This window comes from Cynocephalus volans, chromosome 2, assembly GCF_027409185.1.
Source record: "Cynocephalus volans isolate mCynVol1 chromosome 2, mCynVol1.pri, whole genome shotgun sequence".
NCBI lineage: Eukaryota > Metazoa > Chordata > Mammalia > Dermoptera > Cynocephalidae > Cynocephalus > Cynocephalus volans.
Window position 1 is genome coordinate 133,199,800 of NC_084461.1, and position 139,190 is coordinate 133,338,989.

The following is a 139,190-nucleotide window of genomic DNA, read 5'->3' on the forward strand; positions in this document are numbered from 1 at the left end:
CAGAGCTGTCCCCTTTATGGTCTCTCCAGCCAGCAGGAGAGAGTCCAGGCAGTCAAAGCCTGTCACCTGGCCACCTTCTCCCCCAGCCTCTCCTCCTTCTGCCTTTCCGTACATGCCCTAATCTCAAACTATCCAAGCCAGTGTCATTCTCTAAATCCATCCCCAATGGTCCTGCTTTCTTGCCTTCCCTGGGCCTTAATGTACCATCAGCCCAGGAAGCCATCCTTCATCCTTCACAGCCAAGAATAATGATTATCTGCCTTTCAATCTGCATTTCCCTTTGTTTGCAATTTTGCTTTATTCTATGAGCAATAGGGAGCCATGGAATACTCTTGAGCAGGTGAGCAACTCAGATGCACTTTAAGAAAATAGATCAGACCCTGTAGAGGATGGAGACAGAAAGAGACTGCAGGTGGGGAGGCCAAGTGGGGAGACTTCTGGAAGAAGGGCCTTTGGAAGAATTAGGGTCTAGTCTTCCTGTGCTGCTTCTCCTCTCTCAGCCTACTTTAGTCTTCCACCTATAAAATCAGATTCTGTGATTTCTGAGCATGACTCTGAGTTAGTGGGAGAGTTAAAATAAGGACCCCACATACTGACCCCTGCAATGCATCTACTTAAGCCCTGATGCTCAGCACCCCTCATTCCCTTTGCCTTTCTCTGTAGCCATAAGACAGGCTCTTTTGGCCTGTGGGGACACTGTAGATGATGGAGAATCAGAGGGAGGCCAGACTGTGCCTTATTCTCACTGCAGCTTGTGCACACCAACCACTCAGGACCCTGAATGCCAGGCTCCCCAAGCATCCATGGAACCCAGCAGGTGAGCAGCACTCAGCAGTACTTTCCCATTCCCTGCTGAGTGAAAGAATGAGCCTATATTTTCTCTATTAATCCCCACAAGAACCCTAGAAAGTAGCTCCTGTTTTAAGCCCTATTTTGCAGATGGTGAAACTGAAGCCAGAAAGATAAGAGACTTGCCCAACGTCAGGCAACCACCAGGGAGTAGAGTCAGAATTGGAACCCAGATCTGATTCCAAAGTCAGTGCCCTTCTTCCCCCACCACATAGACAGCAGCAGAAGGGACGTGAAGGTCCAAAGGCCACATTCCCTGGGCCTGCCCATTGCAGAAGCCAACCACAGAAGGAGCCCTTGGTATGTCTTGGCAGACCCTCAGACTGTGTAGTACCTAGTGCTAGCTGGGCCTCTGGTCTCAGGGCCCCCACTTGGACTCATGGGAGGTAAAGGGTAAGAAGAAGGGGAGACTGGGCCCTGAGGAGGAGCAGGGTGTACCTGAGAAGCAGAAGTTGGAGTGTCTGGGTGCCTGGGTTCCAGGGCTGTGCTGCCTCTGACTTGCCCTACCACCCTGGGCATGTCCTTCCCTGTCTCTGAGCTAAGAGTTCTCTGCCCCTAGATGGGGACAGAGTGTTTGGTGGGTTCTTTGCCTGCGAAGGCTCAGGTGTTTTAGAGCCTGTGGCCAGATGAGAGGTATGGATTGGAGGGATGTGGAATCAGAGTTTTGTAGGACTCCTCCCATTTCTGTGGAAGCCGGAGCAGGCCCTCTCCCGCCCACAGAGGAGATCTGCCCACACAGATGTTCTGCTACCTGAGCTGTGTCTGAGCTCAGCAACCTCAGGGGCTGTGGGGGTCGCTCAGAGTCTGCAGCCACTGAGAGCAGTGGGCAAGAGCAGACTGCAGCAGCCTTGATTCACATCCTGCTTCACCACTCACCACCGTGTGGCTCTGGAGACAGTGTTTGCCTCTCTGTGCCTCAGTTTCCTTATCTGTAGACTGCACTCATCTGCCTACCTCCCGGGAGTGTTAGGTCAAGGGCTTGGCTCAGAACCTAGCAGGTGCTCAGTAAACAGCAGCTACCATTATGGCTATGGGTCCTGAGCCCCACGGCTCTTGGGCAGGGGTGGGTGTTCCAGGGCTCAGGCCTGCACAGGGCCCACCCAGACGCCCCCCAGCTGGGTTGGGAGTCCTTCCCTCCTTGGGAGGAAGCCTTGAATTGCAGAGCCCCCGCCAACCCCTCCCTCCTGGCTTGGCAGCATGAAGACAACGCCGGCCAAAAATATTTGTGTGGGTGGCGGAAAGTTAACTTTTCCGCCTCTCTCTTCTTTCCTGGAAACCGTGGCTGCTGTCAAATACAGCAAAACAGAAGCAGGGAGAGAGTGAGGCAAAGCCCCTGCAGGGAGTCAGAGGAGCCCTGCTCCCCGCGCCCACTCCTTCTGCCTCCTGCCATCTGGCTCCGTGGGGGTGGGATTGGGGAGGGGGTGGCTGCAAGTGCTTCGACTCATGGGATGCTGCAATGCCAGGGCTGGATGGACCTCCTGCATCATCTGGCTCAATCTCGTCACTGTGCCCTTACGCAAACTGACTCAAGAGTGCAGAAGGCACCTGCCCAAGGTCACACAGCCAGTTAGATATCTTCAGAATGCTGTTGGCCCTTCCTGAGATTCTGAGATCCTCTGAAACTTGAATGGCAGAAACCTGGCAGCAGCTGGTGAATGAGAAAGCACCTGAAGAGGAATGAGGGCCTGGAGCCATCTCTTCTGTGTCTCTGTGTCCACCACCGTGGCTGAAGAGTTAGAGCTAGGTTTGAATCCCAGCCCTGTGTGACTTAGGCAAGAAGTCACTTCAGCTATCTGAGCCTGAACTTCCTCACCTCTGAAATGGGATGGTAATAAAGTACCTCTCTCATGGAGTTGTTGTGAGAATGTACTGTGATAACCTAAGTGAATAACCCAGGATGGAATAGCTGCCAAATACTGTGAGCCCCGCTTCTCCCCCTGGGGCAGAAGGTGGGATTATTTTTCCCAATTTTCCTGCCACTGAGACTGCTGTAACAGGTGCCTGCTTATCTTTCTGATCCTGACATTTGTTTGCCTTTCCCCTGGTTGGCTCTAATTTGCCCTGGGGCCTGGTAATGTGCTTATCTCTCTGCCTGCCTACCTAACTCTCCTGGTGCAGCCAAGAAGCCAAGGCCTTCACCCAGCTTGCTGTGGTGTGGAGTGCCTGACTACAGCAGCTGAGGTCAGTCCAGGCCCTGAGGTCACCCATGTCCTCAGTCTTTCACAATTCTCAGGATTCCTCCTGCCCGTGGGGCAGCCAATGTATGTGGAGGGGGTTCTTCTCTCTCCATTTTGCAATAAGACAAGTGAGTTATCTTCGGAGAGTTCACACTTGCCAGAGTTCACACAGCTGAGTAGTGGTGGAATCCAGTCTTTGAGCAAGATCTGTTAATTCCAAGGTCTCCTTCCAAGCGTCTTTGACTGTTGGGCCTGTCTTAAGCACTACCTGACCACCCTGGGGGATCTCGTCCACCTCCACCTTCTGCCTCCACAAATGATTTTCAAACCTTTGTTCCCAGCCTGGAACTCTCCCCTGTTCTCCACGCCCCCCTGTGGAACTACGCACTGCTCATCTCCCCCAGAAATCTAAAATGTAGCTCATCTCCCTGCTCCACTGAACACCTGCTCCTACCCAATTATTTCTGATCTATATTAATGAAATCCCTCTGCCACCAGAGCTAGGAAGCTCAGCTCATCCTAGACTCCACCCCTTCCTCCACACCCACTCTCCATCTGTCTCAAGCCCAGCCAAGCCTCCCGCCCAAGTACCTCTCCCATCCGTCCCCTCTTCTTCGTCCCTTGTAGGAAGCCTCCATCCCCTCTCTCCTGGATTATCTTCATTCTTAACATTTATAAATAATCATACTAGTTTATTGTTGCTCTTGTTATCATTCACAGCTTTCCCCACCAGATTTGAAGCCTTCAAGAGCCAGAGTACCGTATCTTTTTTATTCTCCGCTATATCCTCAGTACTTTTTATGGTATCTGGAATATAAAGGAGCTTAAGAAATTTTTGTGGAATGAAAGCATAGCCAACATGTACTAAGTTATGGTTCAGAAACGGTACTAAGTCCTGTGCATGCATTTTCTCATTTAATCCTCAATGCAGCACTAAGTTGGAGATACAACATATCCATTTTACAAGGGAAGTGGAGGTTCAGAGTGGTCGGTCGTGTGGCTTCCTGACCACCACAAAAGTGGCAGAGCTGGGATTCTAACTCATAGCCTGGGTGCATAAGCACACCGCTGCACCGCCTCTCCAGGTGCGCAACCTCCTCAGAGGGTCCCTATCTCCAGCCTTGCATCTCCTGCTCCACCATTTCTGTGATTCCTGTGGTATATGTACCTTTGGTGGGAGGTGAGAGAATTCTTTCTAGGTGGTGCCCAGAAAAGTATTTTTAAGTAGCTGGACATTTATTTAATTTGCATTATGGAGAAAATGACTTAGCACGATATACTTGTGGTTTTCCTGCAATTATTGCTTAAGACAAGTCTAAAGTAACAGAGGTAGGTTATTCAAAGTTGATTGAAGGAAAAATATTAAGTAAATAAAGTGTCAAGTGGCATAAGGGTATGTTGAAAATCTGGGGTGTCAAATGACTAAAGCTTGGGAAACACTTCCCCGTGGAGTGTGAGACCTGCACCTCAAACCCCAGCCAGCTCTCAGGGCCACCTGAGGATGGACAGCTCTCAGAAATTCAGCCCGGAACACCCAGTGAACTGTCTCATGCGTTGTTTTTTTTCTCCCTGTGCAGACAGATCACCTTGAAGGGGTCTTCACACCAGAGACGTGTTGAAAAAAAGGAGGGACTGGGGGTCCACTACTCCATCCAGCCCAGGAAGGACTTATCTTCCCCCTCGCCCCAACTCTGCAAATCAGCGGAGGAAGGTGAAGCTGCAGAGAGCCAGAGGAGGCCCCAGAGGCCAGGACTCACACAGGTGGCCCAGGGGCCAGCTTCTTTGTGTTGCTGAGGAGAGGCAGCACCATGCTAGGCCCTCACCTCCCACCCCCAGCCCTCAGACCCCACGAAGGGAGGCCTCCCCACTGTGCCTTCCGGATTCCTGATGGGAGCTATAGATGTCTGGCTCTGGATGCTGAGGAGAGCAGTGTCGAGGAGGGCCTTCAGGGAGAGGCAGGGCTTGTGGACCTAGAAGAGGACGAAGTGGCCAGCAGGAGCGGGGACAACTCTGCCTGCAGAGCCACCCAAGGAGTGCCACAGCTGCCTGGAGCCCTGGGCATCGAGCCACCCATCTGTTCCAGGGAAGCAAAAGGGGGGCTCCAGCATGGCAACAGGGCCAGCCAAGACTGGGATGCAGTGACAGCTCGGCAGGTGATGACAGCCAGCCCCAGCCCCGGCCCCAGCTCTGGGCCCAGGGTGGTCCAGAAACCAGGTAAGCTTGCATCCCTTTTTTCCTAGACTGCCAGAGTCACAGGGGACCCCACAGGTCCTTAATGCTGTGGCCCCAACCATATTTTCCCATGATGCATAATCCATCACAGTTCCGCAGGCATGCCCAGATTAACAGCTGTGGAGAGATAGGAGAGGCTGTGTGTTATGGCAGCTCCAGCTGCACCACATCTAACCCCACTCCTTTCTCTGCCAAAGAGGGCGCATGAGAAGGCAGTGAGAGAAACCCACATTACCATGCTTGGTTTTAAAAAAGCCCATCTCTCGCTCTTGCCTGCCCTTAATCATTAGTGGTAAGAAATGACCACGCATTCCCAGTGACTGATGGGACAGGACCCCCTCATTAAGTGTATTGAGTGCCAGCCATTTAGGGCTGCTGGGAAGCAGCACTGGACAAAACAGACATGGTCACTGCCCTCATGGAGCTTATGAGATAGAGACTGAAGCCTTTGATCTAATCTGGTCTCCTGATTTTACAGATGGGGAAACACACCTAGGGGTAGGGAAGAGACTGCTTGAGGTCACTCAGCATGTTAGTGGTTGGTCTGGGCCCACATTCTTCACCTAGGCCTCCCATGTGTTAGAGATGACAAGCCAGGACCCACATCACCTGGGCTGCAGTGAGATCCAATGACAGCGTGTGGGGAGAGCTTGGTGTGCAAGGCACGGAAGGAAGGAAGGAAGGGATGATGATCATTTTCCCATGGGTGGCTGGAGTCACGGAGCAGGGTAGGACAGGGAAATGCACACTGAATCACCTCCACTGCTGGGTCCCTGGAAACGCTGAAGTGGGTCCAGATGGGGAGGATGTGAGCTGGGCCATGCTCAGCTTAGGCAGGAGCTACTGCCAGCAGATCTCAGAGGTACAGGGCGTGCGGGGGACACCGTCCTGGGAGGGCTTGTGCGTCAGGAAACTGAAGGAACACTTCATTTCTCTGCAGGCGTCACTGACGCCCTAGCTGGCATCTGACCAGCCTTCCTGCCCACTCTGCTCTGAAATAATTCTCTCCAGGCTCTGATCACCCTCCATGGCCACCATTCTTCCCAATTCCCCAGGATTGGGTAGGAGCTGGGCAGCGAGCAAGGAGAGACCTTCACTGTCTTGGGAGCAGGAAGAGGGAGGAGCCCAGGGTGGCCCAGCATTCTTGAACTTGGAGGTGGACCCTCACACCAGGGTCAGGCCAAATCCAAGTCCCCTAGAGCCTGAAGCTCCCAGGACCTGCTCCCTCCCCCTCACAGACCATGGCTTGGGGTCAGGAGACAAGGACGCTAGTTCTGGACCCTTTGAGATGCCAACTAGCCCAACCTTAGCAAATCCCTTCCCCTTGGTGAGCTTCAGTATCTTCATCTGTGAAGATAAAATAAAAACATGATCCCTTTCTGCCTTGTTGAGCTGTTGAGAGGTTGCAACAATCTTAGATGTGGCAATGTTTTAGAAATTTTTGAGTAATCTAGATAAGTATGTGAGGGATGTGATAATAATTAAAATTATCATCATCAGCTCAACAATTACTACTATTTGTCAGGCCCCTTTGTGCTAAGCCCACTGTACTAAGAGCTTTACCCATATCTTTTCTTTTTTTTTCTTTTTGGCAGCTGGCCAGTTCAGGGATCTGAGCCCTTGACTTTGGTGTTATCAGCATCATGCTCTACCAAGCAAAATAACTGGCCAGCCCTACCAGTATCACTTCATTTAATCTCATAGCAGTCCCCGTGAGGGACATACTGTTATTTTCTCTATTATACAGATGAGAAAACTGAGGCTCAGGGACTGTAAGTGACTTGTCCAAGATGCATGGCTAGCAAGCTGCTAAGCCATGATTCAATCATGGTTTTTGAATATGGGGCTCGTGCTCTATTCTGGAATTGTAAAGGTAAAGTGTTGTCTGTGGACACCCTGGAGTGGCAGAGACAATGGATGGAGAAGGGAGAAGAACGGAATATCTTTAATGAACCCTGTTGGCATCTTACTTCAGTTAGGTCATTTGATAGCATCTTATTTTTCTTATTGTACTAGCTTTTCAAGGCAGGTATTATTCTCCCCATTTTACGGATGAGGCAACTGAATCTCAGAGATATAAGTCCCCTGCCCAAGGTCACACCGTCAGTGCCAGAGCTGAGACTATGATCATGTTCCTTCCTTGAATAGTCTAGTTCACACCTCTATTTAACATCCAGACAATTGGTCATCTAGTTCTGGCCCAAACATTTCTAGGGACAGAGAAGGCAGGAGTGACCTCAGGAGGATGGAATGGGCAGGGAAGACATCTTGGAGGTGGAGGCAGGAAGGAGACTGGGTCTTGCAGGAGAGTCAAAATCCAGGTGGTCTTGAATCAGAGCCCACACTGGCTTTTCTGCTCCCTTGGGAAAGGGAGTGGCCGGAGTCCCTTCTCTCTGCCCGGAGATCCGGAGGGAGAAAGCTTGAGGGGATGCCAGGTTATTAGTGGATTAGGGCTTCCTTTTCAAACTTCCTCCAGTCACTACCACAGGATTATAAACATCTTCACACAATTATACCTATCCTTGTGCAATTATACCTGCCTCTTGAGTGCTCCCTGGCAGTTTTAAGTATGGGCCACAGCATCTTCTGTCTTAGGCACTGCAGAGACCTTTATTTGGGGTCGATGGGTACCGGTGTCATTTCTCTAAGGCCTGAGTACCAGCTGAGCAGGGCAGAACGGCATCCTCGACAGGCTGGAGGTGTAGGAGCTGCAGAGAGATGAGGTGGGCAGCAGCCTATAGCTCAAGTTTCCTGCCATCAGCTGCTGCCAACTTGGGAGAATATATGTGGGAAGGAAAGTGTAATGTAGGGCTCATGATCAGGCCTGAGCCAGCACTAGTTGGTTCACAGCTCACCAAGAGAGCCCCACACTTTAGCTGGTCTCTCCACAAAGTCATAACTGGCAGGGCTCATTGAGATTATTGGGCAGATGGAAACTCTGATGCTCAAAGTCTGGCAAGCAACTTGTCCAAAGTCACAGAATAAATTGGTGGCAAAGCTAGGGCTGGAACCCAGGGCTTCTGCCTCCCAGGTTAGCTGCCAGGCACTGTGCTGGGTGCTTTGTATGGATTACTTCATTTTGTCCTCTAAACAACCCAGTGAAGTTCATGCTTTTCTTCTCCATTTTACAGATGAGGAAACTAAGGCATAGAGACTTTAAGTGAATTGCCAAAGTCTCACAGCCTGTGGGTGGAGGAGCAGAGATTTAAATCCCGGGAGGTCTAGGCCCATGCTTTCAGCCACCCTCTCTGCTGCCTTGTCTCCATGGAGACAAAGTAGCAGCTGTGTTCTTCCACCCACCTGGGGCTGGGAAAAGGTTGTTCAGGCTCTGGGAGATGGCAGGGGATTCTGCCAAGCCACATTCCCTTCCCCTCTGAGGCGCTGGGGGAGACCCAGAACCCACTGTTGATCCAGCCCTGCCTTTGCCGGTGGCCGTTTGTTACTGGGAAAGGGATGTCTAGAGGATTTGGAGGTCTTTCCCACTCTAGTGGACAGTGTTCTGAGTCTCTGGGATGGGGATGGGGTGTGGGTCTGGCTGGTCAGATGAGCCCTGCCCCTGGCCATATCTATCTTGTTGAGGCAGAGGAACGTGTGCCCAGGTTAAGAGCTGACAGTGATCACTGGGCAAGGACAAGGCCCTTGCTTCTCAGGCTGTGAGAGAGAGGGCAGACCAAGCAGGAGGCTGGGCAGGAAGCTGCCCCCTCCCGCTCCCCCACTCCACAGTGACCCTAACAGGAGGGCGATGGTGTGAGCACTGCTCACAGGTTCAATGTGCACTTGCACATACATGCTCTTGCACACCTCCCCAAGCACACTTGTATACACACATGATGTACATACACCATGTTCACATGCAAACATTCACACATCTGCACACACATGATGCCCTCAGACACTTGCACATCCATGCATGGGTTATTCACTGGCACACACCCTCCCAAAGGCCTCCTCACCCATGCACACCTGTCACATGTCTCATTTGCTTACAGAGCTACAATACCCCCTGAAAATATTCCAGCAGACACGTGCACACTTTCTCACACAAGCACACATATTCTGTTCCATAGGTACAGGTTAATAGCATGTTCTTTTCTCCATTTTCTTTTGCTACACACCTACACTTTGACATCTCTTGCATTCACACATTCTCTCCTACAGGCTATCCACTCTTGCACACCCACTATCACACACCTACGTACAGACTGAACCACTTTCTCTCCCTTCTTCCCCATCTCTTTCTCTCATACCACCCACACAGTAATCCTAGCCTCTCTTTCTCTTTCCCTCTCACCCACACAGTTTGTTTCCTGGTTTCCCACAGGCTGGGCTGCAGCCACTTCCCCAGCACAAGTACTCTCAGGGCAGGCAGTGCCCTGCCTGGTGCCAATCCCCAGGACCCCCTCCCTGTATCCCTCCCCAGCACAATAGGACAAGAGCAGCCACAGGGGCAGAGGAATTCTCTGAAGCCCATGAGGCCAAGCAGAGGGACAGGCGCTGTCAGGGAGGGTGTGTCCCCTCTGTCACCTGACCTCCAGCACTCTGTGAGTGAGCCCGCCCACTGGGGACAGGGATGTCCCAAACTAAGGCCACCTGCAGGTCTGGGTTTCACAAAATCTTGGGTGGTTGGGTGGGATGGACTTACATCAGCACATTTCTAACTTCCTTTAGTAGAAATCTAAACACAGAACTCGATACAGAAGACAGGTGAAAGTGGAACTATTCTGGTTGAAGGGGTGGGGAACCCAGGGAAACTTTGGTAAAAACCCAGCCAGAATTTTTCCACGTGTGGTTCTGCTTCAAAATTGTTGGGGGGTATGGAGAGTGCTTGTTTTCAGTCCTGTTTCCAAGCCCATCGCCCCCCCTCCCATGGGGGGAATGTGGGAACCGACTTCTGATAGCATGCCCACGAGACTCCCATGCACACTGAGCAGTGCCACAAGGCTCTGCGCAGCTCAGGCTGAATGACATTTAGCTCAATGAAAAGTTGAGGAACGGAAGCCCCAGAGAGGCCACACAGCACCCTGCCCTTGTTGCTGACCCACTGTTAAGTGAAGGGACAGTAGCAGGCTGGTGGGGAGGTGGCAACCCTTCTCAGCTCCCGTTTGCCTAAGTCCTACTGAGGGACACAGTTATTCTAGTTACCAGGGCTGAGGAATAGGGGGAAATATAGGCCTGAGGGGGTACAGCATCCGGGTCTGAAAGGAAATGGGATGGGAGGCGATGTCTGCTATGGGGACAGACTCACAGAGGTTTAAAAGGGGGTAGTGGGAGGGATAGAAAAAAGAGGGGGAGACGAGATGGATGGGGAGACTGAAAGAGACTGGGTGGGACAGAAAACAGAAGGATAGACCTAGAGCAGAATATGATGAGGAAACGGAGAGACAGACAATCCAGCAGCAAAAAGCGAGGCATGGCGAGAGGAAAGGGGGGGAGGGGGGGACCCGCCTAGAGCCGGGAGGCCCAGCGGGTGGAGGAGGGAGTCGCACCCCGAGGGCCGGGCTGGGAGGGGCGGCGCTAGGGCCCCGGGGAGCGGGCGGCAGGAGCGCGGCTCGCCCGCCAGCCCGGCGTTCCCGGCTCCCGGCTCCCGGCTCCGGGTCCCGGAGCAGCCCGCTAGGCGGTGGCGGCGGAGGCAGAGGCTAGCAGGGGACGGCCGGTGCTGAGCGGGCGCCCGGCGCGGGGCGGGGCGCACTGACGGACGCGGCCAGGTGTGCCGAGGCGGCGGCGCCCGGGAGCTCGGGGACCGCGCGCTGCGGCTGGAGGTGAGTGAGGGGCTCTGGCCCGGCAGGGGTGCGGGCGCCGAGACAGCCTCACCCCTTCCCACCTGTGCTGCTCCCAGCGTCGCCCAGGAGAAGGTGGCATATTTGGGCTCCAGTCCTCGCACGCGGGGTGACCTTGGCCAAGTCGCTTCTACATTCGGGGCCTCAGTTTCCCCATCTGTACGGTGAGGGGCAGGAGGGATGTCGAGGGTCTCGAGCAGCTGAGGAGTGGGAGGACGCCCTGACGCGGGGAAGCTGTTCTCTGAGGCTGCGCGGGGGCTCCAGCACTTGCGCCCCTCCCCGCAAGCGGATGGCGGGGCCGGGGCAGCCCTGGGCTCGCGGGTGGGCAACAGCCCAGGGTCTGCGCCCCCAGCCCGCTCTGGGAAAAGTTGGACCAGCTAGACCCAGGGAAACGGCGGGTTGGCCTCTGCCCAGGATTGACCAACATGGGCGCTACGGGGGCAGCAGGAACGGAGTGTGCTGGGCCCGCGTCCCCCGCCCCCGTTCTCGCGGGTGGGGCGCCGGCGTCTGGCTGTGCGGGCGAAGCTGGCAGGACACCGCCCTCACACCACCAGGGCCACCGGGCGCAAGCCCCACCTGGGAAGTCAAGGCCTTTACTGAGTGCCTTCAGGGAGACGGAAGCTGTCCTAAGAGCTCCACATCGCCAGCAACACTGGGCCCATTTGCCGAAGTGAGAATGGAGGTCCTAGGGGTGAAATGAGTGGGGGGTGGGGCTCCTTTCTAACCACTCCACTGTTGAATCAGGGGGCTCCATCCAGGGCCCCGGCAAGACCTCTTTGAAAACTTCGGGGAAGAGGTCTCCTTTCCTCCCCCTACGTCATTCTGTTATGGGCTTATTCTGGATGGGGACAGGGACCTCACTGTGTTCCATGTCTGGGTTGTCTAGAAGGAAGGGACAGGAGCTGAGAAGGAAGCAGAGTATGCCCCATTCCCCACTGCCCACCCTATCCCGAATGGCAGGTGGCACTGAAATAAACCAACTTGCTGTGTGATCTTGGAGCAAGCCCTTTGCTCTCTCTGGCTCTCAGGGAGAGGTTTGGTAGGGTGGCTCCTGAAGGTGCAACTGCATTGGAGACAGTGGTGCTGGTGGTGGCTGTAGGGACAGTCAGAGGGTGCCCCACCCCCTGTCACACTGTAAAGTGGAGGGTGAGATAGGATGCTGATGGGGAGACTAGGGTACACTGACTGGGGCAAGGGATTGGAAACCTTGCTGGTGCCAGCCTGCCCTGTCACTAAGCCCAGGCCTGGCCCCCATCCCATGTTGGGGGCAGAGCCAAACTGAAAAAATGATTTGCTCCTCCCACGACTTACAATATTACCTCAGGCAGTAGGATGAGACCCTTCAAGGGAGCTGAAAATGGCCTGTTTGCTTAGTGGGGATGTCCTCTGCCTCTGTCTGCATATGAAGTCTTGGATTGGTTCCTCCTCCTCTCTGGTCCTCAGTTTCTCCATCTGTACAATGAGGGGGATGGACTAGGATCATGCTAGTTTAATATTCAGAAAACTTCCCCCCGGTAAACTGTTTCCTGCTGTGTTGCCCTGGCTTACAGCTTCCCCTTTTCAGGCCTGCCCCCACTTTGCAAGCCATTGGCCACCCCACTCCCCCAACTAGCACCTAAACTTAGCTGTGGTTGTAATCAGCATTGACATGGTTAAAATAAGGCCTTTAATTCCATCCTTCCCTTGTCAGCTGTTGCCCTTATCCACTCCCTTTCCTCTAAGGAGGGGAGGGGGTGCCAACCTTTGGCATTTAGGTCCCTGGTCCTGGCTGATCACTAGACTCTTCAATCAGCATTGTATCCAATCTCTGATTTTAGAGTTGGGGAGACTGAGGCCAAAGAGGGGAAGAGATTTGACCAGGGTGATTCTGTGGGTAGAAGGCAGCAGAGCCCCCTCTCCTTGGGAAAGAGCAACTTTTTGATAAGTGGGAGGGGGTACAAGTGACAGTGGAGCATCTGGAGAGTGGGGAGGAACATAGGAGGAGCCTCTTCATCTCCTCTCCATCTCTAGTTGTGCCCCATCTCCAGGGCTGATGTGTCCCTCTGAGCCCACTTCACAGCTCTGGGAGGTGGGCTGGGCAGGGTCAGCACACCCCCTCCACCTTGCCAGGGCTGCCCTCCCACAAAGCTGAACATACCTCCAGGCCTTGGGGCCTGGCCTGGGAGGCACCTTTTCCTTCAGGGCAGCTCCCAGGCTTGCAGACATGAGCTCATCGGAGCCACTGGTGCCAGGAAGGGAGGGACTGAAGAGAAGCATGCAGGGCTGCCCAGATTGGGGCACCCCTGGCCCCTGGGGAAGTGGAGGGGGCACTGTTGGCTCTGGCCCCCATTGTAGTGAGGAGGCAGGGGCAAGATAGGCCAGCTCAAGGTCAGCTGGGGAGGGGCTGGGGACAGGCCCAGTGCCCTGGGCTGCAGCACTAGGCTGACCTCTGCCACCCACTCGCTTGCTGTGTGACCTTGGGTGAATCCTTGCCCTCTATGGACTTCAGTGTCCCAGGCTAGCAGTAGGGTGGGGTGGGTGCTTAGGTACTGGGGTTATAGTAGTGCACAAGACAGACAGGTCCCTCCCCTAAGGAGCTTGCATTTTAATTGGAGAAGCAGACAAGAAAAAAGGAAGCAAATAAATCAGCAAAATAGTTTTGGATAGATAAAAGTGGCATGAAAAAAACGTCATGCTGTTAAAATGGAGAGCAATTAGAGGGGCTACTTTGGGTTAGTAGCTAGGGAAAGCCTCTCTCAGGAGGTGACATTAGAGGGGAGACCTGAATATTATTTGAAGGAGTGGTCAAGGCTTCCTGGAGGAGGCATATCTGGAACTGGGGCCTAGAAGAATGGGAATGATTTAGTTGGGAGGAAGAATGTTCTAGAGGATGGTAAATGGCCTAAACTAGGGTTGGGGAAGAGGGGTGGCTTTTGGGACGGCAGACCCAAAGCAGGTCTGCTTGAGATCTGGTCGGAGGGCTGGCTGGGCCTGCCTGTGTAGAGGCTCTGCTGAGTTAGATGCGTGCGTGCGTGCGTGCGTGCTAGTGTGTGTGTGTGTGTGTGTGTGTATGTTCAGAGTCCTTTGTGAACTGTCCCTGGACATTAGGGTTCAATTGCTACTCAGTATGGCCAGAGGAGGAGTCAACATGGTAACAGACTCCAGGCCCTGTAATTCCAGAAGCTTACAAAAGCCCTCTCTCTCTCGAATGAACTCTTTACCAACTGGCTGGTGCCTGAAATTCCACCATCCTAGCTTCATCTTTTCCACTTGCAGAGGCAGCATAGTATAGTACTGTGCTGACCCTGCCCCAACACTACCATGCCCAGCCTCCCTGGGATGCTGCAGGTGGGGCAAAATTCAGTCTACCCCTGTGTTACTTGCTTCCGGCATGACTAATACACAGATTCTGTGGTTGGATCTCGGGGTTCCCCTCCTGGCTAGCTGGGAGGTCTTAAGTATGTTATATAATCTCTCTGGGTTTCTGTTTTCTCATCTATAAAATACAAACAATAATCGACCCTATCTTGTACTGTCGTTCTGGAAATTAAATGAGATGATGATAAGTGCTTTAAAAAAGTGAGTTATGACTTATGAATAGTATTATCATGTTTGACCTCTGTTAAAATAACATCGCTCAGAATTGTCATATCTCACTATAGGTTACTTTTTGACGTTTGTCTAGGAGAAGGTTTTGACAGTGGGAGAATGGGCACAAGGACAGTGGAAAATGGCCTGGACTGAGCTTCAGGAATGGATGCTTGAACCTCCAGTCTTAGTTAACTGGCTGGTGGTCTTGGACAAATCACTTGCTTCCTCTGGGTCCCAGGCATCAGTTCTGAGCTGCTATGAAATGAACTAGTAAGGATCTGAGGGGATCATTAGTGTGAAAGAGCTCAGTAGACACCAAAAATATGGGTCAGCAGGAGGGGCTGACACTGTGGTGTCAGGGGCCAAGGAAGGGGGTGGGCTGGATGAGCCCCACGGATAGAAAAGTGGGCACACCTGAGACCCCTGCATCTAATCCTCTAGAATGAAATCTCTTGGAGACTAGGAGTGCGTGATGGATAAAGGAAATAGCTCTTGAAAAATAGTTATTTATTGTTACTATGTGCCAAGAGTGTTCTGAGTTCTTTGTAAGTCAACAACTTCATGAAGTAAGTACTATTATCACCATTTTACAGATGGGAAACTGAGGCACAGAGAGGTTGGTTAAGTGAGCTCCTAAGGTCACACAGATGGTAAGTGGCCAGATTCAATCCCAGACAGTCTGGCCCTAAACACTGCATGATTAACTATTGCACAACATGGTCTCTCCCACTTTAGAGTGTCAGAGGCTCAGAGTGGCAAGCCACTGGCCCAGGAATGCACAGCATTTCTCTTTGATCCTCATCATCTCTGTCTCTTGGTCCTGGAAGGAGCAGCCTCACTGGGCCTGGGGTCCAGGACTCTGAGATTGCCTCGTGAACCAGCTCAGCCTCTTTTCTTCCCTTCCCCTGTTCCCCAGGTAGTAGGTCAGGGAGGACCAAGTGTGCCTTGTAGGAACTGTGGGATGGAAGGTTCTGCCAGGATGTAACGATGGGGCCTTGTTAATGTCATGGAGCTTAAGTGGATCCCAAGTGCCTGAGCTGTGATAAACTCCCATGCAGTCTGGCACACCCCATCATTGTGTATATGGGGGAAACTGAGGCCAGAGAGGCCAAGCTGGCCCAATGTCACACAAGCAGGAGAAAGCCCTTCATCCATGGGCCTCCTGTCTTGCCTTCTGGGCTGCTTAGTACTTATGGGCCCCATAGGGAGATGTGAAATTGGAGATCCTCCCACTGGTCCCCAAGGTGGTCCTGGCCTCAACCAGGACACAATTCCCAATATAGGCCCTTTGGGAGGGCACATGGAGTTGGGAGATGGGGAGGGTGCTGATTAAAAAATAAACTGTGTCACGTGCATGGGGACAAAGCAAGCCACCACCCAGCTGGAGCCAGTTGGCTCCCCCATGCCCAGCTGCCAGGCCCCACTCAAGTCCCTGCTGGGGCTCCGCCCACCCCACCCTGGCCCTGCGCCTGAGGCTGAATGCTCCAGCCTCCCATTCTTTTCCCTCCTCCATGCCTGCCCAGCCTCCAGGCAGATGGTGCTCTCACTGAGCTTGGGTGGGCCTGAGGCTCAGCTGTTGGCTTTATACTGTGCCAGGGGGTCTGGTGTCACCATACTCTGGCTGTGTGGACTTGAATGAGGCCCTTTCCCTCTCTGGGCCTCAATCATTGACAGAGTAATGCTGTCAATTAAAACTCTGTACATCTTAAAGCCTTTCTCAGATTCCTTCTCTCATTTAGACCTGACAAACAGCGCTGGAGACCCCATTCAGAGAGGTGATGTGACCTGTGAAAGCCACTCAGCTGGGGAGCAGCAGAGCAGAGGCCTGTATATGCAGATAATCTTGTAAATCCCAGTGCTGTACAATTTCTCCCAGTGAGCGAGGTCACTGGAATCATGGAGGCAGAAGGCTTTGCAGTAGTGATTGAGCAGTGTTTGATTCCTTTGTTTTTTCACTCAGTCAGCATGTTTATTGAGCCCCATCTATGTACTAGGCATGGGGGCATGGACACAGCCAAGATCCCTGCCCTGCGGGGGCTGGGAAGACTGACATTAAAACAAATACTGATGCAATTACAAATCTAATGAAAGTTTAGAGGAGGGGCAAAGGGTGCTGTGGCAGGGGAATGTTATCTCCTAGGGCTGGGAAGTCCTCCTTGAGACCTGTAAACAGACCCAAAGGATGAGAAGTGTGGTCAGAAAGGCACAGCTGAGGGGGTAAGGGAAGAAGGGGTTCTTGGCAATAGGAGCAGCTAGTGCAAGGGCCCTGAGGTGAGAACGTGCTTGGCATATTTCCTGAGCACTTGAAGGAGGGCCAGCATGGCTGGAGTGTAGGGAGGGTGAAGCACCCGAGGGGAGCTGCAGGTGGGGTCGTGGACAGTGGGCTGCTCATGCAGGGCCTGGGGCCTGTGCAGGGGTTTAAGGCGGATCCCAGGAAGGAGAAGCATTCCTGGTACTGGTCTGGGAAGTTGGTCTTATCTCCTTTCTTTTCATCTTTCCCTTGGGTGCTCATCTTGATAGTGCTATCAGTGGGCCCCTCCACACTCTCCCAGCCGCTTCATGGATGACTGAAGGCAGAGTGCATGGGGCCGTCTGGTAGCATCCGCTCCTGGATCTCATTTGCATTTTCAAGGCCACCTGATGCATCCTGCCTTCAAGGAAGCCTCTGGTGGTTTAGCAAGACTTGAATGCAAGCATGTTCTTGGGTAGAAGGCTGCAGCCACTTGAGCTGAGTGCCTCTGTTCAGGTGAATTCTTATTTCCTTTTATTCCTTGTGGTAGTCTGCACCCCACGAGGTTCTGCTTTTGCCCGAATGAAGGCTTGCCCCTGGACCTTTTTCCACTGCCTATAATGGCTGCCTGTCCTCTACTCCACTCTGAGCACCTCCATTTAACCCCTAACCCCCCAGAGCCAAAGCCCTGGATGGCAGTCAGGAGGCTTGTGTGTGAGCCAAGCTCTCCTCTATGCTCTTGGGCACTTCCCCTTTCCTCTCTGGGCCTCAGTTTCCCCATACGTTTCATAGAGAAATACTCTAGTTTTTCTGTACTCCAAGTATTGCTCATGAATGCAGTATTAACATCACCAGGAAGCTTGTTAGAAATGCAGAATCTCAGGCCTCTCCCCAGACCTCCTGAATCAGTATGAGCATTTTTGCAAAATCCCTGAATAATTCCTGTGTACTTGAAAGTATGAGAAGTATTGCTCTAGCTCAGTCATTTTTAAACTTAAAAAATAAATTAATTAAAATCTACAGACTCTCCTTTCCTCTCCAAAGTTTTACGTATCAAACACGTAAGAGGGGACCCACCCATTCTATGTTTATTCATCCCATGACAAGGAGGGGGAGGAGCACGGGGGTACAGGCTTTATTAGGATGGGCATCAGAGGGGAGGAGGAAGAGATAGAACAGTCAGGGGAGGAGGTGCCATGTTCTTAAGCCTCTCCTTTATCCCTCGAGAACTTCTGACCAGGTGACCTCTAGGAGCCCTTTCAGCTCTGACCTCCAGGGTCCTCTGTCTTATGGGTTTGGAGGGAGGGTGCTTGACAGTCCACAGCCCAGTGACGTCTTTCCCTGCTTGTCCCCATCTTGGTGCCCTGCCCTTTTCCCTTTGGAATCCCTGAAAGGGTAGCTGGTGCTATTCTTAGCATGATAGGGTGGTGAGGAGAGGACATACTAGTGCATTATTTATGCTTCTGAGTCAACAGGATTACGTTCAGGGCTCCCAGAACATAGCCCTCCCAGCCTGGCCTTCATCACTGCCATGGCAGGCGGATCCACTATGTGCAGATGGAAGGACATCTTCCCAGGACCCATAACCTATCCCTTCTGGCCCTGACCATCCCAGCCCTCAATCTGGGAAATGGGTCATGAAATACAAGGTCAGCTAGGACTAGGAGAGAGTTGCTTTGGCCATATCATGTCATGTCTTCTTTTAGCACATTTGTGTTTGGGCACATATTACAAGCAGGAGGTGTGGATGAAATGGGGTTCCTTCCCTCTAGGAACTCACACTTTAGCCAGAGAGTTAACAAGCTTTGTCATCACAGTAGCATAGAGGCCAGGCCTGATGCTGGGTACTTTGCACATGAGAGAGCTGATCCGTGCAATCACCCAGCAGGGTAGGAATTAGGAGACCCCTTTCCAGAGGGGAAAATGAAGCTCAGCATATACAAGGCTTGCTGAAGATCATCAGAGCTGGAGATCAGATTGAACTCAGATTGGCTAGAGCAAAATGACCATTTTAGATCAAATGGAAGCATGTAGCGTTAGGGTTTGGAAATCCTCTCCACTGCCCAGTGAGAGGGACCTTATGGCTGAAAGGAAATTAACTTGTTGAGGTTGTCCAATTCTCAGTGAACCCTCAGTTACTGGAGAAGTCATGTGTACACAGAGTTTTCAGAAAGCTGTAATGGAAGGACAGTTACACTGTAGCTGGAAGTCAAAACCTTATAGGATGTAGGGATAAAGCCCCAAGGTGGCATGTCTCAGGAAGCTATGCTGAGGTCTCTGGCTGGGAGCCAAAGACTTGCATATTGTGAGATCCTGGGCAGGTCTGTTGGCCTTTCTCTGCCCCAGTTTTCTAGTCTGCTCAGTCTCTATCTCTGGTGGATGAAAAATGCTAGGAAAACTATGAAAGTGTTGTACATAGTCAAGGAATGGTATATAAGTCCTAGATATAATTATATAAATATATTTTATTAAATGCAGTTTTTGTAAACATATGGAGTCTTACCATGTGCCAGGCTACATTCTAGCCATTTTCTTATGTATTAACTAACTTATAATCTTACTTAAAAATCATGGGATCTAAAGCCCAGTGAGTTCCCAACCTGGCTGTACACCAGAGCCCCTCAGGGAAACTGTTATAAAGTGAGCATTCTGTGGTACCACTCGTCTGGGGTGGGGCCTGGGAATCTGCATTTTGAACACATTCCCTGAGGGATTCTGAGGTACCTGCAAGTTTCTGATCTGGGCCAGAGAGGGGAAGCGACTTGCCCAAGGCCTCACACTGAGTTGGAAACCAGGTCGAGACTAAAATCCAGCTCCCAGTCTGGTTCTTCCTCCTACTCTTCGGTTGCCCCTTGAACACCCTAAAGGAATGAAGCTGTGGATGACTTTGGTGATGAGCTAGGATGCTGGGAGTGGCTGCTAGCATGTGCAGTGCTGCACTAGGCATTTTACATGGCATATTCCATTTAATTGCAGCAGGGGTAGGAAAAGGGACATTCTTCACAGCAACATGATCCCTTGAAACATTTGGGCATCAGGTGGCAGATTTTAATGTACCCCTAGAAAAGGGAGACTATGACTGAGGTGCAGAGATACTGGAGAAGCACCATCGGTGCTTTTACCATCCTCCAGTAGCATGTGCCCTCGAGGCAAGAGTTGTCTGATAACTCAGTTACCTGAAGACAGGGAGGCTGGGAGGAGAGAGACACGCACCCTCCACAAGTTATGTACATGATGCACATACATCAGAGCCAGTCTTCCATGTGAGTACCATCTGCCTCCGTGTGCACACCTGTGAGTGCTCAATGTGCACGTACTGTGTGTCTGTCTGCCCTATCAGTTGTTGTGCATGCGTGCTGGGGCGTGCTCTGCTGCATGTAGTGCAGGTTTGAAGCAAGTGGCACCTCTGTGCGTGGGCATATATGCAAAGGAAGATGTGCTGCTGTTGCCTGGGGCCTCTTCATCATTAAGAAGCTATTGAGAAAGCATGAATGTTGCAGGCGTGTGTATGCTAATGGTTGCAATGCAAGTGGATCTTCAAGATCCCAAAGGACAGAAGTAGAAGGGGCATTAGAGAAGATACTTTCCTTATTCATGTCTGACCTCCACATTATGTGCACCATCCTCACACCTGCCAGGCATGACCCTGCCTCAGGACTTTAGCACTGGCCATTCCCTCTGCCTGGCCACTCTTCCCCTACTTAGACATGCATATGCTTCACACCCTCACCTGCTTCAATGCTTTGCTCCATCGTGTCTTCTCAGTGAGGAGGACTTTGATGACCATATTTACCTTGGCAAACCACTCCCCACCCCATGCAGTCCATATATCTCCTGTCCCTGCTTTATTTTTCTCTATAGCATTTACCACCTGACTTGTTTATTATCTCACTCCCTTAGAGTACAAGCAGAGATTTTTGTCTTTTTGTCTTCCTGGCTGTGAACAGTGCCTGGCCTTTAGTTGGTGTGTGATAATGTTGGTTAAATGAATGAATGCATGTACTACCTATACTTACTTTCTTTCGATTGTCTAATTTTATCACTGAAATATCTACTTTAGCCCCTGCCTAAGCAAAAATATACCTGAGATCACAGATTTGGTGCTTTTATTATACCCCTTTTCCAATACGCTTTTGAAATTTACATAACTGTTAAGATTTTCATATCAGGGCACCACCTAAAATCCTTTTTGCTTCTGCTAAAGGTGTGGGGGCACCACACTCTGGGAATCACTGGTCCAGTCCAATCCCTCCTTTGAACAGATGGACAAACAGAGGCCCTAGCCCGATGTCTGACCCAAATTGTCACTGGAACCAAATCTCCTGACCTCCAGTCTTCTTTTCTTTTGTAGTTTGAGGGAAAAGGGGAGCGCAGGACTGGATGATTCAGCCTCTCCTCTGGCAGGAGATTCCTCCTGCCGGAGGAGTACCAGACACGCCTGGTAATTGGTGAATGGCAGGGGTGGGGCATGGCCGGGTCAGCAGCCTCCAACACCTGGAGCCATGGTGCCCTCCCAGCTGCAAGGGCCAGCCGGGCCTAGGCTGCTGCTTCCCTCCCAGGAGTCTTGGACCTGGGAACTGTTCCTAGGGGGCTTGGGATTCAAACATGGCTCTCTCTCCTACCCTACCACACATTTTCTAGAGATTGACACTGGGGTCCCCTGTGGAGAGAGAATGCTGTGAGTAGGGGTGGGGATGGGTTGGGCTGTTCCTGGTTGTGAGCAGAAGAGCAAGGGCAGGCCCAGAGTGGGCTGGTGAAGAGAGGGAGAGAGGCAGAGAGAACCCAGCCTGGTAGTCATGCAGAGGTGGGTTTGTGCAAAAGGCTGAGGTTAAAATCCCATTCAGGTGTGCATAGTGCTTTATAGTTTACAAATCATTTCTGCAACTCATTTGCTCAGCAGCTACTCTGCAAAGCAGATATTGTCATCCATGTTTTACTGATGAGGAAGTTGCGACTCAGAGAGTGACGTACTAAAGGTACCCCAGCAAGCTGAACGGGATGCCTTGTTGAGCCCTAGATGGGAGGGGAACAGGCTGTACCTTTCATTGGATTTGGTAAAGGAGGGCTGTCTGGGGGAGGAGCAGCCAGGCTGCATGGATAGGGGAGTGAGAGGCAGGTGCTGGACAAGTCCACTCTGGCCTAATAATGGTTTCAAGTTACAAATGTTTCTGAGCCTCAATTTCCCCATCTGTAAAACAGGGATAGCAACACTCCTTTCCTCACCGCTTGTGAGGATAAAATAAAACATGCCTTGAACATCAAAAGTGCTCAGTAAGCAGCCACTTGAGTAATGAAAATGAGTGCGAACGGCCCCTGACAAGTTTGCCCACGGTGACCACTTGCCAGGAGGGATTCCCAGCACTGCCTCTGGCGGATGTGAGCGAGCCTGAGGCCCAGAGAGGGTTAGCACCACCTGGGGGATCCAAGAGGGGAAGGGGGTAGGTTTCTCGGTCACAAAGGCTCAGGCTGGTGCTGAGGCCTCTAGGGGAGAAGGGGCAGCCGATAAACCTCATGCCCGTGCCCGGGAGCTCCCGGCTCCGTCTGCCGTTTACCCCGTGTGCTGCTTACCCCTTGCACACTGTGACTCTAGCCTGCTGGGGCTGTCATTATCATTCCTGCTGCGTTTTTTCTCCCCAGTTATTTATTTTTCTGTGAGGAAGGAATGTAGGGAATTTACCACAGGGCGCTGGCCTTTGCTTTCGGCTGAGCAGAGGCCTCTTCTATAAGAAGGAAGCAGCCCAGACAGATGGCAGAAGGCGGAGGAGGCGGAGGGTCCCGGCTAGTTCTGTGGCCCCAGCTGTGGGACCGTTATGTAACCCACCCAGAGGCCCAAGGCAAATACCATGGTGTTCCTGGTCTCTGGGCATGGACCTTGTAACGTACATAGCTTCCGTAGAATTGTGCCTGGCTCACCCCATTCACCCTCGGCCTCAGGGCAAGTCCAATGAGCGAGTCCATCTGTCAAAGGTGCCTTTCTCTCCAGCTGGTCTTGACTTGGGGTAAGGGGTTAGGCATAGAGGAATGAGGTGGGGATTACCTTGAGCCTTCCAGCCTCTGCTGAGCTGTCCTCATTGCTTGGAATGCCTCCTCACCTCCATCTTTTAAGACCTAAGGCATGTGCCATCCCCTCCAGGAAGCCTTCCTGGATTGCTTCACCCTAATTCATCTCTCTCTTAGGCTCTATGTTCTTCCGGTGCTCTATGTTTTCCTGAGACTTCATGGAACATTCTGCCTCTTAGGTCTAACACCGATCTGACGTTTCATCTCCCTCTTTACCCACAGACTTGGTGCTCCCTCCTTCCTTTTCCCTCTTTCCCCCAGGAACCACCCTCTAGATCTTTGCTCTAGAATCCAGACAAATCTAGAATTGGCCTCCAGGAATAGATGGTGGAGCAAAATGTGAAGCTGGATGCTTTGGACTGTGGGAGCGCTTGCCCTTCAGTAGTTTATTTAGTCAGCACTTCTTGAACCCCTTCTGGGTGATGGCCTGAGCTGGGTCTTGGGGCATTTAGAGAGGACAGAGACCAGCTCAGGCCCTAGGCTGGTGCAGGGGTAAGGGAAAGGGCTGCATCTTTGTGGAGGGCCCAGGATGTGCCAGGCCCTGGGGTGAGTAGTGGGGATCCAGAGATGACCCAGGCCCTGCCCTGCCCCTCTTCCCTGCCCTGGCTCCTCACCTTTTGTCTCCTGGATTATGTGTTTTCTCTGGAAGGGTGGGGTGTGACAGCCCTTTTTTTTTTTTACTCCAGAGGCTTCCAAGAGGGTGACACAGCAGGAGGGGGCTTGGAGAGCAGGGCTGGCTTACCAGGGCTGGACTGGGAGTGGGAGCCTGGGCTCTCTGTGGACCTGCCCCTTCCTGTTCACTGTATACCTGGGGCTGAGCCTGCCTCTTTCTGGGTTACCATTTCCACATTTCTGAAAATCTACATATTATAGATTAGTGATTAGGCCAGTAGAGCAGGCAGGAGGGAGTCGGTGGCTCCTGCCTCCTGGCCAGGACCCCGCAACAGGGCCCTGGCCAGCCAGCAGTGAGCAGTGCTTGTGGCCTGCAGGGACAGCTGCCAGCCCAGGCCTGTGCTGACTTGAGAGCCCTCATCTCAGTTTCTTCCCAGCCCACCCCCCACCTCTGCCCTGCCTGATCCAGACCCACTGCCAGCGGGAAGAAACCAGGAATTTGGCCAGGCCTAGCCTCCTTCCCCTTGGTTTCTGAGTTTTCTCAACCCATTGTTTCCTCCGAGCCCCACTCCTACTCTGAGGCCTCTGGGCCAGGCTGAGCAGAGGAGGAGCACTGATCCAGGAGTCTGGATGGATGGATGAGGGCTTCCTGAAAGAAGTGGCAGTTGGGCTGGGCCAGGGACAGTGGGTGGGGAAAGGGAGTGTGCTTTGTGGGAGGAGCTCTCCAGAAGGAAGGCTGTCCAGGTCTGGGATCAGTCAGACTGCCCAGGCTCCGACTCTGCTCTGCCCCTTGCTAGCTGCGAGACCTGAGGTGAGTTAGCTAATTCTCTGTGCTTCGTTTTCCTCATCTATATGAGGATACGGAACCTCCTTTATGAGTTGCTGTGAGGATTAAATGAGAAGAGGCATGGGAAATCCTTAGCAGGGCAGCATCTGGTGCTCCTAATATGTTGGCTATTGTTATCCTCATCATTGTGATAATGACTTCATTATTATTCTGCAAGCACCTGTTGAAGATGTGGGGGGCAGAAGGGAGGAATACAGAAGTGAAGCAGATGAGGCCCCTTCTCTTGAGACTCTTGCACTCTGTGGGGGAAAATAAGACCCCAACCCTGATTGCTGCAAAGTAAAAAACATTGGGAGGGAGCATGGCCCACATGATGAGCCCTGGACTGGGCATTGGGCCACCCGGGTTTGATTCCCAGTTCTGCCTCTGGTTGGATGTGCAACCCTGAGCAAGTCACTGTACCCCTCTGAGCCAGCTTCTTTAACATGGAAATGAGAGTCCTGCTGACCTTGTGTGTTGCTGTGAAGGTAGATGAAGCAAGGGCCTGTTTTGGTGCCTGGCATGTGGTGAACACAACCTGGAGGGTAACTTTTACTAAAATGAATAATGTACAAAGCGATGAGGTTATTAAGTGGTGCAGAGAAAACGCTGGTGTATCAGGGAAGGCTTTTGGAGGGGGTGGTGGCATTTGAGTTAGGTAGTAAGAGGGGGCGTGGTTAGGGCATGTAGAAAGGATGTGAGACAGAGAAGGGGTCCAGGTGGAGAGGTCTGTGCAAACCATGCTCTGGAGGTGGAAAATCACAGGGCAGGTGTGGGAACTGACAGCCCTAGAACAGAGAAGGTTAGTAGTTCTTGGGCAAACCCTGATGTCAGGGACTTTGAATGCCAGGATGAGTACGTTTATCTTGATCCTCCATGTCCTGGGGAGGCAACAAGGGGTTCTGAGTGGGGAAAAGCCACGAGTGGAGCCAAGAGGGAGGAAGATGAATCTGGCAGCGTGGGGCGGTAGATTGGTGGGGGAGAGACTGGGGGTGGAGAGGCCATTTAAAAGGCTGTTGCAAAATTGGTTTTCCTGATAAAGAGCTGGGCTGAGTCATCTGTGGAGGAGAGAAGTCATATCCAGCTCCTCTGTGTTGCTGTCGATGTGGGATTTTCCTCTGTTCGTCAGCCAGGCGATTGGCTGCCCTTTCCAGAGGCTTTGAGAACCGAGGCCTGCAGGCTGGAGGGAGCATCCAGGGGGAAGGTGGGCTGCAGGAAGGACCCAGCCAGAGTGAGTAAGATGTGGTGTCTTTGTGGCTCGGGGTGTGTGACTTGGGGCATCCCATCTTTGGTCTCAGTTTCCCCTCTGGCATGAAGGGAGAGACATATGGTGACTTCTGCCAGTCTGTTAGTGGCAAGGCTAGAGCTGGGCCTGGGGCTCCCCACTCCTGTTCCTGTGTCTCCCATGCCTGGCAGTCCTTCCCACCTGAGTGTGGATTATTCTCCTGAGAGCATGCTGGCAGTCTGCCGGCCTCAGTCAGGTTGCACTCACCATGACTGGTGTGGATGGAGAACTCTCCGGGGCATGCAGACTGTGTCATTTCCTCCTTCCAGTGGGGAGGATGCGAGGCAGGGGCTGGCAAGTTAGCCAGGCCATTACTCAGGCCTCTTCATCTTCCTGCCCCCAGCTGAGCCAGAGGTTGTGCAGCGGCCAAACATTGGTTCCTTCCTAATCCCACTAGGGGGGCAGTTTACCCAGCCTCTTTACTGTCCTGTTGCCAAGACTTCAAGGTAGCCACAATGGGCTGCCTCGAGCCAGTGTCTATTCCCACCTCTGGCTCCCTGTCCCACCCTACCCCCGGCCCGGGCTGGACACTCCCATTGACGGCAGCCGTGTGAAAAAGCATTTCCTTGAATTCTCCCTGTCCTGACCTTCTGCTCTGGCTTCCCTTCCGCTGCCCTGCCTCCCTCCTGCAGATCTTCAGTCCAGACAGGCCGAAGGTGGACAGAACAAGCAGTTGCCCGCAGAGGGTGATAGGGGTAGGGGAAAGGACTTGTGCCTGCCTGAGTAAAACTAGAACTGGGGTCTTCTGACTCCACAAGTCTTTCATGCTTTATCAGTCATTTCTACCACAGTATGAATGAGTTTATCAGCTCTTCTGAGAGGAAGAAGGGAGAGAAAGCATGAGTTGTTCTAGGCAGAGGAGTTTTTAGGGGAGAGGGCCCTGCTCAGGGGCATTGGCCATGGGAAGAGGAAACAGAGGGCCCTGCAGACCACGCTCCCGGAGCACTAGAGCCTCTCTTGGTGCCCCTCCCTCCAAAGTCTGGGTCTGGAAGGCAGAGTGGTTAAGAGATGAGACTCAGCAGCCAGATGTCCTGAGTTTTGAATCCCAGCTCTGCCACTTATAAGTTGTATGACCCTGGGCGGGTCTCTCTGAGCCCCAGTTTCATCTGCAAAATGAGAAGACTAACAGTACTTATCTCTTGGGGTTTTTGTGAGGATTGAACATGATGGTGAGAATAAGGTACATAGCACTGCACCTGGGCTGTAGTGAGTGCTCAGTAATTGGAGCAGCCATTGGGATCCTCCTTCTAGCTGCTGTGCTCGGGCTTCTTGTCCCCCTTCCCCACTTGGGGATTTATCCTGTTGGACCCAGGCAGCTTTTCCTTGTGTCTGCCCTCCACCCCTTCCTCTTGCAGGCCTGATTTCGGGGCTCCTGATCCAATGTCTAGGGTGGGGTCTTTAAAGGGTTAGCACACAACCTGGCCATGCAGAGGGTTAGATTGGGGGGTGGGAGGGGCATCATGACCTGCACAGGTGCAGGCCATAGCCAGGCAGATTGAGGGCTCAATGAGGAGCCCTGCGACAGGGGACTCTAATTGGCCAAGCCCCCACCTTCTTCCAGTTTTGTTTGTGCAGGGTGGCAAAAATCGTGTGGATTGCTGGCTGGGTCTGGTCCAAACCTCCCACCAAATTCCTTTTGCGTGGAGTCATTGTGGTCTGGAGTGAGGGGTGCGGGAGCTCTCCTCGGAAGGCAGGGCTCATTCACCCCCCACCCCCAGCCTTTTCTGCCTTTCCTCTTGCCCCAGAACAGTAGCTTGGGGGAAGTTCTAAGCTTAGAGAGGTGACAGCAGGGTCATCCATGGCAGCTGCTGTGAATGGAGCCTGGCCCAGAGTCAGCAGACCTGGGTCCTGGGCCCATGTCCTCCTCTGTGATCCTTTCCCTCTCTGATCCTCCTAGCCCAGCTTATCCCTAAGGGCCTTTCACACACTGACATTTGAGGATTTTCTAAACTCATGGCCTCTTAGAACCAGCCTGGGGGTGGGATTGAAGCAAAAAAGTAAGCAGAAAAGCAGAAAAATGCAGGAACATTGAGAAGTTTGGATTATTCAAACACTGAAGCTCTTTCTATGAACCTCATACTATGGGAACCTGCCAGCCAGGAGCTTGTTGCTCTCTGCAGTCATATAGGCCAGCTGGGAACCCAGCTGTACTCCTTTCTGGCTCTGTGACCTTGGGCAGCCCACTTGACCTCTCTGAGCCTTGGTTTTCTCATGGGTAAAATGTGCATGATAATAGTTTATGTCTTGTAGGGTTGTTGTGAGAATTAAATAGCATGTGTAAGGTACACAGTAATGGCCCAACCAATATTAGTTACTATTGCTGCAATTGTCACAAGAAACATTGGTGGGACTAGGGATATCCTGACCGTGTCCCATGGGGATGTGATTTGTATCTGTGAATTTCTGCCGGGCTGTCAGGCTGGGAAGAGAAAGCTTTTTATCTGTGTGGCCCTGGGGGACAGAAACACATCAAGACATAGGAGTGAATGTAGGAGCAACTTTATAGCTGAGGAATGTTAATTAGCGGAAGATACCTCCTGGGGTAGTGAGCTCATGTCAACTGAGTGTGTAAGCAGAGACTTGCACACTTAGGGGCGTGGTTTTGGGGATGCAGGAATTGTGTGGGGAATTGGACCCAGTGACAACCACCTCTGAGATTCTGAGCTTCTGTGATTTGGGGCAATAAGATATGCCTCCCCATAACTCTGGAATCCCCTGCTGTGTGACCTTCAGGACACCAATCTATACAAGTGCATCTCCTTTGCTAGGACAAGATCCGATCCCTTCCAGGGAGTAGAGTGGGGTCACTGATTGCCAGCCCATCTCATGGTGGCATGAGTCCTCTGCCTCATCCACCTGAGCAGGATGACAATAAGCCCCTTGCATCCATGACCTCCCAAACCTGACAAGTGCTTTTACCCCACCCCTTGTCTCAATTAAGGAGACTATGGCTCTAAGAGGTGCAGTCACACAGCTAGCAAATGGCAGAACTTGGATTCAGTCCAGGAGGCCTGGTGTCTAAGCAGAGCAGGTGAAATGGACACTGGGTGAGCTGAGCAACATCTCAGGGCCCTCCAATGTGGCTGGCAATGCCCCACTTAGGCTGCCCCCAGGGGAGCAGCTTATCTAAACCCTTCATCTTTTACAGATGGAGTGATACGGGCAGGAGAGGAGTCCTACTAGGAGGCAACAGGTGTAATGGGTGGGTGGGGTAGGCTGTGCACTTTTACTGTTTCCAACATGGGTTGGGGGTTTGGGTGGATCCAGGACCTGATGGGAGGAGGAAAGAAGGAGGTTGGGGCCAGAAAGCCTGTGGTTGCTTGGCCTGGTATCAGGGAAGCTACTGTCTGTAGCTCCTCTGCACTGTGTGGGCCTCCCTGCTGACTCCAGTGTGGGGGTTGGCAGGCTTTACCCTGGGCTACTTTCTCGACCTCAGTTTCTCCCTTTGTAAAATAGGTGGTGGTAAAATAACTCCTCTATAAGGGGCCTTTCCAGCTCTGAGAATCTGTGAATTGTGGGCCTTGCTGGCAGAATGCCTAGAAAGACTGTCCCTGGAGACCCAGATGGCATGCCAAGGCCAGTGCTAATGAGCACAAGGTAGGAGGGAGGGCAGGGTCAGATTCCTCAAGAACTAATTAGCTTCCCACAGTAGGAGGGGAAGGGTGGCAGAGGGAGGTGTTTCCTTAGCCACTCACCGAGCTCCTGGGCCTGGCCATAAGCTGAGCCATGCATCTGTCTGTTGATTCATTGGTTCATGCATCCATTTGTTCATTCATTGCTCAACAAGCATAAATTGAGCACCAACTGTATGCCAGTTGGTCACTGAGAATAAAGAGAAATGGTTGCCTCTGGTTAAATAACAGATTAACAGGGGACTGATGCCAGCCAGCATGATCCCTGACCTCAGGCCCCAGACTGAACCCTAACCCACCACTGACTCTGTCCCCCGTATGTCTCAGAGGGGCCTTTTGGGATGAACAGATAGCTTGAGCATGGGCTGTGGATCCAGGGAGAACTGATTCTGACTCCAGCTTTGCCACCCTTAAGTATGTTACCTTCAGTCAGTTACTTATAAGTCTCTGAACCTCAGTTTCCTCTTCTGTAAAACAGGGGCAAGCAACACTTATCCCATAGTGTTCTTGTAAGGATAAAATGAGAGAATGCAGTGTTCTAGTGTAGTCACTGCTGAAATTAGCTGAATTTATTACTTTTCAAGTGTTAACGATTGTGAATTTTTAAATGATTGTTTACATAAAAGTGGGAAAAAATTCTGGAAGGATATGGAAGAAACTGACAATGGTGGTTACCTGATTGTGATGTGAAGCCTTCAGGGGTGGAGGGACACTTTGCACTGTATAGCTTTTTATGTTTTTATTTTTAGGCCATGTGAATGTATTACCTCATGTTAGTGACATCTCTTTATAAAAATCACAGAAAATTACTACACTATAAAGGGCCCTAAGAAATGCACATAGAAATGTTCAGGGGTTCGTGCATTCAGTAATATTTACTGGGGGCCCACTTTATGCCAGGCACTATTCTAGGGGTGGGGGTTAGAGTAATAAGTCAAGCAGGTCACTGCCCCTTGAGAGCTATGCTCTAGGTGACGAGACAGATAATAAAAAGGAAACATATGAAGAAGATCATTTCAAATTGTGGTAAATCTAGGAAAAAAATAAAATAAAGAGATGGGATAGGAGAAGAGAAGACATCTCCAGAGAGGTGACATTTTAGCTGAGACCTGAGTGACAAGAAGGAATTAACATGGAATGCCATCTGGGAAAATGTTATTGCAAGCAGAGGGGCAGGAACACACTTGGTATTTTCAAGGAACAGAAAGAAAGCCAATGTGGCAGAGCCCAGTGAGAGAGGAGAAGGGTATTAGGAGATGCATCGAGGACATAGAGGGGCCTTGAGGTCTAGGGTGAATTGTTCATACTCAGTGTGGTAAAGTGCTGTATTAACCACCTTCAGGGGAATCCAAATAAAGGACCAGTGAATCCTGAAAGGATAGTCAGGGAGGTTTTCACAAAGGTGGTGGCATTTGAGTTGGGCCATGAAGGGTGGGCCAGGAAACTTTATGAGGAGAGGAAACAGTGAGTCAAGATCAAATTCCAGAGGAAAAGATCATGTGTAGGAGGGCACAGGTGACCATCTTCCCATCTGTCTGTCTGTGCACCCTGCAGCACAGCATGCCCATTTGCTAACTGGGCTTCTGTCCCTCCCTGCAGCATCGGGCTGGAGCATTAGCCTCACCGAGAAGGATCTGAAGGAGGCCAAGGCGCGGAGCCAGCAGATCGCTGCGCAGCTGACCACCCCTCCCAGCTCTAATTCCCGTGGCGTCCAGCTCTTCAATAGGCGCCGGCAGAGGGTGAACGAGTTCACCTTGGAGAGCCACGGCAAGAGGGGACAGAAGCCCAGCCAGGAGTTCCTCAGAGCGCTCCCTACAAGCCCCACAGGCCATGCCCCAGGGCTCAGCCTGAGTCCTACTGCACTGCCTGAGCCAGGCCCTCCAAGGCGCCCCAATCCCAAGAGCCCCGACAAAGGGGTCCCTGGCCACAGCATGGAGGGTCACTCAGAGGACGCCAGCTTGCTGCGGCACCTGGAGAAGGTGGCCAGTGAGGAGGAAGAGGTACCACTGGTGGTTTATTTAAAGGAGAATGCAGCCCTGCTGACAGCCAATGGGCTCCACCTGTCCCAGAACCGAGAGGCCCAACAGTCCCCACCGACCCCACCTCCACCTGAGGTCCACAGCCCAGATGCAGATGTCAACCAAAACCTTTCCCCACCCAGTGCCACACTCACCACACCAGCTTCTAACAGCAACCACAACCCGCCAGCCACTGATGTCAATCAGAATCCACCGGCAGCTGTCATCCTGCCACTTTCTAGCATCCAACAGAAGTCGTCAGAGGCACAGCTCCCGCCCAATGGCACAGTGCCAGATTCCAAATCCAGCACTCTGTGTGCTGATGGGCAACCCCCAGTGCCAGCTGAGGAGGTGAGATCCAACACACTCCTAATGGATAAAGTATCAACTCCACCGACCACCACCAGCACCTTCACCAGAGAAGCTACTCCCATCCCCAGCTCCGGGACCTCAGCCCCAGATTTCATGTCCAGCTCCCTGCTCATCGATGTCCAGCCCAGTGCCCTAGTAGTGTCATCAGAACAAGAGATGTCTGGACGGGTGGCTGCCACCACACCCACCAAAGTGTACAGTGAGGTCCACCTCACACTGGCCAAACCCCCATCAGTGGTCAACAGGACGGCCAGGCCCTTTGGGATCCAGGCGCCAGGGGGCATGAGCCAGATGGAACGGAGCCCCATGGTAGAGAGACGACATCCTGGAGAGAAGGCCCCAGCACCCCAGCCCCCCACCGTGGCAGACAGGAGTCCCCGACCACAGAGACATGCAATGTCCCACAGTCCCATGGTGGAAAGGAGGCTGGTGGGGCAGCGAAGCCCGGCCTTGGAGAAACGCCCCTTGGGGAACTTCACCCCACCCCCCACCTACGCTGAGACCCTGTCCACGGCCCCTCTGGCTTCCCGGGTTAGGTCTCCCCCCTCTTATTCTGCCCTGTACCCCAGCTCCAACCCCAAGTCTTCTCATCTGAAGGGCCAGGCAGTTCCCCTCTGCAAGACAGGCATTTTGGAGGAGTCGATGGCTCGCCGGGGCAGCCGGAAATCCATGTTCACCTTCGTGGAGAAGCCCAAGGTGACCCCGAATCCAGACCTGCTGGATCTGGTACAGACAGCTGATGAGAAGAGGAGGCAGAGGGACCAGGGCGAGGCAGGTGTGGAGGAGGAGCCCTTCGCACTGGGGGCCGAGGCCTCCAACTTCCAGCAGGAGCCAGCACCTCGGGACAGGGCCAACCCCGCGGTGGCCGAGGAGGCTGTCCCAGAGTGGGCCTCCTGCCTCAAGTCCCCCCGCATCCAGGCAAAGCCAAAGCCCAAGCCCAACCAGAACCTCTCTGAGGCCTCTGGGAAGGGGGCTGAGCTCTACGCCCGCCGCCAGTCACGGATGGAGAAATACGTTATCGAGTCTTCAGGCCATGCTGAGCTGGCCCGCTGCCCTTCACCCACCATGTCCCTGCCTTCATCCTGGAAATACTCCACTAATGCCCCTGGGGGTTTCCGAGTGGCATCCCGCAGCCCAGCTCGGACCCCACCTGCCTCCCTTTACCATGGCTACCTGCCTGAGAATGGGATCTTGCGCCCGGAGCCCACCAAGCAGCCGCTCTACCAGCTGCGACCCTCGCTCTTTGTCCTCTCCCCCATCAAGGAACCTGCCAAGGCCTCACCAAGGGCTGCCTCACCAAGAGCTGCCTCACCCGCCAAGCCCAGCTCCCTGGACCTGGTGCCCAGCCTGCCCAAGGCGGGCCTCCCGCCGTCTCCTGCCCTGCCTCGACCCTCCCGCTCCTCGCCAGGCCTCTACACCTCACCTGGCCAGGATGGCCTCCAGCCCACTGCCGTGAGCCCTCCCTACAGCAGTGATATCTCCCCCGTGTCTCCCTCCAGGGTGTGGTCTCCTCGAGCCAAGCAGGCCCCCAGGCCCTCTTTCTCCACCCGAAATGCCGGGATCGAGGCTCAGGTGTGGAAGCCTTCCTTCTGCTTCAAGTAACAGACCCCCTGGGGATCCCCACTGCCTGTCAAGGGCCCCTCTCGGAGGGCCAGATGGAGAGCAGATGTGGCAGGAAATGGCCCAGGGCTGAATGAGGAGTAGGGGAGTCTGTGGTTCAAGGTCTGATGCTGCCACCAGCTAGCTTGTGACCTTGGGCAAGTTGCCTCCCCTCTTTGAGCTGCAGCTGCCCTTTCCCTACTGAGGGGGGTTGGACTCCATGTCTGGGTGGGGAGAAGAGTCATGGAAAGACAACTCCCTTGGCAAGCCCTGATGGAGCTGAGGGGATGCCAGAGTCTGATGCCAGCGTCTTGCTGGGGGAATGGCCTGCAAGGGGATCCCAACAGGCACCTCCAGAGCAGACAGAACTTGCCAGTGGCTGAGGAATCATCCAGCCACAGGTCTGCCTCAGCTGCCCAAGGGGGCCTCCGTCATGTGGCCCAGGCTCCTGGCACCTTTCTTCCTGTTGCTGGATTCTCACCTTCAAAGGCCTGTCTCTTCCATCTCTGCCTCTGGACAAAATTTCCTCTCCACCGCTTCAGAGAGCTCTGCCTCGCCTCCACCTTTTCTCCTCTCCTGGGTCCCTCTGCTGGATGCAGACTTAGCCCACCACTGCTGTTCAATGCTTTTCTTCCCTCCCCTCTACTCAGCTGCTTCCATGGCCCCTCCAAGACCTGGCTCCCCTTTAGGGACACTCCAGGGCCCCGACCTCAGTCCCGGTTCCACCTGGTTTGCCCTCAGTGTTCTGAGGTGGGAGACATTTCATGAGACCCGTGAGAGGAGAGCCCTGTAAAAGGTTGTGCAGACATGGGCGTGCCCATAGGAGAGTGGCCCCTACGATGTATTCATTGGCTGTTTTGGTTTCAACCTCAACCAAGATCTGCCTGACTAAAAGAGGCTACCTCTGGACAGGGGAATGGGCCCCAGGGAGAGAGCCAGGGCAGAGGGTTCTGTTCCCATCTCAGCATCCCATTTGCTGTGTGGTTTTAGCCAAGTCACTTTCCCTTTCTGGGCCCCGGTTTTTTTTATTTATACAATGAGGGCCCTTCTAGCTGTGACAATATGTGAGGATTGAGAGGATAGGCTGGTGTTTGGGGAGAAAGGTCTTGTAAGTGACAAGACAGTCCCTTCAGAAGAGAAGGAAGAGGAAGGGACTGATGCCAAAGGACAGATGGAGTTAGATGTTCGTGAGGGCAACCTGGTGAGGATATAGTTGGAATGAGCTGCTGCAGAAGGCAGAGGGATCAGAAGTCTGGGCTGGGCCAGCTCAGGCTCAGGCTCAGGCTTGCCTGGAGCCAGTGGGAGCATGGGATGGCCTGGGGCAGGAGCACAGCAGCTCAGAGGGAAGGGACAGAAGAGATCTGAAGGTTTTGAGGAAAAGTCTGGGACTTGAGACCTGGATTATAACAGACTGCATGTTTATCTTTGGGTTGCAATTTCCCGTTTATACAGTGAAGGTGTTGAGTCAGGTAGTATGAGATCCCAACCACCTCTGACATCTTTGATGTGATGCAGCCCCCTCAAACCAAGCTTTGGGGGATCAGAGAATACAGACACAAGAGGCAGGATTCAGATGGAAGCTTCCCAAGCCAGGGGGCCGAGGACCACCCACTTTCTCTTTCCCAGCCCTATTTCTGGGCTCCCCAGCGGGGTGAGGGGTGGTGGAGGCGGTGCTGGGCTGAGCCTGCAGTTTTCCTGAGCTCTGGGCTTGTCTCCATGGGAACAGGGGGTGCCTTCCCAGTGAGCTCATTCCACACAGAATGAGGGGGTATGTGTGGGGGAGTTGTGAGTGAGCTCAGCTGGTTCATGCCAGGCCCCTCCCAGAACAGTGCAAAGCCCCTGCCTTGGACCCCTGCTCCCTTTGACCCCTGAGGGCCAGCAATGGAAGAGCCCACCCTCCATCCTGCAGCTCCCACGGCAAGGCTGAGCTCTTCCCCCAACTTTGTTTTCTCTCCTGTTCTCAATACACTCTGCCTCAAATCTGTCTTGCTTCTTTCTTTCTTCTGCACTCGCTCGTTGGCTCCCTCCCTCCTTCCTGACCCTGGCCTGGGAAGTGGAGTGAGACTGCTCAGTTAGTGTGTGTGAAAGTGTGGTTGTGACCCGTGCCACCTGCATCTGCTGTGTGTCTGGATCTGCCAAGGGTACAGACATGGACTGGCTTGGAAGTTAGGGCTTCCCCCTCTGCCCCAGGTCAGCACTCAGGGAACCAGAACTCTGTGCAAATCACCTTCTGTTTTCTCCTTCCCTCCGAGTTTGGCCAAAAACATGGTAGCATGGGGAAAATGCACTGCCTCTATGGTCCAGGTTTGTTTGGGTTCTTTAAAGGTGGAATTGAAATGTCCTTAGCCAGACCATTCACTCTCCAGTCTCTAGGTCCCCTCCCCATCTCCCTAATATCTAATGGCCATTTCCCACATTTGTCACTAAAACCTCCCTTTCATCTCTGATAGTCCCTGTCTGTGACTCTGCTCTATCCATGCCTTCACCTTACACATGTGCCCTGCCTTGGGGCTGGTACTGGGTTGAGTAGGTGCTGCTTTCTGAATTTTCACCCACTGTATTTCCAAGGAGTTTTGGAAGGTATAAGGTGCTTTGAGCTCTTTGTATAAGGTGCTTTGAGCTCTTTGACAGCAAGTGAACACTCCTGATTTCTTGTAGCCTTTTTGTATCGTGCACCCCTCCCCTCGCCCCACATACACAGAGTTGGCACCGGACATGGCAGTTAGTATGAGGTCAGGCTCTGGCCCACATCCCAACGATGAGGAGCTGCTCACCACTGTCCCAACATTCCAGCCCATGCTTGGGCCGGTCTGTTGCATAGTCTTGGCTGGATTCTATTACTCCTTCCCCTTGTTGACCCCAGCATTGTCCTTGTGCCACCAAGAGCACACAACCCATTAGAAATTTTTAGACAGTTATCATAGCTCCCCCTGCCCCAGCCTACTCTTCTGTTGGCTGAAGAACCTGCGTTCCTCTGCTTTAGTGGTTGTTGACTGGCTTGGGTCATGAGCTCTTGGCCTCACCTCCCCGCTCAGGGTGGCACTGTGGTCTGGTGTTGGGACATTCCTGAGCCCACCCTGACTTGGCATTTGGCTCTGAGATTGGTCTCAGCCTCTAGTCCTTTCCACCTAGCCTGGGGGGAGGGCTCCTTCCCAGTTTCTCTCCCTAAGTCCTGGGGTCTGCCTCCTGCAGATGGCCTGACTGAAAGCTTTCTGGGATGTGTCACAGACACAGAGTAGCTCCTAGTGTTTCTGGCTCATGTATACACAACTCTGACCTCAGGGGTAAAAGAAGTGGGTCCCACACTGAAACTTAACTTTCCTATTTGATGACTGAGAGCTTGGATAGCCCCAGGAGGTCTCTAAGGATCACTCCAGCATTACCATTCCCTGAAAAATTTTCCCATTCAGGCTGTAGGATAACATTCCTCTTTAGGTTAAAGAGCTCATCTAGCAGCTGCTGCATTCTGTTTGGAAAAAACATACAATACGTGTCTATTGCTTCCTTTTGATTGGGAGGAACTAGATTCTTGATTGGATGAGAAGGTGACTGGCTTGGCTGTGGCTGATCACTGAATGGATGAAAGAATGGATCTTGTGGATGGTTCTAGATTTTCATTGGGTGGGAAGCACTGAATGGACTGGCTAGCTCTGTGCTCTGATGGATGACTGCTGGTGAATATGGATTGAATTGGGAGGCCACGTAGACTGGGTATTGCTGAACTTGGATTGGATGAACAGTCAGATGGTTCAGGAGATACATGCTAGGCGCAGATTCCCAAGCTCTCCACTCTCAAAGCAGATCATACTGCTTAAACATGGTATAGCCTTTGAGCAACAGATAGTTACACACACACACACACACACACACACACACACACACACACACACACACACTTCCTGGTGGGGCAGAACACACCGTTTTTGTTTTTTTTTTTATGCTTCTGAGCCTCATATTCATTAATAGTAAAACAGGTGTGATTATGCCAGCTGCATTACCAATCTGTTATGAGGAACTTACCAGAGATAAAGGATGAGAATGAACCCTGTAGACTGGAAAGTCCTTGAATAGGTAGGTAATAGGTGTGGCAGTACATAGCAGAGCAGTGCCTTATAACCTTAGAGATGTTCACAATCTTGGCCTCACTGAAGCCACATTCCCCTCCCTATACTGACAAGAAGTCCAGTGAGGGGAGTGTGCTTGGAGAATGACCCGGCTTCCTTTTGTACTTCCAGCTGTCAGGGGATCATCCTCTCTGCTCAGGCACCCAAGGAAATATAAGGAGGTGACCATGGCAACATGGCAAGGAGTTGGGGGCTGAGAGGGCCTTCCTAAGTCTGCTGTTAATAATAATAGTCAACATTTTTAAATTTTAAATTTTTGAGTAGGTAATACATCCATATGGCTCAAAAATCTAAACTTATATAAAACAAAATACATTAAAAGGCCTTATTCCCACCCCCTGTGGCTGTATACCCAGACCCCGTTTACTTCATTTCCTAACAGGTAGCCACTTTGGTTAGTTTCATGTGTATCCTTCCAGTAGTTCTTCATGGTAACTAACACCTACTGAGCACTTTCTTCCAAGGAATGTGCTAATACATGTAATGTTTTACATGAATTATCTCACTTAATTCTCACAACAACCCTATAGAGTATGTACTGTTATTATACCCCATTTTACAGAGGAGGAAACTGAGGTCCAGAGGAGTGAAGCAACTTGCCCAAGTCTTGTCTCCAAAGCGAGCACTTTTAACCACTGATCATCTGCCTAACCTTTAAACGTAGGGGCAGACACCAGGCAGTGTGAGCTTGGTAAAGTATTCTAGGCTGAGAGTCGGGGCACCCGCGTTTTATCGCAGGCACTACCCTTGATTTTTGTCGGTGGCTTCCCGTTTCTGTAAAATGGTCAAATCAGACTCGGTCCCTTCCAAAACTCCAGTATAGAGGACCCCAGCACTAACGCCTGTCCCCACCTTCTCTGCTCTCTCCCCAGGACCGCCGGGAGAGCCTGCCCTCCTCCCCGCCCTGGACGCCGAGCGCGTCCCGGCCCCCCAGCAGCCTGGACGGCTGGGTGAGCCCGGGGCCGTGGGAGCCCGGCCGCGGGAGCAGCATGAGCAGCCCCCCGCCGCTGCCGCCGCCGCCGCCTATGTCCCCGTCGTGGAGCGAGCGCTCGGTATCCCCGCTGCGACCCGAGACCGATGCGCGGCCCCCGAGCCGCCAGCTGCAGGCGCTCCTGGCGCGAAACATCATCAACGCCGCCCGGCGCAAGAGCGCCTCCCCGCGGCCGGCGGGAGCCGAGAGCCTGCGGCCCTTCTCCCCGCCCAGGGCGCCGCCGCCGCCGCCGCGCATGCGCTCGCCGCGGCCCGCACGTCCCGGCCCGGCTGTGGCGCCGGGGACAGCGTTCGCACCCATTCTGCGGAGCCCGCTGCCGGCCGGGCCGTCGTCCTGCGTTAGTCCCCGGAGCCCGCTGCCCGCGCCGCCCAGGCCTTTCCCCTATCGCCGCTCACCCACGGACTCCGATGTGTCCCTCGACTCCGAGGACTCCGAGGCTAAGTCGCCTGGCATCCTCGGCTACAACATCTGTCCCCGCGGGTGGAATGGCAGCCTGAGGCTCAAGCGTGGCAGCGTCCCCGCCGAGGCCTCCTGCACCACCTAAAGTCCCCATTCTCCCATCCCTACCCCGGGAGGGCTGAGCCAGAAGTTATCAGGCTTGGGGACCCCAGCACCACGTCCCCAAGGGGTCTGGCCTCATTGGGCAGCCCCAGAGATAAAGGGTCAGGAGAGGAGAGCTCTGGGCTTGGGAATGGGTGGGAACCCAAGCTTGTGTTCTAGCCCTTGCTCCATCATATAGTTGTGCGACCCTGAGCAGGACCTTTCCTGCCTCTGACCCTCAGCTTTCTCATCTGTTTAATGTGGCTTTGGCCAAGGTGGTCTCCAAATTCTAAATTCCCTCTCCCATCAATACAGACACACACACGTGCCTTGGAAGAGTCAGAGTGTTGTGAGTGTGGACCCCTAGACTTGCTCCATCCGGGGTTCATGCTTCCACTCCCTTCCTGGCTTTGCTCTGTGGAGGCTGCCAATGGGATGTGTTCAGAAGCTCCTAGACCTCTGTCCCATGTCCAGGCCCTGGCTTGACCATCCAGCTCCCTGGCACCAATTCCCAGGCAGGAGCAGCTGTTTTCAATCCCTTCCCAGACAAGCTCTATTTTTACCCCAGTGACCTTTAGAGAGATTTCCCAGGCCAGCTCAAGGTGCCTCGCTGGCCCTTCTGGAGAGAAGAGGCAGGAAGAGTCTCCTCAGGCCCCTGTCATGCTACTTTCTCTGCCCCAGCTCCAACTATCTGGGGTATCTTTTCTGCAGTCAGGGAAGAGAGGTATAATGTGATGATTTCCTTCTGGCCTAGGACCTGGGCCTCCAGCCCATTTTTCCCTTCTGGGTCCATTCATGGCACGTTCTGGGCTCAAAGCTGAGCTGGGGAGAGAAGAGATATGGCTGCTCTGTGACTTTACCTGATTGCCCTGAGTGTGGAGTTGCCTGTTTGGAAGCAGGGAGGCAAAGAGTTCTTGTTGTAGGGAGTATGCAAGCCATGGCCAGGATGCATGGATGAGAGTCTAGCAGGGGATGGGATTGGCTCAGATGACCTTGGAGGGCTCTTTCAGTCCTGACATGCCTTTCATGGTATTTGGAAGTGGGGGAGGGTGGTAGGGGAGGATTGGTTGAGATTGAATTCAAGGCCAGATGAGATTGGGTGGGTGAGTGAGGAGTTAGGCCAGTGTCTCCCTGTGTTTCTGGTCCCCTAGGAAGTGCCCCCTCTTCAGTTTCAGGCCCCAGCCCATGTCCATATCATGCGCAGAAGAGTGGCCACGCTGTCCCACCCCATCTTTTTCCCATTGTACTCTGGCCAAGCTTGACCTTGGGGAGGCTGGCTGCAGGCCCTAGCCTGTCCCTTAAACCTGAGTGGCTCTGATTCCAATCTCCAGGAGGGACCCAGGGAGGAATGTGGCCTAGTTCTGCAGTTTCCAGAGTTGGCTGGTAATGCCTCTAGAGGTTCAGAATATCAGCTTCAGGATACTCTGGGAGAATGGAACTGGTCGAGGATCAAAACTATGGAGGGTGAAGGATACTGGGATGTTGCTAAAGGTCAGGGACAGAGTGTGATTTTAGATTAGGTGTGGATTTATCCATCCATCAGAGCGATGTTAGACCTGGAACCCCCAAGTGAGGCTAGAGCCAGAATGCAAGAGAGCCAGGGTTGGGATGGGGTGCTTTGGAATATAGGAGTGATCCCAGATGGTTCCTAGTGCCTAAGGTTGGGGGACGCAGACCCTGTTGGTAGGATGATAAGAAGGTGCTCCTGATCAGTTAATGATGAGTGGTCACATTTGCCAAAGCCCTCATCTGTGGCAGGGTTCCTTGCAGCATGGGCAGCTGGGGCTAAGGGCCCCTTCCAGAGAAGGGACACTATCAGGCCTCTGGCTTATGCAGTGGCATAGAGGATCCACTTCTACCTGCATTTCCCCAAGAAGAAAGTAGGAGGCAGCCTTGGGAAGCTGGCATTCCCAGCCAGTCTCTGGCTTTCCTCTCATCGCCACTGCCCTCTTTCCCATCCTCTCCTTGAACTCACTACAGCTTGCCTGTGTCCTGCCTCTTGCCTCCTGTAGAATTCAGCTCTGGACTTCAATAAATGCTTCCTGCATTCTTCTGCCTCCTGTGTTGTATTCGGATGTGTCTGACACCCTTTCCTCCTCCCCAAACATGGAACAGTTCATGGGTGGCTGGGAATATTTGAGGCACAGGGGCTGGGAGCTTGGGAGGGAGCAGCTATGAGGAGAGATGGGGAATAACAAAAACACTTGGGGCCATAGAATAAGTCCCTGGGTTGAAGCCCTGGTCCTGTCATCAACTAGCTAGGTGAGCCTGGGTGAACCCACTCTTTCTCCAGGCCTCAACATCCCCATCTGTGTAATGGGAGAGTTGGGCTAGGTAATTTCTAAGGGTGGTATTGTCCAGGCCCTGGCCACAGGGCACTGTCACCGGAGTGGGCAGGGCCAAGCTGGGTCTAGGCCCAGTGTGCTGGGGTTACTTCCTCATGGCAGATGGGGTTCCAGGGCAGGAGGAGGGGCCACTATGAGAGGTGACATCTGAGCCCAGGCAAGCCTGGTGAGGTCAGGATCCAGACCATCAGGAGTCCTCCTCTCCTGATGGGTGTCCTTTGCCCAGAGAAGGGGATTGCAGTCCCACTCGCAGGTGAGGCCAAGCCTACTCCAAGAACATTCCTCACCTTTCCTCTCAAGAAGCTCAGGCCCAGCGGAGAGTGGGCAGAGGAAACTCAGAGGCAGTAAGCTGAGCTCAAGGCAGGCCCCAGCAGAGTTCAGAACTACGCCTTGGGACAGTGTGTACCAACACAGAGATACAGGTGCTCCTACCCGGGATCCAGAGCATCATTGATGGGTCCGCCCTTCCCTGGGAGTGGTCTGTGTGCCTCTGACTCAATCTTTATCTTCAGCGGGAACCTCTCCTCAGCGCAGTGTCCTATTGCCTACTGGTGATCTCATTCCAGTCCCCAGACACCGCAAACCAAGTTCATCCCAAACTGAACACAGTATCTGCCCCACCCCAACCTGCTCCTCCTGTTACCTACCTTAGTCACCCAAGCCAGAGACGGGAGTGGTCACTGACTCCTCCCTTGCCTCACCGCCCACATCCAGTCCCTCACCAAGGCCTGCTGATTCTCCAGTGCCTTCAACTCCCTCTCCTCCTCTCCATCCCCTCTGTCACTGCCCCAACCCAGCCACCCCCATCTCTCACCTGGCTACAGTGAAATCCTCCTGCCTACAGTCTGGCCCCCTCCAACCCATTATCCACATGGCAGCCAGAGATGTTTGGAAAGTGCCAATCTGACTACTGCACTCTACCACTTTAACCTTTTCTGCAGCCCTTTATGAACACAGTTTCTTTGTGAAAAGCCTGCTGTGATCAGACCCCTATCTACCTCTTTGGCCTCATGTCTCAGCATCACCCCATATCCCCAGCTCTAGCTCTATTGGCCAGCCCCCACCATCTTTACATGTGATATGTCCTCCGCCTGCAACGCCCTTGCCTCTTCTCTGCCCAGTGAACTTCCACTCATCCTTTATGGCCTAACTTGAATGTCTCCTCCAGGAAGCCTTCCCAATCCCCCAGGCTGAGCTGGTAACACCCTCCCCTGGGCTCTCCCAGAGAATTTCCCGTGGTGCCTCACAAAGGCTTGTTTACAGGTCTGAATCTGACCTGGCTGAGCTCCTTGAGGACAGAGCCCTGCCTTATTTATTTTCAGTTCATAGAGAGAGGCTCAGAGAATGTGAGAAGGTGGAGGGAGGGAGGGAGAAAAGGAGGAAGCAAGAAAGCAGAAGGAAGAAAGTAAGGCAGGAAAGAAGAAAGAAAGGAAGAAAAGGACAAGTAAGCAAAGATATTGGGGGATAATTTATTCGTCCATCCATCCATCCATTCATTCATTAGACAAATATCTACTACATTCCTATCAGGCACGATTCTAGGCACTAAGGATACGACAGTTAACAAGCTGAGGGGACTGGCTGCTGTCCCTCAGCATTTCCAGGTGACTTCAGTGTGTGCATTTGTGAGTGTATGTGTACATGTGAGTGCAAGCCCTTCTGTCTGCAAGGGCCTGCCGCCGGGGCACCTGTCTTCCCAAGGGCCTGGTGCTTTTAGCATCTGGCCCCGGCTCCTGTTGCAGCCTGAAATAAGGCTGTGACCCACGACAAAGCAGGAATGATTCTTGCCAGCTGAAGCCAGAGCTGGCTGCAGGGCACACCCTGCTTGTTGACCGCTGACCACCGACTGCCGACACGATACTGACCACGCAACTCTCAGCTTCCTGGCAGAGGTGTTAATCTTGAGGGTCTGACACTCCCTCCTGTCCACTGTGGTCCCATCCTCTCAGGTACCAGGATCCCAGGGGAGCTTGGGGATCTGTGGGGAGTGGGCAGAGGAGATGAGCCAATTCCCAGAGCTCCTTTCCCTCAGCAGAGGAATGGCCCTGCAGAGGATCTGGGGAGCTTGGGGCCTTGTAGAAGCCTGGCTCCTAGTTTGGGAGGAGAGGAACTCTAAGCTCTGGATTACTATACATTAAATGGGGAGTGAGGGCTAGGATTAAAGGTGGAGGTTAGGTAGTGGCTCTGCTCAGGACTTCAGGATCTTCAGGCAGTAGAGGGAAGCAGCTTCCCTGTCTGTAAAATGAGGGGCCCTTCCCAGTGTCTGTGAATTGCCATAAGGGGAGTGTTTCTCAAGAAAGAGATCTGTGGACCGTGGAATCCTAAATAGTCACAGTTGGGCATTCTCAATCATCTCATGACCTTCAACCCAAATGCATGCAGACACACTTGTGTTTACACACAATTTTAAGGGGTTCATGAATGCCCAGAAGCCCATCCATGGATCCCCATGATTTAGCCCAACCCCCTTATGTTACAGAGGAGGTAACTGAGGCATAGAGCTGGAGAGCTACCTGTTCACAGTTACAGAGGAAGGCAGGGACATCAATTAGACTCCAGGGCCCCATGTGGGTGTGGGGCGTACAGATGGAGGCAGATTGTTTTCTGAAGGAAGGAGCATGGACAAACCTGGAGGCAAAGGAGAGAGGTGTCAGCATGGGTGGGCAGTCAGGGAGCTCTGCCTCTTCTCCTGAGGGCAAGTTAGGGAATCTGGATTTGGGGCCTGCAGGGTCCTCTGGGCTCTGGACCTCATTTTACTTGTAAATCTCCTCCAAGATTGCTGGAAGATGCCATGAGATACAAATAGGGAGATGGAGGAAGAGGAAGAGAGGGGGTGAGGGAGAAGAGAACACCGTGGAGGTTAGCCCAGGGATGGGGAGATGGGTGGTTCTCAGCTTTGTTGGACCAGCCTCAAGGCCAAGTGCTGAGGACAGGAGGGGAGGACCAACTTGCAGACTCCAGGGTACCCCCTGCCTAGCCCATGCTTGCTCTCCCCTAACTTCATCCTCCAGTCTCTTCCAGCCTCTGATTAGAACCATCCCAGGTCAGCAGATGACAGTAATGCCTGAGACCCCTGCTCCCCGATCCCTAATATCCCAGGCACGTGCTCTCTCTCTGATAGGGATGCACGTGCAGGGAAAAGGCCCTAGAGACCACCCCTGAAGAGAGAGTGCTTCTCTAGCAACATGGAACCAATTTGTGTCACCTGGAGCATCTCCCTCGCCCTCCCTTGGTCTCAGTCTCCTTTGTACAGAGACCCCAAAGGCCCTTCCAGCTCAGACAGCCCTTGCTCATGACTTTGGGGTGGGCCAAGGCAGTTCAGTTGGGGCTGGGTGGACCAGGGACTTGGAGGATCTGGGAGGGGGAGGTCTGGGGAGGAACGGAGGCAGCCTGGCCCATCTGTGGGAGTCTCTCCTCCACAGGATGATCCCCAAGGAGCAGAACGGCCCAGTGACAACTGCCATGGGGGACCTCGCTGGACCAGGTAAGGTGGGCCTAGCCCTGTGCTCTCCTCAGACCCCATCCTTTGTCAGCCCCAGACTGTGGCCACTGAGGCCTGGGCAAACAGGTGTGCATTCCAGGCCTGAGGGATGCCTGTGGAATCTGCCGCCTGGGCTGGGCACCTTCCTGAGGCTTTGGGAGGGGCCTTGCCCTTCTGTCCACAGACTCAGGAGCTGAGGTCAAGTGCCCCAGACTGCAACCTGGTCCTAAGACGACCCTGGCTGCGGCCCTGGCTGAAGCCTTACCTCAGCCCCAAATTGAGCTCTCAGGGCTCTGGTCCCAGATCCAGCCCTAACTGTGGCCACAGGCTCCCAACACACTTGCCCTCTCTTATTGTAACAGTGAGTCTCACCGAGGACTCAGGGTGGTCCGGGGCAGCCCAGCTCCATGGCTAGAGACAAGGGGTGTGGGAGGACTGAGGCATGGTGGAAGAGCAAGCTATCCAACTGGACTCAAACTATTTTACTCAAAAGTCGACTCATCTAATGAATAAAGCATCTAAAACTCATGTTTATCAGCTTTATAAGACCTCCTCACGAAGTCTTGGTATAATTATGGAGTCTGTGTATGTGGTCTACTTTAGAGCATTTCAAGTATTTTAAAAATTAATTCAACAAAGTCAGAGCTTTCAAACTTTAGTGTGAATCACAGTGACTTAACACTGCTTGTTAAAAATACAGATTCTTGGCATCTACACCCAGGGATTCTGATTCAGTGAACCTGGGGTGGGGCCTGGACATCTGCCTTTTAGACAAGTGCCCAGGTGATTCCGGTGCAGGTGGACAGTGACCACTCTCTGACAAACTCTTGTCCAAGAGCTCTTCTGCCCATCCCTCCTTCACAGTTCTAAGAAGTAATCAACCATGTTGTATGATGTTAGATGTGAGTCATCTTTTTAACCCATTTTGTGTGCTTTTGCCTCTTTTTGCTGATGTCAAGTTTCTTTTTCTCCCCCATGATTTTGTGTGCTGAAATATGCAAACTCTGTGAGGTACTGATGCTCTAACTGGAAGAGTCAGGCAATGCATTCTCTTTTTCCTTGTCTAAGTAATTAATTAATTACAGACCCCCAAATATTGACACACATCATGTATGCCAGACTTGAAATACATAATTGTTGATTATTGCTAAGGTACCAATTAAAGACAATTTTGAAATGAAAGAAAAGTAGGAAGAAAAAAATAAATCTCAGGTGGACTTGGAGGTCATTATGTTAAGTGAAGTAAACCACAAACAGAAAGACAAATACCGCTTGATCTCACTCGTATGTAGAATCTCAAAAAAAAAAGTTGATATCATAGAGGCAAACAGTAGAACAGTGGTTACCAGAGGCTGGAGAGTGGGTAGAGGGGCGGGAGGCAGGGAAAACAGGGAGAGGTTGGCCAGTGGGTACAAAATTACAATTAGACAGGAGGAATTAGTTCCAGTGTCCTATTGCACAGTAGGGTGACTATGGTTAACAGTTAAGTTTTATGTATTACATAATAGCTAGAGGAGAGGCTTTTGAATGTTTTCCCCACAAAGAGATATAAATGTTTGAGATGATGGACACATTAACTACCCTGACCCGATCATTACATAACACCAGATTGCACCCCATAAGCCTGTACAGTTACAGTGTCAGTTAAAATAAATTAACTAATTTTTTAAAATCTCATGGTCTCACCACCTAAAAACAGTCATTTGAAGTAATAATAATAAAAACAATTACCATTATTATGTGCTTACTAGGTGTCAGATACTATGCTAAGAGGCTTTATGCCTTATAAAACCCTCACAACAACTCTGTAAGGTAGATATTATTATCCCCCTTTTGCAGATGAGAAAATTGAGGGTCAAAGGAGCTAGGTGGTCACGCATCTGGTAGGCAGTAGTGCGAGGATTTAACCCCAGGTCTCTGTCTCCAGAGCTGCTTCTTCAGTATGTGGTTGTACACATAATACATCCATTTTAAAAAATATTCAGACAAAATAGACATGAATGATTTTGAAAGTGAAAATTCCTCATAACAAAACCATCTACACATAACCAGTGTTAACATGTCCGTGTAAATTCTTCTTCTGTTCATATATAAATATACTTATGTAGATACGTATACATATGTGCTAAATAGTATATGCTGTGTTCTTCAGCTTGCTTTATTTTGTTCTTTTTCATTTAGCAGCACAGCACAGACTTCTTTCCATCCTAGTATGATCCATCTAACCACCTCCCTTCTCTTACCCTCCCATGGTTTGGACATATCATATATATTTAACCACCCTAATGGTGGTCATGAGGCTCATCTGGGTAGGCTCCTTAGGAGCAGAGCCTGAGGCGTCTTGTGCAAATGATTCATCCAGGGAAGCGAGGAAAGCAGGAGAGGGCAGGCGAAATTGCTATGCAAGGGTGTGGGCCTGGCTGTGGCCCAGATTGAGTCTGATCCCATGGGGGACTCTGGAGCATGAAACACTCCACAGAACTCATCTCACCTGAGGCAAGGGGGCTGTGGCAGCTTCCATTTCACGGAGCAGTTCTCTGTGGAAGGAGGCAGTTGTGAACTATTAGCTGCTAATAAAGGGCATCTGGAGCATCCACTACAAGACTGATTCCCTGTTTTCACAATTTCAAACCCCCCCTGTGATAAACATCCTTGGACATATTTCTTTGGACATGTTTATTCAACTTTTCCCCCAAGAATAAGCTCTTAGAAATACAATTAATTTGTCACATAGGTGTTTTTTGTTTTTTTAAATATTGACCTCAGTTCATCTGCATATTATTTGAGAATATGAAGTTGGAGGGCTTTCATTATGTAGTTAGGTATGAATAGTCCTTCATTTCACATACACTGTATACTTTTGTGTTAAAGAAAAACCCAACAAAAAACAGAGTAAACAATTTCTAGCCCTCCTTTCCCTTTGTTTCATAAATAGTCACTGCTAATATTTGACATGTCTCCTTGAAGATTTTTCAATGCCTGTACAAACATATATCTATTTTTTAAATATATAAATGGAGTCTTAAAATATTTATTCTGCTGAAACTTACTTTCCCCCATTTAATCTACAGTGGATTTCTTTCTGTTCTTAGCATGTAGAAGGTGCACTTTATATATTTGTTGAAAGAATGAAAAACAAGTCAACCTCCTTTTTTTTTTTTTTTTTTTTTTCCTTAATGGCTATTTAGGATTTCATTGAGTGGAATGAATCACAGCCCCTGAATGACCCTACATGCTGCCTGGTAACCACATCCATCTCCCTAGTCCATTCGTTCTCCCATACTACTCTCTTAGATAACTTTGGCAAACTCTCTCTCTCTCCTCAGTCCTCCGGTACCTCCTCCCACATCTCCATTTTCAGTTTATGACTTCTTTTTATTTCACTGAGAAAAGCGGAGTAACTAGAAGAGAACCTCTGCAAGCTCTCTCTGCCACAGCTGTCCACCTGCTTGCATCTGTGTCTGGGTTCTCAGTTTTCCTTCCTGATTTGGTAGATGAACTTCCCTAACACCTGTCTGCTGCCAACCCTTATGGTTGGGCATTGGGCCCCTGCCGTCCCCTCCCTCTTGCTCAAGGACATTCCTTCTGCAATTCTCCTGTCTCTTTCTCATTGGCAACTGTTCCCATCAGCCAACACACATGCTGCTATTTCTCCCTCCTTACAGACAAAACCCTCTTGATTCCACAGCTGTCTCCAGCCACTGTCCTTTAAAGCGCAACTCTTCCAAGAAGTTGTTTACACTTCTTTCTCTCTTTTTAACATTTTATTATGTCAATTTCCAAACACACACAAAAGTAGAGAGTATCCCATGGCCCCTCCTTTATTCCTAAATTTAATACTATGAATTAAATACCAAGAACATGTCATTTCATCCCCTAAGTTCTTCAGAATGCATCAAAAATAATAAACAGGATATTTCCTTACATGTCACAAAGACATTAGCACACTGAACAAAATTAGCAATAATGATTTAATACCATCTAATAACCAGTCCTATATTAAACTTTCTCTAATTTTCTAGTTTGCTTTAATCAGGATCCAAACTAGGGCCACAGTTTTTATTTGGTTGCTATGTCTCTTAAACCCCCTTTAATCTAAAACAGCACCCACCCCCCATTTTTTTCCATGACATTCACTTGTTTGAAAAACCAAGCCAGTTGCCCTGTAGAATATCCCACATCCTGGGTTGGCGCCTTGTTTCCTTGTGGTGTAGTTAAACTTGTTCCTCTGTCCATTTTCCCTTGAACCCTCTCCAAACAGATTTTCACACCTAAACACTGCACAGAAACCGCTTTAGTGAAGATTACCAATGACCCCAAGTTACTAATTATAATCGTCCATTTCAGCCGTCTTGACATATCAGCAGCATTTGACTCTGTGGGTCACTCTATCGTCCCTGAAATGCTTTCCTCACTTGGCTCCAGGACAGCACCCTCTTTAGATTTCCTCCCACATCGCTGGTGGGATCCTTCTCATTTCCTCAGTCTAAATGTTGAATGTCCCAGGGCTCAGTCTTTGGCTCTCTTTATCTCCCATCCAAGTACTTACCGGGCCCGCCCCTGCTTAGCTTTTGAGATCAGAAGAGATCAGGCACGTTCAGGGTGGTGTGGCCGTAGATGTTTCTCTTCATCTGTTCTCATTTCTTCATGATCTCTTCCAGCCTCCCTGCTTAAAATACCACTCACAGAGCTGCAATATGAACCTACGTGTATCTGATTTTAAAAATGGACAACACAGGCCATACTGCCCACACATATCTCCTGCTGAGGTCCATACTATTCTGTCACTCCTGTCTTCCAAAAGGCTTCCTTTGTTGGTCAGATATAATAGTATGCATTTGGCTTGCGGGGAAAGCACAAAGTATAGGGATGGATCTCAAACTACTAAGGACAGTCAGCCCTGAAAATCCTCTAAATGAATATGATGACTAGTCCTAGCTATGAGAAAATAAATAAATGTAATGTTCATTGAAAAACTGCAACAATTATCATTATAAGCTTATAATGCCCCAATTTTTTTTATCTCCAGGTCAGTTTTCTTTCTTTAACACTAGATTCACACATCCAAGTCCCTCCTCAGCATCTCCACTTGGATGTCTGCAAGGCTCCTTAATATGCCTAACTTTGGAGACAATTAGGAGAGTTGGAATACGGACTAGATATTAGGTAAAACAAAAATTTGTTCACTTGGAAAGGTGGAGAACTTTAATTGATAAAAGCAAGTTACAAAGCATGTAAGCTATGATTTCATTTTCGTTAAAAACTCATATATGAATATATAGTCATTGAAAAAGACAGAAAAGGATATACAGCAAAGTGTTAATAGTGGCAATCTCCGGTTGGTAAATAATGATATTTCTCTTTTTTCCCCTTACGTCTATGTTTTCTAACTTTCTTCAATACATATATATGTTGGGGGGTTTTATTCAAAATATTTTAACATTTATTTGTACATATTTGTGGGGTACGGTATGTTGTTTCAATACATGCATATACTGCGCAGTGATTCACTTAGGGTAGATAGCATAGTTTTGCACCCATTAGTCCACTACTTCTCCCCCCCACCTCTGGTAGCCATTATTCTACTGCCTCCTTCTGTGAGAACCACTTTTTTTTTTTTTTTTTTAGATTCCACATGAGTGAGATCACGTAGTATTTGTCTTTTAATGCCTGACTTACTTCACTTAACATGATGGTTTCCAGTTTCATCCATGTTGCTGCAAATGATAGGTTATCGTTTTTTTTCTTTAATAACAGAGTGGTATTCCATTGTGTATATACACCAAAGTTTTTTTTTATCCATTCATCTGCTGATGGACATTTAGGTTGATTCCATCTCTTGGTTATTGTGAATAGTGCTGTGATGAACATGGGAGTGTAGGTGTCTTTTTGATACACCGATTTCATTTCCTTTGGGTGTATACTCCGTAGTGAGATCGCTGAGTCGTAGAGTAGATCTATTTTTAGTTCTCTGGGGAAACTCCATACTGTTTTCTGCAGCGGATGTACCAATTTACACTCCCAGCCACAATGCAGGAGAGTTTCTTTTTCTTCACATCCTTGCCAGCATTTTTATTTTTTATTTTTTGTCTTGTTCATAATAGCCATTCTAACTGGAATGAAATGATATCTCATTGTGGTTTTGATTTGCATTTCTCTGATGATTAGTGATGTTGAGCGTTTTTTCCGTGTGCCTGTTGTCCATTTGTACATCTTCTTTTGAGAAATGTCTGTTCAGGTCAGGTCCTTTGACCATTTTTTAACTGGGTTGCTATTTTCTTTTTCTTTTTTGCTGTTGAGTCATTAAGTTCCTTATATGTTCTGGATATTAGCCCCTTGACTGATGTATAGTTGGCAAACACTTTCTCCCATTCTGTAGGTTGTCTCTTCACTTTGTTGACAGTGTCTGTCACGCAGAAGCTTTTTAGTCTGATGTAGTACCATTTTATGTATTTTTGCTTTATTTGCTTGTGCCTTTGTAGTCGCTCTCAAAAAAACACTTCCCACTCCCATTTCCTGTAGCATTTCCCTTATGTTTTCTTCTAGTAGATTCACAGTTTCAGGTCTTAAATTTAGGTCTTTGATCTATTTTGAATTGATTTTTGTGTGTGGTGAGAGGTACGGGTCTAGTTTCAATCTTCTGCACGTGGACCTCCAGTTTTCCCGGCACCATTTGTTGAAGAAGCTGTCCCTTCCCTATGGTATATCTTTGGCACCTTTGTCATAAGTGCATGGGTTTATTTCAGGGGAATATTCTATTCCGTTCCATAGGATGGCTTCTCTCTTTTTATTCCAGTAACATGCTGATTGGTTACTGTAGATTTATAGTATATTTTGAAATCAGGAAGCACGATGCCTACAACTTTGTTCTTTTTGTTCAAGTTTGCTTTCACTATACAGGTTCTTTTGTGGTTCCATACAAATTTTAAGATCGTTTTTTTTCTCTGTGAAGAATGTCAATCGTATTTTGATAGGGATTGCATTGAATGTATAGATTGCTTTGAGTAATATGGACATTTTGATGATGTTGATTCTTCCGGCCCATGAGTATGGGGTGTCTTTCCATTTATTTATGTCCTCTTCAACTTTTTTTTCACCAGTGTTTTATAGTTTTTATTGTAGAGGTCTTTCGCCTCCTTTATTAAGTTTAATTCTCGGTAGTTCATTTTTTTTGGTAGCTATTATGAATGGGATTACGTTCTTGATTTCTTCTTTAGCTATTTCATTGTCAGCATATAGGAAAGCTATTGATTTTTGTATGTTGATTTTGTATCCTGCCACTTTATGTAATTGCTTTATATAGCTGGTTGCTCTGGAGTTAGGTTCATACATATTCCAAAACTGTTATATCTTCTTGTTGAATTGACCCATTTATTAGTTTTTAGAAGTCATTTATTAGTTACAGGAAGTTTTTGGTGAAGTCTTTAGGGTTTTCTATGCACAGGATCATGTTATCTGCAAGTAGGGATAGTTTGGTTTCCTCCTTTATGATCTGAATGCCTTTTATTGCTTTCTTTTGCCTTATTGCACAGGCTAAAATTTCTAGTATTATGTTGAATAAGAGTGGAGAAAGTGAGCATTCTTCTCTAATCCAAATCTTAGAGGAAAAGGCTCCAATTTTTGTCCATTCAGTATGATATTAGCTGTGGATTTGTTGTATATGGCCTTTAGAGTGTTGAGGTATACTCCTTCTTTATCTAATTTGTTGGGTGTTTTTATCATGAAGGGTGTTGGATTTTATCAAATGCTTTTGCTGCATCTATTAAAATGATCATGTTTCTTTTTCTTTCATTCTGTTGATATGATGAATCATGTTTATAGATTTGCCTATGGTGAACCATCCTTGCATCCCTGGGATGAATCCCACTTGATAGTGGTATATGGTATTTTTAATGTGTTGCTGGATTCTGTTTACTAGTATTTTGTTGAGGATCTTCACATCTGTGTTCATTAGGGCTCTGTAGTTTTCTTTTTTGTTGTGCTTTTTTTCCAGTTTTGGTATGAGGGTAATGCTGTCCTTATAGAAAGAGTTTGGAGGTATTTCTTCCTCTTTGATTTTTTGGAAGAATTTGAGAGGAGTTGATATTAGTTCTTTGGATGTTTGGTAAATTTGGCAGTGAAGCCATCTGTTCCTGGGGTTTTCTTTGTTGGAAGACTTCTTATCACTGCTTCAATATCATTACTTGTTATTGATCTGCTTAGGTTTTCTAGTTCTTCATGATTCAACATTGGTAAGTTGTATGTGTTCAGCAATTTATCTATTCCTTCAAGGTTTTCCAGTTTGTTCCCATATAGTTGTACATAGTAGTCTATTATGATCTTTTCTTTGTATTTCTTTGGTATCAGTTTTAATATTCCCTTTTTCATTTCTGATTTTGTTTGCATCTTTTCTCTTTTTTCTTTGTTAGACTAGCTAAAATTTTATTGATTTTGTTTATCTTTTTGAAAAAAACAATTCTTTGTTTCATCAATCTTTTTAATTTTATTTTGTAAGTCTCTAATTCATTTATTTCTGCTCTGATCTTTGTTAATTTCTCTCCTTCTACTGATTAGGGGTTTGGTTTGTTCTCGTTTTTCTAGTTTCTTGAGGTGTAAAGTCAGGTTGTTTATTTGGAGTCTTTCTTCTTTTTTGATGTAGGCATTTATTGCTATAAACTTTCCCCTTAGAACTGCTTTCACTGTATCCCATAAGTTCTGGTATGTTGTGTTTTCATTTTCATTTGTCTCCAGAATTTTAAAATTTCTTTCTTGATTTCTTTTTTGACCCATTCATTGTTTAGGAGCATATTGTTTAATTTCCATGTATTTGTACAGTTTCTAGTGTCCTTTTTTTTTGTTGATTTCTACTTTTATTCCATTGTGTTGGATAGAATAGTTGATGTGATTTCAATTTTTAAAAAATTTGTTGAGACTTGTTTTGTGTCCTAATATGGTCTATTCCAGAGAATGTTCCATGTGCTGTTGCAAAGAATGTGTATTCTGCAGCTGTTGGATGAAATGTTTTATAAATATTTGTTAAGTCAACCTATAACAGAGATTAATTCTGATATTTCCTGGTTAATTTTCTGTCTGCATGATCTGTCCTTTGCTGGAAGTGGGGTATTAAAGTCCCCAACTATTATTGTATTGGAGTCAGTGCCCCCCATTGGATCCAACAGTAATTGCTTCATATAGCTGGGTGCTCTGGAGTTGGGTTCATATATATTCAGAACTGTTATATCCTCTGTTGAATTGATCCATTTATCATTATATAATGATCTCCCTTATCCTTTTTTTACTTTCCTTGGCTTGAAGTCTATTTTATCTGATATAAATATAGCTACTCCTGCTCTTTTTTAGTTTCCATTTGCATGAGACATCTTTATCCATCCCTTCACTTTCAGCAGCTATGTGTCTTTACTAGTTAAGTTAGTTTCTTGTGGGCAGCATATTGTTCTTGTTTTAAAATCCATTGAGCTGTTCTGTGCCTTTTAATTGGGGTATTTAATCCATTGACATTTATGGTTATTATTTATATATAGGGACTCATTACTGTCATTTTGCTATTTTTTTCCTGGTTGTTTTGTGGATCCTTTTTTTCTTTTTTTCTTGTCTTCCTGTCTTTCTTTGTCGTTGAGTGATTTTTCTCCAGCTTTACATTTTGTTTTCTCATTATTTATTTTTAGTATGTCTCTTCTAAGTTTTTGTGTTATGGTTACCATGCTTACAAAAAAACATGTTATAGTTACAACAAATTATTTTAGACTAATAACAACTTAACTTTGATATCTAAGAAAAAAGAAAAAAAAGCAAAGCCAACTCTATTTGGCATCATTCCCCCCACCGTTTGGACAATTTGTTGTCTCAAAATATATTTTTTAATATTGTGTTGTTATATGGTTGTATATGTTAGTGTCTTGTTAGGTTTGTCCTATAGTCTTCATACTAAGGATGTAAGTGGCTTATTCACCACCTTTACGAAATTGGAGTATTCTGAGGTTGTCTGTGAACTTACTTTACTAGTGAATTACATACCTTCAGATGTTTTCTTGCTGTTCCCTAGCATCATCTTCTTTCAGATTGAAGAACTCCCTTTAGCATTTCTTGTAAGGCAGGTCTAGTGTTGATGAATTCCTTAGCCTTTGTCTGTTTGGGAAATACTTTATTTCTCATTCATTTATTCATTTATTTCTCTTCATATTTGAAGGTTAGTTGTGCCAGATACAAAATTCTTGGCTGACAGTCTTTTTCTTTCAGCATTCTGAATATATCATCACATTTTCTTCTTTTCCTAGGGTTTCTACTGAGAAGTCCACTGAGAGATGTATTGGGGCTCCGTTGAATGTTTGGTGTATATTTTCTTTTGCTGTTTTCAGTATTCTCTCTTTGTCTTTAGTTTTTGATAATTTGATTATGACATGCCCTGGGCTGTTCCTCCTTGAATTGAATTTGGCAACCTCTGAGCTTCCTATACCTGAAAGCTTTCATGTTTTTCTCCATGCTTGGGAAATTTTCAGCCATTATTTTTTTGAATATGCTTTCTACATCTCTTCCTTTTTCCTCTCCTTTGGGTATGCCAATTATATACAGGTTATTTTGTTTGGGAGAGTCCCATATTTGCTATATTTCTGTTTCTTTTTTTCTTATTATTTTTTCTTTTTGCTCCTCTGATTGGATAATTTCATGTGTTTTATCTTTTAGCTCACTGATTCTTTCCTCTGTTCGATTAAATATGCTGTTTGAGCTTTCTATTGAGTTTTTCAATTCAGATAGTGTATTCTTTATTTCTAAAATTTCTATATTTTAAATTGATTCTATTCTTTTGTTAGGTTTCTCATTCTGCTCCTGTATTATTTTCCAGATATTATTTAATCTTCTATCTATATTTTCTTGTGACTCCCTGAACATCCTCAAGAGGGTTATTCTGAATTCTCTGTCAGACACTTCATAGATCTGCTGTTCCTCTGCATCCACTGCTGGTGCTCGTTTGTTTCACTTGGTGGCAACATATTTCTCGGTTCTTTCTTGATCTCTGTGTCTTTACATTGATGCCACAGCATTTGAGGAGACTTCTATTTGCTGCTGATTCTCTGGGGAAGGCTTTTTGTGAGGATCATTAATCACTTCCTGGTCCGGGCTGTGTGGAAATTCTGGCCTGGGACAGGGTCTTTCCTACAGATTGAATCCCCTGCAGTTCTATTGCCCTGACTGATTTCCACTGAGACCAGCTACCCTCAGTGCGTCCATTGTTCCCCCAGGCCCAGCCTTTCCTCTGCACTCCAACCACTTCCTGGGGGGGGGGGGGCAGGCCGTGTACGTGTCCCTCACGATAACTCACTGGCCTCTGAGTGGCTCTCCTCTCCTGTCAGGTGCGGCTGTCTGCTCCTAAGGGTGCCCAGGGGAATCCTGTCAGTGGGCTTTATGGCCCTTGGGCTGTGTGGTGTGCTCTGAAGCCCTCCTTTCCCCTGCAGACTCCAAGCAGGTTTGCACGAAGGGTGCCACATCGGCTTTTTCCAGCTTCTGTGTCAGCTAGTCCCCAGGCTGGCTCAGAACAATAAGGCTGTCCCTGCATCCTCTCACCACTGTCTCTCACACCTTCATGATCTCTGCGGGTCTCTCCTCCTCCTCCCCCAACCCCAGTGATTTCAGGTTGGCAGTTTTACTTTTTAATAGTTGCAAATTGGTTACTTGTAGGAAGGCAGGATGCTGGGAATCGTGTATTTCGCCATCTTGATGGTATCACTCTTCCATGTATGCTGTTTTAAAAATAATAAAAGATTATTTTAAAATTAAAAGAACACGTGTCTAAAACTGAACTCCTGAGTTTTTCCCAAACCTTCTCCTCCCCAGCTTTCCCCATATCAATGCGTGGCTGCTTCTTCCTTCCAGTGGCTCAGGCCAGAAGCCTTCCAGTCACCGTTAACTCCTCCTTCTCCCTCAAACCCACACCCGTGGCTTACGTTTAAAAGATATCTAGAATCTGATCATTTCTCACCACTCAACACTAGGGGCAAAGAGCTGCACAAGAAATTCATGGAATAAATACAAATGTCTGAAGAACTTCTGAAACAGTGCTCAACTTCACTGAGCATCAAACGCATGCAAATTAAGCTCCAAAGTGTCACTGTTGCCTGTCAGGTGGCAAAAACTCCAAGGAATGATGACACCCAGTGTCAGCAAGTGTGGGGAGAAATAGGCATTCTCATACACAATGCGTGATGCTGTGAGGGGATGCCTTTAGAGGTGGAGGCCTGGAGAGCCTCCTGCGCTGGGTAGTAAGAGCCTGCCCTGGCCTCTCCTGGTAGTCCCTTCATTGGACCTGGGCAAGAAGCTGAGCGTGCCCCAGGACTTGATGATGGAGGAGCTGTCACTGCGCAACAACCGAGGATCCCTCCTCTTCCAGAAGAGGCAGCGCCGGGTGCAGAAGTTCACTTTTGAGTTTACTGCCAGCCAGCGGGGGGTGAGTAAGCTTTCACTGTGCTCATGAGAAAACTGAGGCCCAGAGAGAGCCAGTGGCTAGCCCAAAACCAAACAGTGAGCCAGGCTGAAGACCTGTGGCCCCTGGCGAGTCCCTCAAGCTCCAGCTGGGGAGACTGTGATGTTCCCATCCGATTGAGCCCGTGTCTTGCTGTTTGATCCTTAGAAAGTGTTATCTCTTCAGGCCTCTCTCCCCAGATGTAAAACATGAAGTAAATAGGGCAGGATGAGCTGTGGAGTGATGGGACTTGGGCTCCTACAAAAGATGCTAAAGACTAGTCATGTGCTCTGGGCTAAATTTGCAGCAGGCAGCATTTAGTTCAGACTTAAGCTTCATCTAAGGTGGAAAATGCAGAAAGACTTTTCTCCCCCTCTTCCCACTGGACGAAGGAAAAGGCCATGGAACCATCAGTTGGTAGAGAAAGAAGGCAAGAATGGTTTGTCCCCAGACTTCAAAAAGGCAGGAGGCAGTTTCAGATACTTCTAATGAAGTCAGGAGTATCCCATCCACACTCCACTCAATTCCTGGGCCAGGCAGGAGGCAACTGAGAGAGTGATGTGGTAGGAAGATAAAGATGGCAAAACACCTACCTTTGCTGTGTGCCTAAAGGCAGTGCTAGCTGCGTGCTTTACATGTTTCTTCTCATTTAATGCTCATAAAACCCTATGAGGTGATGCTATCATCATCATCATCATCTCCATCTTATAGAGGAGGAAGCAGGCTCAGGGAAGTTAAGTATTTTGCCCAGACTCAACATTACAATAGCAATTGACATACATTGAGTATTTCTCTCTCCCAGGCACTGGGTTACTGCTGTAAACGATTAGCTCATTTTTCCAACATCCCCTGGAGGTGGGCGCTAGGCTTTTGCCCTTTCCCCTTTTTTTGGTGGAGGGAGAACCCTGGCCCCTTGCCTCGCTGAGTGTCCCTGCGGTTTGTTTGCTCCTCCAGATCCTGTCCGGAAGCGCCAAGGAGAAGGCGACTGGGACCGCGGAGCTGGGGACGGTGAGCTTGGAAGGAGACCCCACGCGAGGAGACTCGGGGAAGGGGCGGCGCGGAGCGGGCGGCTCGGTGCGGCGGTCTGCTGCCTCTGAGCGCCCGCCCCTGTGCCCAGGTTGCCAATGGCCCGGAGGGACACAACTACCGCTCGCAGGACCACATCTTGCCGGCCTCGTCCGGGGGTCCTGAGGATGCCTATCCCTCAGCCGCCCGGGCGAAGCGCGCCCCCAGCCCCAGCGCCTTGGCGCCAGGTGAGTGGCCTCCCCGGATCCCGGAACCGGGGCTGGGGGACCCAGAGCTTGGATGTGCTCGACGGTGGGGGCAAGAAGAGCTCCCCGAGGGCGTCTAGTCCATCCCCTCCCCCGACACACACGCGCACACACTCATACAAGCAAATAAACGCACACTGCACAGGCCGGAACATAAACCCAGAAAGGGGCAGGGACGCGCCCAAGGTCACACAGCGAGTCAGAGTCCGAGCCAAGAGGAGAACCCGCGCCCCGCACTCGCGGTTCCCTTGCTCCAGTCCTCCTTGTTTCCTGGAATGGGGAAGGGTCGCCATTGCTGGAGCCACTTTGGCAACCCGTCCCCCCACTCCTTCCTAAGCCGGGTCTTCCTTCATCCAACCACGTCCGCGGGGTGGAGGCGGGAGCGGGGAATGAGGGAGAGGAGCAGAGGCGCCCCCTGCCGCCCGCCCCCACGCGCGCCGCTCCACTCCCAGGCTATGCCGAGCCGCTGCAGGGCGTCCCGCCGGAGAAGTTCAACCACACCGCCATCCCGAAGGGCTACCGCTGCCCGTGGCAGGAGTTCGTCAGCTACCGGGACTACCAGAGCGTTGGCCGAAGACACACCCCCAGTCCCGCCGACTATCGAAATTTCAACAAGTAAGCCAGGGCGGGCAGCTTGGGGAGAGACCAGGAGGGTGCAGGGAGCCACTCACGCCACAGCAGTAGCCTGCATTTCCAGAGCACTTCATATACATTTACTGAGCTCTTGCCCGCAGCACCTAGTAGGTGCTCAGTAAATGTAGGAGGAATGAATGGTGCAAGTGCCCCCCATCTTGCTGGATCCTCTCCACAACAGGGGCAGGTGCTACAGTTTTCCTATTCTGCAGAGGAGGAGTTGGAGGTCCAGGAATAGGAACAAACTGTCCAAAGTCACAACACAAGGAAGGAGCAGCAGGGATGGGATTCAAGTCTGGGTTTGCCCAACTCCAGAGCCCAGTGTCTTGTTCTGCGTCACCGCTGTGTGCCACCTCTTTGATGCGCATCCAGGTTTGCGTATTTCCCTGAGGGACCCCATGATCTCACCAGTCCTAGGCCAGCCCAGCCTTTCCTTAGTTTCCCCGATGGTCTGGAAGAGGCCTAGAAGGTGGCTTTGAGGCTGCCCCGAAGCAGGGAGTGACAGTAAAACATTAGATATCAGAGGTGAAGGCCACAGAGGAGTGCCTTGTACTGGTTTAGAGCATGGGGTTTCAACGTGGGCTTAAATGCAGACTCCAGGCCTGGCTGTATGGCCTTGGGCAAGTGACTTAACCTCTCTGAGCTTCCATTGCCCCACCTGTAAAATGAGGCTCTTATAGTACCTACTTCATAAGATTCCTATGAGGATGACATGAGAAGCTGTAGGCAAAGTTTCTGGCAAGTAATAAACTCTCAATAAACAGTAGCTACTACTACTTTTATTATTTACAGGCTGAAATGATGACTGGAAAAGCTAACGGGGAGAACTTGAAAGAGATAAATTTAATATTCTGCCTTGGGGGCTGAAAACAAATCATAGGAGCCAAGCAGGAGCTTGGCTCTGGAAGAAGGCCTTGGGTTGGGGGATACATTTCAACTGTAGTTGGCTTCCTCAGTCTGATGCTATTTCTGAATGTGCTCCTTTGGCTTGGGCTGCAGTAAATGAGGAAAAGGAAGGTCCACAGAGAGGAGGCCATGGTCCAGCTCTTCTGGCACCTGCTCAGACCACACGTGGAGACCATGTCTGTCTGACAAAACAGCCAGGTGGGCGCCAGGGCCTGCTGAGGCCTGGAGACCAGGCCTTATGAGGAAGGGCTGAAGGAACTGGGGAGACCGGCCTGAAGAAGAAGTGACGCAGGAGGGATGTAACTGCCCTCAAACAACTGAATAGCCAGGGAGGGCCCTGATGGAGAGAAGTGGGCCCCAAAGGCAATGTATGAGCCATGAGCCATTAGTAGATATTCTAGAGCTCCCGGGCCAGGCAGGACTGTCCTGTCTCTCCTCCTGGGCCTCAGGCCCTGCCTGCCCAGTCATCTAAAACCCTCAGCAGACGTTCAGTCCTGGCAGCCAGCTTGCAGGCTGGCCAGCTCAGATTGCTTCTCCCACCCATCTCACGCCTCAGGTGTGACGCGCTGAGGCACATTCCCATCAGCAGAAGGAAGGTCCTAGGCACTCCTGAGCCCAGTCCTCTTCTGGGACAGAAAGAGCAACTGAGGCATAGAGAGGTGCAACAGCCGTAATTTGATGGCCAAGCTGGGCTCAGAATCCAGGGCTCTGGATTCCCAGTCAAGGGCCCAACTATGAGGCCTGCTTGGCTTGGACACTGCCCAGTTGGTTCCTGCGGAGCTTGGCTGTTGCCACCAGAGCTGGGGTGGTCCAGCCAGAAATGCTCTCCTGGCTGGGACCCAGGCCCTGGCCTATAGTTTGCCTTTCCACCCCAGAGGCAAGCACTCCCCCTCTTCCCACTGGTCCCAGACTATGGGAAAAACACTGCATGAGCAATGCTTTTGATTTTCTTAAAATTAACAAAATAGTTTAAAAGTCACATACATATATTCTTTTTTAAAAAATTAGGCAACTACTGATAAAGGTAGGGCCTCTTTGTTCACCATCCTCCAATCCCAGTTCCCTTCCCAAAGGTAACACTGTTTTCAGGTTGGCCTGTATGTTTTCAGAATATTTTCTACAGGCAGCTGCATTCCTATAGAGCATATGGCATTGTTTTGTGGGTATGTGTGTATGTTTCAATACTTTGCATTTCCTTCTGTAACTTGCTTTTTTAATTTAACATTATGCTTTTGAAATCTACCATACTAATACTCGTACATAAAGATCTAGTTCCCTCCTCTTATGCTGCTGTACAGTCTTCTGTCATGTGAATGTACTATATCTTTCTTGTCCATTCCTCTGCCAATAGCCATATGGCTTGTTTCTGGTTTGTCACTGATGCAGTCCTCATGTCTGCTTCCTTGTGCATTTGTTCATGTGCCCCCCTAAGCCATATGCTTAGAGGTGGAGTTGCTGGGTGACAGTTTACACATTTTCAGGTTAAAAAGATCCTGCCAATTTGTCCTTCAAGGTAGCAGCACCAATTGATCCTTTAACCAGCATCATATAAGTGAAACTTTGTCCCTATGACCTCACTGACTTTATCCCGTTATCAAATTATTCCATTTTGCCAGTCTTATGGGGAGAAATGGCTGTAATTTGCATCTCCCTGCTTCTCATTGCTCTTTCTAATGCTCCCTTCTCTCTCCAGTTTGTAGGTATGTTGTCCTGAGGGGGAAAACTCTCCTCCCAACTCTGCTCCCTTCTGGAGCTTACTTAAAGGGAGCCTAGAGTTTTGCCTAGGATAAGCCAATTCTTACTCTGAAAACTTCACTCCTGTTCCTAAGCAGCAAGCCATCCCCATGGGGGAAGACTTCGGAATGGGCAGAGCTGAATAAACCTGTTAAAGATACTACAAAACCTTGCTGTATAGTAGGAGAAACTGAGACCCAGAGAGAGGCAGGGAGGGGCCCACACATGGTCCATGTCCTGCTGTCCCTTTCACACACAGCCCTCCTCTCTTGCTGCTCTTTTTTTCCAGGAACCCGGTGCCATTTGGAGGATCCGTCATCGGGGAGACCATTCCCAGGGCAGGCACGCCCTTCATCCCAGAGCCCCCCAGTGGCTTGGAGCTTCTTCGCCTCAGACCCAACTTCAACAGAGTGGCTCAGGGCTGGGTCCGCAACCTCCCAGAGTCTGAGGAGCTGTAGCCCTAGCTTGAATCTTCAATTCCCCTGTCTTGTGGTTTGGGTAACATCTGGAGCCAAGACATGCGGATAGCACTTCACAGTTATGAAGGGCCTTCACACACAAAATCTTGTTGCAAATCGCTTCAAAGGTCACAAAGTTCAGTAGTCCCCAAATGTGGGTGTGCTTCAAAATTTCTTGGAGATGTTCCTAATATGGATTTCTGGCTGCCCCAGACTGGCAGCATCAGAATCTCCTGAGTTGGGAAGTCTCTATTAGTAACCAGTATTCCCGCTGATTCCAGTGTAACCTGTCCGTGGCTGTGTCTTTAGGAGTCCACGTCCATGCCTCTGCTCTTCCCTGCCCCAGCAGCTTACACTCTGCCAATGACAGGGTGCTCACTAGCAGACTATCTACCAGATAGATATTCTATCAGAACGACTCCAATAATTAGAAAGTTTTTCCTTTTACTGCGATGCACTTGGTCTTCATGTATTTATGCTCTAAACATTTACTAAGCAACTACTGTGTGCTAGACACTATGCCAAGCCCAGGCCTCTAGGAGGAAAAGACAGTAGGGAAGATAGATTTGTAAAGCAGTCATTCATTAAAATTTTCCCTAAAGCATGTTAATTGACAACCAAGGTACAAATGGTCGTGGGGCAGAGGAAGGGGACCCTAACTCTGAGTGTGGGGTGGGATTCCAGAAGCTTCCCAGAAGATTTGAGTGGGACCTTGGAGGAAGATGAGAGTCCATCCAGAGAAGGGGGTGCAATGGAGAAGGCATTCCTGGCAAGGGCACCAGCATGTGCAACAGTGTGGAATTGAGCACAGGTGCAGGGTTCCGGACAGGAGAAGCCTATGTCAGGGGAGGCAGAGGGCCCGAGTGAGGTGGGCTTTACTAAGGGAGTGGGGAAGGGTTCAGTGACAGGTCTCACTGGTTGCTGTGTGGGGCACAGACTGGAAAGAGATTGTGCCAGAAGCCTGGAAGTCTGCAAGGGATGAGGCCATGAGGGTGGAAAGAAGGAGCCGCCCTTCTGGGTACCTTACAGGACAGGTGCAAAGTGGGGCACTTACAAAGACTCCTTTCCACCCTTGATTCTGAGCAGGCCCCTTAGTTCAAGTGATAATGATGATGGTGATAGTGATGATGGTGATGATGGTAATAGTGATGATGATGATAATTGTGATGATGGCTGCTTTTTAAGTGCCTTGGTGCTTGGGCTAGTAGTAAGTTCTCAACGTATCTTATTTCTAATTCACAGTACAACCTTGAGAAGAAGATATTGTTGTTCCCATTTTACAGATGTGGATATCCAGGCTCAAAATGGGGAGGTCACTTGTCAGGAGCAGAGTAAAAATGGGAATCTGTCTGATTCCAGTGGATGTCTCTTTTAACCCCACTGGGTGGCCAAGCCAGTGCCCGCTCACTGTGGAATCACCCGATCGTGGTGCCCTGCTTTAGAGTTTAGAGGTTAAGATCACCCACTGCGGAGTCAGATTGGGTGGGATGGGTTCTAACTCTGCCACTGCTGGCCGTGTGGGCTTGAGCAAGTCATTTCACATCTCTGAGCCTCTGTTTCTCCATCTGTACGATGAGGACAAGTATAGAAGCTCCTTTACAGGGTTGTTGCTAGCACAGGGCAGGATGCATTCATTATAAGGGCTCAATCAATGTTAGGTTTCGTGAAGCTACTGCTCTTGACTGAAAAAGATGAGCTTACAGTGGATGCAGCTTGAGGAGTGGGCTGCTAAGATGTCACGGGGGTCAGTAGAGCTGAAGCCTGAAAGAAAGGCCCTCATCACTGTAGGGCTCCCTTTGGACATGAACTTCCCCCTGCCTCCCTGGCTCCCTGTCTCCTCCCTGCCTCCCTCTCTGGGGGAGATAAGGAAGGTCAGGACTTGAGCTGGTTCTCCAGGCAGGCAAGAGAGCAATTGCACTTCCTTTTCACTTCCCTTCTGGGTCCCACAGGGCCAGCAGCCTGACTCTTCGAATTGCTTGCAGTCAAGATGTTCCCTTGCATTTGCGGGCTGCTTTTCAAAGCAAGGTTTCCATGAGCTGAAGTCCAACCATTATAGTGTCTGAAAGTAGAAGAGAGGGCTTGGACTGCCTTGGGTTGGTTCTGTTGTGCTCTGGAAGGTAACTTCAGCAGCCAGGTACAGACGAGAGCCGGATGGGGAGACTGCTGCCCCCAAGTGGTTCTTTATTCCTTTGTTCTTTTGATAATGTGACTTTTGCGGATGTAAAAAAAGAAAAAGAAAGAGAAGGAAAAAAGAATACTTATTGCAAAAATACAAAAAAATAATAAACAAAAAGTAAAAGGTGAAAGTATCTGCCCACATAGTCCCTCCCATGTATATACCTTTCCAACCTTCTGCATTCTGCCCTGTTCCTACATACCAGAGGTAACCACTGGTTATGGACTGTTCCTTCTAGAATTCTAGAATTATTTGAATAGATAAATATATACATGTGTATAGATGCATAAGTGTGTTTTTGTTTTAATGGAATCATACTATATGTATTGTTCTGTATCTTGTTTCTTTACTCAACAATTTAGATACTGAAAAAGCAGGTCATTAACATTTCGTGTAATTTGGGGGCTTAACAAATCCTCCATATGAAACTCTATAGTTTTGCCTGTTTTTTGTTCTTTATATAAATGAAATTATAGTGATATGGAAATGAAAAGGGCCAAGAATAGCCAAAACATTGAGAAACCTGACATTAGATGTTGCAGCAATGAACATTAATGAACTACAGTTACATGCAATAACATGGATGCATCTCAGAAACATAATGGTAAGCAAAGGAAGGCAAATAAATACATACACGTTTACTGATGCAAGGAAACATTTAATATAAAAGAATAGTGGTAACTTTGTAGGGAGGGAAAGATTTGTGAATGTGAAGAGACACGTAAAATGCTCTGGGGTAACTGGAAAATTTCCATTTCTAGACCTGGGTGATCGTTACATAGATGCTCACTTTAAAATATTTAAATAAGTTGTACAAGCTTGTTTTATGCACTTTTGCATGTATTTGTTATATTTTACCAAAATAATTTTTCCTTTTAAAAAAGTTAATGAGGGCCAGCCCATGGCTCACTTGGGAGAGTGTGGTGCTGATAACACCAAGGCCACAGGTTCGGATGCCTATATAGGGATGGCTGGTTAGCTCACTTGGGAGAGCGTGGTGCTGACAACACCAAGTCAAAGGTTAAGATCCCCTTACCGGTCATCTTTAAAAAAAAATTAAAAAATAAAAAATAAAATAAAAAAGTTAATGAACACATTAATAGCAGATTAGACATACACAAAGAGAATTAGTGAACTAAAAGTGCCTCTAATTCATCACAGAGAGGTAAAGAGAGAGAAAATATGAGAGAGAAGTTAAAAGACATTGGGAATAAAATGAAAATGCCCAACACTACTAACAGTAACACTTTCCAGCAACAATTGAAAAATATCTTCCAGTAGTGAGAGCAAAAATAAATTGATTTTTAAACAAATAACTATTAAGAGTTATAAATAACTATAACTATTTCCACTAACCCTTGAAAGAACTACAAAAGAACATACTTTAGGGAGGACACAGAAATAAAATATAGAATCTAAGAAGTAATGGTGAGCAGAGATATTGGTAAATGTGATTAAGTCTTAAAAAACTCAATCAATCCAACAGAAGGCAGGAAGTATGAAAAAAGCAAAGAAATGACACATAGGCAGTGTCATAACACCAAAAAAAGGAGAGAAAAGAGAAGAAAAGACACAAAAAAGAAAGTGGTATAAATAATTTCAAATATATCAATTATCACAATAAATGTAAGTTGACAAGACTTAGTTTAAAGATCAAGACTCACAGATTGGATAAAACATAATTTCGGCTCTGTACTGTTCATAAACAGCACTCCTAAATATATGACACAAAAATAAAATGAAAAAATGGAGAAAGTTATACCGGTTAAATACTATCCAAAAGAAATGTGTTCTAGCCACATTAACATCAACGAAGACTTTATAGTGAAAAGAATTATTTTGATAAAGAAGGTCCTCATATAAGGATAAACCCATAATCACAGTGGAAGATTTAACACATTTCTTTCAATTATTGATGGATTATAAGACAGATAATTAGTAAGAACACCAAAGATATGAAAAATAAAATGGAAGAGTAGTATTCTGCATCATCAAATTAGAGAATACTCATTTTCAACTACATATAAAACATATTTTCAACTACATATAAAAACAAATGCATATTTCAACTACATAAACAACTGAACATCCAAAATTAAAAACTTTTGTGCATCAAAGGACACTGTCAAGAGAGTGAAAAGACAACCTGCAGGATGGGAGATTACAGTTCAAAGAATAAAGTTAATAGCTATGAATCTGTAGGGATGTAAATAAATTATTTAATAAACAAATAAATAAATGAGGGAGAAGGGATGATTCTTTCTTACTCCTTACAGAAGATCTTAAAATAATACATGTAGATACTTCCCCCTTTAAGGTGTGGAGCTTATTTTCCCTCCTATTGATTGTAGACTGGATTTACCAATGTGCTTCCAAAGAATAAAGCATAGGAAGGGAAAACATAGCAACTCCACAAAGGAAAAACCTGGAAGTCACCACCTTAGCCAAGTAATCAAGGTTAACACCATCAGTGATATTCAAATTTCTGATATGAAATAATGAGAAGGGCATTTTTCCTTGGTACTTTTCCTCAAATCCTTAACCCCAGTCTGATCATGAGCTAACATCAGACAAACCCAAATTGAGAGATATTCTACAAAATGCTGGACCAGTACTCTTTAAACCTACCATGGTTATAAAAAAAAAAAAAAAAGAAACAAGAAAAGACTAAGAAACTCAGAGATTGGATAAAACTCAGTCTCCACTAAGGAAACATTAGAACTAAATGTAATGTGGTAGCCTGAACTGGATTCTGGAAAAAGGGTATCAGTGGAAAAAATGGTGAAATCTAAATAATGATTTAGTGTAGTTAATAGTATTGTACCAGTGTTACTTTCTTAGTTTTGAAAAATATACCATGGCTCTGTAAGATGTCAACATCAGGGGAAATGGGTGAGGGTGTGTGGGGCCCTGTACTACCTCTGCAACTTTTCTGTAAATCTAAGGTTATTCCAAAATAAAAAGCTTTAAAATTAAAGAAAAAAAAAATCCCCCCCCCCACAAAAAAAAACCTCACCAGGTCCATATGGCTCCACCAGTGAATTGTATCAAACACTTAAGAAAAAAATAATAGCAATGTTACACAAACTCTTTGAGAATATAGAGAAAGAGGTAACATTTCCAAATGTATTTTATAAGGCCAGAAGAAACCTGACAAAGATATTACAGAAATGAAAATTAAACACCAATATTCCTCATAAATATGGACACACAAAAAACAAAGTATTCATAAATAAATATATATATGTATATATATATGTGTATATATGTATATATATATATGTATATGTATATATATATGTATATGTATATATGTATATATGTATATGTATATATATATATATATGTATGAGGGGTGTATTAGTCCATTCCTGTTGCTTATAACAAAATACTCGGAACTGGGTACTTTGTAAGAAAATGAAATTTATTGCTTACAGTTTCAGAGGCTGGCAAGTCCAAAGTCCAGGGAACACATTTGGTGAGGGTTTTCTCTGATGGTGGCTTTACGGCAACAGAGGTCTCATGTGGCAGAAATTGGTGGAGCAGAGAGAGAGAGAGACTCTAATGTGCTCTCCTTCTAAAGCCCTCAGAACCACACCCCTGACCATCATTATTAATCCATTCATTAGGGCATGGTCCTACAATCTAATCACCTCTTCAAGGCCTCACCTTTCAAATACCATAATAGAATTTCCCACTCTCAGCAGTTACAGTGGGAATTAAGCTTCTAATATATGAGCTTCGGGGGACACGATTCAATCAACAGACAGCAAGTTGTCTTCAAAAAGTTTGAAATATTCATATTATCTTTTAAATATTTTAATTTTAAAAAATTATTTTATTTTTTGTTTATTGAAACATAATTGATAGTGCATATCTGTGGGGCACAGTGTTGAATATCCACACCTGTGTGAAATCATAGTATCTTTTAATTCCATTTTTCCACGTACTTTTTAGTGACTTTTTTTTTTTTTTTAGCAGCTGGCTGGTACAGGAATCAGCCCTTGACCTTGGTGTTATCAGCACCACATTCTTTCATGTGAGCTAACTGGCCAGCCTCCATGAACTTTTTGAAGTACCCTCGTATATTATTCTCATAGATTGGAAGACAATATTATGAAGATGTCAATTCTTCCCAACTTGAGCTATAGATTCAACACAATCCCAATCATAGTCCATGATTTTGTAGAAATTGACTGATTTTAAAATTTATTTGAAAATGCAAAGGACCTAGGAAATCTTTTCAACAAACAATAAATGAGGTCATTAGAGTGAGCCCCATTCCAATATGTCTGTATAAAAAGGGAAAAATTGGATACAGAGGCATGCACATAGGGAAAACACCATGTAAAGATAAAGGCAGAGAAGAGGGTGGATGTTTCTACAAGCCAAGGAATGCCAGTGATTGCAAGCAAACCACCAGAAGCTAGAAGAGAGGTGTGGAACAGATTCTCTCACAGCCTTAGGAGGAACCAACCCTGCCTTGATCTTGGATGTCTAGCCTCCAGAACTGTAAGACAATAAATTGCGGTCATTTAAGCCACCCAGTTTGCAGTAGTTTGTTATGGTATGTGCTGTAGACTGAATGCCTCCCCAAACTCAGTGAAGCTTGATCCCCACTGAAACTACTGAGAGTGGGAAGTACTATTGTGATAATTGAAAGGTGAGCTCTCAGAGGTGATTAGATTGTAGGACCATGACCTAGTTCATGGGAATGTTTCCCAGGGCTTTAAAAGATCATGTGTGTCCCTCTCTGTCTGCTCAGTCATTCTGCTATGTGAGAACCCTGCATTACCATCATTACCGAGGAGTTCATAACAGATGTGGTCCCTGGACTCTGGGCTTCCCAGCCTTTGAAACTATAAGCAATAAATTTTGTTTTCTTACAAGGAGTACTGAGTTCCAGGCATTTTGTTATAAGCAACATTTTAGTAGCCCAGAAAACTAATAAAGATTTTGCTATATTACACAATAACTTCACTAAAATGTGAGATTTTTTGAAAGCCAAATCAGTGAGCCATTATGACATGAAATGGAGGTGAAAGAGGAAGATTCTAGGGTGACAACTGTCACACCTTACTCTGCCCCAAGGGCAGTCACTGCCTTAGTGCAGCTGTCATGTTTTACCTCATGAGCCTTTCCCATAGGAAGAGGATGAGCTGAAAATACTACGAGCAGTGAGAAGGGTTAGGAGGTGAGGCATTATGACAACTCGACAGATTAACATGGCCAAGACATACACAGCTGGGAGGTGCTGAAGTGAGGGTTTGAACTCATGAAATCTGGCTCCAAAATCTGTTTAAAACACCATTACTCAGTATAAACCCAGTATATAAACAAGTGTTTTTTTCGTTTATGTAATCAGATTTGAGAATATCTGTTTTTTATTAGAGTTATACTAGCTGCTGTAGCAGATAATTCCCTAAGTCTCAATGGCTTAATACAACAAAACTTTCTCATATCACAATACTGTCCTCCAAGTGGTGATAGAGGAACCCAGGCTCCTTCCATTGTGAAACTCTGCCATCTTCCAGGGTTTATTCTCCTGTGCATTCAGCCAGTGGATGGGAAAAGAGCGATGAGGACTGGATGAGATGTTTTACAGGCCAGGTCTGGGAATGGCCTAAATGACTTTTCACTTAGTGTACCCCAGCTATGTGCCCTAGAGGAAAAGGCAATGGAATTTAGTAAGCACCTAAGAGTTTTTAATCAAAACCTAATTGCTCATAATTCTGATTTATTTAAGACTGAGCACCTATTCTATACTTCAATTTATGATGTTTTTTAAAAAAATCCATAACCAGATAAGGCAAAAAATTTGGAATCTCCTCCTTCCTGAAAAAGCAAGAATACACAATTGGATAGTTATCTATTTATACAAGTATCTATCTACAGATACAAAAGGGTACAAAAATACTTGGAAGTACTCTATGTTGCTTCACCTATTACTAGAAATAAAATGAAATTTTCCAAATGCTTCTAGATTTGTTTAAATCTTAAACGAAATGTGGCAGATGAAGCTCTCTGGAGAACAAAAATTCTGCAAAGAAGCTAAAACAGTGTGCATCATATGGAGTAGGTCCATCCTGGAAGTACACATTTTAGATCAAAGTGAAATGGAATTGGATTCAGAAAAAATGGATTTACAGATAAATTTTGCCCATTTCCTTTTAAAATTACTTCTATGACTTTTTAAAGCTACCATTTATCAACCACATGTCAGGTTCTGTGCTAAATGGTTTCATCTTATTTCAACCTTATAACTAACTTGAAAGTACTAAAAAGCCTTGGTCTTCTTACCATCACGGAATGGGTAGAGAGATAAAAATCAAAGCAGTTTTTACATTAATATATAAAATTCACATTAATATTAACTTGTTTCTAATTCCCACTGACCTCAAGTTCAGCTACCAAAGGATAGAGAAAACAGAAATCTAGAAATAAGCCCACATTTGGAAAATTGACCCATTTTAATTATTTAAAAACAAAAAACACAACACAACATCAAATTTCCTTTACCATCTACATTCAGTTCATTCAAATATTCTAAGACCAAACAGTTCCCTGCCCAGAAGCAGGAAATTACAATGAGACGCTGAAGACACACGAAGGTGAATGCTGAAGATCAGAGTTCCAGCTGTAGGTCAAAGCCTTCCATTCAAATTCACTCCAATGTTTTTCACTTCAGTTTGTTAAAGAAAGGAAGTTCGTTATAATTTCATCCCAGACACCAGGTTTCTTCAATGGTGCACAGCTCCACGAAATTTGTTTTGTGATATTCCACAATATAGATGATATTGTGTATTTTATTCCTATAGGAATAAAAAATAATTCTCTCTTTTTTTTTTTGGTGATATAGAAAAGTAAAACCAAAAGAAGTCAGATCCCTTTAGTAATAAACAAGGAAAAGGAAAGATCTGAGCTGTGCTAGGTGCTGGTCTTTACCGGTCTTTCTGAAGGTGTGACTTCAAGAGAGTTAAATCACACTTATGCCACTACAATGATTAGTACTGGTAAATTTTTTTTTTTTAGATGATAAAAAGGAAAAATATCCAATGGACATAAAATGGTCAAAAGGTTTTTTTACTGCAGGTCAATTACACTCCCCTCCCCGCCAAAGATACAAAATAAACATATAAATGGGATGGTAACTCCACTGGACATTCCAATTCACCCATCTGCTTGTCCCCTACACAGGTAAGGGGAAACGGCATTAAGTTTTATTAAGCATGTTGCAGTAGTAACCAGATGTGTCCATGGCAGCTTATTTGAGGTCCACTGATCCTTTGAATATGTGTAGGAAAGCCTGGCTGTTGTTCTCCGACTACCCACATTTGAATACATTCAGCTACCATGGAAACTATAAAGGAAGGAAAAAATATATTTATGACAAGATTCATTTACTGGGATTTTTATGTGCCCTTTCTTCCATAGAGCCTCAGAGTGGTGATAATGTGCTAGGGGCTGCTGTGTTTTCCAGCATGAGCTCCCATCCTCTGAGGGTCCTGAGAAGGATAGTGGATTGGTCCTGGAGCCCTCATGAAAGGAGGGGGTGGTCCCATTGGATGGAACATGTGTGGGCCAAAACCTGCAGATGGGAGAGAACAAATTTGTTAGGTTTATAGTTCCCTTGGCAACCTTTCAAACTTCTGAATCTTTCTAAGGTCAAAACCACCTACATAAAAATCAAGGCTGACATGGGGCTTAAGCAAATGTCAGTTCACAGGACTAGCCTAGGCGTATCTGTCTGTGTTATTTCCTCGGTTTTAGGACCTTTCCCCTCAGTCCAAAAAACTCCAAAGGACTCAAGGTATATGCCAGTATGTCACCTGAGCCTCTGCTATTCATCAAACATGCCAAATCCTACCAGAGAGGATTCAATCAGGATTTGAGAGGTGAGGAGGAAATCAGGCTGATGGCAAGACCTTATCATCATTAAGCTCAATGCTTGATACCAGGACGGAGAGGATGTTCAAAACCAGATTTTTTTTTCCCAAGAGAATGGGCTCTGCCACAGGAGAACTGGCTACCTGTGGTTTCCTTACACTGTTCACATTGATACTGACTTTCTCTAGAGCAGGGCTATACAAAGTGCCGGTCCTTGACCTGTTTATTACTAGCCAGACAAGATAAAGAGCTTGAGCCGAAATGAAATTCAGTTACATGCCCAAACACACTGTTTAGTTCACTGGATATTTCTGTAACAAGACATTCTTTTTTTTTTTTTTTTTTTTTTTTTTTTTTTAAGGATGACCGGTAAGGGGATCTTAACCCTTGACTTGGTGTTGTCAGCACCACACTCACCCAGTGAGCCAACCGGCCATCCCTATATGGGATCCGAACCCGGGGCCTTGGTGTTATCAGCACCACACTCTCCCGAGTGAGCCACGGGCCGGCCCTGTAACAAGACATTCTTAATGAAGGAAGTGGTTCACTGATTTACATTCTGGCACAAGCTCCTTATTTTGTCACAGACAGGTAATAAATGCTTTGTGAAATGATACCCACCTGCAGCTCACACCTTTAGCAATAGTGCTCTAGGGCATAGGTTAGGATTTAGTTTACAACAGGGAACAAACTGATGATAGTTCACTGTAATCCAACAACTCCTGCTCTGATTATACATATACTCAGATCTTTAGAAAACTAGTGCCTTTTCTCTCCTTGGCAAGCCAAGAAAAAAATGAAATATCAGGAATCCCAACACATGAGGTTTAGTTATAGACTTCTACAGGGCAAACACAAAGGATTTAGATGCATTAGACATGATGGTGAGGTGTGAGACAGAACTTTCATAAGGATTTCTCTGGGCCACAAGAAAGATGAAGTTACCTGGGGGTGGGGGCGGGGCAATACCAGGGGGTGGTGGCAAGGCAATGTTCACCACAGCTGGGGGACCACTCGGGGGTAGGTTGAAGTAGTTGGCAGAAGCTTCTTCTTCTGCTGCTGGAGGAGGAGGAAGAGCTGAAGGAGACAAAATTGCCAACATTTAAAGGGGAAGACCATTGTGCAACATTGTTTCCACCACCTTTAAGGAAGACCTCAGGACCTCAGAGGTCCTTGCTGGGAGAATGGAGCTGCTGTAGGAGCCAGACCTGGGTCTCGTCTTCTAACAGAGGAACACCAGGGCAGACTGAGCTTAAGTCAGCAAAAAGTCTGCACTTACCTCCTGGCAGTCCTGGAACAGGCTCCAGCTTGATACCAGAATCTGTGGTTCCGTCCTTCTCTTTTTCTTTTCCTCTGGCTGCTTGGGATCTGGGAGACACATATGCACACAGGACATCAGCACTTTGTCCCACCTTATCTCACACCTCTGCTTCTCTCGTTCCCCAGTCAAATGGAGTTCCTTCACTCCTTGCCTCCTCTTCAGCAAATACTCTTTTCCCATAAATGGCACAGTACAGAGTGGATAAAAGCAAAGGTTTGAAGCCAGAAAGATGTCTCCAGATAATGAAAGTTTCTTGAAAATCTCAATAAAGAATTTTTAAATATTCTAATTCTCACCTTCCCCATTTCACGTTGAGTCTGCGGCCATTGACAATCAACTTATTGAAGGACTTCTCAGCAGCCACTTCTGCAGCCTGCCTTGTGGCAAACTGGATGAAAGCACACTGCTGTCTCTGCACAACAGTGATTGTCCGGATCTCTCCGAACTGGTAGAAATGATTTCTGAAGGGATACAGGCAGAGAAAATATAGGAGTTAACAACACAGACATTCCCAGGAGATTAAAAATGGATTATTAACTCTTTCACTAGGCAGGTGGGCCCCCTGGTTATCTACCTAACTACCCCCATGTCTTGCCCTACTATGGGTGGTGCTTACTGAGAGAAGAAAAGAAAAATAATGAGTAAATAAGATTCTCAAACATCTCCAGGTTTTTCTCATGGAGGAAAGGGGGCTCCAACAGGTTCCTTAGGGACCCTAAGCCCTACACCCTAGATAAGGGGTTAGCAAACTACAGCTCTCATGGCCCATAAGCCAAGAATGTTTAAAATTTTTTTTAAAGGTTAAATAAAAAAGAAAAAAAAAAAAAAAAAAAAAAAAGAAGAAGAATATGTGACTGAGACTGTATATGGCCCACAAAGGTTTAAAATATTTACTATCTAACCTTTTGTAGAAAAAGTCTACTGACCCCTAGGGACTGTCTAGCTCACTTAGATAGGGTTTAATAGAGACAAGCTACCAAGGGCAGGTTATAAACTTACAGGAGTTTCTTCTCCACTTTATCTCTTTGGAAGAGGTAATTTCCATTACTATCTGCCCAGATGTCTCATCTAGCCAAGCATAATACAAGCCAAAAATAATACAAATTTATCAAATACCAGTCTCTTTTAAAAGCCAACAATTTAAACCATAAGAGTTTTATAATCACAAAGCTCTCCCTCCCCTAGATAATTAATCATACTTGGATGTGTGCCATCCTTAAAAAATTCTAATCGGCCACTAGGTCAAATAGATCCCATGTAATTATTACCATATGTGTGGATGGATAAGCACTACTGATAAATATTACTACTTTGGCATCATAAAGAACAATTTTATAAAACATCTAGTCAGCATGATACTAACTATAGAGTAGCTAAAGAAAAATGTACTTTGTAAAGAACTATCACGCTTGCCTGTGTTTTTGCAAATAAATCATTTCAGGGCAGTTAAAAGCAAAAAGATGTGTTAAAATTATACCCACAAACCTTAGATCTGTCTCAGTAATGGTATCACCCAGACCACCAACATATAGTGTGGTGATAGTCTTATCCTCTGGTGGATCCAGACGAGGCATTGTTGAAGCCCGTTTTAGAAGCTTATCTGCTACAGGGTCATTGATTCCATAATATCGGTCTTTAATATTCTGATCAGCAAGGGGGTCATCAGGATCTGTAGGCTTTTCATGTCTATGATTCAGGAATGAACAATGCATAAAGGTGAAAAAATGTTGGTATTAACCAACAGTAACTACATATTAAAGTCCAAAATACATACTCTGAAATGTCGTTTGAACTAGTAACCATGGCCATATCAAAATATAATTGTCAAAACAGAAATAAAACCAAGGGATATACTGTATCACACAAGAACTTCCCATTTTCCTAAAAGCTGTTAAAATAGCCATCTAGGTTGCCAAACTTTCCTTGTAAAGAAATACTTTTGGCATGACCCACCTCCAAAGGGGACATATGGTTACCCCTCTCCAGGTCAATGGTTCTTAACATATTTGAGGACTTGCGTTTCACTGTGAATCTGATTAAAGCTAATGGTCCCAGCTTCAGAAAAGGACATAAATTATTTTGGGGGGTGTGGAGAGGGGTTAACCAACCCCAAGTTAAGAACTCCTAATACAGATGCTCAACTATACATTGAGATTCAAGCCATTTATACTATGACAGGGAGAACTGACTCCTCCGGTAGAAACTTTTAAGGTCAGCACCTATATTACATGGCATCGCAATTTAGTTTCCCAAGGCTCAGTTGTAAGTAAAAACTACAATTTAATCAAGCTCTTCTAAATGTAATAATTCTAAGACATGAGCTATATCATGCTAGTTGTATTAACTTTAGATTGTAAAGCAGAAATAGTTTAAGCTAGCATCTCCCACTTCTTAGATGACTGATCATCTGAAAGCAAATACTGAAAGTGCAGCTCAGTTCTTGCCTGTATGGACACTCCTCTCCTCTCTTACACTCTCCTTTCACCCAGAAGGAGCAAATGTGGGGCCGATTCCTTTTGTAGTAGGGTGTGGTCCGGGCCAATTTGAGTAACATGTCACTGGTGGATGTGGCTTTCCCCAGCATGCCAACTGGCCGTGTTCCATCAGAGTTAGAGATCTACATGGGGATGACAAATTCAAGAGGTAAATTATAGACTGTGTCTTATCAAATATAAAACTACATTAAGAAAATGGCAGCATACCTCTCTCTCCATATTCTGTGTGTAGTACTCTTTGTTGACATCTGACTTTGGCATGTCGTCTTTAAAAGATAATCCTGCATCACGAACTTGGATGGGCAGGCCTGGTACAAAGAAAAGGAGGAAAAAACCTCAGATATATTTAAAAACTTATACATACTGAATGTGTACGCAGAATAAAACATCATCCTTCCCTTCTCCACTTTCCTATTTGGTACCAAAGACTTTACTATATTTTTGTTCAAACTCTTTAAAAGCATCATCAGGGGTTCCAGTCAAGATGGCAGAATAGTCAGTACCCAGTGTCACTCTCTCCCACAAATCAACCAATTTACAACTATTAGAAAGCAATGACAGCCAAGCTGGGGCCACTAGAGCTCAGGGGAAGAGTAGGAGAAACCTACGGAGTTCATGAAGGCAGAAGAAGCCACAATGAGAGAAAGAAAGGACTGCTCCCACCATTTTGAGTCCTGGCCACTTCAAGTCTGGAGCTGGTGAGCACACGGAGCAAGAGCTGGCAAAAGCCGCAGCTGTGCCCTTTGTATGAAGCTGCTTGGAGGCAGCAGGGGAGAAAAGAGCCTTGGTGGCCCCCAGATCAGCAAGACCACTGACAGGGTTCCCATGGACCCAAACAGGAGTGAGGAACCACTCAGAGGCTGATGAGTCATCACAAGGGACTGGTGCATGGTCCGTCCCCTGGGAAGTGTTTGGAGTACAGGCGGTGGGGAAGATGGGCCCACTGGGGGAATATTGGGGCCCAGCATCAACGGTTGATCTGCCTCCAGTCAGAGTAGGACCACTCAGTGGAGACTGGTCAGGAATACAGAACTGCAGTTTGCTGAAAACACTCAGGCCCAGAACAAAGTTTCCACACAACCCAGATGTACCAGACCTCACAAGACCCAGAAATACATATGAGGTCAACAATTAAAACCTGAGCTGCATGAAAAGCCTTTCCTAGGGAATCTGCAGGAATGAAGAAATTTAGGTTAGCTAAACTACAGGGCTCAAGTGCTGGTTCCCACAGGAAGTTCCTCCATTTTAGAAGTAAGCAAAATTAGTTCCAGCACAGAGTTTACGTGGTAGGAATAGCAAATAATCCAACACAGAACTGAAAGAAAAAACAAAATTCCCACACATCAGAGACAAAGTTGATATTAACTAGCAAAGGTCTAACACCACCAAAGAGCACCTATAAAAGCTAGAAGGACTGGAAGGCCCCTGGGCTCCGAAGCCAGAGAGGAGGGACGGCTGAGGGCCTCAGCCACCTCCCCCGCCGACCACCGACATCCGCAACCAGCCCAGCAACGACCACCAAGCTGCTGCTGGAAACACCCAAAGTTCCCGAGCAAGGGTGGTGAGAGGCCGAGGGACTTAGCCACGTGACCTTGATATCCCCAACCAGTCCAGTGATGACCACTGAGCCACTGCAGAAAGTGCCCCAGGTCCTGAGCTGGGGTGGTGGGGGGCCAAGGGCTTCAGCAACAGTCCTCTGACATCTGCATCCAGCCCAGCAATGACCGAGCTCCTGCTGGAAGCCCCCTGGTCTCCCCTGCCAGAATGAGGGGGGTGCCACAGGCCTTGATCACACCTCCCCTCCTTCCTCCTTTTCTCAGCCTACTTCCCCTTCCCCTTTCTCTCTCCTCCTCCCCCACAACTGCTCCACAACATCTTAGAATGAGGCATGGAGCTGAAAGAAGCCAAACCCAGCCATAACAAGGCAAGCTGCCATGACTGTCCCTGGGATCTGCTGGGGTACCGAGGTATGGAGCCAGAGGAAGCTGAACCCAGCCACAGCCAGGTAAAGAACACACCAAAAACACCATTTCCACATGGGTAGCCTTCCATAGCTATTTCAATTGCCATGGCTGTTGCAAAGGCAGCTAGTCCCTATAGCAGCAGTCACAGCCACCATGCAGATGGCACACCAGACTCGCAACTTCACTGACACAATAAGAGGCCAGCAGAGACCAAAAAATAGAAGCGGTCCTCTCACTCCACAAAGCACACTCCAGACTAATAGAAGAAGCATCTGATTTACGATAATAGGGGAGGACTTGATCACACCTGTCTCAGCACTGGAAAAATCATCTAGGCAACAAACTGACAGAGGAACAGTTAATCTATCAAATGGAGAGAACAAATCTTTGGTAATCAGTGGGGGAAGTGGGGATGGGAAGGGGAGATTGGATAAGGGGCATAAAGAATAAGTATGATTTGTAACAGTGACTATGCTAAAAAAAACCAAAACTATGAATAAATAAATAAATAAAAGCACCATCAGGCTAGTATTGCTACATAGCATTCTAAGAAATTGTCCAAATTCCTAAGCTGTAACGAAATTTGATGAAGTGAATGCTTTAGAAGATCTTTTAGATGAACAAACTTTGGTTATAGTCAGATTTGAACTGTATATTGATAATGTATCTAGTTTTTATTATAACATGATTTATTTAAAATAAACATAAAAAGTGGTTTATTTTTAGGCTGGCCCTATAGATCCTACAGATAGTCACAGTTATGTAAAGGTCACTCTATTCCAGGACCAGAACACCCCCTTAGCAAACATATAAATAACATTAAATAATAACATGGTCAGGACTCCGATTAGCAGAGTAACTTTCTGAACTTAACATACATAAACTCACACATTTTCCTTTTCCCTTCCATCTTATTGTATAGTAAAAACTCTTGTTAAATTATTTTTCTCAAAAACAAAAAGTCACCTACAGTTTTAAAAAAAAAACACTCCCCAAAGCAGTTACTCTGAAACAGTAACAATATATCAGTCCTAACGCATGACTGAGACAAAAGGAAGGACTCTAGATTAGCCTAATCGTGGTTCTCTTCCTGGAAAAAGCAGACCACAGCAGATATTCCAAAGTGGAATCAAAACCAGAGACAGGGTGAAAAGTGGGAGATAAAAAGACTGGTTTGTTGTTTTAAGGCATCTGCATACTTTCACACCTATTGGACAGTAAACATACCATATTCTAGGTCTAAGAGGCAGGTTTGACAGACATTCTTCAATTTACTGCAGGTTTGGCACACTTCAGTCTTCTTGAAACGCATGCGGACCCCAGGGCACCAGCGAAACACTGTGAATGGCCTGGCACAGATCTGGAACACAAAGCAAGAGCCACAGAGTGTTAATGATCTTGACGTGGACAATCAATCCAGAAGATCTGAAAACAATGGGGGATTCAAGAAGGGATCCCTGAATCTAGGGTTTAGAAGAGAGTTTGGCAATCATCTAATTTGAGCATTATCTGATTTTTCAAACCAATTTACAGCACCCTTTCCCAGTAGTTAAAAAATTCACATAGTACAGAAATGAAATATTCAAAAAGTCAAAGTCCCCCACCACCCTAGAGGTAAGTACCATTAATAATGTGACTGTTAATCTTTTTTGGCGGGGGGAGTGTCATATAATCCTTTGAGAATCTTATGACAGCTATGACCTTCATTCTCAGAAAAAATGCTCCCATGCATTGTCATACAATACCCGATATACAAAAACTGAGGTTGAATGCCCATTCTTGGACATCAGGTTAAGAATCCTTACATCAGAGGGCTCATTTTCTTACCTCCCACCCTAAACAGTTATTAGCCAATGAAAATATCAATGACATATGAAAGTTGTGTAGTGCTGACTTTTATTGGAGGACCTTAAAGCTGAGTAAGTTGAAGGCTAATTTGGTAGACGAAAGGAAAATAATATAAAATCATAACTCTTTAACAGACACACTTACTTTGCATTCCTTCCCATACTTTTCTTTGGTCTGAAATAGAAATAAATAGAAAAGAATTGGAGTTACAGGAAAAAAACAGATGTCTACTCTTTCCCTAAATACAACCCAAGAAATGTGTCTGGAGATCAATCCCCGGAATCCTAAAGAAGAAACAAAACCAAAAAACCCAACTTTTGGTGGGAAGAGGGTATTTATTCTAATGATGTACTATGAATTATAATCTCTCAAGAGTCTATGGATCTAATACCAAGTAAGTGAGTATCTTTGCAGAGCCACAATTTTTAGGTTCATTTCTGGCTTCCAACTTTGCTCCCCAGAACTAAAATTCCTAATAGTTTCCACAGTCCCTAAGTCAGACAGGATGCAGCCATGGCCAATCCATTTTACAAAGGAAGAAGGTAACTACTATAGACTCACCCTGTGCTGATGCCCTGCTATATAGTAAAATTTCTGTTTCCGTAAGCTATTCAAACATCTCAAACATACCAACACCTCTGAGATTGATCACAATACAGCCCTAAGCTAATTATTATTAACTGTGGCTAATTTTACCCTTGTTTATAAGGATAGGGGATAACTTACACTAAAGAGATTACAAGGTGCAGTTGCCAAAAGGCATTTGACTAGGAGTCACCAAACCTAGTTTTCACTCCTGGCTCTCCTCTTAACCTGCTGAGGTCCCTGGAATCAGAACGTTTGAATTTAAATCCCAGCTCCACTCCTTACTTGCTGAACGAAAAGACAAACTCTCTCTGGTCAACAGACCCACTTTTTAGGTAAATGCTCAGCAAATACTAGCTATTATCATGACTCCTATGCTTCAGGATGGTCGATGAATTCCTAAGTGAAAGAATAAGCGTGACAGTCCTTTGCAAATGGTCCTGCTCTGTAGGGTACTAAAAAGCATCATTTCTTCTGCCTGGCTAAGAGAAACACGTCACAGACTGTGTGCAAGTACCACAACATTGACAGAACAATAACTTCTGTTTCACATGCGATCACTCACCATTCGGATATATGGGTTTTCTCCAAGACACGTCTGGCACAGAATGGGGAAGTCCTGGTGAAAATGGGAAATCTGGTTGAGGCCCAAGCTGCGAAGACCCTGCCACCTCAGTCACACTTGAGGAGAGGGGGTGACGGGGTGGGGGGAGGAGGGCAAGGCAGGAACCCGAAGTCCAGCACGGCTGGGTCGCGGGAGGGGGCGCTGTCTGCACTTCCGGCGGCGGCGGGAGAAAAGAAAATCAGCTCGAAAAGATTGGAGGGGGCAGAGATGGAAAGGGGGCTGGTTCCGGGACCCTGGCTAAGCCCCCTTCCTCCAACCTCCTGCTCTGGCCACGCTAGGCCGCGGCGCTGGTTCCTCCCCGGAATCTCCTGGACCGCGCCGCAGCCCGAGTCCTGCCTGCCCGCATGGGGCCCGGCTTCGCAGGCTCCTTCCGTCCTCCTCCGGCAGGTACACTCACCGCATCCTCCCAGTTCTGCCTGTTGTAGGTGTTGGAACCCAAAGAGGTCGCCATCTTGAGAGCGTCCGGAGGCAGCGCCGGCTTCCGAATTGAGAGAGAGGACCGCCACAATCCCGGGAGGCCCCGAGGCCGGCGCCCGGCCTGTCGACGTCTTATTTACGCGTCTAGTGCCTGCTCCGGGGCGGGGCCTTTGCGTCATGACGTCACCCACTCTTGGAATTTCTTCGCTCGGCAGTTGGGGTCTTAGTGTCGTACACCCTGAAGCTCCCTTCGGGTTGGTTCTTTCGTGCCTACTTGGCACGAAGAGCCACGAGTATCGCTGATTATTTAAAAATTGGGCAAAAGAATAAAGGAACAAATAATGAATGAGGGGCTGGGATTAAAGCAGCGTTAGCTACCAGTGAGCGTTTGTTATGACAAACACGGAGCGAACGTCTTGTGCCACTGTCTCATTTTATTCTCACAATAACCTCTCTGTAGGGTTGCCAGATTTAGCATACAAAAATACAGAACATCTAGTTAAAGTTGAATTTCAGATAAACAACGAATCATTTTTAAAGCATAAGTATATTTGGGACATACGCTAAAAAAGGATTCGTTGTTTATCTGAAATTCACATTTAACTGGGCATCCTGTATTTTAGCTGGCAACCCTACCCTTTAGGCAAATATGATCATCCCTCTTTTATAGAAAAGGAAACTGAGGCTTAGAGAGATTAAGTAACCTGCTCCTGGTTGTGGAGCTATAAAATGATGAAGCCACAAGTCATAAGACATTAGTACGGCTTTTCCAACTTCTGAAATAGGAAGGGTCTTAAGGATGAACATGTGCATTGCTGTTCATTTTTGGAACAACTCATAACAAGTCTGCCAATATTTTACGAATTTCAAGCCATTCTGGTACCACTTTTACATTTGATCTAACCTATCATCAAACTACCCAAACGTTTATTTAAATCACCTCAGTTAAAAAAAAAAAATCAGGAGGGCTGGCCTGTTATCTCTCTCATTTAGAGCATAGTGCTGATAACACCAAGGTCAAGGGTTCTGATCCCCTCATTGGCCAGCCATCCAAAAAAAAAAAAATCAGGTTTATTTAAAGTATAATTTACATACAGTAAAATTTTACTTTTTAGTTATACAGTTATGCATTTTTACATACACTCACCACGATCAAATATAGAATAAATCCATCATCCCCCAAAGTCCCCTTGTCTCTGTAGTCAATCCACTTATCCTCTTGCTCAGCCCACGGCAACCACTGATGATTTGTGTTCTGTCTGTATAGATTTTGCTTTTTCCAGAGTGTCATATAAATGGAACCCTATATAGCCTTTTGGGTCTCTTTTCTTTCACTTAGCATATTGTATTTGAGATTCACCCCTATTGTTACATGTATCAGTAATTTTTTTTGCTTTTTATTGCTGAATAGAATTCCATTGTATGTTTGTAGCAGAGGGTTTCGTTTGTTTTTAAAAGCCATTTGCTAGTTGTTGAGCATTTGGATTGTTTCCAGATATTAGTAAATATAAATAAGGCCATTATAAGCATTCACATAGAGCCTATTGTATGGACATAGGTTTTCATTTTGCTTGTGTAAATGCCTCAAGGTGGGATTATTTGATTATATGGTAAGTATATATTTGCCTTTATAAGAAAGTTCTTGGGTTTATCTGAGCTTCTTGGATCTGTGATTTGTTGTCTTTTCTTATATTTTGAAAATTCTCAAGCATCATCTCTTCAGATATTTTTCTGCACAATTTCTTTCCCATCTTGGACTGCATTTACATATGTTAGACAATTTGGTATTGTCCCACAGCTCTTGAATACTCCATTGTTGTAGTTTCATTCTTTTTCTCTTTAGGTTTCAGTTTGGGTAATTATTATTTTTGGTGGCTGGCTGATAAGGGGATTCAAACCCTTGACCTTGGTGTTACAAGGTGGTGCTCTAACAATTGACCTAACCGGCTAGCCAGTGTGGGTAATTTCTATTGACCCATATTACAGTTTCGTGATTGTTTCCTCATCTATGGCAACTCTACTACTGATGAGTCCATTGAAGATAATCTTCATTTCTTGATTCTTTGTTTTTTATTTCAGTTTGTCTCATTTTTATAGTTTCCACCTTTCTGCTGAAATCTATTCATACATATTATCCATACTTTCAACTAGATTCATTAATATGTTAATCAGAGTTAAAATCCCCATGCAATAGTTCAAACATTTTGGTCATTTCTGTATATGGTCATATGGTCCTGTAGATGGCTTTGTCTATGAGAAATGGGTTGGTTTTTCTTCTTTGTCTCATTTTATTTTTTTATTTATTTTTTTATTGAATACCAGTCATTGCTTGTATTCAATGAAACAGTAGAGACTGAGGTAAATACTATTAGTGCTTGGAAATGGGCAAGCCTCTTCTGTCAGGCCATTTGTGTGGGGTTTGGTTAATCTAGTTAGAAATTGAGCTGGGTTTCCGTTTTGTTGTTGTTATGTTTGCCTTGAGTATACCATAGGTTTCACATCCTCTAGCATTATTTTGTTCTTTAGGTTGGAGCTGAAGTCCTTTGCTCAGCACAGTACTGCTGAGTCTCTTTCTGGGCCCTCGCCCATCCCCCAGCTGCTAATGCATGCTAGGCTGGTAGTGGGAGAGGTGTAAAGGGGTTCTCCATTGTTTTAATTCAATTCAGCCTCAGTCTTTAGTAGGTCTACTGTGCCTGAGTCTTAGGGATGGATATTTTCTCAGCATTCTCTCCCCTCTTCCCTGTGGCAGCTATACCTTGACTTGTATCTGTGGCTGGTCTTGTGGGGGAGAGTTTCTGCCCTTCCCCCTGTGGAAGGAGACCCTTAAGAGTATCGGTATAGAATCCTGGGCTCAGGACTGAATCTTGTCCCTCCCAGTGGTAAAGGTTTTTCTTACTTGCCCCAGCAGCAATGGGTCTTTATCTGTGACCTGGGAAGAGAGGATTTTCCTTTTCCCCCCAGTCGCTTAGGCCTTCTTGCTCCTCATAAAAGAGGGGCCTGGGCAGGGAGGCAAAGTTTCATGCCTTTCCCACATGCATGCCTCCTGCATTCCTCCAAACCAAGGGAGGCTCTCTAAGCTCCCACTCTGCCCATCTTTCTCATGAACACCTGCTGGAGGATTTGGAAAGAGTGTGTAAGTGAATGCAATCTAACTCCCTCTGTACCTTGGGCTACCAGAGGTTGTATATTGTAGCCCTTATTTGGCTTTTAGTAATTCTTTAATATTTTAGTTGATATCCTCTTCCTTCCTTGTATTGTGGCCAACACTTCTTCCTTCCATATTCTGTTACAGGTTAAGCAGTCTAAATGTCCTCTCCTTGGAGGGTTCTGTCCCTTCTTGAAATTCAGGCTATTTGACTGCCATGCCACATAAACTCTCTGATAGATTCAAGGACATTTATGATTTTGTCATGTCCACTTTATGTTTTTGTTTGAGTGGGGGTGACACTCATCCCAGACATCTATGTCAGAGGCAGAAACTTCTGTGGAACTCTGTGGAATATATCAATTCATCTTACTTAAATTTATTTTAAGAAGAACATTTCTACCTCTCTGTATATGGATAATCAGTATCACATTCTTAGATGTAGCCCTAAAAACAAGTACAGTGAAAATGAAACACTGTTATTCAGTAAGTGCTACTATTTACCTACCAAAGGCACTGAGCCAGAAGGCTATGTTTAAAAAAAATGAAGTGTTAAACTTTACAAACATAATAGTACTGATACTTCTCTTTCCTTGATTTAACCAGAAAGGCTGAACAGGGGAGGACATGCGAATGAGAAGGAAACAACTTTCTCACTGTTTGATTCCATATTATTATTTCATTAATTACTTTCATTTTACACTTAAAGTTACAATCTTGTGTAGTGTTACTTTCATTTTACACTTAAAGTTACTATCTTGTGTCAGTGTCTCACACTGTGAAATATAACTTCACCATACATTACTACTAATGTTCTTGACCATCAGAAAATGAGAATAAAGTATTGCAATGCAAAAAGTGACAGACAGGTCTGAATTTTAGAGTTTGCTCTAGGATGCCCTCTGAACAGAGTATAGGAGAAACAGATGAGGAAGGAGCCTGGATGTGGCTCTCAGGGAGTTTGCAATCCAGGAAAGGAGTTACAAACATACAACTCCCCACAATACAATGAAGAAAGAGGTAAATGCCCTGGAGAGGTACAGTGCTGTGGATTAAGATCACATCTAGATGGGAATAAGGAAGAGATGGGAATAAGGAAGAGATGGGAACAGAGAAGTAATCCTGGAGAAGGTACAGAGAAAGGAAAGAGTATTCTAGAGAAAACACCATAACAAGAAAGCACAAAGCAAGTAAGAAGATATATTTGGCTTTTGACAAAAAAGGCATACGATATATTTTTTTTAAAAAGAAAAAGGATGAACTGCTGCTAAAAAGAAATGAGCTATCAAGCCATGAAAAGCATAGTAAATGTATATTACTAAGTGAATATTAATACTAAGCATATTAAATGCATATTACTAAATGAAAGAACCCAGTTTGAAAAGGCTACATACTTGTCTAATCCTGTATTAGTCTGTATCTGTTGCTTACCACAAAATACTTATGCCTTGGGTTGTATGCCCCTCCAAAACTTAATTCTCACTGTAACTGTTGAGGGTGGGAAATCCTGTTATGGTAATTGAAAAGTGGGGCCTTGAAGAGGTGACTAGATTGTAGGACCATGCTGTAGTAAACGGATTAATAATGGTGGTCAGGGGTGTGTTTCGGAGGGCTTTAAAAGGAGAGTGAATGAAGAGGTTAGTCTCTGTCTCTGCTCCACCATTTTTTGCAGTGTGATCCTCTGCTATCACTGTTGCCACCACCAAGGCTAACCAGATGTGTTCCCTGGACTTTGGACTTCCTAGCTTCATAAACAACAAATTTCATTTTCTTTATAAAATACATAGTTCTGTGCACTTTGTTATAATCAACAGAAACAGACTAATACAACTTGGAACTGGGTACTTTGTAAGAAAACGAAATTTATTGCTCATAGTTTCGGAGGCAGGGATGTCCACAGTCCAAGGAACACATCTGGTGAGGTGACTCTACAGCAACACAGGGTGTCACATGGCGAGAATGGCAGAGCAGAGAGACAGCTCCTCATGCACTCTCCTTTTAAAGCCCTCAGAACCATGCTCATGACCACCATTATTAATCCATTCATTATGGCAGGGTCCTCATGATCTAATCACCTCTTTATGGCCCCACCTTTCAATTACCATAATAGGATTTCCCACCCTCCCAACAGTCACAGTTGGGGCCAAGCTTCCAATACCTGGAACTTTGGGGGACACAATTTAAGCTTCAGTGAGTTTGTGGGGGACATTACAGCAAATCTCAGCTATGTCACTCTGAAAAAAGGTAAAACTATGGACACAGTAAAAAGATGAGTGGTTACTAGGAGTGGGAGGGAGGGAGGGATGAACAGGCAGAATCCAGAGAATTTTTAGAGCAGTGAAACTATTCTGTATGATACTATATTGGTATATACATGTCCAAATACTTTTGTTCAAATCCATAGAATGTACAACACCAAGAATGAACTCCAATGTAAACTATGGACTCTGCAGGATAATGATGTGTCAGTGTAGGTTCATCAGTTATAACAAATGTACCACTCTGGTGGGGGATGTTTACAATGAGGGAGGCTGTGCATATATGTGGAGGCAGGAGTCACATGGGGAATCTCTGTGCCTTCCACTCAGTTTTGCTGTGAACCTGAAAGTCCTCTAAAAAGTAAATTCTATTTTAAAAAATACCAACAGCTACATAAATAAGGAAAAGAATGATGTTAATTTATTCAACAAATATTGGTTGCCTACTATTTGCCAGACATGCAGTTAAAAACAAACAAAAAAGACAAAATCCCTGCCCTAATGCAGTTTTTTTCTTAGAATGATGAGTCAGAAAACAAACAAGTATATAGTATAGTATGTTGGACGGTGACTAGTGCTGTGGGGAAGAAAATGAAGCAAACGAGAGGTAGGGATTGTTCAGGGGAAGGCAATTTGCATTATTAAATGGGGTGGTCAGCTCTTTACAATAGCCAAGAGTTAGAACCAGCCCAAATGTCCATTATCAGATGAGTGGATACGGAAAATGTGGTACATCTACACAATGGAATACTACTCAGCTATAAAAACGAATGAAATACTGCCATTTGCAACAACATGGATGGACCTTGAGAGAATTATATTAAGTGAAACAAGTCAGGCACAGAAAGAGAAATACCACATGTTCTCACTTATTGGTGGGAGCTAAAAATTAATATATAAATTCACACACACACACACACACACACACACACAAAACCGGGGGGGGGGGGAAGAAGATATAACAACCACAATTACTTGAAGTTGACACGACAAGCAAACAGAAAGGACATTGTTGGGGGGGAGGGGGGAGGGAGAAGGGAGGGAGGTTTTGGTGATGGGGAGCAATAATCAGCCACAATGTATATCGACAAAATAAAATTTAAATAAATAAATAAATAAATAAATAAATGGGGTGGTCAGGAAAAGCCTAAGAAGGAAATATTTAAGAAAAGACCTGACTGTGGTGGGGATATGAACCATGCATATGTCTGAAAGGGCTTTCCAGGCAAAAAGAACAGTCAGTGCAAAGGGCCTGAGAGGGATCCTGCCTGGGGTGACTCAGGAACAGCAGGGAGGCTAGTATAACTGGGTAGAGTGAACAGTTATACTAGCCTCCTGGGGAGGAGGAGGAGGAGGTAAATTTGGGGAGGCTGGGGCGGGGGGTGAGTTTCAGTTCACATAGGACCTCATACAGTACTGTTAGGATTTTGTGTATTTTTTTCTTTTTGTCTTGAGCAAACCAAGACTTTCAAGGACTTTAGCCAGAGAAATGACTTAATCACTCTGGTTACTGTGTTGAAAATTGACTAAGGGGTGGGGTTGTAGAAACCAGGGTGGTTTCAAGACCAGTTTGTATGCTACTGTGATGATAATCTAGGGGTCTATATAGATGATGGTGACTTGGCCCAGGTAGTAATGTTGGAGATGGTATGAAGTGGTCAGAGTTTGAAGACAGAGTTGCTAGGATTTGCTGATATATTGAATGTGGGATGTTAAGAGGAGCCAATGTTTTTGTTGTGAGCTACTGAAAGGATACAGTTGCCATTTAGTTAGGGACCACTGCAGGAGAGGCAGATGTGGTGACAGAAAATCCAGACTGTGGTTTTAGACAGAATTAGTATTTAAATTTGGGAGGTGGCCTGAAAACTGGGTGAGATCATTAAGAGTGAGCATAGAGAAAAAAGAAATGTTAAGAAATGAGACCTGGTACACTGCAAGGTTGGAAAGATGGGAAAGAACTAGCAAAACATAAAGAAAACCAAGTAAAGAAAGTCTTTCAAGAAGGAAAGAGATGCTATTGAAAGGTCACATAAATAAAGACTGAGAATTGACTGTTATTTAACAGCGTGGAGATTGTTGGTAACCTTGACAAGAGCAATTTGATGAAGTGGTGGGGATGACAGCCTAACTGGAGTAGGTTCAGGTGAGAATGGGAGGAGGAACTGGAAGGCAGAGTTAGGAGTTCTGATGTAAACGGAGTAATGGGTGGCAGCTGAGTAGTGTGAGGTCAATTTCTTCTTTAGGACGAGATAACATGTGATGGAAACAATGCAGGCGAGGAAGGGGAGAACTGCTGACCAACATCCTTGAGTAGGTAAGAGGATGAGATTGAGTGTTAAGAGATGGGGCTGGCTTTAGACAGGAGGAGTATGAATAATTCATCTACAGTAACAGGAGGGAAGGAAGAGTTATATGGGACAGATGAAGGTGGGTGAGTGACCACTTGTGGAGATTAAACCATTTTGTGTATTTGAAAGGAAATCTTTGGGAGTGATGATGCAGGATAAAAGCTGGTAGAGGCCTAACAACATTTATATAATGCTCTGAGAACATGTATAAAATGAGCTCAAGCAACACCTACCTATATAATGTTATAACGAATCAACCTGATATGAGGTTTCAGCTTAGTTCATTCAAAGAAATAGAGGAAGGGAACATGCCCCACTGACTGTCATATTCCAACTCTCTTAACTCCACCCCATCTTCTGACTCTGAGCCATACTACTTCTAATCAGTCTTCATGAAACCAAACAAAAGACACACTCAAGCTTTGTCTGCTTTATTTCACTACATTAAGTTAAGCAATAAGGCAAAATAGTAACCTGTCATTCATAAAGGTCAAGGAGTGCTTCTCATTCCCAAAAGGGACCAAAATGAATGTTTCTTCACAAATATGCATGACATTTAGCTCATTATGCCTATAAGCACTTTGAACAGAAGAAAACTTTGGAGGATGAATCAAATCACAAATCCAAATTAACTCAGCCTTAAGTTTCCAAAATTGTAGTTTCAAGTGCTAATGACATCTAACTCCTGTGGTGGACAATGACTAGAATTAAAAATCTTGCACTTGATCTAATTAAAAAAGGCAACAAATAAAAATCCTAATTGACCAGCTGCAGGTGTTGAACCATTTCTACAAACACACAGAATACCAGCTGGCACTAACACCTATCTTGAGGAAACATTAAACCAAGGGCTCTGTTATTCTGTAAATTAATTCTGGCTTCTGAAGAAAAAAAGAATTTTATGATCAGAAGTGTTTTTGTGTCTGTGCCACACAAGACTAATGAGACCCACTACTTGAACATTATTACTTTGAGGAACAAATACAAGCTACATGCCACAAATGCATGACGTACAACTGTGTGTAGTCTATGCAAATGTGTAAACATATGAAGCTATGCTCTACTTTGATGCCCGTTTCCCCCACTGACAAATATGGAGCAGTGGTTTCACAGAAGGCTCTAGCAGGTAGTGAAATAAAAATTAATTTGACACTCTGTGGGGTCACAAAAAATTACACTCTTTCTATAGTCCGCAGATTTGTAATCACCCATCCCTCTGCCCCAACTCCTAAGAGGCTAAATGAGTATTTTTTTCTCACACTGCAGCATATATATTACTCTATGGGAATATTGTTTCATAAAACCAGCCTAACCTTAAGAGTACAATTTAGTGTCTTTCAAAAGCTCCCTAGATATTTTCATTTTTCAAGGGGAGCTGATAAGAACTATGTCCTGTCTGTATTCTAGATTAGAATATATATATATTTTTTAAACTAAAGACTTAAAATTAAAAACAAAATCAGGGTAAACAGGAAAATTCTCTTCTCCTGAAGTCTGTTGGCCACTTACTAACAATACTTTTACAGAAAATGTGGTGCAGCTGGTGGTCTACTTTGTCAAGTCTCATTTTAGAAAATATCACAGAAGTTAAGGTTAGCAACCAACTCCAGGATACCAAGTGAAAACAGCATATCTGCTGTTAAGCCAGTATTCTGGGCTACTTGCTAAACTATTATATGGTTTACAATCAAAATGGTCTTATTTGATATACCATATGACAAAAATCTTAAACTCAGTAAGGGAAAAAGTTCTTATTCTTAATATCCAGTTTTGGATTCAAAAGATTACAATAGTTAATTTTCCCTTCAACAATCAGTGGAAAAAAACATTAGTTTAGATCATGCTAAAAATCTAAACTTTAAAATGTTTTCTGCATTCCAGAAGTGAACTTGTCCACTCAGGTTTTCTTTGGGTTCTTTCCAGGTCCCAAAGAGTCAAAGAGGCAGAGAAGGGGTAGGGAGTAATCCTTATATAAGGATTGCCTCACTGTGGCAGCACTGACCCCTGGATATGGTGGCAATATTTAAAATGAATGGAATTTGCTACCCCCTTGACATGACGTGGAATTGCTTGCTTCTCAAATTCTTCTTCAAAGTTCCATATTCTACTGGGAAAAAATTTAAGAGCAACTGATAAGTGTCCTGTATTCACTTAGAAGAAGGCATGTAAGAGTGCCTTAAGAATTTCACAAGTTTTTCTAGTCATCACAAAACAAGGTGACAATTCTATTTTTCTGTCAAATGGAAACCTGTGGCAAAATGGGAGCCACAATGACAAGTGAAGGGATATGTTTTAGATTGCTAGATTATACTTAATGGAATGCAGAAAGCAGTCGGTACATTGAGAACAATGCTGGATCATTAATAGCAGGTCCACCTTTGGGTTACCATTTTAAGTTTCATCTGTGAGACTGTGATCCTTTGTGAGATCAGATCGAGAGATAGTATGGTCAGATAATGCCACTCCAAAGAACAGCCATCCCCTTTACTGGGATGGAACTATGCTGCTGTTATTCAACGTGCAGGGCTCAGTGAGGGAGACACAGACTTACTGATGTCAACAAGGGTGACAGCAAGAGGAACAGAATTTACCCTGTGTTCCTAATGCCTGCCCTATGCTCCCACCTTCCTAGTAATAGGATTCAGTAGTGCATAAGTACATCATTATAAACAAGGCCTAGTGAAGCAGTGGCTTCCACATCTTAACGCGAGTTTATGGTGACACTGTCATTTGGGATCTGCCCGCCTGTGGAACTTTTTAAGGAAGAAGTGGGCCCAAGCTGAGTTCCACATGCTGGGTGAGCCAGATGACTTCTGTGCCTTGATCACTTTCTTCGATGGCGCGGATAGGGGCTGCCAGGTTTTTAAAATCATGTTTCATCTTGAAGCACACGGTCACTTCACCCTCCTCACGTTGTGGGGTAACTTTGATGAAAATACCCACTTTGTTGGCCTTTCTGAAGGCTATAATGCTATGGAAAGAAATAAGCACAGTATTAGATAGGTCACAAGTCAGCCAAACTACTAAGACTTACAGTCATTTTACAGTCATTCTTATCTTTGATGACAAGATATGACCACTATCCTGTTTATCAGCAGTGAAGAGTTTCTCCGGCGAAATGGTGATCTCTTTATTTTCTTGATATTACAAAAGTAAAATAGAGTCATACAAAATTCAAATGTAAAAAAAGTATAAGTCTTTCTTCTTATTCTTCCCTTCAGCACACAGAGAAAAACTGTAAACACTATGGTTCTTAACCTAACAGATATTTTTCTATAAACTTACCCTTTTTGGCTTTCTTAACTAACACAAGTGGGACACACTATTCTGTAACTTGCTTTTTTTCATTCTGTTTATCAAAAACACCTTTCCATATTGGTACACAGACCTTTTACATTCTATTTAATTGTTGCATAGTATTTAATCATGTATTTACCATAATTGATATACATGAAGGTTGTTGCCAATTTTACTGTAAACAATGGCGCTACAAACATTCCTTTACCTTTGTGCCCATGTGGTAACATTTCTATATGACACAGACTGATAATATGGGAAGTTTTAACAATTCAAAACTTTAAAGTAACTCCTGGAACACCATAAATCAGTGTGTTTTTGTAAATAACCTATGTAAATTAGGAATTTTTAGCATAGAAAAGTCTCTTTAGTTGGGGTTTCCATTTCAGTTGTCTCTCACATGCTCTTAAAGTTTGTGATTTAATAACTTAGTTTCAAAAAGTAAAAGGTGGGCTGGCCCATGGCTCACTTGGGAGAGTGTGGTGCTAACAACACCAAGGCCACAGATTCAGATCCCTCTACAGGGATGGCCAGTTAGCTCACTTGGGAGAGCGTGGTGCTGACAACACCAAGTCAAAGGTTAAGATCCCCTTACCGGTCATCTTTAAAAAAAAAAAAAAAAAAAGTAAAAGGGCAACAAAAGAAACAGAATTTGATGTGCTACCCAAATGATAGTTATTCTCAGAAAAGTTACTGGAATTAAATATTTCCACATTTATATGGTATTTTATAGCATTAATTTTCGGATATATGAAAGTTCTATACAGTATAACAGTGTAAAATGTAATTAATTCAATTTGTCATTAATCTGTCACGTAATCAGACTGGAATGTGATATCTCAGATGATCTTACCAAACGTTTACCTTGTCCTAACAAATTTCTGTACCTAATCAGTGTAATTTAAGGCCCCACATCAAGGATTTCAGAGAATGCATTTTGTATTGTACTAACTTACTTATTATACTTACTGTACTTATTGTACTTACTACATTTTGTGTTATAGTAACTAACCAAACCCTTGATATGTATAAAATTCATGTAAAAAAATTCATATAGTTAAAAATAGTAAAAAGGAAAAAGTAAGTCTTTCTTCCTACCCTTAATTTCCCAGGCAATCACGGATATCTGGGAAGCTTTCTTAAAACAAATTCAGATTTCTAGTCCCCAGCTAGACCTACTAAAGAGAACCTCTAGGGATAGGGTCTGGAACACTTATAAACAAAATACCTGCCCTGGTGCTTTCTGGAGTTAATCCAAGTTTGCTAATCATTGTACTAACTTCAGTTTAACTTCACTTTATTTTTCCAAACTATCACGTTGCCTCTTCTTTCCAATATCTTGCTGAAGGAGCTTTTAATCATTCTGTTAAAAAACCTTAAATGTTCCCTGAGCCAGTTCATTAAGCTACTGTTTCTCAGCTCCAAGCCCACCTTTCAGTACCTTGCTTCCTGACACAGGATACTGCTAAGCCCATTTTTGCTTTGTAGGCTGGCTCCCTGTCAGGTTCTGTCAATAGGGGGCTCTAACAGGAAACTAGAAGCTTAGAGGAAGAAGGGTCTTGCTGTTCCTTTTGAACTTACTGTTTGCTTGTGGTTCCTGTGGGCTTCACCAGAGATGCTGCTTCACTTCAGGAAGTGGCAGTATCCAGCTGCAGTTTTCTAATTTTTATAAAACTAGCTTCATCATGCCACCCCTCCTCCAGCACTGGCAAAGTGTCTCCTACCCTACCTCCCTAGAGGTCTGGGTTTCAGCTCCATGGGACCCCTCCTTCAAACTTCTAGATTTTAATAATTCTAACTATTTCCCTTTGTCCCCTCAGCCCTAGTAACTGCTTCATAAAATTGCGATCTCTAAAATTTTATGCTTATGAAGTAGCATAAAGTTGCTACTTCAGAGTTCTTTTTAACCTTTTAAGTTACCCAGTTAACAATTCTTTATATTACATTTTCTCTGTTCAAATCAATGATGTAATTTCTGTTTTTAGACTGGATCCTGACTGATGCATTCTCCATCCAGGGAAAGGTTTTTTTTTTTTTAACTTCTCGTTTATTAGGTATAAGAGAGTAAAATCTATTAATTACTCTAAGGGGTGAGTGTGGGGAATAAAGCCATGATAAATCTATTGAGACAGAATATTGTATTCTGTCCATAACCATTGAAAATCACACATTTGAAAAATTTTTATAACATGGGAAAATATATTTAAGTGAAAACAGAGGGTAAAAAACTATGTTTACAGAATGATCCCAATGATAAAAGAAATATCTGGAAAGACAAATGTCAAAATGTTAATGGTGCTTATCTTTGGCAGTAGGCTAATTTTATTTTGTTTTCTTCTTTATGGTTTTATATATATTTCCCAAAATTTTTACAGTAATTATTTTTATAAACAGGAAGAAAAAAAGTTATTTAAAAAAATCCATATAAAAAACTGGGATATATAAGTGGCATCTAGTATCCGGTGCAGGGGTCACGAAAAGATCACTCACTCAGGATCATCCTGAAAGTCTTGGGGTTCTGCCAACTCATCGTACTCTGCTGCTGCATCCTTGCCAGCTAAAACGAGCTCTCTGGGGGGTACCACCACCTGGAGAGCAACACAGACAGACCTGCCTCAGAAGGGACTAGTGTGTGTATATGACATTCAACAGAATATAGCAAAGTATTACATTGATCTACACATATGGAATCAAGCAGCAAGTTTCAGGAAACATACAGCATTATACTAATACAGAGTTTAAAAACATATTGCTTGCAAATACAGAGATTTCTAGTAAAAGTATAAGAACAAAGAAATTTAAGGGAATAATAAAGTCAAGTGAGTGCTTGCTTCATTGGGGCTGCAATGGGGAATTCAACTGGGGAGAACACAGGAGGCTTCAACTATGTCTTTCATGATTTATTTCTTAAGGGGATGGGGAGCACATGGGTGTTTGCTATACTATTCTACGTATTTTTTGGCATATCTGAAACAGTTCACCATTTTTTAAAAAAAGAAAAGAGAGAAACACTGATTCCAACATGATAGTTTCTAACAAGGGGATACTGGGTATGTTTATGGTATGGAAAAGTTAAGCATTCTTCAGACTTATCTTTATGTTGTAATTAGGCCCCAACTTTACTATGTTGGAAGTTAACAGATAAGAATGTCAACCAAATTTCTAATTATGGATTCAAATGTCACAGGGGAGGTACAAGGAAAGATAAAGACAAACTGGGTCTATGTATCAGGCACTCGTTTCTATCTCTGTCCTAACGGAGCTGCTTACTAGATTATTCAAAAAAGGAGCAAGGACACGTGGGTGTCATCTCTCTTTGGAGGTGATGCTAGTAAGTGAAATCTTTAAAAGCAGAAGGAAAAAAGAAAAAGGGTATAGAGAAATTCTCTAATATTATTGTTTGAATAACAGCTAATTAAAGATATAGGCAATCCTTTCTACCAATTTTTGCTATGTGTATTATGTTCAATTATGAATCACTAATAGATGATCTATAGAGAAAAGTTCTTGTCCTAAAATTTCAAGTACTGGATGAATCACCAAGTGGCCAAATATAAAGGAGCCACATTTCACTCATTCAACTAACACTTACTGAGAGAGTCAAAATCACCCAACTGAATATTCAGTTAGCTCTATGCATGCTCTATGTAAGCAGAAGGAATCTAGAAGGCATAACAGCTTTTAAAAGGAGATATTTCACGAGTCTTTAAGAATGAGTACGAGTTAGTCTGAGAGACTGAAAGAGCATGTACAAGGGTACTTCAAAATATTCATTAAAAATGGCATTAAATGATAATCTTTCTATGAACATTTTGAAGATCCCTCATATGATAGTGGAATGGGGATAGGAAGGAGGCATTCTAAGTAAAACAAATAGCATATGAAATTCTCCAGCTTGAACGTTTATAATCCATTGGCTCTGCTCAAACCATAACCATTAAAACTCATATGTATAATTCAAAGAATGCTAAATTTGAGGATCTGGAGGAAGATCATGCTGTAAGAAGAGATAGAAATGAGGTTATTAAGGAGCTCTTCTGCTATGCCAAGGAATCTGGACTTCCTTCCAAAGTCAGAGAGATGCTAAGTGATCAGCATGCCATGATGAATCAGAGTTTAGAAAGATCATCCTTAGTATATGGTGTTTATAACACTGAGGTTCAGGGTTCAATCCCTGTACCAGCCAGTGCCAAGAAGGAGGGGGGGGAAAAGGGGGAAAGATCACCTTGGTGGCAATATACAAGATGGGCAGAAAGGCAGGTGAGGCTGCATTAAAAACAGTGAGGTCAGTTGTCACAGGCCAAGTAAGAAATGATGAGAACTTCAAATAGGGCAGTGGCAGTGTCTTTGGGGATAAAGTAAAAAAAAATTAGGAGGTAAAATCAAAAGAACTTGCTGACTAGATGTGGAAATGAGAGACAGGGTGGCGTCCTTCAAGCCAGATCAAATGAGGCCACTTCAGGCAATGTCAGGGTCAGTCAGGATGAGGCAAAATGTTCTCACCTTAGCAGTGCTGTTGATATTATCAGGGTCCCCCTCTTCACACTCCAACAGAGTCACATGGGTGAGGTTCTCCACTGGATTTGTAAGAGTCAGGAGGACCTGGCTTTCCTGGGGAATAGGAATAGCATCTCTCAGACATGTGCTACTACTACCACCTAGGTCCACTTTCTTAGTTGCTATACTAAATATTTCACAAAATCATCATCCCACAATCACTCCTAAGCACCTACCTATACCCATATATCACTGCATTCTCAAATGCTCACTGATCCCTTTTCTATTATCGGTATGTTAGGCTATATATATATATATTCTCTGGAGTTGCTATTCCATTCAGGAAATGTGATAGATCCCACAGAAAGGGTCAGTTACTAGATCCAGAAATTCTGAGGCATGTATATGATCTAAGTGATTTTTTAAAGTTTATAACTCTTGTCTCACCCAGGTTGCCACTTAAGGACTGAAAAAGCCCTCATAAATAAAATATGGGAGCCATAGGCTAGCCAGATGTATTAACATAGAAAAAAATGGCACACCTAGACTATAAAAACCTTTTAAGACATCTTGAACCATGACAATTTGCCCTTGTTTGGTACTCTCTTGAGATTAGCAAAAAAGTTGTTCAAATGAACAGGAACTACGCACAAGTGCACTTCAAAAAGTTAGTGGCAAAATATAATTAAAAAATAATACAAATCTTTCCATGAACTTTTTGAAGACCCTTTGTAAATGTTTTTATGAGTGGCATGGCATGAAAGAGCTAAAGAGGCTGCTGCAGAATATCCTCCTACTCATTGGGGGTGTGTGTGGGAGGAAGGGCGTAGATGAGGACTCCAAGGAAGAGAGGGGCTGTGGTGAAGAAATCTAGCTATTTCCTGGTACCTGATAAACAAACACATGAGATGGATTTAGGTTGGAGAAGCATGAAAGATGCCTATGGGGTCCAACATTATCTTTTTTTCCCCCAGCTATGATTCCACTTTCATATTATGTGCACCCTGCTCCTTCTACATACAATTCAAAGGTGCTGTTGTCAGGAATCCCAGCTTACAGAAATTTAAAGTTTCAATCTCTTTATTATCTCAAACTGTCTTCCATCCCCTGATAACTTCATCCTGTGCCAAATACACACACAGCCACCCACATACACATATGCGCACATCATTGATCAATCAATTCTTTCTCTTCCTGTTAATAAGTAACATACTAACCTTCATGTAGCGAAGGTTGGGAATTGACATGATTCTCACTTCTGGTATATAATTGCTACGTATGAATGAAAAAATGCATTAATATTCACTGGAGTCCCTTAAAATTATTACTTTTTCTTTTTTTTTAGCTAGGACATCAAAAAAAAAAAAAAAAAAAAAAAGAAGCTCTTCATGTTAATTAGAATATGTTAGAGAAAAAGAATTTTAAAGAATCATATCATCACCAAAATAAGAACTTAAGACATGAAACCAAACTGGTAATGAGGAGTTATTTCTGAAATCTTACATATAATACTTTTAGTTTTAGTTTAGTTTGTGTGTATATCATATTTATTAGATATATTTTTTGAGATCTTACTTAATTTGCTTTTGTAATTCTAATAGGCAACTTAACATCCAAGACTGATTTAATAATACATTGTATGGCTGTAAAAACAGTATCCTATACTTACCAAACATTTATATAGCACCTGCTATGTGCTAGGCAATGTTTTAACACTTTACAAATATTAATTCATGTAATCTTCACTGCAACAGCACTACATAGGTATTATTATTATCCCATTAAAAATGAAGAAACTGGGCATGGAAGAATTATAACTTGCTGGTAAATGACAGAGCCGGGATTCAAAACCCAGGCAGTCTGGCTCCAGTGTCCTTGCTCTTAACCACTATGTCATGCTGCCTTTCTAAATAAGACAACAGAATATATACTTAAGTGTGCTTGGTCTGGACCCAGATTCAAATCCCAGCTATGCATTTATATACCAAGATACTGCTTTGTAACAAATGGGACAAAATATTTACCTCTTTGTGCCTCAATTATAAAATGAGGACAATAATGGTATCTATCTCTTGATATTATTGTGAAGAATAAATTAAATAATACCTGCAAAAAGTGTTGTGAAAAGTGCTTGGAACAAAGCATGCATAAATGTTACTGTGGATACATTAACGTAAGGTAAACTTTATTGCACAAACACAATAAGTACTTCTTAGAATCAAGGCAATAACGTATTTTAACTTCAAACTAGATATTTTTCATGCTGAGCAGCAGAATTACCCGAGTAACAAAATTTAAGGATCCCACTACCAAGGACGTAGATTCATCCAGTCTAAGGTGTGGCCAGAGCATCTGTATTAAGGCTGCCAGGCACTAATGCCATGTCAGAAAAAAGCACTTTTTCTCAAAGCAAGCTTAAGAAATTGATGCTAAGCACAGCCTGTCACTCAGGGTTTCTGTAATGAGAGTATTTTTAATTAAGAAAACCATTTATCTCAGATTTTGCATGTGCCAGACCAGCACTTCCAAACCTTTCTGTTTCCCGATGACTTCTTTTTAATTGCTACATAATATTCTTTTGAATGAGTGTATCTCTATTTAATCAACTATTTCCTTGCTAATGGCTAATCAGATTAACATTAAAATTGTTTCCAGCCATGAAAATATTGCAATATACATATTTGCAAATGTGTTTTTGTTTACTGGTGCTTTTGTTTCCACAAAATAGATTCCTGAGACAGTACTGCTGGGTCAAAAGGTCTATGTACTTTGTCTTGATATTCCCAGACCACTCTCCAAAAAGACTCTAGCAATTCATAATTCTACCAACAATGTATGCAAATAGGTGTTTGCATATTCTTATGAGCATTAGGTACTATTTATTTTTTTAAACTTTTCCTATCAAGTCTCAGCATCTTTCCATAAATATTCTCTAACCATGTGGAATTCCTCTTCACGAGCTATCTGTTCAAATCCTTTGCTCCACACCCCACCTCACTGCCTCCCTCTATTTTTATCTTTCCAATTCGTGGGAATTCTGTATATCAGGGATATTAAACTTTTATTTATCCTGAGTACCAAATATTCTTTCCTGCTCTACTGTCTATCTCAGGACTTTATTGCTAATTTTGTTTCCTACCACTCATGTTTCATTTTGCTAAGGTCAAAGCTGTTTCTTTTCCTTAGTGGCTTCTGGGTTCCCTGCCTTCCTAAGGAAGGGCTCTCTTACCCCAAAGTTAGACCATATTTTCCTAATTTTTCCAAGTATTTTTCTTGTTTGATAGGTGATTTTTATACACAAAATTCCCTTCTACTGAGAAGTCCCATTGAGTTAATACTAACTTAATCATATCTATTCCTCTCAATGAATTATCATCAGAACACAGGTAAATGAATGACTAGTGACTCTCCACCCAATAATCAATATACCACACTGCTTAGATCACACTACATCACTGTGTCCCTGATACAAACACCCTTGATTCTATGTCTATAGATTTAAACTTCAACTTTCTGGTATGTAATTAAATTCAAAATCTAAACAGGAACAGAACAGCAAGATTATTCTGATGTAATCTTTATTTTCTCTTTCTAGGCTGAGATTAAACACACTTCACATTGGAAAAAAACAAAACAGTAACCCAAAATACCAATCCCAAAATACTCACACAGCAACCAGTTGAATTTTGAATTTGATAGATGTTGGATTAAATTCTGGCTTGCTCAAATTATGTTCACATTTCTAAAAATAGAACAAATATAATATGTATCACAGGAAAACAAGAATGCACTTTGCTTATCCACAGAGCTGCTAAATTCAGAAGGATAGCATTTACTGGAGTTTTGTTCTATTTTGCTATAAGACCACAAGTTTTGAAATAGAGTGTATGCTACTGATAGCCAAAGTTTATAAAAGAAGATGTTTGGACTTCTGGATATAAGCAATCACATTATCAAATATTATTACAGGTTGAGTATCCCTTATCCAAAGTACATGGGACTAAAAGTGTTTTGGATTTTGGGTTTTTTTGGATCTTGGAATATTTGCATTATACCTGCTGGTTGAGCATCTCAAATCCAAAAGTCCAAAATCCGAAATGCTTCAATGAACATTTCCTTTGAGATTCATGTCAGAATCCCCCAAATCTTGAATTTTGGAGCATTTTGGATTTTGGGATTTGGGATGCTCAATCTGTATACATTTGTGGTGCTTAAAAACTACAAAAATAACAACTATTATACTGAGTACTTACTATGTGTGTTGAACAATGTGCTCATTGTCTTATATGGATTTAAACATCATATTAATTTTATGAGGTAGGTATAGGTACTATAACTATTAAAGTTCCCATTTCACAGATGATTAAAACGAGACACAGGAAAGGTAAGTAACTTATGCAACTTCGTGGAGCCAACAAGAATGGAAACTGGGATTTAAACTCAAGTAGTATAATTCCCGATCCCATGCTTTAAAATGTAATAACAATTATTTACTACTTCCTTAAATGACTACAGTTGTCACTTGGTTCCAGGACCCCTGCAGATACTAAAATCCCTGGATGCTCAAGTCCCTTATATAAAATGGCTGTATTTGCATATAAGCTACATACATCCTCTTCTATACTTTAAATCATCTCTAGATTACTTATACCTAATACAATGTAAATGCTGTGTAAATAGTTGCTATGTCATATTTTTAAATTTATTATTTTTTATTGTTGTACAGTTATTTTTTTATTCTATTTTTTGGGGGAATATTTTCATTCTGTAGTTGGTTGATTCTGAGGATATAGAACGTGTGGATATAGAGGGGTAACTTTATATACAAGGGTACTTCAAAAAGTTTGTGAAAAATAGAATTAAAAGAATATGCGAATCTTTCCATGAACTTTCTGAAGTACTCTCATATGTGTGTACACACGCATTTTTTGTAATGTTTATATATAATACATATTTGTATTTTCTGTCCTTTCTTACACAAAAAGTTGCCTACCTGCCATGCACCCTCCTTTTTGCATTTAAAAATATGTCCCATATTCTTTTTACAAATTTATAGCACTCATTGTGTGTAGATATACCATAATCTCTACATAATTTGGTACATATTTGTGGAGGTGTAGAGTAGACTCCTAGAAATGAGGGTGATGGAACTAAAGGAAATTGCTTATTTATTTCTGGTAGATATTACTATATTAATGATGTATCATATAACTGACAGTATTTATTTTATATTAATGTAATTTATACAATATTTCTACTATTAATCTTTTTTTAAGGAGTCAACTTTTAGTTTTGTTGCTCTTTTGTATTTTATATTGGTTTGTTAATTCATCAATGCCTGCTATTCTAGTTTCTTCAGATTAATTTTGCTGTTTTTTTCTAACTTCTTGAAATGGATGCTGAGATCACTGATCTTCTAACCTTTCTTCTTTTCATATTTTATATATATATATACACATATATATATACATGGCCTTAGTTGCATCCTGCAAGTTTTACTATTTAGGAATTACAGATTTCTTAGTTAATTGCATTGTGATCAGATAATGTACTTTAATAATTTCATCTTCTGAAAAATGTTGAGACTTACTTTATAACCTTCTATACAGTCACTTTTTATAAGTGTTCTGTGTATATATTCTGCAGTTATTGGGTACAGTGTTCTATGTATACCCATTTGGTCAAGTTTGCTACTTAAATTGTTCAAATGTTCTATATCCTTATTGATTTTCATCGTTTGTTCTCGCAGTTACTGAGAGAAGTATGTCAAAATTTCCCAAGATGAACTGTCTATTTACATAATATTCTCAAATGCTGTTTTATATATTTCGAATCTGTTATTTAGTGCATATAAATTTAGACTGTTGTATCTTCTTTGTGAACTGAATCTTTTCAAAAATTATCCTTCTTTTTAAAAAATTAGTGTTTATACAACATACCTTTTCCCATCTACCTTCAAACTTTCTGAATTCTCATGTTTGTTTTTCTTATAATCATCACATATAGATGGGTTGTTTGCATTCATTTTATTACTTAGTCTGACAATCTTTGTCTTTTAATGGAAGCATTTAATTCATTGGCATTTAATGTAAATACTGATACAGCTGGCTTTTAATCTACCTTACTACATGCTTTTTTTGGAATAACCAGTTCTATGTTCCTTTGCCCCTTCTTTTCCAAAAGGTTTTTCACTATGGAACTTTTCTAACATATACAAAAATACAGAATGGTATTATAAATCCTTAGGTACCCATCACCCAGCTTCAACAGTTAGCAACAATTAGCAACAATGGCTGACCTTGTTTCATCTATACTCTCACCCACTCCCAATCCCTGATTATTTTGCAACAAGTATCAGATATCATATAATTGATCCACAAATATTTTGGTATTTATCTCCAAAAGATAAAAATATTAAAAGAAACTATTATTTCTAAAAAAATAAATAATTGTTTAATAACATCAAAAATCCTGCCAGTGTTTAAATTTCCCACTAGCCACATGTGATTATTAAAGTGAATTAATTAACATTAGCCACTAGCCGCATGTGGTTATTGAAGTGAAAATGACAGATTCAGTACCTCAGTCGCACTATCACATTTCAAGTGCTCAATAGCCACACGTGCCTAGTGGCTACAATGCTGGACTGTGTAGATAGAGAATATTTCCATCACCATAGAGAGTTCTGTTGGACAGTATTGATCTAAAAGGTTTCTTTTCCATTTTGTTTTGTTTTTACAATTTATTTACTGAAGAAACTCTGCCATTTGTTTTGTAGATTCCCAGAGCCTGGATTTTGCTAATTTTTCTTCTTTCAGAGCTTTAAGTTGATTATTTTTTAATTAGTCTTTTTCTGCCTTCTTTACTAGCCTAAAAGATATATACTCTTTCACTATTCTTTCAGGGGTTAGCACTATGTATTTAACCTTCTGATACTTGTTTCCACATCGGTAAAATAGGGATAACAACATTACCTACCATATAAGGGTTGTCAGGATTAGTTTATATTGAAACCATTTAAAATAGTGCCTGGGCACCTAGTATGTTCTCTGTGTTTTCTGTATTTACTACATTCCAAAGGTTTTGACATTGGTCAGATACCAGTCATGTTTATTTTTGCTTTTCTCTTGTACAAATGACAACTCTACCAAATGGAATACTTACCCGGCAGCGCAGGGACCGTTTGATCAGAAGATGTTTGTGGCGAGGATAGAGCTGTGAAGCACAGATTGGTTGGAAATCAGGCTGTAAGAGGCGTTGATGAAGGGTGGTCACTGGCAGGAAAGGCAGAAACCAGGCTTACTTTACAGTGACTTTCAAAATCAGTTGTATGTAGTCAGTAATTACACAAAGCAATACTGCCTTTATAGTCTTGTTCAAAAAACTACAATATAGAAATTTGACAGACATTTTAAAGTTCTTCAAACAATTACATATATTACACATATTTTATTTTCTACATATCATTTTTCTTCATGCTTGTATTGTTTGAAATCTACATATCATCTTATTACTAACAACTATTTCATTAAAAATCTCAAATTGCAAGGCATATAAATAACAAAAGCAGAATTAGATGTAGAATAGAAATAAGTATAATAATGTATAAAATTACCCTCTGTTAAATTTACTGGTCTTGTATAATAGTCTTCAGGTAGAGGTTCCACTTCATCTACAGCCTGAGCTGGCTCAATCTTTATCTCTTTTTGGTCCTCTCCTTCTTTAAGGCTAAAAGATAAAAAGGAGTAATTTCTCAAAGGTCTACTTGATTGTCCTCAAAGTCTATGATATTAATAATTGAAGTATTCCTCTACTGTAAAATATTCTTTTAGTTTAGGTCTTTTCTGAGTATGAGATTCTTTTTCCCCATTGGCAATTGTTTTGTTTCTGTTTTTGAATTACATTCCTTCAATATTCATCTTGATATCAGCTTTTCTCCTCAAAGTCATTGAATGTCCAAACTTACGAAAGTCCAGCAAGGGTACTGATGGATGCACCAGCACGTGGTCGTTGAAGTCTGGTTCCAAGACCATATTTGTCCTAAACAAAGTACAAAAATTCCTATTAGAAAGTCCATATTTACATATCCTATTTATCAAAAAGAATTTTGGATGGGACAGCATGAGAAGCTCAGGGAAATAAGCAAAAAAAAAAAAAAAAAAAAAAAAGCTAATTTAAAAGCTTCTTTTCAAGAAAATAATTTATAGCCCCATGTTTTATTCTATTCTTAATAAAAGTACCAAACACGAAGACTGAAACTACATTAATACAGTAAAAGTGAACCAAATGTGAACTTTTACTATTAATCTAAAAATATCTAACCTATGGCTCAGGCAAGAACTATGTGGAGTGTCTAAGACACACAACGAATGTCTTCCTGGAACACCAGTGATCATCTGCCAACTTCTTCAGGGTCAGCAAGAATCATAAAAGAGAACTTACCACTACATGAATAGTGTGTTGCTGTAGAGCCCCAAAATAGCAGCAGGTTGCAACAGAGACAAAAAAAAAAAAAAAAAAAAATGCAGCATAAGATAGAAGCAAACTCATAGAGCCGGCAGGTTATATGGGAAAGTTGGAAGAATGATGCATTTAATTCAAATTCCTCTCCTAAATACAATATTCACTAGTGCATATGCTGATTATACCATTGGACTATTCAGAAAAATTCACTTCATTGGTAAATGTAGGTGCTGTGCAAATGTTAATGTTTTATTAAATTCTAATCTAGAAATGTTTAAATGGACCTTACCAATACCTAGGGTTTCAATGCCTTAGCTAATGCTCATGTGGACACAGTATGACAGGTTAGTTAACCTTTCCAAGTCTCATTCCGTCAAGTGTAAAATGGGGATACACTATCCACACCACAGGACTGTCATGAGGATTCAATAAAATAATACACGTAAAGTGCTTAGCACAGTGCTTGATACATCACTGCCATTTAAAAAATGTTATTAAACGTCAACCTGTTGGGCCCCAAGCAAGCACAAAGAAAACAAATTGTTCTGTGAGAGCAAATAAAACTTAGGGATAATAACAAAAACTTCAAATCCTAACTCTTGCTTCTGACTAGTAGTATATAAACTGGTAGAGAATGATTTCCATATATAATTCCTACCAAAAATTCCACTTGCATATATTACCATTTATTTAACCACACAGATGTACTGTGTAAAAGTCAGTGTTGGAGCAATATGGGAAGGTGTCAAAAAAATTATGATAGCTAAAGGTGGGAAACCACTACTACTAGGACATCAAAGGTGGGCCACATGGGTAGTATGAATAAAATCTACCACTTGCCCACCTTCTTCTCAGACTTTCTGTAATATGCTAAAGCTGTAAGTAGAGTTCTGCGGTGACCACAAAATTAAACAGTAGCCTTTTTGGTGGAATAATCAGAAAAGAACAGAGTGATACAGAAAGAAATACAAATGTTCTTAAAACACAAAGAACTCAAGTAGAACTAATAAGCATAACTGGTGGGCTTAAACATCTATAGTTTGAAGAACTCTTCTTTGCTACCCACCATTAAGGAATCTAGGACAAAGGCCACTTTCTGAAATGATCACTATTCTTAAGACCCACAGGTCTTGCAAACTCTTTTTTTGTACCAAATCCTCACCGAAAAAGCCAGAGGCATATAGTTTCTGCGCCGAGCCAGTTTCTTGCGATCTCGTTCAACCTTCTCTTTCTGAGCAAGCTGCTGGTAATATTCAATCAATTTGTTCATCTGTAAGATATCAAAGACTCAGTATTTGTTTCATGAAAAAGCTAACAGGAAGGTCAAGGGTTTGGATCTCCATATCAACCAGCTGTCAAAAAAAAGAGAGAAAAAGCTAACAGGAAACACGCAAATTAATCAACTATGCTGACTAGAAACATAATGAATAGAGAATGCATTGGCTAGAAACATGATGAATAGAGAAGATAAATTATTAAGGTGAGCAAATTTGCCCTTTTTCTTCAAAGAGAATTTCTCTTCATTATATGACCTGTTTTCAGAATTGAAATGGAAACTTCAAGTTCAACAACAGGAAGAAATAGGCAATGAAAAAGCTTGGATGTTTCTTTTCTCTTTTCACTGCTCTTTCACTTCAGTACTTATTCCCCCTCACAACTGTTCCTATTTTTCTGCATGGACACAGGACCATTTATTTCTAAGAATGTGACATTTCATACTCTATTTCACTTCCCTCACTCCATCACACTTTCCAATTTTTAAAATATATTTTAAACATAAAAGCAATATATGTTAATTGTAAAAAGTTCAAACAATACACAAACATAAAGAATAATAAGTAGGGCCGGCCCGTGGCTCACTTGGGAGAGTACGGTGCTCATAACACCAAGGCCACGGGTTCAGATCCTATATAGGGATGGCCGGTTAGCTCAGTGGGTGAGCGTGGTGCTGACAACACCAAGCCAAGAGTTAAGATCCCCTTACCGGTCATCTTTAAAAAATAAATAAATAAATAAGTAAAACTTCTCTTTTATCCCTCGTGCCCAAGTGGATCTCTTCACTCATTGGACGTATCCAATAATACGGTTTAGACATTTTTCTTACACACTTTGAGACACAAGTATATGTATTATATTTTGCACGCATTTTAAAACAACTGTGTATAGACATATAGCTTTGATTGTATAAAAATAAATAGATGTCTTCTTATTTTTCATATACAAGGGAAAATGAACTTCTTATAACTTTGTTTTTAACTGTAAGTATCATGGACTTTCCATCCAGTACAAATAGATCTACCTCATTCTTTTTAAAGGCTATATCTTATCGTGTAGCACAGATGTCCTATAAGGTATTTAAAGATTTGCTACAACATAACTTAAAAGGTTTTCGGATACCACTTTTGTGCTCTCAATTCTACAGCAATTATCTTTTCAGAAACACTAATCTGATCCTGTCATCACCTTGCTTAAAAACACTTAAAGGCTTCTCAAACTCCTTAACTTGGTCTACATGGTCCTGCATAGTCAGACCCCAAATACCTCTATTTGCCTAATACTATGCTCCACTCTGGTCACACTCATTTTTGTGCCTACTACATGTTTTGCTTCTTCCACTTACAAGCTCTTTGCATATGCTATTCCTCTACCTTAAATTCTTTCTCCTCTCTAGCTGTCATCCTCAGATGTGGACCTAACTAGTTGAAATCCTCCCTAAGATATTTTCACAGAACACAATTTATCCCTCCTTCACATTACTTATCATAGGTTTTTCCTTATCTGGGGATTATTTCACTGTTTTTTTTTTTTTTTTTTTTTTTTTTTGCCATTAGACTTAAGCTCCATGAAGGTAAGAGACCATGTACCTCTACTGTTCAGCACACTCCTTGACACGCAGTCAAGTGGTTGTTGGTGTTTGGTAAATAAGTTTTGTGCGTAAGTGCAAGTATTTCTGTGAGAGTCCGAGAAGTAGATACAGCCAAGACATCAAGAAATCTGTACCAATTTACACTAATACAACAATAGTATATGTGAGAAAACCCACTTTCCCTACACTCTCACCCAGGATATTTTCAGTATTTCTAATTTTTCCTGATGTCATAGGTGAATAATTGTAAATTACTGTTTAATTTGCACTTTGATAGTATATACTCTATTTCTATAGCAGTTCACAATCTTTTTCATACTCTAGCTCAAGAGGTAGGAAAATCAGCTATAATACATACTGTAGAGATCAATTCACTATGAACTGCTAAAGGATACTCAAGTCATGATCCTCTAAGCAACCATTACTGAATCTATTGGTATCTTCTAAATTAGTGGTGTTTTCAGGGGTAAAAATGTCTACATGTTTGTGATATTTCCAAGACTATCTGAGAACAAATAAAACCTTAACTCATTGGTGGGTGTGTGAAGAAAAAACAAAAACTCTCATTTCCTTTTTCTGATGCATAACTTGGATACAGAACTAAAACTACACCTAGTTTCTCCATTAACTTAAGTCAACTGGAAAGAAGTAACACTGTGATTTAATGTTTTACAATGAGAAGCATTTTCTATGCGGAATAGATACCAAAATACACATCACTGACTTCTAAGTACAGGCCATATCCAGTGATAAAAATGGAAGATCTTCGGTCTTTTACTCTATCTTTTCTTATTTCATCTTCTCTCTCTGGTGACCTTGACTTACCCGTTGTGTGTGAGGATTTTCAGGTTCCTGCCAACCGCCACTAGCTACAAAATAAAGGAATATTATAAGACTTTGATGATTTAGTAATTTTATTTTCATAAAAATAGGTGATCTGCGAGGCATAAAATGACTTAAAAACATAAAATCACAGACTTTCCAAGAAAGAACCCTAGAAATTATACAGACCAGATGCTCACAATAAAATTTTTTCTTTAAATATAATGATGGTGATAATGATCACGATCATCACCACCACCATCACCACCACCACCACCAATGCATGTATAGCTTCTGTGCCAGGCACTTGAAATGTGATTACATTTCTTTTTATTCTCATAATAACCCTCTGATGTAGGGACTGTTATTATTAGTCTCATAAGGAAACTGAGGCTCAGAGACATTAAATAATTTGCCCAAAGTCACATAGATACAAGTGGTAGAGCCAGGATTCAAACTCAGGCAAGCAGTCTGTCTGACTCCAGAGATCCCGCTCTTATCCACAGCACTGCTGCAATTTCTACATTCTATGACCTTGGTTCAGAGAAGAAATTCTTACGTAAGAAACACAAAACAAATTATAAAGGAAAAGATTATTCAAGAAAGCTAAAAGTAAAACCACAGTGAATACTTTCAATGAATGGTGCTGCGATAATTGAATATCCACATACAAAAAAAATTGGTAAACCATTTTGGAGGGCGAAGGATGTACACATCTTATGACCAGCAACTTTGCTTCTAGTTATGCAGAGAAACCCTTACCTTTATGACTTAGGAAACACATACAAGAATGTTTCTGGCAACATTGTTTTCAAAAGCAAAAAACTGAAAACAACCTAAATGTCCATCAAGAGGGGACTGAACAAGTAATCTGTGGTTAAGTCATGCATGAATCAACTATGTATCAGAAACAATGCTGACAGACAAAAGTTGTAGCAGGATATATACAGTATGTTTCCATTTGCTTAAAACCGAAAAATACTATTTGTTAGTGGCTATTTACATTTGTGGAGAAGTATAAAGACATGAATGGTCACTAATAATCACTGAATTCAGGATTGTGATTATTACCTTCTAGAGGCACAGAGGAAAAGAAATGCAGGAGCTCAAACTGTTTTAGTTATGTTTTGTTTCTTAAGCTGGGTGATAAGTACATGAATATATATTATTTATATACTTTAAAATAATTTCTTTTTCAAAACAAAAAGGACTCTTAATGACCTTGCTGAAGGTGACAATGTATCCTCTTGCTAGAAATGACTGAAATCACATCCTTTAGTATAACATTCATATTTTAAAGGTTGCTATACTTAATTAAGGCAATCATGAAAAATGAAGAATTATGTGAAAGAAATGTTTCAGTTGAAATATTTGTAAAAGTCTGAACGTTTTATCTAATTGCTTCTTCAGAACTGGTAATTTATTCTAAATAGCAATTTGGGAGACATAATGATCTCATAAATTTTCCTCTGTACATTATGAACAAGTACTTAGAAATAAGCAAACAGTTCTAACTAAAGTGGTTTCAGGGCTTCTTAGACACTAATGACATCATGATGGAAATGAAATTATCTGTATCTTTAAGAGATCCTGCTATCAATTTTCACTGTCAAGACACCCTAGAGGAGATAGCTTTCTAGAAGGTAGCCCAGGTTTTTAAGTTCTAAAATATAAATTCTCCAATGTTAATGGCTCATAATCCACAAAGCATAAAACATTTACTTACAGAATAACAAACAGAAATTTGGATTTCTGGGCTTTCTTTTACTTGATAAAAAGGGACAAAATACAAACATAGAAAAATATAGTTTGACTCACTGAGGGATATACTATGCCACTTTGAGGTTGTTTTTAACATTTATCTTAAATTCTTTGACAAATGCTAACAACTTACCTGCTACACTGACATTAAAGCATACATACAGAGATCTTTAGTAGCAATATAAAAAGATGCTATAGAATCTTTTTAATATAAATCACATTTCAGGTAAATATCCACCAAGGAGAATTTTTAAGGAACAAAGATTTAACTTTTTGTTATTGAAGAGTATATATTTTAATAATGTAATGCACAAAGTCAGAAAAACAATTAAGGGCTCAAGCATTCTAAATCAAAGGGTAAACTCAACACAATCAAGAATTAAATTTATTTATTCTTATTATTCTTTACATTCTAAGATGTTGCTGCAGAGCGAGGGGTGGGAGTGGAGGGGAAGGATTGCTGGGCTGGTTGAAGAGGGCAGGAGGGTGTGGCTGAGGCCTGCGGGGAGGTGGGGAGGGCCTAAAGCTTAGGAGCCAGGGGGCTTCTGGTGGCAGCTCAGTGGTAGCTGGGCTGGATTCAGATGTGGCGGGGGCTGTGGCTGAGGTCTTCACACTGCCCCCCCCAGGAGCCCAGGGGATTTCCCAAGGATTCAATTTTTAATAACAGAGTTGAACCTAAAGAAACTTCACCTATATTTACTTCCAAATTGTGTAAGAATCTACAGAAAGGTTTTTAGCTAAAGTCCATCTTCATTTTAGTTATGTTAAATGACATACAGTGAGTTTAACGGCTCTCCATTTATTATGAAAATCCAAAAATGACAATTTTTACAAGTCTAAAAAGTTTTCAGAAAATTAAACAATGAAATTTCAGAAAGAAAAAAGACATAGAGAGATAGTGATATTACTGTTTATATAAAGCATAAATAGCAACTCAAGATTCTGAACTGACTGTATTTCCACTCTCTGATGTTAACCATGGAGTGCAGGAAATGTAAAAATAAAAGAAGTCTCCTGATAAAGGTAAGTGCAATCTCTGCTCTGAAATACTCAAATGATAGAGAGATAAATGCCTTAGGTGGTTTTTAAATCTAAACACACACAATTTTCTGTTCTGCCAATCAACATTGTGTGCATGCATGTGTGTGTATGTGCATGTGTCTTTGAGCACATGTTTGAACGTTCATAGATACTTGGACATGAAATTGCTGTGCATAAAAGAAATTTCAAATTTTAATAGATGTCAAATTGCTCTCCAAGATGGTAGTGTGTAGGAGAGAATATTATCCCGTGTTTTAGACAACAGTTGATATAACCAAATTTAAAAATGTTGCCAAACAGATGAAGTTTTAATTTGTATTTCGATGATTACTTAGTGAAGTTGAACATATCTTTTTGCATATTTATTGACCATTTTTATTTCCACTTAGAGCTGCTATTCATATCCTTAGCCTGTTTTTCTACTGCATCTTCTTATTGATTTATAAGAGTGCCTCATTTTTGATTATCTATCTTTAGTCTGTTACATATAATCCAACTATTTTTCTTAGTTTGTCACTTTTATCTTTAATTTTGTCCATAGTGTGTTTCAACATCAGGAATGTTTGTTTTTTATCAGAGCATTAAAATTTTGATTCTGGGCCAGCCTGTAGCTCACTCAGGAGAGTGCAGTGCTGATAATACCAAGGCCATGGGTTCGGATCCCATATAGGGATGCCGGTTCGCTCACTGGCTGAGCATGGTGCTGACAACACCAAGCCAAGGGTTAAGATCCCCTTACTGGTCATCTTAAAAAAATAAATAAATCAAAATAAATAAATAAATAAATAAATAAATAAAATTTTGATTCTAAGAAAGTATTAGATTTATAAAAGATATTTTACCAACTCTAAGTAAATAGTATCATGCAGTCTCAGATGAAACATCATCACCCATAAATGTGAGAATAAATGTGAGGTTTAGTAGTAATGATAAAACATCTGAATTTAGCTCCTACTGCCCCAAAAGGTTACAGATGAATTCTATTTTGGTTTTTTTTGGTGGCTGGCCAGTACAGGGATTAAATCCTCTACCCTGGTGTTATAAGTACCACACTCTAACCACTGAGCTAACTCGCTGCCCCACAACAGGTTACAGAAATAATAATCTGTAAGGAATTACAGTACTGCCAAGTGCACAAAAATCTCATGTTGAAGTCCATCTCACTCACCTACAGATTTGTCTGCCATGCCCACATCTCTAGATGTCCAGCGACAAAATCCACAGGCCAGGTAATAGGCTTTCTTCAAAGTGGTCTTAGCTGGGTCATCTGGAAGCTGTGTGGAGATGCTTGTTGCCCGGGTGGAGAGCGTGTGCATGCAGCCAGGACAGTCAAAGCAGTTGGCACATCTAGATGTGACAAACACAACCATTCGTTCACTCAACAAATATTTATTGGGCATCTACTATATGCCAGACATTTTTCTAGGTGTTAGAAATTCAAGAAAGAACAAATATAAGGAGGAGTGTCTCTCAAGGAAAAAGAAATAAAAAATATTCCTGGGGGACCCTATCAACTTTGTTTTTACATTTTCAAAAGTATCATATCATTATTTTTTTAGAAATATGCAATTATCACCAAAGCTTATGAAGAATTAGAGCCCAACCCAATCCTACTCCACAGAGGGAATCACTGTTAACAGAAGGTTACTATTCCAGACTCTTTTTATGCTTATACAGATCACAGATTCCTGAGGAAAACAGAAATGTTACAACTTATGACTTCAGAGAGGACAGACCAACCATACACAGAAAACTGAGAGTCAACAACAAAAGAAGCTGTGAAATTGGATTTGGAAAATAATCACTTCAATGATGTGCCAGACAGCTGAAACAGATGCCAAACAATGCCATCAAAATGGAATGGTTCAGAAGCAGTATATTTTCAGGGCTTTCTGTTCTCTCCTTAGATGCTATTCTTCCTAGTGCTCAGCCAACACTGCCCCTTTAGGAGTCCCTTTACTCTTTGTTTTTAACTCCCCCACACCTGGGATTATCAAGATTTCACCTCCAATCCTGTTATGCTTTGAAGTTTTGTTCCATAACTTCCATTATCTGTAATACTTTACCATCTGGGTATTATCCTCAAATGACGGTAATAATAGTACCCACCTCACAGGGATACTTTTAGGGATTAAATGATTAAAAATCAATGAGTGGAATGCATATAAAACAGTGTCTGGTTATCAGGAGTTATTTCTCAGGACAGGAAAGACAAATAGTGGTTCACATCCACCAAGATGTAGGGGTGTGACTGGTAGCAAAAGGACTTACACACCAGGTTAAAAACTAAATAGCATCCAGTAGCAATGAGCACACCTAGCAGCCAGTACTTGGTTTCTAATTCCACTCTCCAATAAAAGGAACCAAGGCTCCCCAGAGAATTGGCTGATTCTAAGACTGAGTCAGAAAATATACAAGATGAGCCTGGAGTATCTTGTAGTACCAATCAGTTAAGAAAGTACTCAAACTAATGAACAGAACCTCCCCTTCCCCAATGATGGGGGTATGTCAAAGGGACATAAGAGTCGGGGCCGGCCCGTGGCTCACTCGGGAGAGTGCGGTGCTGACAACACCAAGGCCATGGGTTCGAATCCCATATAGGGATGGCTGGTTGGCTCACTGGCTGAGCACAGTGCTGACAACACCAAGTCAAGGGTTAAGATTCCCTTACTGGTCATCTTTTAAAAAAAAGGGATATAGGAGTCAACTGCAAGAGCTCTCAGTGGCCAAAGCAGAAACAATTTGAGCTAAATAAATAAATAAATAAATAAATTATAAAGTAGTCTTGGATTATAACCCAAACTATAAAATAAATATTCATTAGCCCACAATCCTATAAATAAATAAATAAATAAATAAATAAATAAATAAATAAATAAATAAATGGGAAAGAAGAGAGAGAGAGATCTTCCATACAAAAGAACTGCAAATAATTTATGTAGGTAGCTTTCTAGGAGAGGGAAGCATAACTCCCCACTCTTTAAGTGTGACTATGATAGTGATTTTTCCTTCTAAAGAGTACAGTAGAGAAAAGAAGAAAAAAAAAAAGAGTGATTTTACACTGGAGAAATCCGGCAAACACTAGGTGTAGCCAGGTAATCAAGGTTAACATGAACAGTGATAAGTTATATTCATAGTAATTACCCTCGACACAGTGTGATGAAAGATGGCACTTTACCTCTGTGGTCCTCCTCCCCAAATCACTTTCTCCTCATCTAATGAGAAAAACGTCACACAAATCCCAATTGGGGGACATTCTATAAAATACCTCAATAGTATTCCTCAAAACTTTCAAGGTCATCAAAACCAAGGAAAGGTTAAGAAACTGTCACAGCCAAGAGAAGCTAAGAAGACATGATTACCAAATAAAATGTGGTATCCTGAATAGGATCCTAGAACAGAAAAAGGAGATTAGAGAAAAATTGGGGAGATCTAAATAAAACATAGTTTATTTAATAATAATGTGTCAATATTGGCTCATTAATTGTGATAAATACACCATACTAATGTCAAATGTTACCAATGGGGAGACTGGATGTGAGGTAAATGAGAACTCTCTGCACTACCTACATGATAATTTTTGTCTAAAACTGTTCTAAACAGAAAATTTATTTTAAAAAATCAAAGGGCATTTCCTCTTTGGTAGTGGTGATGCTATAAAATAAAAAAAATAGCCAGTTAACAAAGAGAGTCAATTCTATGTGTTTTCTTATAAGTTATTAAAAAAATAGTTGAGAAAAACAAAAATGTCAATCCCAGTTTCACCTATTCTTTTTCAGTTTGGCTTCAGCTGATGGCATATTTTCTAAGCAACTGGGACAATAATGGGAGTCCACCTAGAAGAAAACAAGAAATCAAAAAATTAGAAGAAGAGAAACTCAGTTTAGCTTCTGTCTAAGTCAAATAGTAAATTAAAAAATATGTTATACTGCAATAGAATGTAAGAAACCACTTATCTGGCGAAGAACCTGGATTGTTTTCAGTTTACAATTTACTCTTCAGTCACCTGTTTTTTTCTTTTTACCCTCTGAATCTTCTAAAACCCTTCTATTTTTCCTTTCTGATCTTTCCTTCTCCATTTGTTCAGGGTTTTATGTATTAGATGTGTTAAATGTTGTCTATGTAATAATTTAAAGTTTATGGTTGAAGAACTCTATGGTAATCTAATGAATAGATTAATAAAATAATCCAATTTTCAAAAATGTGATCACATATCCTCCTATCTAGTTTAATTTATTTTACTGTATAACTTGACCATACTTTAATTAAGGGAGCCTAAAAGAGTTTTCTTATTACTGAAGTAATACATATTAACTGAAAAAATGCATAGATTAATATTCACATAGTCAGGTATAACTAACCAATTAGACTTTTAAACGACAATTTAAACTAACAGTATAGTCTTATTGTATTTAACTCAAAAACACAGTCTAAAGATCAAATTCACTATATTTTTTTGAGGTCTGAATAATTTTCTTTAATGTAAGTAGGTCCTATCTGATAATCATAGAACTCCATTCACCCACAGATGGAAACACATTCACTTCAACATAAATATATGATAGAAACTAGCTTCTCTTTTCATCATTCACTATAAACATGATCAATTTGAAAAGGTGAATAAAGTTGTTGCTCAAATAATCTTCAGGAACATAAGATACAGTACGCTAACTAATATTCACACTGAGTCATCATAAAAGGCAAAATACAATTCATTCCTTTCCATATTCTGCTTGTCCCTTCATGTGCAGCTCCAAACCCAGGTTCTGCATTAGAACTTTCTGGCCTGCCCCAGCCCTCATTAGCTTCATTTTCCCCAAACTCTAAGGGCCTCCACCTCATATGTACACATCAGGCTGTAAAAGATGCTGTCACAGACTGAATGTCCTAGTTGAAGAGACCCTTAGAGATCATGGAGACTGAGCTCCCTATGCCCACTACAGGAGAATCTGATCCGATAAGTTCTGTGGGTGGAACTGCAACAGGGAAGCATCTAAAAGAGAAAGGACCTACCAAGGAGATATACACAATGAAAGGGCTGATGGAGGATACAAGAAAAATCAGTGCCATATTTAACATAAATGAGGGTACTTCAAAAAGTTAATGGAAAGATTACATTATCTTTTAATTCTATTCTTCCACGAACTTTTTGAGGTACCCTCATATATAATTTTTCTGGTATTGCTTAATTGCTTTCCTTTACTACTCTTATTATGGAAAGTATCTCCAATAAAATAATGATTACTAATAATGTGTAAAATGGCTTATAGTACAGGACGTGTTTTCATATGCTTTTTAACAGTCCAGGGATCTTCAATAAAATTCTCTGAGTTAGGTTGTGTAGGTTCAAATCCTCGTCCTCCCTCTCACCCCCCAATTACTGGCTGTGTGACCTACGGCAAACTTCTATGTCTGTTTCTTCACCCGAAAAAAAAATTTTTTTTAACGGTATCCACTTCATTGGTTTAGAGAGAAGATTATGTAAAGCACACGACACACAGCAAGTACTGAATAAATGGTAACTATTATTACTACCAGCTTTTTCTTCTCTAGACTGTGAATTAGCAGCAGGGTTTATGTCTTACTCGTTTTTTAATCCCCAGAGCTGACTGAATAAACAAGATGTACCAAGTGCTACAGAAGTTTTGAGATTTTGTTATTTAATTAATTTTTTTTTTTTTTTTTTACTGGTCGGGGTCTTCTACATTCTGAGCAATGCGACTTCAACACCCACTTGTGCCTGTGAAGGACAGCACCGTACCCCCAGGAGAAGCGCCATGAATACAACACTTTGAGCTTCTTACCTGACAGACTATCTAAGCTCTTTTTACTCAACTCACCCCGCCCCAATCTCTTCCCTGCTGCAGGTCTTGGCCTGAGCCAGGAAAAAAGACAAGGAAGTCTGATGAGGGCCCAGTTTCTGGCCAAAATAGGAGTAGAACTTCCAGGACGGGAGGGCCATGAATAAGGCGGCAAGCACCGTCCCCCGCCCCCACCCCGTAATCAATCATTTTAACAGTTATCTCACCCCTCAAGGGGCCTGAACTAAGACCCCCGGACCTTTCTCCCCATCCCACCCAATTACCAAGCCCTACAAAAGACAGCTAGGGTCCCCTAAGTCAATTTTCGTCCAATCAGGGACCGCTCTAGAACCAGAAGATCCGCTCAGCCCCACCCGAAGCCGTCCCTCCTTTCAAAGTGACAGATTAGAAGCAAATTAAATCGCAGGAATAGCTGAGTGACGAAAGGCAGAGCCAATCAGCAAGCTAGAAAAAATAACTACCCGCCTCCAACGGGCGGAACTTCCCCGCCGGCCACGGTGACTAGGATGAACATTCCCCACCCCCCCGTCCCAACACACACTCTCTATGGGACATCGCCTTTACCTCGTGAGACACACATTCCAGCGACCGCAACTCGCTACAATAGCGGCAGAAGTAGAGCTGCGACAGCGGGGCCTGAACCTTCTTTTCGCCCTGGACTAGATAGAGAACCCGCTCCGACTGCAGCAAAGACGCCATCTTGCGAGGGAGGAGCCAAGGACACTCCCGCCGCCTCACGTGACCCGGGAGCCTGCGTTTTTCCTCGCCGCCTTCCCTACGTCTTTCTACGTAGACTTTAACGTAAGGTTTCCGACCTAGTGGAGTTTGCGCCGTTGGAAGATCAAAGCGCGCGTGCGCAGCGGGGATCCCAGGTTTTCCACCATCCCCCTCATCACGTCCATCCTTATTTTAGGGAGCGTCAACTGCCAGGACCCAGCTCAGGCCTTTCTGTCATTAACTGTGGACTCGCAGGTCATATCCAGACAGGGTCAGTGCTCTCCTTTTCTAAGTTTCTTTCAGAAAGGAAGGCTGTTCTTTCTTTTATTTACAATGGCCTCCCTGTGTCCCCACCTTCCAGGCAAACATCCCGGAGGCACATGGAAGGTCTCAAAGGGTCAGAGTTCCATGGAAACCGGGAAGCGAAGAGTTACACAGTTCTTTCTTCGGAGTCTTGCCAATGACCTGTAGGAAACTTTCACATACATTATTTCCTTTGAAACTTCTTAGTGAGTTTCTATACTCAGAGGCCACATCTCATTCATTTCTGTTTTTAAAGTAGATACCATTAGGTCAAAATCTATAATGTGAGCGTTCAGTAAGTATCGATGAATAAAGGAATGAAATCAATGAACCATGTCGGCAGGCATCATCTATCTACATTTTTCTGATGCGTAAACGAAGGCTTAGATACGTAAAAGGACCACCACCTAAAACTGCCTAGCAGAGACTGGAGCCCAACTGAATATTATTAGAAAACATTTATTGAGTACTTATTAAGTGCAGGACACTGTGTCAAAGCTTTACACACATTTTCTCATTTAATTCTCACAAAAACTCCAAAAGGCAGGTGGTATTATTATTTGTTTTACAGAGCAGGAAACTGAGGATCAGGGAAGAGCAGTGACTTGTCTAAGATTTCATAGATACAGGTAGAACCCTGTTCTGTCCAACTCCAGAGCTTGCATGCATTACCCCTCTGCATACTGCCTCCAGCATATTTTCTAATATGATGATGTTTACAATACCTTATACTTATATAGTGCTTTTCAATTTATACAGTGCTTTCATATATTTTATCTCATGACTTATGTCACATTTTAACAATTTAAGACTAAAAGTCATTACATTCCATATACTCTGATCTCTTGTTCACCAAGCAACAGACTAGTACTAACTTAGTTTCATAGCTGGATTCTGCCCTTAGAAGAAAATATATTACTAGCCAACTGATTTACAGTTATTTCTTCATGTTAGTGAATTCTTTGGCCTTATGGTTTATCGACTAGTCTGCTGAGTTGAGTCCCTTTTCCTGTACTAATTTCCCCTGGTAAAATGAAGTCCCAGAGCCTGCAGGTGTAGAGAGGCCGCAGACTTTAACTAACCCCATGTAAAACAGCACTTTTTGGAAGACTGGTTATAAACAATTCAGTGGACAATTATCTGGTCTCTGCTATGTGCCAGGTATTAGGAGGGAACCGGGGATAAATGAGACACTTCGTGCCCTCACAGGGCTCAGAGTCTAGGCCCTGGGGCAACGTTTCGCGGGTAGTCCCAGATCACCTACACAAGAATTACCTGAGGGATTTATAAATGTAAATTCTGGACCCTTCTCAAGACCCAAATTGGAATTTCTGGGGGGTGAGGCCTAGGAATCTAAATTTTTAGCAAGCTCCCAGGTGAATCTCATCCCCACCAAATTGGACAAGTACTGCTTTTTGATAATCACCTGTTTAATTTTCTGTCTTTGGCCTTGGGACCGGGCGTGGCAGGCCATGTCTCTGCTGCCTTCCAACCACTGGCAGCCCTGCCTAGCAGGATATCAGATGTTCTGTGTCCATTGTGCTGTGGAATATGGAAAGTCTCCTATGGCAGAAAACTAAAACACCCAGCTTATCTCTTGCGAGGCTCCTCTCCCCACCTTCAGGGGGCCTGGATTCTATTCTCCATAATTCCAGTTCCACAGAGCTCTACCTGCCAGACTCTGAAAATGAGACTTGACTTTGGAGATCTGTGTTCCAGTTCCAACTCCAGTCCCCAGGCCTAGGTCCTCCTCAATCTTTTTATTTTTAGCTGTATAATTAATACATGAATATGTTTTTGGGATACCTCTGGGAATCCACTTGGTAAACCTGGAAGTGTGAAAGAGTTAACATTCTATGGGGTAAGCCTATGAATAAATGTCTTCCTCTTCCTTCTCTCATACATTCTCTATGGTTCCTTAGAGGGTTCCAGCAAGATCGAGTCCTAGTTGCACACAATGATGACCAGCTTGATAATGTACCCTTTTATTACGTTTTCACTCTTCCCAGTCCTGAGCTCACTGCAGTTCACTGGGATCCCTTCTCAGTGCTGGCTCCCTGCCTACAAGCTCTCATTTTCAGTTCTCCTTTCCAGGGGGAGCTCAGACTATGACAGAGTCCCAAAAGTTGAACTGCCAGATCAAAGGGTAACCACATTTAATAAAGATTGTGATCCCTTCTGAAAGCTGATCTGTTCACACTCTCACCACAAGCATATAAAACTTCCATTTCCCCACTGTTTTGCCGTCATGAAATATTGTCAAATCTGGGTGTATGGTTTTGGCACTTTCTAGCTATGTGATCTTGAAAAAGCCATTTACACCTCTGAGTCATGTTTTGTAACACATAGAACAGGAAGAATAATTACTCTTTTGGTGAAAATAAAAAGTCATCACGGCTGTGAAAGCAATTTGTAAGCTATGAAGTACTAGGCACATGTAAGAAATGGCCCCTGAATATCCCAAGTATGAAAAACCCAAAGTGTTTTTCATTTCTCTCAAGAGTCCTTCAGAGTAAATTAACAATAACAACTGAAAAAAAGTGGGAATTTGTCAGACTTTGGTTAAATGAAGTATTATAGAGAGGGTCTGAGCTTGGGCCCCTACAATGAAGGCTCAGGTTCCCCTACAGTTTAGGAACCCAAGTGAACTGCTCTAACACTGGCCGTCTGCTAGGGCTGCCTTCCCGCTCTTCGTTTCCTCCTGGAAAACTGCATTAATCACAGGTTTTCCTATGTTGAATCTGCAGACTCAGCTCAAAGTCATAGAAAGTGAACAGAGGAGGAAAAAAAAGCCACTGTCTCAATCAACACCCATCCTGGCCTGTCTGGGTGCCATGCCCGGGAAATGTGGTGGTGCTGGCTGAAGCTTATTTCCGAAGTATAAACATGCCACAGGGCTGCCAGCATGCCTTCATTCTGGGAAACCTTTCCAGTGGACTGAAATTTGAATTTTTATTTATTTATTTATTTATTTATCTAACAGAGCTTCTTATCTTTTCCCATATACCTGCCCCTCCTATTGTGGCTATACCCATACTGGCACCTAGCTGCGCCAGCCACAGACCTGGGAGCTTCCTAGGTGGCTCCTTCCTTTCTATTCTGTCTCCTGGATAGCTCTAACACCTGCCTCTCTTCATTCTCACAGCTACTGCCTTCATTAAGAGTTTTACAGTTTTTCTCCTGGACTTTCTACAGCTTCCCGGCTGCTACCCAATTTGTTCTCTACATTGAGCCATAGTGGTCTTTCTAAAAACCGTATTTTGATCTTGATCCTATTTGTTTTGTTGTTTAGCTTCCTTCAATGGCTGTCCTTCACCTATAGGACAAACCCTTACTCTTGGGGGAATGTACAAGGCCCTCAAGGGCCTGAGACCTTCCTTCCTCTTCAGCCTCATCTTCCAAATACCTCCAGTCAGGGCCCATCTGACATTTGCTGATCCACTAATGAGAATATGCAGTGTCCTTTTATGCTTTCAGGGCACTGTAAATGCAGATCTCTCAGCCAGGAATAAACTTTTTATCTGCCTTCCAGTTCATAGGTATTTTTTTCTGTGAAACTTTGACCCTGCAAAGAAGGAGTTGACCAAGCTTGTCTTGTCCCACAACTATGTCCTGTCAGAGAAACTAGCACACTCCGTGGCCATTGTTTCTAAAGCAAGTCTGTCTTCCTTCTAGACCATGTGTTCTGTGAGGGCCTGGTAAAGGCACTGGCCCAGAGTAGGTAAACAATAAATTTTGTTTGATGACTCTTACATCTGGGAATATTTATTACATGCAAAAATTGCTAAATTTTCTATCATTACATGATGGGTATTATTCACAAGTCATTTTATGCACTTACAACCATCTTATGAGGCAGGTACTAAGTTATTAACCCAATTTTACAGATGAGGAAACAGGCTCAGAGAGGTTAAGTAATTTGCCCAAGGTCACACCAATAAGAAGTGGTAGAACTAGGATTTGAACTCCGGTAATCTAAATCCATACTCTACACTCTGACAGATTTTACTGTAGCATATGAATGAGGAAACTTATTGTGTAAAGGGCCAGATGGTAAATATTTGGGGATTTGCAGAACAAGGATATTATGTATCTATATAAAAAGAGCAAATTCCTGTCCCATATCTCTGAGTTGCTGATTGCCTGGTGGTGGGCACACTTTGTACCAGGTTGCAGAGAGAACAGCCTGAAAGAGAAGGGCCAGTGGGGAGGGGGTGTGGAAAAGTGGGAGAGGGGAGAGAGAGAGGTCAGTTTAACTCAGGAGATTGCTTTAGTGATCCAGGGAAGAAGTGACAGTGCCCTGGACCAGGGATTCTGGCTGTATTTTGAAGATGGTGCCTGTGGGATTTCCTAATGCCCAATTCTGGGGCATCATGTACGTAGACTAGGGGGCACATGCAAAGGGGGCACATTGGAGTCATGCAACAGGGAGGTCCTGGTGGGGACAGAGGACAATCTGTTTCATCTAAATTTAGCCACTGGGAGTTTATTTCCTTAGAAATTACCAAGATTGTTTGTTTTCCCTGGGGCCAAAATAAAAATATCTAGGAAAGGACCAGATACTTTTATATTTAGAAAAAGAGATGAAACTGACCTGTTATGTCTCTCTTTTACTTTGTTCCAACTCACAATGCATGATGATTACCAAACAGGAAAGCATATTTCACAAGAGGCCCAGAGAAAGAGCCAGTCAGTTGCTAAACACATTAATCAGATCTTCAATGCTCAGCGTGGGCTGAGAAGGAGAAGCTGGGATAGGAGAGCACAGTCTGTTTGGAAAGGGGCCAAGGGCTCTTCCAAACAAGCTTTGCCCCTTGCTGTGTGGGTAAAATGATTTAATGAAAGTGAAATGAGTAGAGCGTTGTACACCATCAGTGCTATATAGTGTCACGGAGTGTAGTCCAATCCCCTCATTCACAAGTGAGTAAACAGGTTCAGAGAGAGGAAGTTATTTGCCTAAAGATACACTGTATCTCCAGCTTACTTACTGAGTACTAAATTGACTGTTTAAAAATTATTTTGGAAGATTGGGATTTCTAGTGCTGCCCATATTCCCATCTGTTCCTCTTGGGTGCCTCTAACAGTTCATTTCCAGGAAGTTCTTTTAGACTTGGTGCTGTCCCCTCTGAGATTCTTTCTGCCCTCCCAAGGAAGTTCAGTGCAATGTTTTGTCACTCTTGACCACCTGTGGAAGCCAGCCCCATTCATTGAAGTTGCCCCTCAGTGGCCACTGCCTCCTGGTATTCATACCCTTGTGTACCAGGGTTGGTCTGTGTGTCCATTAGCATATGACAGGAGTGATGGTATGACACTTCTGAGTCTAGATTATAAAAGTCTGTGTTGGGCTCTCTCTCTTGGATTACTTGTTTGGGAGAAGCAAGCTTCCATGTTGTAAGCAGCCCTAACTGAAGCCTCTGGCCAACAGCCAGTGAGTGAGCTTCAAAGTGGATTCTCCAGCTCCAGCTGAGTGTTGAGAGAGATGACCACGGACCCAAATGACAGCCTAACTGCCACCTTGTGAGAGATCCTGAGCTAGAACCACCCAGCTAAGCAGCTCTTGGACTCCTTAGAAATGGGGGGTTAATAAACGTTTGTTTTAAGCTGTTAAATTTGGGGAAAGATTGTTATGTAGCAATAGATAACTAATGCAGTGACCATAACACTGTATACTTCTCTTTCCATCTCTGTCCCCTCCACTATCCTTGTCATCGCCTTCACCCTCCATATATATCTTCATAACAAACTATCCTGTCTGGGGCCAAACCCAAAAGTCATCAACCCTGCTAAATCAGTTATAGTACCAACAGGAAATAAATCGTGAGCTAAAAATGATAGTTTGAGGAAAGTTTAATATTGGGACTATGTGCAAAATTGTGGGTGGGGTGGAGAGTAATCAAAAGAAATACTGCAGTTTCCCTGGGCTAGCAAAGGTGGGGTGCTGTTTATGGCCTGAGGCCTCAAGGGACAAGGGAACAAGCTATTACCGGAACTGGAGACAGCCGTGTGAAGAGGGCCACCTCACAGGAGTTGAGACTTCTGGGCCCAGGACACAGCCAGCCATAGGCAACCTCTGGGGTGGGGGTTGGGGGGTGGAATGCAAAATACCTCAGTTCCTGCTCTTGCTTCCTCTTAGATGAACCCAACAGGAAGCCCAGACATCAAGGAAACTTGCTGTGGTTTGAATATCCCTCCAAAATTCATATTGAAACTTGATCCCCATTGTAACAGTGTTAAGAGGATGGGAAATTTGACTATGATATTTGAAAGTTGGGGCCTTTGGGAGGTGATTGGATTGTGAGGGCCCTGCCCTTGTTAATGAATTAATCCATTCAGGGATTAATGGGTTAATGGACACACTGGTCATCACAGGAGTGGCACTGGGGGCTTTAAAAGAACAAGCAAGCACATTAACACACATACTTGCCACCTCTCCATCTGATACCTTGGGCCACCTGGGACTCTGCAGAGCTCCCACCAGGAAGATGGCCCTCACCAGATGTGTCCCCTTGACCTTGGACTTCCTAGCCTCCAAAACTGTAAGAAATAAATTTTGTTTCTTGATAAATTGTCCAGTTTCAGATATTCAGTTATAAGCTACAGGAAATGAATTAAGGCAAAACCTATCTTAGTTTGGTTTCCTTTAGAAGCAGACTATGCAATAAGGGTTTAAGTGCAAGTCATTTATTTGGGAGGTTCAGGGTACACCAGTAAGGGAGAGTCAGGCTCCCTCGGCTCAGGTCTGGCTGTGGGGTCTAGCAACACATTCCTTGTAAGCAAATTGTGTGGGTAGAGTTAGTGTACATGTGCACCCATGTATCTTTCTAGTTATTGCTTTTGTGTGTTCTGCGGTTTGTGAAGCAGGCTGGCAGCAGAGAGCTCGCATCTAACAATAGAGCATGTTTACTCTGCTGGCAGCTGCTCAGTTTCAGTTTTTACTTTGGACTTTGCCAGTAGCAGTTGAGTTTCTGAGTTCCTCCTTTGTACTGCCTAGCTCCTCGATGTGTGTATGCTGAATAAAGACTATTCCTTCTTCAACCAAGGCTCCAAGGACCTTTTTGCCGGTTACCTAGCTCATAGACCTGCGCCTGAAGGGTTTGTGAACAGGCTTGAGGGTTCTGTGAGCTTCAGATCCTAGCCCTGGCTCTACAGGGAATGTGGGGGAGTGAGGAAGTGATACAGGGAAAAGAAGGAGGCCAATACAATTGTGTTATTAAGCCAGTTATCATAGTGGGTCACTGGAGTGTAGTCCCACAGAGAAACTCTGGGAAACAATATAAACACACCCCTCAGAATTATTCTACCAAAGGGTGAGGGAGTTGAGGTATTTATACGCCTAAAGACTTTGGTTGAGGGCTGCTCCTGGGGAGGATGTTAATTCCTGAATACTTTTGGACTATCAGGCCTTCTGTGGTTCTGGGAAAAGTCCTCAGACACAAAGATACAGATACTGGCAATTGGAAGTCTGTGAAGCACTGAGGTGGGTAAGGCCCAAGGGTCTCGGACAGGGATTGGCAGTATCTGCTACATGGCCCATGATGCAGTACATACAGGTGTGCCTCCTGTCCACCAAGCAGGATGGAGAAGTGTCTGGAGAGTGAATCAGGAGCCAGAAATAAAACTTAAGTGCATACTTGTTGGGAAAATGGAACAATTTGGTCAGGCTCCCCTAGCCCTGGAGACAGTTCAGGGTCATTCGGTAAACACTGTGTGTGTGGGTGGAGTAAGTGTGCCTGCATGGTGGCACTGCTTTGGCTGGTGTTTTACTGCCTCTGATGCCTGCCCTGCGTGGCCATGTTTTTCCAGACCTGCAGCTTCCAAGGACCATGTAGCCGGTTACCTAGCTTATAGACCTTCATGAAGGGGTCTGGTGAGCCAGCCTGGCATGTGAAGGGTTTGTGACCCAGTCTGTGAATGGGCTTGAGGGGTCTGGGATCTCCAGACCCAGCCCTAGCTCAACCATCGGCCCAGTCGGTGCAGGATTACCGGCAGGTAAAGGAGCCGTGACAATTAGTGTGGTCGCCTAGCTTTACAGTTGGTATCACGAACAGGATTAAGAGCTAGACAATTGGTGCTGTGAGCAGGATACACGACATCAGCCTTAGCCTTAGCCTCGCAGTAGCCCTTGTCATAGCCAGACAATATTTAATGTAGATAAGTAAAATTGACTAATACTTAAATTTAATAGCAGTATATGTTTCAAAACAATAATTTTTTCTTTTTATTCTCACAATTGCTGTCCTTTACCCTCTATCACAGTCATGTATCTAATTGTCTGATTCTGCATGTGTGTTGTGCAGTGCATCCGGCTGTGCATTGGTTAGGGCAGGAATTACTCCATTCCATAGAACAGAAAATAGAGGCACAGAGAGGGCCTTACGCAGTAAGTCAGTCAGGTGCGGGACATTTAGAATCAGTTCTGCCACTTACTGGCTGGATAAACTTAGACAAATTAACTTAATCCTCTTTGGGCCTCTGTTTTCACATGTGTAAAATGGGGGTTAATAACATTTTCCCCATAGAGTTGTTGTAAGGACTAAGCAGTACAATACATGTAAACTCCTTGCTATACACTAAGTGCTAAAGAAGTGTTTTTTTGAGTAAATAATCTTTTTTGGAAAAATAATAAAGGCACATGCTTTTATAATAATATATATATTTTTGAGATAACAGTATACTTCAGATATTAGACCGACTGAACCAAGATATCTGCCAGTAATTGACATTTTATTTTCTCTTAGCTACGTGGCCGTGTAATAATTGAACACTTTGGAATTAAGCCATGAGAATTGATTCAAATAACTATAACCACACTAATGAGACCATGTAATCAGCATTCTACTTCAGAGCAATGAAATGGAATCCTTATGTTTTCTTCTCTTTTGTCCTGTCTGCTCAGCAACTTGCTTTATCTCAAATTCCACATTTTGGAAAATTCCATTATTTTACCTTCCCACCTACTCATTAATTCAATGAGGCCTTTCAGCTACAATAAAAAAGTTATAATTAAAATAAAAATTCCTGCATCTAGTTTTCAGGCTAAAAGCTCATTTCTTTTGAGAGTTAGCAAGCAAGTAGAACTTCCCCAAAGAGTAAGAAGGCATTTTGCCCAAGGATCCATAGAGCAAAAACAACCATGGGAAGTTTTCCAAGAGGAAAGGGGAAGGGAAGGAGACCAGTAATCTCAGGAGTCTGGGTGCTCAGTGCCTGACTTCTTGGGAAGGACTGAGCTGTTAGGGGGCTGTGAGGGGGAACTGATGTCTGAGCCAGGACACATCCATCAGAGGAAAAAGATGGATCACCCCACACAGATATGCTTTTAACTCAAAACTCTAGAAATCTTAAGACCCTTGAGCCTTAGCTTTAAAAGAATTTTGGAGGTGTAAGTGACCTCAGATAATACCTAATTCAACTTCTTTGTTTTCACTTCTGGAACCTAAAGACCTAGAAAGGGAAAAGGATTTGCTCAAGGTCACATGACAAACTAGTGACAGAGCTGGGACTTTACCTTGTCCCAGTGGTGCACCCACCTCCCTCTGTCCCCCCAGCCCTCCACCATCCCGATGAAATCCCTCTGCAACATCTCTCTGCCTGTATGCTGTCAGTGTTAGGGAGCTCATGACATCCTGAGAAAGCTATTCTGTCCATTTTCAGGCAGCTCTCTTAAAAAATTCTTTCTTGGGGTGAGCTGAGGTCTGCTTCTCCTCAACAGACACTCAGTTCTATGTCTGCTCCCTCTGTCCTAGGACATACATTAGAGGTTTGCTCATGGTCCCCACAGCCTACATGAATCCCCCCATATCTAGACCAACGCATTTTCCTGCAGTTCTTTTTTGTTCCTGTTTTGAAAGCACCTTATATTCTAAACACACCATCACCCATTTGAGGTTTCCTTTAGACTGTGGTGGCCAGAAGGGGACACAGGTGTAATGGTTAATTTTATGTGTCAACTTGGTTAGACTGCAGGATCCAGATATTTGGTCAAACACACCTAGATGTAGCTGTGAAGATGTTTGTGAGATGAGATTAACATTTATACCAGCAGACTTTGAGTAAAGCAGATTACCCTCTGAAATCTGGGTAGGCTTCACATCCAATCAACTGAAGGCCTTAAGAAAAAGACTGACCTCCCCTGAGGAAAAAGGAATTCTGCCAGCAGACTGCCTTTGGACTCCAGCTGCAACATCATCTCTTCCCTGGGTCTCCAGCCTGCTGGCCCACCCTGCAGAATTCACAATCATGCCAGCCAGTTCCTTAAAATCTCAATCTGTCTCTCTCTGTCTCTGTCACTGTCTTTCTCTCCCTCTATACACACACACACACACACACACACACACACACACACACACACACACACACACACACACACACACACACACACACACACACACACACACACACACACACACACACACACACACGGTTCTGTTTCTCTGGAGAACTCTGACTTAACACAATAAGCTTCCAAGCATACAACTTTGCCTTAGGCACAATGTAGAATTGTGAGGAGAAGCCTTGGTTGACCTTTCATCTTCTCAGCATCCTGTCATTCATTTATTCATTCGTTCAACTGATGGAGCACTTAGGTGCTCCAGGTGCTGCACCCAGGTGCCGGTGATAGAAATATTGCAACCAGAATTTTGAGCTTAGGGAGGACCTTGATAAAATCATACCCTGCTCAAAATTGTTAGTGCAAAGTGGCATAGAATTTAGGTTGAGTAGTCAGAAAGTCCTGGGTTCATATTCTGGTTCTAACAATTGCCCCCTGGTGACTTTGGCAAGACACTCAACTTCCCTGAGCTTCAATTTCCTCATCTGCAAAAGGAAGGGTTTGGGTTAAATGATCTTTAATTTTCCTTTTAATTTTGGACATGCACTGTCATAGTGAAAATTCAGGAAGGGAAGAATTATACATAGTAGGAGGAATCTATTTCAGGTCCCAGGAGAAAACCTATAGATAAATATGTCATTTATATATACTGTGTATACAAATAAGTAATATTTACCAGTCACATGCTCTTTCACATTCATGATTTCCCTTGATCTTATTTCATCCTCATTAAAGCCCCTTGAAGTAGGCATTAGCATTTACATTTTGTAGAAGGGAAAACAGGCTCATAGACATTAAATACTTTGCCCAAAGTCTCTCAGTTAGTAAGTGGCAGAAGCAGGATACAAACTCAATTTTCAAAAATTCTGAACCATGCAATCTACATGACCTCCTTTTGCTTGGGGATTCTTGGCATTTGGGAAGAGTAGCATGAGTCTGAGAAGTCAGATCTGTTTCAGCACTGTGTTCTCTTCAAATTGTTTGCCAGAGCTTAATTTTGAAAATGTTAAAAATATAATTTGTATACACACACAGAGAGCATGCATCAAAGTTTTATTTGGATGTTTAATGGAGGAACTAGTAGGATGGTACGGAATGCTGAATAAAATGGGTAAGTTAGATGCAAAATTGGTTAATGATCTATAGGACAATAAAAACACAACCTTTGGGGCTGTCTTTTCTATTAGATAGAAACAATTTGCATCTCTGCTGGACAAACTAAACCCAAACAAACAAAAACCCATTTGTACTGTATCAAACTTAATACAAGATAGCACCTAACTTTATAGGGGTGTAAAATGTCTGGACCTTAATCAATAGTAAATAGTAAATAAAACAAGACATATCCCTAGAGCATCAGATGGTCTTTAGGCCTTGCTGTAGTGTGACTTTGATGGGACATCTAGTAATCATTTTTGTCTGTTTCCAAGTTCTGGATAATTTTTTTTACCAGTCCACCTCTGTGATCACAAAACTTCAAAAATTACAAAAATGGCTGATTTTAGTATATTTTGGGATTATTTGGTTTGATTCATTTGCATAGAAGCCTCATTGTTGAATGGTCAGCACATGTGTGGTGCTGAGCAACTATTATAGCCAGAGAATTAGCTTCTGTTTGGAGATTTCGCAAGGTACTAGCGTTGTATTTTCAATACCCATTATCATTCCAAAGATATTCTCAACTTGATTGAAATATAATTCACATATCATACGATTAATTCATTTAAAGTATACAATTAAATGGCTTTAGTATGTTCACAGAGTTGTGCAACTATCACCACAATCAATTTTAGAAGATTTCCATTACCCCAGAAAGAAATCGCACACTCTTTAGCCATCACCCCACATTTTCTTTACCACCCCACCCCTAGAAAACCACTTCTTTCTATCTCTATTGATTTGCCTGTTCTGGATATTTCACATAAATGGAATAATGGAATATGTGGTCTTTTGTGGCTGGCATCTTTTACTTAGAGTAATGTTTTCAAGGTCCATCTATGCTGAAGCCTGCATCAATACTTTTTTTTTTATTATTGTTGATTAATATTCCATTATATGGTCGTGAAGACTTACTCCTATGTTTTCTTCTAAGAGTTTTATACTTTTAGGTCTTATATTTAGGTCTTTGATCCATTTTGAGTCAATTTTCTTATATGGTATTAGATTGGAGTCCAATTTTATTCTTTTGCATTATTGTCCTTTATTCTATTGACATGGTGTATTCCATTGATTTTTGGATGTTACACCAACTTTCCTGGGATAAATCCCACTTGGTCGTGGTTTAAAATCTTTATACAATTCTGGATTTGATTTGTTAGTATTTTGTTGAGGCTTTTTGTGACTACATTCATAAGAGACATTGGCCTGTAGTTTTCTTTTCTTTTCTTGTGTTGTTTTTGTCTTGTTTTGGTATCAGGGTAATATTGGCCTCCTAACTGGAACTGGGTGATTTGTAAAGAAAATAAAATTTATTGCTTACAGTTTCTGAGACTGGGAAGTCCAGGGAACACAGCTGGTGAAGGCTTTGGTGGTGACAGTAACGGCAGGATATCACATTGTGAAAATGGTGGAGCAGAGAGAGCAGAGAGAGAGCTCCTCATGCACTCTCCCTCTAAGGCCCTCAGAACCACACCCATGACCACCATTATTAATCCATTCACTATGGCCTGGTCCGGCAATCTAATCACCTCTTCAAGGCCCCACCTTTCATTTACCGTAATAAGATTTCCTACTCTCAACAGCTGCAATGGGGATTAAGCTTCAACGAGGTTGGGAGGCATCCAGTCTACAGCAGGAGGTATTCATCCTTCTTCTGTTCTTTGGAAGAGTTTGTGAAGAACTGGTATTAACTCTTCTTTAAATTTTAGTAGATTCACCAGTGAAACCATCCAGTCCTGGGCTTTATTATTATTTTTGGAGGTTTTTTGCTTACTGGTTTGATCTCTTTATTTGTTGTGGGTCTATTCAGATTTTCTATTTCTTGAGTTAGTTTTGGTAGTTTGTGTTTTCCTAGGAATTTGTCCATTTCGTCTACATTATCTAATTTGTTAGCAAAGAGTTGTTCATAGTATTTCTTTATAATTCTTTTTATTGCTGAAAGGTTGGTAATATGTCCTCTCTTACATTTATGATTTCCAGTTCATAAATTACTTTTAGTAATTTGTGTCTTTGTCTTTCTTTTTCAGCCTAGTTAAAAGGTTTGCCAATTTTGTTGATCTTTTCAAAGAATCAACTTTTGGCTTTATTGATTTTCTTGATTGTTTTTTTATACTCTATTTTGTTAATATCCATACTAATCATTTTTATTTTCTTCCTTCTGCTTTCTTTTGGTTCATTGGTTTTTTTCCAGTGTTTTAAAGTGGTAGGTTAGGTTGTTGATGTGAGTTTTTTTTTTTAATGTAGGCATTTACAACTATAAATTTTCCTCTATGCACTTCTTTAGCTGCATCCCATAGGCTTTTGAATGTTGTGTCTTTCATTCATCTTAAAGTACTTTCTAAGTTCTCACGTGATTTCTTCTTTGATATACTGGTTATTTAGTAGTGTGTTGTTTAATTTTTATATATTTGTTAATATCCCCAATTTTTTTCTGTGATTAATTTCCAATCTCACTCCATCATGTTTATACAATGTTTCATAAGATTCCAGTCTATTTAAATTTATCAAGACTTGTTTTATGGCCTGGCAGATATCTACCCTGGATAATGTTCTATGTGCATATGAGAAGAATATGTACTCTTCTGTTGTTGGGTAGAGTGATCTATAGATATGTTTTAGGTCTAGCTTGTACATGGTGTTGTTCAGTTCTTTTATTTCTTTGTTGATCTTTTCTCTAGTTGTTCTATCCAACATTGAAATGAGGTAGTAGAGTCTCTGAAAATTATTGTTAAATTGTCTATTTCTTTCCTCAATTCTTTCAACTTTGCTTTATGTTATTTTTTTCCTGTTGTTAGCTGCATATGTTTATAATTTTTATAATTTCCTGATGGATTGACTCTTTATCTCTAGTAACATTTTTGTTTAAGTCTACTTTTTCCTTTATTAATGTAGTCACTCCAGGTTTCTTATGGTTGCTGTTTGCATTATATATATATATGCATAGATAGTATATAGCTTGAATCCTGTTTTGTTTTTTCCTATCTGGTGTGACAATCATTGCCTTTTATTTGGACTGTTTAATTCATTCACACTTAGTGTTATTATTGATATAGTTGAATTTACATCAGCTATTTTCACTTTTTGTTTTCTATATCTTTTGGGTTTTTTTGTTCTATTCCTCTTCTAATGCTTTCTTTTGCGTCAAATGAGTATTTTCTAGTGTAATGACTGATATTTTAAATTTCTCTTGTCAATACCAGAAGTCCAAAGCCAAGAAATTAATTTCCATCAGGTTTTACATACAATTCCTAAAAATGAGTGACTTCCTCTTTTCTCAAGGTCCCTAGCATTTGCTAAGGTTGCTGTCCTGCCAGCAAGTGAACTTCCTTATTATCTTACTAGCATAATGCTCAGACCTTGTAAGCCAACGAGTAGGTACTAGACCAGTTTCCCAGAAAGGCTTTGTAGTCTTAACTTCCACACAGAAGTACAACTCTTATTCCTTAATGGTTATGTGATTATAGCTGATTAAATGAAATTTATTCTCACATATAAAACCCTTTGGATGACTTTGCTTATATAATAGATTTGTCCAATATATACTGGTAATGATCAGGGCATATTCTTTGAATCTATTCAGATAATTACCTCACCAGGGATTCAATAAAAGTATTTACTCTTGAATTCTGAGGGGTCAATAGGAACAAGATATCATTAAAAAATACTTTATTTTAGTTGGCATAAGCATAGTTTGCTAACTTGAGGGTTAGCAATAGATCAAGCAGGAAGCAAAAAATAAAAAATATGAAAGAAAAATGGATTTATTCATACACACATCAGAAAACGGAACATTAAAAACAATAAATTCCAAAACAAATAACCATGATTATATTTCCCTCATCAGCTTGTTAGGCTCATGTGACTTATTCTTGACTCACAAATCTTGGATCAGCAGTATACTTCCATGGTCATTTGCTTCTGCACTAAAAGGAGTTCTAGCAATCCTGATTCAGTCCTATGGTTTAGTCTATAGATGTCTACTTGTGGTTGCAATGTCAGCTAATGCTGAGAAGCCTGGCCTATAAGTCTATTCCAGTTAAGAATACCTGGTTGAATCTTTTCCACAAATGTGCTGGGACTGTCCTTTGTTGAAGACTAGCTTATAGCAGAGGTCTTTAGGCAAGCATAGAAAGAAAGCAAAAACCATCTGTTGTTGATTAAACTGAAAGCTCTATTATTTTATTACAGTAGAGAATTATATCAGAATAGGGGAAAATGAAATTCTCTGTTGGGTTATGGATTTTCTTAGTGTTTCCTTGAGGGTAAGAATCTACTGGGGACATGTGGACAATGACAAATGTACTTTTTAAAAAATTTTTCATTTTTAAAAAGATGAACAGTAAGGGGATCTTAACCCTTGACTTGGTGTTGTCAGCACCACGCTCTCCCAAGTGAGCTAACTGGCCATCCCTATATAGGTATCCGCACCCATGGCCTTGGTGTTATCAGCACCACACTCTCCCAAGTGAGCCACGGGCCGGCCCTCAAATCCACTTTAAAAAATAACACAGGCAAGGTAGAACTTGTTTTTCTGATTGAGTACCTTGTCCCATTTTGTGGGCTTAACACATAATTCAATTCTGTGACATCATTAAGCCAACTAAGAAATTTGGAGCTTATAAAACATACCTAATTAATTCTAGCATCCTTCCTGCTTGTGAATGACACTATGTGTTATAAGGTGAGAGACAAAAATATACTAAGCCTTTAGTATTTTAGCCATCTAGGAAGCATCAGAGATGGTCTGACTTGTAAAAACACAATAGCAATTACATTTTGCTAAATTCTGGGACTGATCTTGGGAAGGCAACATTAAAAATAATTTTCAAAGAATCATCACTAGTGTAAGACAGGAGCATAGATGCCTGGAAACAATAAATGGTTGTAGCTTGGCTAGCTATTAACCAGAGTGATAATACACTATTATTAAATAAACATAACTGACAGTATAATTATAAGGAACTTCAGCTATTTCAGAAACGAGGAACTTCTGCTGTGGCTATGTTTTGTTTTAAATAACCAAGGGCATGACAAAGTCAGCAAGTCAGCAGAAAGCACAGAAAGTTATTCTGGTTAGATATATAATATCTCCTATTTGGGTAGATTACATAGAGGTTAAAAATAACTTTTATTATCTCTTATTAAGAACAAAGTGAATATTCCAAGGCTAGTTTGTCATACAACATAGAGAACAAGAAAACCAAATTCCACTTTTGCATTAACACAATTGGCAGTAAAGGATTTACATCCTTTTTAAAAAGTCTTGTGAGTAAGGCCATTTAAGCAGAGCCAACTTAGTCAAAATTTTAACATATTTCATTGTTTTTTTCCACACTCATTATTTGTAGGTATTATAAACCAAGGAAAACAAAGTTTTCTTTTTCTTAAGCTTCTGTAACTTCCCCATTCAAATTTTGTCTGTTAGTAGTCTTTCACATTGTGGCAGTTATTTTTATTCCAGACAAAATTACTCACTTTTCCCCTTGATAACCATAATAATAATCATACATGCACATTCATATTTCTTTGCTTCTTCACTTCAATTCTTAGTAGAGTCTTAATGACCCATACAAATCACAACTTTTTTTTTTTTAAAAAAGATGACCGGTAAGGGGATCTTAACCCTTGACTTGGTGTTGTCAGCACCACGCTCAGCCAGTGAGCTAACCGGCCATCCCTATACGGGATCTGAACCCAGGCCCTTGATGTTATCAGCACGGCACTCTCCCGAGTGAGCCACAGGCCGGCCCAAATCACTTTTAATCAATGTAACTACCTTCTATTTCCTCACAGAGATAACTGTAGGCAAGTAAGTATGGTTTGAAATATACAAACAGTTAGCAGGCCAGCAAAGGTCAAAAGCAATCATTAAAGAACCTTCTGTGACTACACATCTCTTTTACATTTCTTCAAGTGGTTAAATAGAACCTATACATAAATATAACCCAAAGGTTTATCCACTCTCAAACAAGATAAGAGACATGGGACTGGCAGGTTTGCTCAGTTGGTTAGAGCACAGTGTTATAAAAATGAGGCAAAGTTGTGTGTGCACGTGTGTGCATATACTGTGCTTGGTGACCAGTGTTTTGACATTCTACCTTACTTAGAAATTACCCAGGTAGCTAAAGATTATTCACCAATTTACTTGACTCAATATCAGTATAAATTCTCAAAGTTAAAGACCGTGGAAATTATATTTAATCTGGTATATTACAGAGTAACATAATCATTGATGATATAAACAACTTAGGAAATTCAAATTAACTACAATCTCCATGATAACGCACTCTCCATCACTCTATCATATCATCTTGTTTTATGTTCTCCATGTTTTCGCAAACTGATTAACATCTTGCTTATCTATTTGTTTATTTAGTTATTGTGAATATTTTCTCACTGGATGTAAGCACAATAAATAAAGATAATTTTTCTTCCTTTGTGCCCAGAACATGTAGTAGATATTCAATGAAGTTTTTTTTTTTTTTTTTTAAAGATGACCGGTAAGGGGATCTTAACCCTTGACTTGATGTTGTCAGCACCACGCTCTCCCAAGTGAGCTAACCAGCCATCCCTATATAGGGATCCGAACCCACAGCCTTGGTGTTATCAGCACCACACTCTCCCAAGTGAGCCATAGGCCGGCCCTTCAATGAATAGCTTTGAATGAAGGAATACATGAATGTAATCTTTACTCATAATAATTGTATCAGACAGGAGGAATGGGTCTCATTTTACTATTTACAAGTGAGGAACTGAGGTGTTAATGATCCATAGACTCCCAATTTTGGTTTCCTGATTTCCAATCCAATATACCACATTATTCCTACAACTAAATAAATATACTTGTACAAGTTAAAAATGAAAGAAAGAGTTTTATTTAGGTATGATTCATAGAAATGGTATCTGCTATGGATTGGATATTAGGGGGGACCCCTTTAGACAGTGTTTTGATAGAAGCCAATGTCATTGATACACAACTTCTATCCAGATTCCCTCTACTCTCAGGGGTCACCAAATGAGTATTACTTATTTCTTTGCACTCCTGATGCTTTCCCTTTGGAATGCTTGTAATTGAGGATCAAACAAGTGGAATGTGGGTTATTCCCTGGTTTTTTCTTTTTTTTAAAAAAAAGATGACCGGTAAGGGGATCCTAACCCTTGACTTGGTGTTGTCAGCACCATGCTCTCCCAAGGGAGCCAACTGGCCATCCCTACGTAGGGATCTGAACCTGTGGCCTTGGAGTTATCAGCACCACACTCTCCCAAGTGAGCCACGGGCCAGCCCTCCTGTTTTTTTCTGTAACAAAAACTTGTTGCTGAAATTGGCTGGTTTTTTTCCCCCCCTCTTACACCCCAATACTGTATCTATTACTCTTCCCTTCTTAGCAAAATCAGTCCAGCTGAGGCAATAGACGTAATGAGGTACACTTCCCATAGGGTATTCAAACTTTCTTTTTTGGCTTGCTTTTTGGGTCTCAGGGCAAATTGATCTTAAAGGGATACTGATTGTATTAGTCCATTTCTGTTGTTTATAACGAAATACCTGAAACTGGATGATTTATAAAGAAAATGAAATATATTGCTTACAGTTTTTGAGGCGGGGAAGTCCAAAGTCCACCTGGTGGTGGTGACAGCGACCCAGGGGTCTCACATTGCAAGATGATAGAGCAGAGAGAGAGAAAGACAGACTCTCCTCTTCTTTTAAAGCCCTCAGAACCATGCCTCTGACCACCATCCTTAATCCATTCACTGCTGTGCAGTCCCACAATCCAATCACCTCTTCAAGGCTCCACCATTCAATTACCATAATAGGATTTCCCACCCTCCCAACAGTCACAGTGGGGCCCAAGCTTCTAATACATTAACTCGTACACAATTCAAACTTCAATGAGTTTTGAGGGGACTTAATTCAATCCACTACACTGATACATTGCTAAGTACGAAAGGCAGACTAAGCATTGCTGATACTCGTTCCAGTTCTGGGCCTCTGCATTGTCTCAGAGGGGAGTCAATGTTCATGTCAAGGCACATGGAGTTACCAGTTGTCCACCCAAAGAAACCCCTTGTCCCCATCTACTAACCAGGGAACATTTTGTGTTAAATTAAGGTGGTCCTTCTATAACTTTTTTTTTTTCCTGTTAAATGAAAGTTTTGTATCAAACTATTCAGAATTGGGTTGTACAGTACTTGCTTTTAGGATCCCACACTTTTGATTAAAACATGTTGTTGGGTGACAATCCTTAAGAATTTTTGTCACATCATTTCCCTTGTCAGTCTCCTTCATCCTCATTGTCCTCCCTCTAAATAAAAAAGTGACCTGGTGATGGTGATATGTGTCATTTCTGCTGACCTCATCCCTGAATCAGAGGAAACAGTAGGAGGTCAGTTCAGTGCCTACACATTATCAAATTTGGGCCTGGGTAAGGCAGTACGGTTCTTATTATATTCATTGGGTAAAGGAAGAAACTGAAACACAACTAGGCTCCCAGACTCCTCAAGGTTCCACTGAATGTCAAGGGCTGCACCCCTTTTTTCAGAAGAGTAAGATTGAAGAAAACTCTACTGCTGAATTAAAACATGTGAGTGCCAAGAAGGGAGGGAGTCTCCCCTCATTCCATGGCACACAGAGGGGACAGGAGATTGCAGAGTTGGCCTCCTGTGTGGAAGCTGGGCTATCCACACATAGGACGGTTGGGAAGCCTTTCAGACACTGAATTCTAGTGAGCCGTTGATCACCTGGGATTGGGTTCATTGTCATCACAAAATAGACAGGATGCTCAAAGGCATGTTAGTGCAGGCAAGCAACCTGTTTCACAATGGTCCTCTAAATCAGTCCTCAGAACGGAGCTGGGAGACAGGCGTTGCTATTCT

The 139,190-nt window shown here is 43.8% G+C and overlaps 4 protein-coding genes across 8 annotated transcripts; 2 read left to right on the forward strand and 2 right to left on the reverse strand.

The window, feature by feature from the left end:
* The first annotated feature begins 10,252 nt into the window (after positions 1 to 10,252).
* On the forward strand, positions 10,253 to 40,941 carry SYNPO (synaptopodin). 3 transcript variants are annotated; one of them, XM_063087538.1, is made up of 3 exons: positions 21,212 to 21,276; positions 30,850 to 33,212; positions 38,236 to 40,941. In XM_063087538.1, the coding sequence occupies exons 1-3, from the start codon at positions 21,216 to 21,218 to the stop codon at positions 38,896 to 38,898; spliced, it is 3,087 nt and encodes a 1,028-aa protein (XP_062943608.1). In that variant the 5' UTR covers positions 21,212 to 21,215; the 3' UTR covers positions 38,899 to 40,941. The 3 variants fall into 3 exon arrangements, 2 of the variants coding, with proteins under 2 accessions (XP_062943607.1, XP_062943608.1); XR_010022670.1 differs by lacking the exons at positions 21,212 to 21,276; positions 38,236 to 40,941 and adding an exon at positions 10,253 to 11,017 and having other exon boundaries at positions 30,850 to 30,939; XM_063087537.1 differs by lacking the exons at positions 21,212 to 21,276; positions 38,236 to 40,941 and adding an exon at positions 11,175 to 11,199 and having other exon boundaries at positions 30,850 to 35,223.
* A 1,677-nt stretch (positions 40,942 to 42,618) lies between these two features.
* MYOZ3 (myozenin 3) lies at positions 42,619 to 64,733 on the forward strand. 2 transcript variants are annotated; one of them, XM_063086129.1, is made up of 7 exons: positions 42,619 to 42,683; positions 44,662 to 44,723; positions 57,005 to 57,159; positions 58,129 to 58,182; positions 58,292 to 58,427; positions 58,898 to 59,060; positions 62,008 to 64,733. In XM_063086129.1, exons 2-7 carry the CDS (start codon positions 44,663 to 44,665, stop codon positions 62,174 to 62,176), a joined length of 738 nt encoding a protein of 245 aa, XP_062942199.1. In that variant the 5' UTR covers positions 42,619 to 42,683; position 44,662; the 3' UTR covers positions 62,177 to 64,733. The 2 variants fall into 2 exon arrangements, with proteins under 2 accessions (XP_062942199.1, XP_062942198.1); XM_063086128.1 differs by lacking the exon at positions 42,619 to 42,683 and adding an exon at positions 43,009 to 43,188.
* Positions 64,734 to 70,803: 6,070 nt separating this feature from the next.
* RBM22 (RNA binding motif protein 22) lies at positions 70,804 to 81,642 on the reverse strand. The gene is made up of 11 exons (XM_063086589.1): positions 81,475 to 81,642; positions 81,018 to 81,071; positions 80,012 to 80,041; positions 79,247 to 79,379; positions 76,263 to 76,363; positions 76,005 to 76,177; positions 75,046 to 75,246; positions 73,857 to 74,021; positions 73,519 to 73,607; positions 73,185 to 73,316; positions 70,804 to 71,940 (listed from the first exon to the last, which is right to left on the reverse strand). The coding sequence occupies exons 1-11, from the start codon at positions 81,526 to 81,528 to the stop codon at positions 71,810 to 71,812; spliced, it is 1,263 nt and encodes a 420-aa protein (XP_062942659.1). The 5' UTR covers positions 81,529 to 81,642; the 3' UTR covers positions 70,804 to 71,809.
* Positions 81,643 to 89,660: 8,018 nt separating this feature from the next.
* DCTN4 (dynactin subunit 4) lies at positions 89,661 to 118,542 on the reverse strand. 2 transcript variants are annotated; one of them, XM_063086978.1, is made up of 14 exons: positions 118,379 to 118,542; positions 115,758 to 115,828; positions 113,161 to 113,339; positions 109,194 to 109,237; positions 106,665 to 106,772; positions 105,482 to 105,502; positions 105,006 to 105,079; positions 104,655 to 104,767; positions 104,204 to 104,313; positions 100,708 to 100,781; positions 98,257 to 98,311; positions 97,046 to 97,153; positions 95,033 to 95,130; positions 89,661 to 92,216 (listed from the first exon to the last, which is right to left on the reverse strand). In XM_063086978.1, the coding sequence occupies exons 1-14, from the start codon at positions 118,511 to 118,513 to the stop codon at positions 92,003 to 92,005; spliced, it is 1,404 nt and encodes a 467-aa protein (XP_062943048.1). In that variant the 5' UTR covers positions 118,514 to 118,542; the 3' UTR covers positions 89,661 to 92,002. The 2 variants fall into 2 exon arrangements, with proteins under 2 accessions (XP_062943048.1, XP_062943049.1); XM_063086979.1 differs by lacking the exon at positions 105,482 to 105,502.
* Between the last annotated feature and the right edge of the window lie 20,648 nt (positions 118,543 to 139,190).

Coding starts and splice junctions, on each gene's coding strand:
- DCTN4 (XM_063086978.1), bottom strand. CDS start 118,513: ATGGCGTCTTTGCTGCAGTCGGAGCGGGTTCTCTATCTAGTCCAGGGC. Junction 105,503..106,664: donor ATATGCCTCTGGCTTTTTCG/GTGAGGATTTGG, acceptor GGGGCTCTACAG/CAACACACTATTCATGTAGT. Junction 104,768..105,005: donor AGTACCCTTGCTGGACTTTC/GTAAGTTTGGAC, acceptor TTTATCTTTTAG/CCTTAAAGAAGGAGAGGACC.
- MYOZ3 (XM_063086129.1), top strand. CDS start 44,663: ATGATCCCCAAGGAGCAGAACGGCCCAGTGACAACTGCCATGGGGGAC. Junction 58,183..58,291: donor GGACCGCGGAGCTGGGGACG/GTGAGCTTGGAA, acceptor CCCTGTGCCCAG/GTTGCCAATGGCCCGGAGGG. Junction 58,428..58,897: donor CCCCAGCGCCTTGGCGCCAG/GTGAGTGGCCTC, acceptor CTCCACTCCCAG/GCTATGCCGAGCCGCTGCAG.
- SYNPO (XM_063087538.1), top strand. CDS start 21,216: ATGATTCAGCCTCTCCTCTGGCAGGAGATTCCTCCTGCCGGAGGAGTA. Junction 21,277..30,849: donor AGGAGTACCAGACACGCCTG/GTAATTGGTGAA, acceptor CCCTCCCTGCAG/CATCGGGCTGGAGCATTAGC. Junction 33,213..38,235: donor ATGCCGGGATCGAGGCTCAG/GTGTGGAAGCCT, acceptor CTCTCTCCCCAG/GACCGCCGGGAGAGCCTGCC.
- RBM22 (XM_063086589.1), bottom strand. CDS start 81,528: ATGGCGACCTCTTTGGGTTCCAACACCTACAACAGGCAGAACTGGGAG. Junction 75,247..76,004: donor GGAGAGGAGTGTCCATACAG/GCAAGAACTGAG, acceptor CCTGAATCATAG/ACATGAAAAGCCTACAGATC. Junction 74,022..75,045: donor ATTACTGAGACAGATCTAAG/GTTTGTGGGTAT, acceptor GTATCCCTTCAG/AAATCATTTCTACCAGTTCG.